The 139285-nt window shown below is 42.7% G+C and overlaps 13 protein-coding genes across 37 annotated transcripts in view; 11 read left to right on the top strand and 2 right to left on the bottom strand.

The window, feature by feature from the left end:
• The window catches only part of LOC125308611, a 4526-nt gene extending 1700 nt beyond the window's left edge, over positions 1-2826 (top strand). The window contains exons 2-11 of one of the 5 annotated variants that reach the window (XM_048265178.1): positions 290-646; positions 877-981; positions 1112-1162; positions 1325-1411; positions 1698-1811; positions 1944-1970; positions 2230-2295; positions 2396-2449; positions 2537-2599; positions 2703-2826. In XM_048265178.1, coding sequence (XP_048121135.1) covers positions 290-646; positions 877-981; positions 1112-1162; positions 1325-1411; positions 1698-1811; positions 1944-1970; positions 2230-2295; positions 2396-2449; positions 2537-2599; positions 2703-2791 — 1013 coding nt within the window. In that variant the 3' untranslated portion in view covers positions 2792-2826. Of the gene's footprint in view, positions 1-289; positions 647-876; positions 982-1111; positions 1163-1324; positions 1412-1697; positions 1971-2229; positions 2450-2536; positions 2600-2702 lie in introns of those variants that run through there. The other 4 variants (XM_048265177.1, XM_048265175.1, XM_048265174.1 and 1 more) reach the window with 4 other exon arrangements.
• Positions 2827-2996: 170 nt separating this feature from the next.
• Positions 2997-5389, top strand: LOC125308400 (zona pellucida sperm-binding protein 4-like). The gene is made up of 9 exons (XM_048264896.1): positions 2997-3354; positions 3465-3567; positions 3648-3838; positions 3921-4015; positions 4105-4238; positions 4317-4503; positions 4597-4735; positions 4926-4992; positions 5154-5389. The coding sequence occupies exons 1-9, from the start codon at positions 3268-3270 to the stop codon at positions 5246-5248; spliced, it is 1098 nt and encodes a 365-aa protein (XP_048120853.1). The 5' UTR covers positions 2997-3267; the 3' UTR covers positions 5249-5389.
• A 143-nt stretch (positions 5390-5532) lies between these two features.
• dhx40 (DEAH (Asp-Glu-Ala-His) box polypeptide 40) lies at positions 5533-10439 on the top strand. 4 transcript variants are annotated; one of them, XM_048264894.1, is made up of 17 exons: positions 5533-5947; positions 6022-6167; positions 6322-6441; positions 6806-7036; positions 7225-7291; positions 7387-7518; positions 7664-7763; positions 7876-7962; positions 8106-8288; positions 8403-8483; positions 8650-8807; positions 8918-9032; positions 9133-9244; positions 9329-9423; positions 9507-9576; positions 9653-9881; positions 10011-10439. In XM_048264894.1, exons 1-17 carry the CDS (start codon positions 5785-5787, stop codon positions 10127-10129), a joined length of 2208 nt encoding a protein of 735 aa, XP_048120851.1. In that variant the 5' UTR covers positions 5533-5784; the 3' UTR covers positions 10130-10439. The 4 variants fall into 4 exon arrangements, with proteins under 4 accessions (XP_048120851.1, XP_048120852.1, XP_048120849.1 ...); XM_048264895.1 differs by having other exon boundaries at positions 9136-9244; positions 10011-10438; XM_048264892.1 differs by having other exon boundaries at positions 10008-10438.
• Positions 10440-11183: 744 nt separating this feature from the next.
• Positions 11184-32390, top strand: cltcb (clathrin, heavy chain b (Hc)). Of its 4 annotated transcripts, XM_048264887.1 has the most exons (34): positions 11184-11697; positions 12724-12931; positions 13360-13362; positions 15972-16240; positions 16420-16581; positions 16722-16835; positions 17104-17277; positions 18527-18724; positions 18899-19099; positions 19218-19370; positions 19481-19603; positions 19877-20014; positions 20340-20504; positions 21060-21240; positions 21466-21629; positions 21768-21893; positions 22162-22304; positions 22650-22884; positions 23660-23782; positions 24028-24173; positions 24297-24480; positions 24567-24759; positions 24845-25002; positions 25100-25264; positions 25472-25579; positions 25845-26012; positions 26222-26371; positions 26548-26679; positions 26786-26896; positions 26997-27167; positions 28293-28514; positions 29120-29140; positions 31002-31077; positions 31283-32390. In XM_048264887.1, exons 1-34 carry the CDS (start codon positions 11656-11658, stop codon positions 31411-31413), a joined length of 5058 nt encoding a protein of 1685 aa, XP_048120844.1. In that variant the 5' UTR covers positions 11184-11655; the 3' UTR covers positions 31414-32390. The 4 variants fall into 4 exon arrangements, with proteins under 4 accessions (XP_048120844.1, XP_048120845.1, XP_048120847.1 ...); XM_048264888.1 differs by lacking the exon at positions 13360-13362; XM_048264890.1 differs by lacking the exon at positions 29120-29140 and having other exon boundaries at positions 11185-11697.
• Positions 32391-33689: 1299 nt separating this feature from the next.
• On the top strand, positions 33690-37779 carry tubd1 (tubulin, delta 1). Its single transcript, XM_048264886.1, has 8 exons — positions 33690-34030; positions 34138-34285; positions 34384-34600; positions 35094-35322; positions 35485-35649; positions 35768-35902; positions 36398-36581; positions 37435-37779. Exons 1-8 carry the CDS (start codon positions 33880-33882, stop codon positions 37535-37537), a joined length of 1332 nt encoding a protein of 443 aa, XP_048120843.1. The 5' UTR covers positions 33690-33879; the 3' UTR covers positions 37538-37779.
• An 841-nt stretch (positions 37780-38620) lies between these two features.
• Positions 38621-55440, bottom strand: vmp1 (vacuole membrane protein 1). The gene is made up of 12 exons (XM_048264885.1): positions 55362-55440; positions 54362-54466; positions 53940-54072; positions 53750-53840; positions 53174-53284; positions 46663-46827; positions 46324-46455; positions 44581-44661; positions 44258-44374; positions 43158-43219; positions 39940-40042; positions 38621-39540 (listed from the first exon to the last, which is right to left on the bottom strand). Exons 2-12 carry the CDS (start codon positions 54438-54440, stop codon positions 39400-39402), a joined length of 1215 nt encoding a protein of 404 aa, XP_048120842.1. The 5' UTR covers positions 54441-54466; positions 55362-55440; the 3' UTR covers positions 38621-39399.
• A 6272-nt stretch (positions 55441-61712) lies between these two features.
• On the top strand, positions 61713-71922 carry LOC125308314 (tubulin-specific chaperone cofactor E-like protein). Of its 4 annotated transcripts, none has more exons than XM_048264723.1 (9): positions 61713-61794; positions 62738-62863; positions 63450-63614; positions 64719-64858; positions 65003-65184; positions 65795-66051; positions 66907-67033; positions 68027-68143; positions 68545-71922. In XM_048264723.1, the coding sequence occupies exons 3-9, from the start codon at positions 63476-63478 to the stop codon at positions 68870-68872; spliced, it is 1290 nt and encodes a 429-aa protein (XP_048120680.1). In that variant the 5' UTR covers positions 61713-61794; positions 62738-62863; positions 63450-63475; the 3' UTR covers positions 68873-71922. The 4 variants fall into 4 exon arrangements, with proteins under 4 accessions (XP_048120680.1, XP_048120679.1, XP_048120677.1 ...); XM_048264722.1 differs by having other exon boundaries at positions 63381-63614; XM_048264720.1 differs by having other exon boundaries at positions 63312-63614.
• A 767-nt stretch (positions 71923-72689) lies between these two features.
• On the top strand, positions 72690-97117 carry usp2a (ubiquitin specific peptidase 2a). 11 transcript variants are annotated; one of them, XM_048264480.1, is made up of 14 exons: positions 72690-72879; positions 74791-74885; positions 78290-79068; positions 90447-90497; positions 90999-91122; positions 91254-91365; positions 91606-91716; positions 91981-92045; positions 92153-92256; positions 92560-92640; positions 93008-93086; positions 93316-93423; positions 93520-93640; positions 95630-97117. In XM_048264480.1, the coding sequence occupies exons 3-14, from the start codon at positions 78334-78336 to the stop codon at positions 95712-95714; spliced, it is 1776 nt and encodes a 591-aa protein (XP_048120437.1). In that variant the 5' UTR covers positions 72690-72879; positions 74791-74885; positions 78290-78333; the 3' UTR covers positions 95715-97117. The 11 variants fall into 11 exon arrangements, with proteins under 11 accessions (XP_048120437.1, XP_048120440.1, XP_048120441.1 ...); XM_048264483.1 differs by lacking the exon at positions 72690-72879 and adding an exon at positions 72890-72921; XM_048264484.1 differs by lacking the exon at positions 72690-72879 and adding an exon at positions 73149-73389.
• Positions 97118-97527: 410 nt separating this feature from the next.
• Positions 97528-102406, top strand: LOC125308187 (TLC domain-containing protein 3A-like). 2 transcript variants are annotated; one of them, XM_048264517.1, is made up of 7 exons: positions 97528-97732; positions 97916-99137; positions 99466-99549; positions 99725-99941; positions 100026-100121; positions 100295-100627; positions 102112-102406. In XM_048264517.1, the coding sequence occupies exons 2-6, from the start codon at positions 99016-99018 to the stop codon at positions 100580-100582; spliced, it is 807 nt and encodes a 268-aa protein (XP_048120474.1). In that variant the 5' UTR covers positions 97528-97732; positions 97916-99015; the 3' UTR covers positions 100583-100627; positions 102112-102406. The 2 variants fall into 2 exon arrangements, with proteins under 2 accessions (XP_048120474.1, XP_048120475.1); XM_048264518.1 differs by having other exon boundaries at positions 97529-97732; positions 97916-98133.
• Positions 102402-106076, bottom strand: gemin4 (gem (nuclear organelle) associated protein 4). Its single transcript, XM_048264514.1, has 2 exons — positions 105913-106076; positions 102402-105683 (listed from the first exon to the last, which is right to left on the bottom strand). Exons 1-2 carry the CDS (start codon positions 105920-105922, stop codon positions 102535-102537), a joined length of 3159 nt encoding a protein of 1052 aa, XP_048120471.1. The 5' UTR covers positions 105923-106076; the 3' UTR covers positions 102402-102534.
• Positions 106077-106416: 340 nt separating this feature from the next.
• dhrs13b.2 (dehydrogenase/reductase (SDR family) member 13b.2) lies at positions 106417-110612 on the top strand. The gene is made up of 8 exons (XM_048264516.1): positions 106417-106534; positions 106706-106891; positions 106974-107246; positions 107358-107687; positions 108119-108454; positions 108669-108761; positions 108888-108904; positions 109166-110612. The coding sequence occupies exons 1-8, from the start codon at positions 106495-106497 to the stop codon at positions 109178-109180; spliced, it is 1290 nt and encodes a 429-aa protein (XP_048120473.1). The 5' UTR covers positions 106417-106494; the 3' UTR covers positions 109181-110612.
• An 11800-nt stretch (positions 110613-122412) lies between these two features.
• Positions 122413-137794, top strand: smtnl (smoothelin, like). The gene is made up of 9 exons (XM_048264436.1): positions 122413-123419; positions 133770-133851; positions 133968-134231; positions 134358-134420; positions 134554-134620; positions 135045-135188; positions 135335-135458; positions 136190-136341; positions 137051-137794. Exons 1-9 carry the CDS (start codon positions 122886-122888, stop codon positions 137175-137177), a joined length of 1557 nt encoding a protein of 518 aa, XP_048120393.1. The 5' UTR covers positions 122413-122885; the 3' UTR covers positions 137178-137794.
• Positions 137795-137890: 96 nt separating this feature from the next.
• Positions 137891-139285, top strand: part of LOC125308139 (homeobox protein SEBOX-like) — a 1806-nt gene continuing 411 nt past the window's right edge. Inside the window, exons 1-3 of the mRNA XM_048264437.1 lie at positions 137891-138254; positions 138429-138625; positions 138722-139285. The exon at positions 138722-139285 is cut by the window's right edge and continues 411 nt beyond it. Coding sequence (XP_048120394.1) covers positions 138212-138254; positions 138429-138625; positions 138722-139285 — 804 coding nt within the window. The 5' untranslated portion in view covers positions 137891-138211. The remainder of the gene's footprint in view (positions 138255-138428; positions 138626-138721) is intronic.

The following is a 139285-nucleotide window of genomic DNA, read 5'->3' as shown; positions in this document are numbered from 1 at the left end:
ACACACAGTGAGGTGAAGCACACACTAATCCCGGCGCAGTGAGCTGCCTGCTACAACGGCGGCGCTCGGGGAGCAGTGAGGGGTTAGGTGCCTTGCTCAAGGGCACTTCAGCCGCAGCCCACTGGTCGGGGCTCGAACCGGCAACCCTCCGGTTACAAGTCCAGAGTGCTAACCAGTGGGCCACGGCTGCCCCAATATTACACTGTACACTTGACTCCTACTTGACTCCACTTCATCTCATGCAATATGTCCGCACATAAATTATATAACTGTTCTTTTTTGTCCCCAGAACTCAAGCTGTGCAATGGTGAATGTGGTAACATGACAGTGGTCACAGGACTCTTGGACTCCACCGTGATGCTCCCATGCAGTTTTGACAACAGCACGATAAACCCTGTGCTGTGGAGTAAAAAAGACGAGGACAGCATCATCCGCATCAGCGGCTTAAACAGAGTCGATTTCCTGAACAATAAGATGGGCAGAGTGATTGTGTTCCCAAATTTGTCGCAGAGAGGAAATTTTTCACTCCGCATTGACCGGTTCCAGGCTCCAGATGTGGGTGTGTATTGCTGTGAGCGGGGAAACCAGTGCAGGGGAGTGGAGGTCAAGCAGGGGCAGCGGAATACTGCAAAGCCCATTGAGACGGGTAACTGCATAAAGCAATGCACAACACAATGTAGGCCTTTTATACATGCTGCTGAGACAAGAATAGATAAGGTTTGGCAGATCTCAGGTTTCAAAACTTAGAAAGGTTAAAACACATCAATATGAAAAGTATACTAATGAAAGCACTTGTACCTTATTGTATTGCCATTAATCAGGGGCAAGGGGATGTTAAACTTTATGGCTAACTAAATGATTGTTTTTTTATGACAGAAAAGACAGTGAAAGATCTTCCTATTGGAATCTACATCATTATTGCAGCAACTGTTATCTTGATTGCTCTTATCCTTGCATGTGGCTACATGCTTAAAAACAAATGTGAGTTATGAGAATCTTGACTGCTATTCATCCAATCATTACCAACACAAAGATAAAGTGCATGTTTCAATGTCTCTGCTTTAAGAATATTTTGTTACATTATATTAACATAAAATACATTGCTTTTCAGGGATTTGTGTTAATAGAGTTGAATACAATATCAATCACACCGATAATAAAGGTAATTTCAATACTTTCAATAGTTTCCCCCAAATACTTACAATAGTTCCCCCAAAAACAAATCTTTGGTATGACTTATGAAACCTAAGTATCATATTTTTGATAACGTATTTTAATGTTAATGATTTTTTCAGTGATATTATGTATTTTATTTTGATTAAAGTCAACACCACAGCCAGCACCCAGCCCAGCGCCCCATCTCATCCTCATGAGCAGCAAGTCACTCCAAACAACACCCCTCAGGACAGAGGTATGGGTCTCGTGTGGAATGACTGAAGTCCCAGTGCTGAATATCAAATAACAAAGACCCTCTGTAAAACCTAACTAAAAACCTCTTAATCACATAGAAGTGAGTGATAGTAAATTGAGTTGCTTTAAGGCTAGATCAAATCAAAAGTTCTGGAAGTTATTTTATACCTGGAATATAACAGTCTAGCCCCAAGACACAAAGGTTAAAAAATATGAAACCGCATACAAAATTATAAAACCAGCATATGCTTACATGCAGCATTACCACTTTTTCTTTCTCTCTATAGGAGACTCTAATGAAAACAGTCTGCGTGAGCTCACTTGGAGTGAGCTCCCCCCTGCTAAGCAGAACAAAAACAAACCTCACCAGGTGGTTGGTGATGTCATCATTCCCCATCGAGGTTTCTCATATTTTAACAATGATATGCAGAGAGGAGGAATCATGGGTAATGGGTTGATTCTACAGCATAGACAACCAATAACCAAAATAAACTTTGAATTAATATTTTGTTATTTTCTCTTTTGTCTTGCAGTTCACAGACCAGACAGTGTTGTGTATGGTATGTTTATAGTTTCTCATTTCTTTGAATTAATATAGCACTTTAAACGTGGTTAATATTAGGCTAGTTTTAAAATGAGAATGAGAGAACAGTTGTTGCTGGTTTGTAGGAACTTCATTTTATTGTTGCATGGTCTTTTGTGATGCAAACTGCTCATCAACATCCAAAAGATTAGATCCCAGTTACAGCCTTGACACCATGGGGGCTACTGACTCTAACATGTTTACATATATAACACACATGATTCCTCAACATTCAGAAAATAATGAACATGATCCTGAACATCAGCGAGTGGAAACATCTCTTAAGACTAATTTTGAAAGAGGTATTCTGGGTCTTTCTGTTTCCATTTTAGCTATCAAAATACAAGTCTTGGGAATATTGCTCTGCAATGTAGGCCTAAAATACTTTATATTTATAAACAGATATCCGCAGTTCACCTCGGAATCGGATTTCACATGTTGCCCAACCAAACTATGGTAAGATTGAATATTTATTTAACTTACAGTTAATTTAAGTATTTCAAATGAACTGGAATAGTGATATGTTTCTATGATTTGCAACAGCAAACCAGTCAGAAATTAATAAAGCTGATAAATCAGTCAAAGAGGCTCAGAAAATAGGCAGAAGTAAGTAGGCTCCTTTACCTGTTCTGCCATAAGAAAACCATGCTATCATCAAAATAAACCATCATTTAAATTAGTCTAATCCTTATTGGTGTTTGCTTGAAAGCATTTCCCTCCCATTCTTTTTTAACAGGATCTGAGATTCGAAATCCCATCTATGGCAACAGTACTGAGTGTCTGATGCAGGATGAGTGACATCTATCTTGTTCTTTTCCCAAAATGTAACAATGTATCAATATAAGCTACAATAAATGTATTAATTAACTCCTGTGTGTAGTGTATTTGATGGACACTGAACTTTCCTATTGTCACGATTTTCCAAAGCAAGTTGAGGCGCACCAGTTGGGACAGCCAACGCTTCTCGTCATTCACCTATTTAAGCCTAATGCTTGCGTTGAGTAACACGACATAACATTTCAAGAATTCACACATAGCCTAGCCTACCTGACAGCAGTAGCGGAAGTGTTTTCTGGACACTCTAGGCTCAATCTTACTGCATTCATTTAGTTGAACTACACATCATCCACGGAACAACATTTTGCACACACAACTTGAAGTTCAAGTTGACCCCCCATCCCCCAATAGGCAATGGCCTCAGCTGGTGTGCTCGAGTTGACAAAATTGTGCAGTAGGCTAGGTGGTTCCACAGCGACATTTTAGAGGATCAAATAATGTGTGAATCACAACGAATTATACTTTTAATTTTGATCTTTAATACTCTACCTGACGAAGAACATTGTGTCACATTTTCATCAAAGGTAAGCCAACTGACAGAAGAAAAAATAGTATTTGAAGAACTGTGATATTATCACAATTAAAGAATTTCGAACGCTAGGCCTGCTACTTCCTCAACGTTAACCTTCTTCAGGATGCAAATCTATTGGTGGAACTTAATCAAAATGGAGAGGACCCAATTACAAGCAGCCTGGGCCTACTTGCACTTAGTGGAATGCAACAAGTCTTACTCAAAGGTTAATTCCAGTTTCCGGCTATCAAATACCATGCTGCTATAAAGTCTGTGGAACTCATGAATGCATTGTTTTATGTTTAGAGAAACTGTCTGGCTACTGTGACAACAGGGGATTTCACATCATCATTCAAAGTAGTGTCACAGTTCCTCCACTGGCCTTAGACTCAGTCCATATTGCCTACAACAGAAGCTCCACTTGCAAGCCGAAGTTCAAGAGCAGTCAGTGGGTGATGTTTCAGTTCCCACTGACAGACTGTGGTTCGAAGTTCAAGGTCTGATATAGCATAAGATTCTATGAGGTCTTCATTTCATTTTTGTTCAAATGTCTCCATTCAACCTGTTTTTTTGTTGAAGCTTTTTAGTGGCCACATTTCCTACTGGGTTACTATATTTGGAGGAAAAGTTTTTCATCTTAAACTTGGGTCAATCTTCCGTGATCCTCAGTTCAAGTAAGCAATCATTGTTAAGAAAATGTGTTTGTTTCTATGGTTTAAATTTCATATTGAAACATTGAATTGACTGATGTGTGTTTCCCCAGACTCACTGTGCAGTGCACTTACATGCTCCATGGTGCAATGACACTAAGAGCAGAAGTCCAGAAAGCCATATCTGCCCAATACCGATCTGTAAAAGATGAGGGGTTGCTTCGTATCAAAATGAGATTTGCTAAAGGTATAAAAGAAATGGGCCTATTAGGGATTGCGTCCACAAAAAATGAGGATGTCCGTTGATCCTTAATTTGTTTTTCAGATGCATCTTATAGCTCCTTTCACAAGGATAGTGATCCATTGAAGTATGTGTTGGGAGATCCTGTTTTTGTTGAAGTGCTCCTTCTCAAACGGGAAGATGGGGAACTCGTGCTATACTTAAGAGACTGTTGGGCAACACCATCAGAAGATCCCCGAGACATGCGTATATGGAATCTACTCATTGATGGGTACTGCTATCACCTCCCACCCCTGCAGTGTTCAGAATTGTACCGCAGATATAACGTTTCATTCTCGGTTCTTCACTTTTGTTCCCACATCAGGTGTCCCTTTCATGGAGACAGCCACCACACTGAGCTCATCAATGTGGCCCCTGGGGACGGAGTGACGTTTCCACAGCACCACAAGCGATTCATGATCCGAATGTTTTCCTTTGTGAAATCCCAGGTGTCTCAAGCCTTAGTATGTGTCTGTTCATCACATTGCCCTCAAAATGTTTCTCTCTTTTAATAGCTTGGACTAGCCTATGAATCAGTAACCCAGTGGTGATATTAAGTCTTGTATAATATAATTAGTGGTTGTTCTAAAGTTAAATTAAAGGAAATAACAGAAAGCCTTTCTCTCTGAGCTGAGGAAACTGTATTCACTGCAGGTTTATATGCACTGTAATGCTGAGGTCTGCAAAGGAGTTGAGTGCTCTGTGCCTTCTTGTAACCAGGGTATGTTAAACAAGTTCTTATTCACTGCAAAAGAAAATATTGCAAGACACTGGTGATAGAACAATAATCTTTGTAGCACCTCAGTTTAAACAGTGTAGTCCATTCATTGCCATAAGCCTACATTTTAACATTGCATAGAGTATTGTTTGTTTTTCTTCTAGAGCCGAGGCACCTAAAGCCAAACCAAGATGAAGAAAATGGAGATGAAGCTTTTCAAAATGCTATAGTTTCTGAAGGCCCCCTCTTATTGGAATGAATAGCCCAAAATACTTGAAATTGTTATATGTCTTTTCTCATTTAGTGCATATTTTGTTGGCTATGTAACTTGTAAGCATAGCAAATACATACCAGCTGTAATATCAGTTAGTCTAATCTGTGTTCTCAATAAACATGTAGGTTCAATTATTTAGGCCTACCAGTGATAGAGGTGACTTGTTTTAATGATCATTACGTAGGCTACTCCAGTCCACATGGTGGCGATAAGGAGAAATATGGCAGACTCCGTGGTAACGGATGAAGTACAGTGTGGAAGAGTCAAACAAACAAGCGACATATAGCTAAATATTTGTTTGTGTAATCATCTCTGTGTCTGTGTGTGTACGGAGTAGACATTCGAGGTTTAACTGTACAGGGTTTATAGTTGTATAATAGGCTATGATACAAGTTATGGTATTATGGAGATTTTTCATCAGTTGGTGAATTTACTTACTCCTTCGCTGAGTCAACGTCTGTAACTAGCATAGGTAGAGTAAATTACGTTCTACTCCTATGTTGTAGGTTTATGTTGTGGCCATGTCTACCCACGTGTTCTATTCTTCGGAAGCTTGTAAACTACCCATTTATCAGTTCAAGAAAGAGCTCATCCAGGCGGTGAAAGACAACACTTTTCTGGTTGTCACTGGGGAGACTGGTAGTGGAAAAACTACACAGCTGCCTCAGTACCTTTACGAAGCAGGTAACTCATTTGACTTTCTCACAGTCATATTGTCAATGTACAAATATTGAACAGGCTATTGTCTGCATCTGTAGGTCTATGTAAGGATGGTAAAATTGGCGTAACGCAGCCTCGGAGGGTGGCAGCCATCACTGTAGCCCAGAGGGTCTCCCAGGAGATGGGTATGAAACTTGGGGAAGAAGTTGGTTATCAAGTGCGCTTTGATGACTGCACATCCAAGGTAAGAGTCCTGTGGGTTGATAAGTCAAGTGCATAATTGGTTGACAGAGATGCATATATTATCTGTGCAGTATGTGTTCATGCTCAAGCTATAAGCCTTATAGCAAGGAGATGGAAGAGTATGTGCTAAATGTACTTTTATTGAATGCTCACAGAACACCATGATCAAGTACATGACCGATGGCTGCATGCTGAGGGAAATTCTCGCAGATTCAGTCCTCACTCATTACAGTGTCGTTGTTCTTGATGAGGCCCATGAACGGAGTTTGAACACGGTAGGTTGAGTTTGTTTGTTACCATTGGGTGGGTATAACATTCTTGGGAGAGGGAATAACTAGCAACTTCCATACAATCAGGATTTCCCCTCATAATGCAATGCACTAAGCACAATTCTATATTTGAGTGATATTTTGCAGTACATTGAGATTTCAGTTTATTTCTTTTTACAAAACATTTCTAGCCATAGTAGTAGATTAGAGGTACTGATATTAATTTTCCCAATTTCCCTGTAGCTTTTTTGTAGTTCTTTTCTCTCCTGTATTTGCCTCAGGCATATCATGTATGAATATCATTTAGAAACATGAGGTCATGTTTATTTATCCCATGGTCCATATTTACACATCTTACTTATATTTGCAGGACATCTTGATTGGGCTTTTGAAAAAGACTATGTCCAAAAAGACCTCACATGGCCGGACAGTGTGTCTGAAAGTGGTTGTCATGTCTGCAACATTGGAAACAGAGAAACTATCCGCTTTCTTGGGACACTGCCCAGTGTTTACCATCCCTGGTCGAACATTTCCTGTTACTGAGAAGTTCCTCAACCTGATTGGTCCAAAGGACACTGAGCGTTCAGCTTATGTTAAAGAGGTGGGCTGTAGATTTTTACAAATCAACTGACAGATTTTTCTTTTGTTTATTAATGTGAATTTAGTTATTTGTTTATTTATTCATTTGAACTTCACAGAATTGCCTGTGTACTAGAGATATAAAGCAATATTGTCAGTATAGAAATACATAATTGTGGCCAAACTTTGTATATGTTTGTCATCAACCAGGTTGTCAAGGTGGCTCTTGATGTGCACACCAATGAAAGGGCCGGGGATATACTGGTGTTTCTGACAGGTGGGGATAAACATACAAGTGTATGCTTGCTGTCTCTTTTTATATCCAAGCTAATGTTTCTTTTTTTTTTTACATTCCTGTTACAAAACAACCAGGTCAATCAGAAATCCAGAAAGCCTGTGACCTATTGTTCCAGAAGGCTGAGGTCATAGACTACCGGTACGACGTGAACGACTCATCTGTTGAGGGCCTTCTCATCCTTCCTCTGTATGGAGCCATGCCAACAGGTAAAAAACGGCAGTGTTGTTGAACAACATATATGTGAACAGCATTTATGTATATGAATCATGAAATAATTTTCTGAAAGGTGCACAGAGGACTGAACTAATGATCTCATGTTACTTTCATTGTTTGAATGCAACTGCTTTGTAGATCAGCAAAAGCAGATATTTCAGCCTCCTCCTGAAGGTATCAGGAAATGTGTGGTGGCCACCAATATAGCGGCTACATCTCTGACCATCAACGGAATAAGGTGAGTTAAAAGGTGGCTTTTTCCAACCATGCATTTTCTTTGCAACAAAAAGAAAATATGGTTCCATAATATTAAAAGAATACGAGATGTTCCACTTGTCTCTCTTTCACAGATATATTGTTGACAGTGGATTTGTGAAACAACTGAACCACAGCCCCAGGGCTGGCATGGACATACTTGAAGTTGTCCCCATATCAAAGTGAGAGTAACCTCTGGTGGTATTCTTTTTGCACTTAATTAGACTGACGGGAAAGGTTGTGTTGAAGATAAAGAAACATGCATCACCTGATCATGTAGATTTTCTTACCCTCTTTAACTTCGGCCGGTTTGGTTGTTGCACAGGAGTGAGGCCCAGCAGCGAGCAGGCAGAGCGGGGAGAACCTCTGCGGGGAAATGTTTCCGTATCTACAGCAAGGACTACTGGGAGAAGTGCATGCCAGACTACACAGTTCCGGAGATTCAGAGGACCAGTCTCACAGCAGTCATCCTCACACTCAAATGCCTGGGTGTTCATGATGTCATCAGGTACTGTGGGGTTTCTGTCTATGAACATTGGAGCCTTATTTAATCAAGATCAATATTTAGGAGCAATTGAGAGGAAAGAGTGTTTAATTCCCCTGTTCGCTTTTTTTATTCAAGGTTTCCATATTTGGATCGTCCAGAGGAGAGACTCATACTGACTGCTTTGAAGCAGCTCTATCAATATGATGCAATAGACAGGTACATGTTATTCTGTTAAATTGCTTCTGCTTGGTTCTCTGATAACTGAAGTCTACAGGAAAACAGGGATGTAATATATGTGGGATGTTCTGTTTTGTGTTTGTGCAACAGCGATGCTGTTAATATTAAATGTATGACCCAATTCTTTGTTCACTGACTGTGGTAGGAGAGGTCAGGTTACCAGCTTGGGTAAGCTGATGGTAGAGTTCCCCCTCCACCCTGGCCTGACTAGAGCCCTGCTCAAGGCTGCTGCTTTGGACTGTGAGGACATCATGCTCCCTGTGGCTGCTATGTTGTCTGTGGAGAACGTCTTCATTCGACCAGGTACAAACCAGACTTTGGAACAGCACGTTGGGTGTGCATATGTAAAGAGTGTTGTGTTTATATACTCACTGATTTGCCAGAGTGTGAAGATGCATGATGATTTTTCACAGGCCAGCCAGAGACACAGAAGGAAGCAGATCAGAAACATCGACAGATTGCATCGGAGGCTGGCAGCTTTAATGATTTTGTCATGCTCCTGAATGTGTTTGAAAAATGCAAAGCAAGGTGTGTGTGACGTTCAGTTTTTGGAGCATTACGAAGATTCTTTTCATGACTTCATTGCTTCATCTGAACACAAAAGTAATGCCTCCATCCTTTCTTGGAGCAGTGACAGTCCATCTGCCTGGTGCAGAGATCACTGGATCCATTGGAGGGCTGTGAAATCGGCATTCAGTGTGGAGTCTCAGCTCAGAGAGATCCTACACAGATTAGAGGAGGTACCTACCAGCCAGCTGGCTTCGTTTACCATAGAGAATCAATGCAGTGCTCTAGCCTTATTTATCTACTTATTTGTCTCGTAGCAGGGAGCGGTTGAGAAGGAGAAGTGGGATGGCAGTAGGAGTGAGCTCTTCAGAAGATGTCTATGCCTTGGGTACTTCACCAATGTTGCCAGGAGGTATTCATGGAAGAATCTCCTCACCTGTGAATTTCTATTTGTTTATCAGAAGAGGCCACTCATCACTTTTCTTTCTTTCCAAGGTCTATAGGGAAATCATTCTCCACAATGGATGGGCATGGATCCACTGTACACATTCATCCATCTTCAGCGGTATGTAGCACCAATGCAATTGCCCACTCGACTCGTGCCCACCTCTTCTGCTAACCTGACTCTACTCCCTCCACAGCTCTCTGGCCAGGAGTCCCAGCTGGACTGGATCATCTTCCACGATGTGCTAGCCACCTCGCGGATGTTTGTGCGGACAGTGTGCCCAATCCGCTATGAGTGGGTAAAGGACTTGCTGCCTAAGTTGCATGAGGTGGACGTGTATGAGCTGAGCAGTGTTGCACGAGAGGAAGTGACCGATGAGGAGGTTGCAAAGTGGGAATCCAAAGAAGCCTTGAAAAGACAAGCTGGTAAGCAGTTTTTCTAGAGCTTTTGTGACATGCTTCATGTGCTCCATGTATTTGTCTCGCGCTTACAATAAATTTACTTCCATTGTGATGTTGGATTGACGTGAGGTCCTGGATGTACTTTTTCAGCAGAATCATTTGAAGATGTTTCCAAAAAGCTTGAGAAGCGGAATAATGAAAATTCCATCACAGAGGCTCGTGCACGGTACATGCAACGGAAACAGGAACGTCAACAAGGGAAAAATCAATGATGAGGGATATAAGATGCTTAACAACAAGTATATTTTTCTGTTGAATTCCGAGAAGTCTTTCAAGGCATCACTGTGAAACGTACGTTCATTATTGTGCCATATTGTGTATTACCAGTAAATATATTTTTATACCTTTATTACAGTTCCAGAACACTGACAGTTTGTATAGAGTTGCAGAGACTGCACTGGACACATTTGGCCTTTGGGCTGTCTTGGTATAACCTGTATATTACTGTCTATTACTCCTCTATGACATCAGTTTTTAAGGAAAGTCATGCACAAAAAAAAATCTGTTGTCATTGTGTGGGTTATTTGACTTTTATTATTATTTATATTGCTGATGCTGAAGGCAGAACAGTACTACTATCTGTGCTGTCTCAGTGTACAGTTAGGGTCAGAGGCAGTTGGACTGCAAAAAGCAATTGTCATCCTTCATCCAAGGAAGGGAACACATCTGCAAATACTTTTTATCTGAGCTTTCCCAACATAAATGGTCTTAGAAAGTATGTGTTGTTGCTGGGAATGTTCAAAGTGTTAGCAGGAAGCATTGAGAGTAGCAGAGGTTATGCAATGTAGGTTTGCATGCAGCATTTAAAGCCACACTTTTTTCTCTACGAAGTTGGATAACACTGTTAAACTGTATGTTTTGGTTATACTATAACATCTTGGGTCACAAGGGGAAGTCGAAATGATTTCTTACAGAAACAGGCGTTTCACAGTAAGTTCATACCGTAACTGTACAGGAAAGGTTAAACTAATATCCATCGAGGCAGGTGGCCACAAACAGCCAGAACATTGATTTCCACAGCACCATGCAGGGCACTTGTTCCGGTGATACTTTGCTCTATAATCATTTGAACAGTGTTTTTTCCTCACGGTTAAGCCCTACAACCAGTTAAGGTGTGCAAAAGTGTGAAAGCTAGTGAAAACAACCCAATTCCACTGCAAATCATTTGTCCCATGACTTGCCAAGTGCCAGGTCAATGCATTACCCGGAACTGACGTACACCTACCAGACTGAATGATGTGGCAAAAAATACCGAGAAATTGCGCAGGTGTAAAATCGCACTGCATTTAGCACCTCGGCGTACAAATACCCAACAAAATAATGTAACCATTAGTGAAACTGATTGTGTTATTATTAATAATTTTAATCTAAATAATAATTGCCCAATTTACGTATTGTGTCCTTCCGCCGCAGAGGTCCCTATCTGCGGCTTCCGGATTGTATCTCTTCCTAGCTAGCTGCTTCCGCCGCCATTGCGGGTTTTCGGAGTTAGGTGCTGGGGCCACTCAATACCTTAAAGGCGGTGGAGAAAAGCACAAACATCCGGCGGGGTGATTGTCACCATACATACATTATTAGTGAAACCCCCCAGCTAACCGAGAGTTACTGCTGTCTCAATTTGTCTCCCTATTTTGACTGGCTGCGACTGACCGCGTCTGTGGAGGAGGTCGTGGCTATAACCCACTCGTAGAATATTCAGGATTCCGGCCGGGAGGATTGAAAGCAGAGAGGAACAGCCATGGCTCAAATCCTACCTATCCGCTTTCAGGAGCATTTGCAGGTTTGTTTGAAAGAACAAACTCATTTTCTGTGGCATAGTGTAGTGTTGAAAATGAAAGTCCTTTATAGTCTAGCGTGATGGCTTTAGTAAGCTAAATATCCAGCTGGTTTAGCGTTAACCGCTCCCGTCCCTGTTGACAGTGCTAACGTTACTCAGCTAACGTTAGCTAGCTAACGGAGAGAAATCAAATGAATGACCTCCCATCCTCCATCGTTTGAAATGCTAAAACAACGATATATTTTTTATTGATTTCAATAACAGTGTAATCATTGCATCTCACGTATCTCATGCTCATGTATTTCTTATATAGTCTTTGAATCTTGTTTTGTAGCGGCATCTTTTTAAAAGATTAATGTTAGCCACTGTTAGCTAATAACGCTAACATTAGTTGTAAACAGGTAGCAGCATTAATTTCATTGAATTGGGAAATTAGTCACATTGTAGCTAGTTTGGATACGCACAGCAAGATTACGCGCTCAGCTGACCTCATGTGGTCTTCAAAGAATGTTGTTACAATGTCACTTCTCCAGTGTGGGAGTTCTATTATTTATTTGCTATGAATGCATATTAGAATACAGTGCAAACCGTATCTGAGTGCCACATATTGAACCAACAGGCACTGACTGAAATTATCTCTGCTCGAAATTAATGAATTCATGCAACATTTTAGACTGATAATTTGTCAGTAACAGTCACACATCAGATAGCAATAGGAGGAACGAAATTTGAAATATTGATGTTCGTCGTTGTAGACACGAAAAGATAGAATCTATCTACCCGTTTCGTTTGGACGGATTAACCGGCAATGTACATGACTATACAGTCTGGGTTTTTTTTGCCATTTTTCACGATTACCGGTAGGACTTGACAGATTAGTAGGCTATGGTCAGTCCTGAATGCCTGTAGTCAAATATTTATTCAAGTAAATATATGTTTGGACTTGTCTCATTTCTAAATTGTGTACTTTTTGTTGTCAATATCAGCTTGCAATGACTTTCAAATGCTAATAAATATGATTTCCCACAGCTCCAGAACTTGGGGATCAACCCTGCCAACATTGGCTTCAGTACACTGACTATGGAGTCAGATAAATTCATCTGTGTTCGAGAGAAAGTTGGCGAGCAGGCACAGGTAGTGATTATCGACATGAGTGACCCAAACACTCCTATCCGCAGGCCCATTTCAGCAGACAGTGCCATCATGAACCCGGCCAGCAAAGTTATTGCACTCAAAGGTAAGCTGGCCTGCATCCCACCCTCCCAAGGGTAAACACAGAGTTAAACATACCACTCTGTATGTCCGCCTTACTCCTTACCGTGTAACAATAGCAATTTAACTGCATTAACTTGATCATATTTACATACTGAATGTTTATTCAAGGCCATCTCTTAAAGTTGTCATGACATGTTTCTGTGTGCCTACTGAATGTAATTTATGATGTGATCATGGTCCTCATGCCCTCCGTGTGTGTGTGCGTTCAAAATGATAGACATTTTGGTTTGTAATATACATTCTACTGGCCTCTTTATCTTGTTCAATTTATAGTTAAAAATGACTTGAGTAAAAGTGTCTATTTCCAATGTCTTTCTATCATAAATGCTTTGTCTGTTTTTTGCTTTTTGTTCTTTGTTTCGTTTCTTACTGCTTCTTATATGTTTGCAGACGGTGAGTTAAACTTTATATATCATGATGAGTTGTGGGACGTGTAATCCTGTGTAAATGTGAACTAAATTAGCATGTGATGAAAATGTGAGGACTTCAATACATGGCACTACCAGTTACAGTTACATCAGTTCTCCTTTTTTATTTTTAAGGATTGTTTTTAAAGTTGCCAAAAGTCAGTAAATCTACTGTCTAGTTGGCAGAATTTTTAGGCCTTCTACTCTCTGGGCAAATGTAAATAGATTATTAGATGAACAGAATATGCTCTGATATTAAGTGGTTCCATAGTACCTTCTCTAGGTTAAATTTCATGTTTGTCAATGCTGGTAGAGCAATTATTACATCCCCTTAATAATGTGTATGTTTGATAATACACTTGGGTTATTTGATTGCATTATTATATTTAAAGCATATATATATTTATAGCATAGAATCAGGTGAGATAAACTTAAAAAGGAAGTATATGTATTGTGTTTGGAGACTAGTGTTCACATTTTGTTTGATCTTCACATGAAAATTGCATTTTGTGCTACAGAATGAATTATGATGATCGTAATTTTTAACAAATTTACACACAAAGTTAAATTTAGTCTCGATGCTGGTATAGCTTTCAACAAGATAAAGATACATCCACATAATGATTTACTATGCTTTATTAGGCTTTAAATGATTTTTGAATTGCTTAACAAAACCTTTTAAAAGCCCCAAGGAAATAAATATATTTTAAACATGACCCATACTAACTTATTCATTGGGCTACTAAACATTAAACAAATAAAAGATGACCATTTGGAACTTCTGGGATACTCAGGTTGGATACGATGTATCAACAACTAAATTATAATCATCCTTCTCCCCAGTTCAGGATAAATCTATAGTTATTCTCTAGATATTATGTTTTGTGATAACATTACACAATCCAATTATACATGGACATGTTAACTTGTAGCCATAGTCTTGTACTTGTACTATCTAGTAACGTCCTAAAAATCAGTTGTTCCACAATGAAATAATTGTAGTATCGCAATGCTAAAGCCAAATACATTTTGACAGTGATTGTTTTGGGACTGGGTGTTACTCACAGTAATGAAACTACAGTAATGTAACATATTTCATTCCCATGGCAATGGTTTCTGTCTGGTATACTGTTCCTCTAATCTGCATTCAGGCTTGAGCCTGCTCTGGCACGGCATCCTGCTGTTTGACAGGCATACAAACTGGAGCTAGACAGGACGTGTTAGTGTGTTCATATGCTAGATATATGGCAACCACTAAAATTTACTGTCACCCTCCTTTACCCACTTGATTTATTATGTCTAGCAATTCAAGGTTAATGTAAGTGAGTTGCAGTAGATATTATGCTATTTCCGGAAATTAATACAAAATACAAACATATGCATATATATATTTGGTAGATTTGGTCCAGTGTTCTTGTTCTTGGCAACAGAGCTCAAGTTGGCTATGTCAATCAACAACACAAGACAGATTTTCTATAAACTAGATAAAATGGTGGACATTTCAGAGAAATGTACTCCTTATTACTACTAGAGACATTTTTGCCACTCTCTTTTTTTCTATTTCTATTTAGGGTATCACTTGTTACATAGCCTAAATTGCTGCATTCTATCCTGAAGACTTAAGTAGATTCTTAAGTAGAATTTAACTTTTCTGAGTAACTTCCCTCTAACTAGGAGGTGCAATCACAGCACTTGAATGGCATTTGTTATATATTGACCTAGGACGTGACACACACACACACACACACACACACACATATATATATATATATATATATATATATATATATATATATATATATATATATATATATATATATAAAATACATATACACATATATATGTAATAGTTATTTGTAAACTCTAGGGGGGGGGGCATAGCAATAGTCGCGAAGTGGTTTGCCTAACCTTTAAGCTATGAGTGTATGAACATAATGATAGGGTGTGTGCAAACATGGTGATTCAATTCTTGCCCGTTTGGACCCTGACTGTCTCCAATCACACTTGAAAGCATGATTTCCTGCTTGCTTGAGTTGAAAGGAGTTCAAAGTTAGAGATGAAAGTTTGTCCTGAAAGTTAGAGATGCTGACTTGACCTGTACTAATACTTGAAATTTAATGCTATGATTTAGCTCTTTCTCGCCATGAGGCATAAATGAGGGGAAACAATTAGGGATCTCAGTGATTCCTCAGATTATACACATTTGAAGTCCGCTCACAATGATCTTGATCTACAAATCATTTATTCAGCCAATATGGTGTAATTGTCACTCCTGGGTGTACTTATATGTACTTATAACATGTAGTTATAACATGTAGTCGTCCAAATGCTGGTGATTTGAATGCCTTTCCTAACATCTGACTGGATGTCTGTGAACATTTTCCATGTTTGTTTTTGATTTTTGCATTGCGCCTGCTGTGTTGTCTGAAGTCATGGTGAAATGCTACCACGGCTACCAATATTTCTCAATCAAGTGGAATTTGGTGTCTATCATCTTGTCAGATTTCTATGTTTTATGTGGCATTGCATTTGGTTCTTAATTGAGCCCATGCACAACAATTCCCTACATGATTATTATTTTTTTGTCCTTTCCAGCTGCAAAAACGCTTCAAATTTTTAACATTGAAATGAAGAGCAAAATGAAGGCCCACACCATGACTGATGATGTCACATTCTGGAAGTGGATCTCCCTCAATACTGTAGCACTTGTGACAGACAACGCTGTTTACCATTGGAGCATGGAAGGAGACTCTCAGCCAATCAAAGTGTTCGACAGACACTCCAGTTTAGCAGGCTGTCAAATCATAAACTACCGCACTGACGCCAAACAGAAATGGCTGCTTCTCATTGGGATCTCTGCGCAGGTACTTTTTGAAAGTCTGATATTTAACATCTTCAGGATAGACATGTGTGATAGAAACGTGTGTTTGTGATGCTAACTCTGATCTCTTGTACAGAAAATCATTTGTGCTGCACGTCTGCTTTGTTATCATGAATGAAAGAAAAAAACCTGATCTTAATGCCCCTGTTTTTTCTCTCAAAGCAAAACCGTGTAGTGGGTGCAATGCAGCTGTACTCTGTGGACAGAAAGGTCTCCCAGCCCATTGAGGGTCACGCAGCTGGGTTTGCTCAGTTCAAAATGGAGGGAAATGCTGAGGAATCGACCCTGTTCTGTTTTGCTGTGCGAGGACAAGCGGGGGGAAAGGTATGGCTAAGGATGGTCCAGATGGTTATCTTGCACATATAGCTCGGAGATTATATCAAGAGCCGTCATGTCTTTCGCACCAGCGGAGAGAAAGGAAGGACGCAGAGTGAGTCATTTCTGCTGTCTGTCTCCTCTTTCAGCTGCACATCATTGAAGTTGGTACTCCACCGACGGGCAACCAGCCATTTCCAAAGAAAGCTGTGGATGTGTTCTTCCCTCCAGAGGCCCAGAATGACTTCCCTGTCGCTATGCAGGTACCCCCCAGCCATTTGCTCTAAGGCCCAATTCACACCAAAGATTTGTGACGAGACAAAACCATTGCAGGAAGAGTTGCTGTGGTGTGAATTAATTGTTGCAAGTCGTTGCCAGCTGTTGCAAGCCGGCTTTAGAACGTTGCAGCTCATCTCTTCGCGAATCTTTGGTTTGAACCCCCCCCTTAAGATTCAACCATTGTGCTCAACTTGAGTTGTTAATGTTTAGGATCACTGGTTGCATATCAATTTATCTATCTTTCCCCCCTAGATAAGCTCCAAGCAGGATGTTGTCTTTCTCATCACCAAATACGGCTACATCCACCTGTATGACCTTGAGACGGGCACATGCATCTACATGAACAGGATCAGTGGAGAGACCATCTTTGTCACAGCCCCCCATGAGCCCACTTCTGGCATCATTGGAGTCAACCGCAAAGGACAGGTACTGAGCCATATTAATCCAGCGGAGTGTTATGAAAAATCAATATGCGTGTTGTGCCTTGTTAGTATCAGAGGAAAATCAAATCCATTGAAGAATAGATGGCAGGTGTTTGGGCTGTGTTTGCCTGTGTAAGTACACAGGCCACAAAGGAGGGCTGGACTCCTGTTGTTGTGTTGTAACCGTAGTCCTCTTCCTTATAAATTATTTTCTAGCTCAACCCCAAGCCCCATGAAATATTCAGAGTAGGAGTGGCTCGTCCTTCTTGTGAATGGCCTTGCCACATTCACCGTACTGTATGTATGTACGCAGACTTATGTCTCATTTGTGTCTGCATGGCACGCTGCCACTACACCCTGACTGCATTTGGACAGTCCCTGAAAATAAATCTTCATAGGGCCTTCTTCCTTCTTGGCACCAGGCGGTAAAAACAGCATGTGACACTTACTGCGAATCTCCAGGAGGCGTCCTAATCCTCTTAAGGCTCCTCTTTAGGGCTTTCCTCCCACACTTCTGTGACAAACTCTGGTGCGCTGATCAGTCCAGGCAGGGATGTTTTGGAGAGAGGTGTCACTCCTGTCCCCTAAGCCCAGCCGCTTTGTGCCATGCCAATTTTAAGTTTTCAGTTTTGTAATGGAAGAACATCTGTTGTTGGGGGTGCAGAATGTGGGAAATTGTTGGTCCCTCTATGAATAAGAAACTTTATGAAAATGTCACAGAAATTGTTAGAAACATCTAAGCTTGGAATTTTTTTCCCCCTCCCCCCATAGTTTCTGTAAGAGTACTGTGAAATGGACCAATCTGAATAAATTGTAGAAATAGTAAACATTTGGCATTTTCATTTGATGTGCTGATGTTATCACTTCAGCATTAATAGTGGGACCTGTCTATCTTCGTTAATTTTGCAAACAATTGACTGATTTAACAGATAGGATGGGATCTGTTGCACTTGTTTTTCTGACAGGGCCACATCTGATGACCTCATATCTTTAGTTATACAGGCTGCAGATTTTGTTTTTGTGGAATAACCTCCAGTGCACTAATGCTTTAATGAGGACTTGTTGAACTTAGCTGATAAGCCTTACCAGGTATTTCATGACATGCAAGCTTATTGTGGCCCATCATGTACCATTTCTAAACATAGATTAGCTTCGTTGCGCTCACCGGTTGCAACACTAATGACATTTTGGTTTTCTGTCTTGCTCTTGTGGTTTTTCACTTTCTCCTCTGACCACCTGTGTCCTGTGTTCAGGTGCTGTCTGTGTGTGTGGAAGAGGAGAACATCATCCCCTACATCACCAATGTGCTGCAGAACCCAGACCTGGCGCTGCGCATGGCCGTGCGCAACAACCTGGCCGGTGCCGAGGAGCTCTTCGCCCGCAAGTTCAACAACCTCTTTGCCAGCGGCAACTACTCGGAGGCTGCCAAAGTGGCAGCTAACGCACCCAAGGTACCTCCACCCACACCAAACTCTCTAATGAGATAGCTCTGGGGGAACTGCAGTAGGCAAAGTCTTGAGTATTGATCACCTGAGTTGCAGACCGAAGCGAAACCTTCTGATATGTCGCATTAATGCTGGTGTTGTGGAAACTCCGCCTCTGATCTGTCTGTGTCCTCCAATCAGGGAATTTTGCGGACTCCAGACACCATCCGGCGGTTCCAGAGTGTTCCGGCACAGCCGGGCCAGACCTCGCCCCTGCTCCAGTACTTCGGGATCCTGCTGGACCAGGGCCAGCTCAACAAGTTCGAGTCCCTGGAGCTGTGCAGGCCCGTGCTGCAGCAGGGACGCAAGCAGCTGCTGGAGAAATGGCTGAAGGAGGATAAGGTAGGAGGCTGGACAACCGGGCTGGACACACTGACCACTGAGTTAAGTTCATGAGGAGAGGTGGAAGTTTAACCAGTATGACTTGACAGGAGCCTTCTCTTTTGTTTTGTTTTTGTAGCTTGAATGCTCTGAAGAGCTTGGTGATCTGGTGAAGTCAGTGGATCCCACCCTGGCTCTTAGTGTCTACTTGAGAGCCAACGTCCCCAACAAAGTCATCCAGTGCTTTGCAGAGACTGGGCAATTCCAGAAGATCGTCCTCTATGCCAAAAAGGTAACTCAAGAAATCCAGCGTTAGTGTATCCACAGTGCTCTGCCCTTTTGTAATGAACAGGCCTCAGTCATGTATATTCTAATCATGTACCTTTGACTGTGTTCTTCCAGGTTGGCTACACTCCAGACTGGATCTTCCTGCTGAGGAACGTGATGCGCATCAGCCCAGAACAGGGCCTGCAGTTCTCGCAGATGCTTGTGCAGGACGAGGAGCCGCTGGCTGACATTACACAGGTTAGAGGAGTAGTAACTCCCTCTTAACCCTTAAAGGAGTACCGTCACACTGGTGTGACGGGAATGTTGAGAAATTAACGTTCTAAAGAATATCTGGGTTCATTGAATTCAACATAGAATTTTAGAACCTTCAATTGTTGCGGAACTTAGAACGTTCAAAAACCTACACCTTTAAGGGTTAACGCTGGTTCTGTCAGGGCCTCTTATCATCTCAGATGATCACTGATGGTTTGGCTAACATGCTCTCTCCCCTGACCCTCTCCACTCGCCCAGATCGTAGATGTGTTCATGGAGTACAACCTGATCCAGCAGTGCACCTCCTTCCTGTTGGACGCCCTGAAGAACAACCGGCCCACAGAGGGACCGCTGCAGACCCGCCTGCTGGAGATGAACCTGATGCACGCGCCACAGGTGTGCACCCTCACCAGCAACTTCTGCTCTTTTACCCTCTTTTTATTTGTCTTGGTCATATTCTTTACCCTTACCTCTTCTGAATTTGAATCAGAAACTGTTTTTGTTTTAAGTGCTGACACTCTAGCAGTTATTGTAGCTCATATTACAGACAATATGCAGACAGTGCACAAGCAATATACAGACTATATAGACAAATTATACAGACTATATAAGACAAATGATATACATTAAATGCAATGTGATGGTGCAAACAACAACAATGTACGGTAATCTCTTCTCTCTCTTAATGAGTTTTTAATTGCGCTGGTGTTTCTCTCCACAGGTTGCCGATGCCATCCTCGGGAACCAGATGTTCACCCATTATGACCGCGCCCACGTGGCCCAGCTGTGCGAGAAGGCAGGGCTGCTGCAGAGAGCTCTGGAGCACTACACCGACCTGTACGACATCAAGCGGGCCGTGGTGCACACTCACCTGCTCAACCCAGAGGTAAAGCCTGTCATGCTCATTTCTAATATTAAAATGACTATGGTTGACACGGTCATGGAAAACCTGGAAAAGTCCAGGCCTGGAGAAATGAAGGAATTCTGTAAATTCATTAAAAAGTTTCATTTTGTCATACCAGGGATGTAGGTAGGAAATAGCATAAATCATGTCACATAATTCAGTTGCTTCCTTCATAGCTAAAGAATGGTGGGGAAGAACACATTCATCTGATCTCGTTGTTTGAGTCAGAATTAGCCCCAACCTGTGGCGTAATTTAGCAATTTTGTACTTACAGATTGTGAGAAGTCATTCAAGGTCATTGAAAAGTAATGTAAAAGTTTTTGAAATTGTTAGTGAAATGGGTGGGAACTCCGGTAGTTTTCCAAGAGCCCTGATATTGGATCGAGGCCACCTAATTTTCTGTTCACTACGAGACCAAAAACAATTTAGAGCACTTTCGTAGCGAGTCTTAATGCACCGTCATTGAAATCCCATCAGGCACCATTAGAAACGTATCAGTGTTGAGCGTGGCAGTGAGCCGAGTACTCTTGTGTGCAGTGGCTGGTGAACTTCTTTGGCGCGCTGTCAGTGGAGGACTCTCTGGAGTGCCTGAGAGCCATGCTGTCGGCCAACATCCGCCAGAACCTGCAGATCTGCGTGCAGGTGGCCTCCAAGTACCATGAGCAGCTCTCCACCCAGACACTCATTGAGCTCTTCGAGTCCTTCAAGAGCTTCGAGGGTAACTGCTGCTTACTCTTAACCGTGTGTGTTGGGTAATAATGCCCCACAGGATTTTAACACACTTTTGCACATTATTTGTTATTTAGACACTGGCACATTTACTAATCTCCGCTCCTAAGTGAAGATCTATAACGTAAACGGTATCTTGTATGTAATAGACAGCCAATAATGTTTTTCATTAATGTCTGATTGAAAAGTTTAAAAATGATTGTCTCTGTTGCAGGTCTCTTTTATTTCCTGGGCTCTATTGTGAACTTCAGCCAGGACCCAGAGGTGCACTTCAAGTACATCCAGGCAGCATGCAAAACCGGACAGATTAAGGAAGTGGAGAGAATCTGCAGGGAGAGCAATTGCTACGACCCCGAACGTGTAAAGAACTTTCTGAAGGTATGATTTCGCCTTGGGTCTAAGTTAATGTCTAATGTACAGTAGATGTTAATGAAGATAGAATGTCTTAATTTAACTTTTAAATGTGATCGTGTGAAATTGAACACCTACATTTTCTCTTTCTGTCTCTTGGAACAGGAAGCTAAGCTGACTGATCAGCTGCCCCTGATTATTGTGTGCGATCGCTTTGACTTTGTCCATGACCTTGTGCTCTACCTGTACCGCAACAACCTGCAGAAGTACATTGAGATCTATGTTCAGAAGGTAAGCCATTCAGACTTTTAGAGATCAGTCACTTCAGAGAAGCTGTGCACTTTAATCACACAGATCAAACTATAAAGGCAACACCAGTGCAGTGTCAGTTGAACATTTGTTCTAAAATATATGGTCTATTTGACTTCAGCTACATTTTTATTGTCAGTTACCGGTATTTGTCAGCAGCACTTTGGTCAACTGCCGTTGTATGTTAAAGGGCTATGTAAATACATTGACACTAACGGATTGTGTGATTTCACTCGCTTGCTTTCTTCAGGTGAACCCCAGCCGTCTGCCTGTGGTGATTGGAGGTCTGCTGGACGTCGACTGCTCCGAGGACGTCATCAAGAACCTCATCCTGGTGGTGCGGGGCCAGTTCTCCACCGACGAGCTGGTGGCCGAGGTGGAGAAGAGGAACAGGTGCGCTGCTGAGAGACCAGCTTTAGGACCCAGCCTCCTGCAGGCAGTACAGCTACATGTAGAGAGACACAGAGGGCAAATCTGAGCTTAAGCACAACATGTCCATGATGAGAATGTGGTGTTTATTTACGAAACCAAAATAGGTACTTTTATGAATTAAGATAGCACATCACAATATGATCATGTTGGAGCAAATTTTAGAACTTTAAAAAAAACTTTGTTTCTTTTTTTAATTTTTAATTGTTTTTTTTTTATCAATATTCTTGGTTTTTCGCAATGTCTCCCGTATGTCAAAATGGCTGTGTATATGTGTGATGTTAAATATGTAATGCTGTGCTGTGACAGACTGAAGCTCCTGCTGCCTTGGCTAGAAGCCCGCATCCATGAGGGCTGCGAGGAGCCAGCTACCCATAATGCCCTGGCCAAGATCTACATCGACAGCAACAACAACCCGGAGCGCTTCCTGCGGGAGAACCCCTTCTACGACAGCCGTGTGGTGGGGAAGTACTGCGAGAAGAGGGATCCCCACCTGGCCTGTGTGGCTTACGAGCGAGGACAGTGCGACCAAGAGCTCATTAACGTACGTGCCCAGTGGGCTCCTCTCAGTCCACAGACGCAAAAGTGACCTACATACACTGACACCGTTTTAGTAGACATACACTAGTCTGGTGGCCATGATTAAAATAGATGCTGTTTTTATATATATATATATATATATATATATATATATATATATATATATATATATATATATAAAAATATATATATATATATATATATAGTAACAAACTGCACAGTTGTCTCAGAATGGTTTTTATTGGTTACGCACCTAAACACACAAACCATAATTCCGGGCCAGACCTGGCCCTTATGCTCCAGCACTAAACATCTATGTGAGGCTATATCTACAACACACACTGGTTAGACCCGGTTATGAACACTGTAATCAACTATAAACATAAACATGACAGACAGGACGTACAACATTGGTAACTTGCATGGTTAACATTAACATTCAACTTAACACATCACCTGAACAGCATCATGGGAGCACAGTCATAAGCCAGCTAGGCTCAGTTCATTACTATATATATATATATATATATATATATATATATATAGATATAGATATAGATATATATATATATATATATATATATATATATATATATATATATATATATAGATATATAGATATAGATATAGATATCACTTAAAGATGTGTATCAAAAAGAGTACATCAAAGTAACGGGTGTACTCCCTTGCCAATTACTTTGTGTGTTACCCCAGGGGTATGAGGACATTTTAAGGTTGAAAGTGTGAGTGACTGACTTGCCGATCTCTGTTCTCTTCAGGTGTGCAATGAGAACTCCCTGTTTAAGAGCCTGTCCCGGTACCTGGTGCGCCGGAAGGACCCGGAGCTGTGGGCCAGCGTGCTGCTGGAGAGTAACCCCTACAGGAGGCCCCTCATCGACCAGGTAACATTACAGCCTGCCCTCACCGCACAACTCCGAGATCAGAGCTCACATCAGGGCAGTGGGAGGAACATGAGCCTGAGGGTCCTTGTTTTTCCCTTATAGAAATGTTTAAGTTAAAATGAAATGGATAAACTACACAGATGCTGATGGATTTGCGGATGGAATGATGATGAATATGAAGAAGGATGATGTATATGTGCTCATTTTCTGTGTAAAATTAAATGTCAACTTCTGGTGCCTTGCAGGTCGTTCAGACTGCCCTCTCCGAAACCCAAGATCCTGAGGAGGTGTCCGTTACTGTCAAGGCCTTCATGACTGCTGACCTACCCAACGAACTCATTGAGCTTCTGGAGAAGATTGTTTTGGATAACTCTGTCTTCAGTGAACACAGGTATTGTAAAGTACTTGTATTTACCTTTTGAGATGTTTGTGACGGTTATATAATTAATGAAGTAAAGCATGCATGCTGGCATGCGTTCCTGGTGAAGACTGACCTCTGAGCTCTCCGCCACAGGAACCTTCAGAACCTCCTGATCCTCACGGCTATAAAGGCAGACCGCACCCGTGTGATGGAGTACATCAACCGCCTGGACAACTATGATGCCCCTGACATTGCAAACATTGCCATCAGCAACGAGCTCTTCGAGGAGGCCTTTGCCATTTTCCGGAAGTTTGACGTCAACACATCAGCTGTGCAGGTCAGTCCAGCTGCAGCTCCCTAAATCCTTCTCGCGCCAAGTCATTCAGCTGCATTCTCTGACTTTCTGACACTGCTCTATTGCAGGTGCTCATCGAGCACATTGGCAACCTGGACCGCGCCTACGAGTTTGCCGAGCGCTGCAACGAGCCGGCCGTGTGGAGCCAGCTGGCCAAGGCCCAGTTGCAGAAGGGCCTGGTGAAGGAGGCCATTGACTCCTACATCAAAGCTGATGACCCCTCCGCCTACATGGAGGTCGGACAGGCTGCAGCTCAGAGTGGTAAGGGATGGAGGTCAGCGCAGGATCTTGCAATGTCCTTCAGCCGTCTTCATCATTTATTAAAAACTTGTGTATTCTTCTGTAGGGAACTGGGAGGACCTGGTGAAGTTCTTGCAGATGGCCCGTAAGAAGGCCCGCGAGTCCTACGTGGAGACAGAGCTCATCTTCGCTCTGGCCAAGACCAACCGGCTGGCCGAGCTGGAAGAATTTATCAACGGCCCTAACAATGCACACATTCAGCAGGTACGCTGCTGACACAAAATACCTGGTCTACACACAGTACCTGATTTTAAGTTAGCAGACTGCATTGCATCTTTAATGACATTGACCGCTCATGTAGGTTGGAGACAGATGTTATGATGAGAAGATGTACGACGCCGCCAAGTTGCTGTACAACAACGTATCAAACTTTGGCCGCCTGGCCTCCACTCTGGTGCACCTGGGCGAATATCAGGCAGCTGTGGACGGTGCACGCAAGGCCAACAGCACAAGGACCTGGAAGGAGGTGAGGATAACGAGAACATGTTTCATAACTATCATTTCACCACTGTCTAACAAGAGCTTTGATTTGATGCCGGTCGATAATCTCCTCTCCTTCATACTGACAATATAAATCTCCCAAAATAGTTTTTGTTGTTGTTTGTGGACTGATGAGAAATGGGGGGGTTGTCCTTGAAGAGGTAGTGAGTATTGATCCGTTTCCCTCTGGTAGGTTTGCTTTGCCTGCGTGGATGGGAAGGAGTTCCGCCTGGCCCAGATGTGTGGGCTGCACATCGTGGTTCATGCTGATGAACTGGAGGAGCTCATCAATTACTATCAGGTACATACTTACAGTACATACAGTGAGTGTGTATGCCACTGCTACACACAGAAACACCATTTAAATAGCACTATACAAATGCACCATATAGCAGTGATAAAACGTCTTTCAGATAAATAATTATAAATTATTAATAATTTAAATAATTATAAATAACTAGTTATATTGGGGAGTAAGGGAGGCCCTGAGGCCAGAATAAACCTCTGGTCAGAAACCTAACTGTGATGCTTGTTAATGAGTGGCTGTGGTGGTGTTTCTCCCGTAGGGCCGGGGCTACTTTGAGGAGCTGATCACCATGCTGGAGGCAGCCCTGGGCCTGGAGCGCGCTCACATGGGCATGTTCACCGAGCTGGCCATCCTCTACTCCAAATTCAAGCCGCAGAAGATGAGGGAGCACCTGGAGCTCTTCTGGTCACGTGTCAACATTCCAAAGGTAAGGTGCTGTGAGCCGCCATTAAACTGGTCAATGGGGCCTGCCGTAGCTTGGCAGTTTAGGAAATAAGGGTGCCGGAACAGTATGTTTTTGAATTTGTGTGTGTGTGTCGATACTCATTTTGACAAGAATGATCTCTCTGAATGTTTGTTGATTGTCATAATAATGGGATGCAAATGAGTTGAATGAAAACTGTGTGTGTGTTCCAGGTGCTGAGAGCTGCTGAGCAGGCCCATCTCTGGGCAGAGCTGGTGTTCCTGTACGACAAGTACGAGGAGTACGACAACGCCATCATCACCATGATGAACCACCCCACAGACGCCTGGAAAGAGGGACAGTTCAAAGACATCATCACCAAGGTAACGCCCAGGCGCACTTGACCCCTCCATCAGCACCCAGCCTCAAGGCTGAGTGGATGGTTTAATGTGACTCATTATCAGCTCGGGGGTTGAACCAGGATGCAGGCAAGGACCGGAAGTTTGTCATCACTTTCTTTTCATGATTGTCCCCTTCCCTCTCTCTCTATCTCTCTTAGGTGGCTAATGTGGAGCTGTACTACAGAGCTGTCCAGTTCTATTTGGAATTCAAGCCCTTGTTACTGAATGACCTGCTCATAGTTTTATCACCAAGACTTGATCATTCTCGAGCAGTCAATTTCTTCAGCAAGGTACAATGGTCTATATTGTCTTAATACTTTATTAATGATGAAATCTGTGTTGTGCATCTTGACATTCTGGAGCAGTGGATGAATGCAATTCTTGTCTTGTTGATAGGTCAAGCAGTTGCCTTTGGTAAAACCCTACCTGAGGTCAGTACAGAGCCATAACAACAAGTCGGTTAATGAGGCACTAAATAACCTTTTCATAACTGAGGAGGATTATCAGGTATGTGAATTTTGAGCGAATGGAAACATCTAGAACATTAGCATGCATAGAAACAAGATGGACCGTCTCCTCTTGATGTCCGTCTCTTCCCTCTGCTCAGGCTCTGCGCACATCCATCGATGCCTATGACAACTTTGACAACATCACTCTGGCTCAAAGCCTTGAGAAGCACGAACTCATCGAGTTCAGGAGAATCGCGGCATACCTCTTTAAGGGCAACAACCGCTGGAAGCAGAGTGTCGAACTCTGCAAGAAGGACAAGCTCTACAAGGTTGAGTCCCTCCCATGTTGTTCTATTAGAAAAAGCATCTCTTGTTTTTTTTTGTCCTGTAACATATGAACTGGCTTGGTTTTCTCCATATAATGCTGAAATGGTATAGACCCTTTCAATTGGTTCCTGGAGGGTTTCTGTTTACACTCAAAACCAACGCAGATACTTTGAAATTAAAAATGAATCAGACTTAAGCATAATGCTTTACCAAATGTTGACTTTTATCACTTTTTGTTTGGTTCCCAAGTTGCCATTAGCTCAGTGTTGTTTTCTGTGCCACCGGGAAAAACCTTATGAACGCACATGTTTGTTTATGCTGTTGAAAGGGTCTATAGGCACTGGGAAGTAAACACAGACTTCATTCATAGCAAGGTTTAAATACCCAAGTAAAAAATGCCTGTGTCAGCAGTGTATTAACCTCAAGCTGAAGCACTGTTCCGATTAATGAATTGGTGCATTAACAATTTTGCTCTTAGCAGGAGCTGTTATGTTCAAACCAAAGACCTCAGCACTCGACTAACAGACCACATTATCAACCATGCATCCTCCTCTCTCAGACAGTCTAAGAGGGAGTCCAGTATTGCTGTCAATGTGAAATAAGCTGGCTTAAAGTGCTCTAAGCGATGCCACGCGTTTTTAGGCTAAAACATTTTATGTCACTTACTGCAAACATCACCTAACCAAATGCTAGCTGTCTGTGTCCTGAATACACTGTAAAAAAAACGGCATCTGTGTGGACAGCCCAGGCTCCAAAAACTGCAACAAAAACAACCTGGGCAAACCTAGCCCATAAAAACATAACAAACTGTTCCAGCAAATCACAGAAGAGATGCGCGTTTAGGAGAGTTTCAATTGCACAGCAGCAGCACTGGAGGGAGGGAGAGGAAGTAGCGAGCTAGCTCTCTGTTTTGTTTGAAAGTCAACAGAAGTGACGTTGCCCAGCATCGCTTAGAGCGTCTTTAAAGAGTATCAGAGTATGTATTTCTCACTGCAGCTTTGTGTTAAGCTGTTTGCAGAATTCTGTCAACCACATTGCCAGTGAAACATCTCTCTCTTCTCTGCCTGTTGCCTCTGTGTCTGCCGGCTTTGACCCCCGTGGTGTTGCTGTCTCTCTCTCTTCTGCAGGACGCCATGCAGTACGCGTCCGAGTCCAAGGACACGGAGCTGGCGGAGGAACTGCTGCAGTGGTTCCTCCTGGAGGAGAAGAGGGAGTGCTTCGCCGCCTGCCTCTTCACCTGCTACGACCTGCTGCGGCCCGACGTGGTACTGGAGACCGCCTGGAGGCACAACATCATGGACTTCTCCATGCCCTACTTCATCCAGGTCATGAGGGAGTACCTGAGCAAGGTGAGCCGCCGCCGCTGCCACAGACAGAGGTCACGAGGGGACATGTCACATTCAGTGGGAAGTTATCCAGTTGGTTTCTAGCTCATATGACATTATTATTTCTTAGCTTGCTATTTAATGTGTTTTAGGTCATGTGGTATAGGCTACTTTAGCTGAATAAGGTGCTACTGAGAGATTCATGTTCCCAAAACACAGAAGTATAGAGCTGCTAGTTTGGGGTTTTTATGGAATGGGAAGGCTCTCAGTGCCCACCCTGTTTACCCAACACCAACACAGAAATAATTTGTGCAGTTCAATCACTTGAGAAAACATTTTTAAAGTAATTCATTAATTAACACATTCATAGGAAGAAGGTATAGCCATCTTGTCATTGGCACAAATAAGTAAGCTGTATTTATTTGAGGATATAACTCTGTGTAGCAGCTGTGTAACATGGTGGTTGTGAAATGCTATCACTCTTCTGTGATTTCCCTCTGGTTTCCTTTAACGCTCTCCCAGTGATTTATTTTCTGCATTTGTTTCTTTTCTCTACCTTGCTTTTTGTCAATGCTGGAGACATAAGTTTGCTTTTTCTCCTAAGCTGCTGCTCTTGAATTCCCTTTCAGGTTGATGCAATTAAAGAAAAGGTGAAGGTCGACTCTTATTCCATTCTATTGTATTTTATCCTTGTAGTGTGGAGGACTGAATTTTCAGGAATATGCATGAGTTTTCCCCTCCCATGTCACTCTGCTGCTTCTGAACACACCTTTTGACTAGAGCCCTCGACTTCCCCCCCCTCCTCAAAGCCTCCTGTAGATGACTGACCCTCTGTTAGCCAAGCACAGCAGAAAGCTCAGATCAACCCTTTAGATACTCAAGACGCTGCTCTCTCCTCCTTCCAGCCTCCTGTGCTCAGATGACTGTGTAGAGAGAGACTTAGGAATGTTATTAGTCTTCAGTGAGTTCCTACAGCCCCTAAGGAGTCCTCAGTAAGGAATGGGGAAAGTCTTAAGTATTCTTAAATCCAAGTTAGAATTTAGAAGATTGGGTTAAAGTTATTTTCCATGTAATGGGCCACTTTAAGAGCTGTATTATGCTGTAGTTGTTCAGGGCTCAGGAGGTTGCCATCATTGTTGACTGTAGCTAACCATCTTATAGATAGTTTCAGGTATAAGTACAGTCTAGCCCTTTTTTATCCAGTGTAGGTGTGTGTGTGGTTTTGTGTGTGTGTGTGTGTGTGCGCACTGCAAGAGTGAGTAGGCCTATTGCTATGTGCAGTAGACACCGTGCAAGCATGTGTTCTTCTCTAGCTGTAGATGCACCCTCCAGTGGTTAGCAAATGTGGCTGTTGGCTGTGCCTGTCCCCTGGAAGCCGTGAATGGCCGTCCAAACCATCCTCCACCCTCTCACTCCTTCTTCCACTCTGAAACTGCCTCTCTCTGTCTCTCTTGTTCTCATGCACACTTTTAACAAAAGGAATAACACCTTGTGGCATGTTCTCTTTCTCTCCTTCTCAATGAAACTACAACTTTCAAAACAAGCCTGCTAAAATAACTACTCATTCGAACGTATTAGAGTTGACAAACCTCTGTATGTAGAGAACTGAACCCAAACACATTCATAGTAACTATTAAATGAATGGTCCAGATTAGTTGAATTGTACATATTTTTCTTTCAAAAGGTTGTCATGAAGTAAAAATTTAGACAGACTTTGGTTCACATGGTAAGTGCAAACTTTCCTTGTCATGGCTTTTTGAAAAGACTGTTCATGTTGTCCTGTCTGCCAGATGGGGAATGAATAGTGTTTTCCACAAGCTGTGACACTGCCAGTTTGCATGAACTTTTATGTGGACGTATATAGCCAATCATTTTTGTGCTGTCTACAAACCTCACACGTATCATCTTTTGTTGTAAGGCCACCAAGCACACAACTACATAACCATTTCAACATGTTTAATGTTGCTGTAGTTTTGTACTCACAGAATTAAGGACCAGACAGGGACTTTGTATTCTGTGCATTCATTTACATTAGTCACTCTTTGAAATGGGTTCGGTTTTCTACATACTCCTCAATTAATATCTAGTTTTAATACTCTTGGCTGATTGGAGGGACCATTGTCTATTTTCTGTATCTATTGGCTTTTATGTGTGATTATGTCTAAGGCTACCTCCTAAGCCTGACCTCTTGAAGGTTTATTTTTTAGTGCTAAATGTTCCGCTAAGAAATGGAAGCACATCCGTAATGAGTTTCAAACACATCCTCAGGACACACTGTTGTCATGTTAAGGGTGTTGGTTGAGGCCACAGACTGGGCTGTGTAAAAGCATTTTGCACCTTGTACACGCAGCTTGGCTTCTAGCATCTCCCATGAATGGTCCCATCTGTCAGTCATTTCTTCCGTTGACCAATGAAGACCTGACATGGTGTTGCAGCATTGTCCATTGGCGACTCCCCACTGTTCGCGACCGAGTGTCTCCGCTGACATGCCTGCCCTTGCCTCCTTTTCAGGTGGACAAGCTGGACGCCTCCGAGTCGTTACGGAAACAGGAAGAGCAAGCAACCGAGGCACAGCCCATTGTTTACGGTAAGACCCCACCTTTTGAAGTCAGCAGCCACAGCTGCATAAGATCATTCATTTATCCGATCTCTCAAAGTCCACTCCACACACAGCAGTAACATTGCCGTCTAAGAAATGGTTGGCACGGGTTTGACAGGTTGCTTTACAAGTGGTCATTTGTTTGTGTCCTCCTTAGCGCCTTTACTCACTGCCTGTGTTGTGTTTCCTCCAGGTACCCCCCAGTTGATGCTTACTGCTGGCCCCAACGTGGCCGTCCCACCCCAGCAGGCCCCCTATGGCTATGGCTACACTGCACCAGCTGGCTATGTCCAGCCTCAGCCAGGCTTTGGCTATGGCATGTAAAAGCTCCGCTGCCCACAGTCGTCCGTCTGTCTGTTCTTGCGTTCCTCACCAGCTTATTATAGTCTGTCCTCACAACAGGGGATTTTAAAGAAGCAAGTCAGAAAGTTGTGCATTTTAAATTATTCTCCTTTTTTCCTTAAACCACAATGAAGGACTTCATTTTTATTTGTTTCATTCAAGAAATGAGTCGGACCACCTTCTTTTTTGTTTTCTTTTTTTTTCACATTCCATATTTAAGCATATTCGCATTTACTAGCATTTTTGTGTTCTATTTTTTTTAAGGGGTATCAGGGGTCTTGTATGTAAGTGGACTTGTGAGAAGAGCAATTAACCTAAAGTATGTTGTTTAAGCATCAGATTTGCACTCTGTTGTGAGAGGAAACTAATGTAGAATCTCTTTAATTTTTTTTTCTTTGTTGTACTGTATGTGAAAAAGCTTACACTGTCTGTATAATGCATTTCGATATTGTATATTATGATAAATATGGCTACAAATAATATTTGAACGTAAATGCATCCATGGATACATCTAGCAACACTAAGTAATAATCGTAATATTCTACACAAACGAGTAGCTGTGTGGAATTTTAAATGCATACAGACATATAAGTAAGCAATTTTAATCCCTTCCAGCCTAAACCAGTTCTCCAGTCAACCCGTATAGAAGTTACTAGCATCTTTTCATCCACTCCATGTGTAACAGGTGACCTTTTGTTGTGCTGTATACAGTGCTCTTGTGTGAGATCATTTCCATAATGAACAATGGGGATAACAAACTTATTCTTCTGACCTGTGTATTTACTCACCGACTTATGTTGAGGTTTGTGTATGCCAGGTGTTGTGATGTTCTAGCTCTCACTATTTTGAGTGTACAGAAGAATGAATATAGAAATGGTTACATTGCTTGTCCTGTCCATTTTGTTTTTTGTGCAGTTGGCACTCGGAACATACTAAGAATAAACAGGATTGTGATCATATTTGGGTCTTTGTTGTGAACATGATTGGCTTCTAAATTCCTCATAATTACACATTATGGCTAGCCTGGTTAGCATGCAGACCTTCTCAATTATAATTTAGAGTGGGTCTGGAAAAGGTTAATTGACTTACGACTTCTAGCAAGAGTGTAACTAGCAGTGAAATTAAACTTAAATTGGTGCATTAAATTCTTACCAAATAGTTTCAAAACTGCAATATCGTGAACGGTGTAAAATGCAGTTGTTTTCTGAATTCTAAAGAAATACATGTACATGCCGGATTAGCGTTTGTATTTCCGTGCCTGTTTTTTAGGGACATTGGAAATGGGCTTCAATGGCCACTTGGCCAGACAGACCTGCAGAGCAAATCCCAAATTTGCCAAAGGTCCGTATGGCTATTCCCAGGCTACATTATGGCAGCAATAAAATCTGTTTCTTATGTGTTTCTCTTCTAGTAATATAGAAAATTTCCATAAAACCTGCCATCAAATGGTCGATGATGACCACTTGAACTCAAATGATAATCCAAAGATACAATACTGCCTTTGAACATTGCACACATATTGTTCACACAGATTTTGCTTGGAGTGGTAGACCCATCTGGCAAGCTAGTGATTTTTACTGTGTTCTGACAAACAAGAAAATCATCCCAGCAGCATTAACAATAGACATGGTCCAAAAGCGCTTTATAGAGCCCAAGCCAAGGCCTACTCATGAGGAGAGCATACACAAGGTCCTGGTTTTATCTGAATCTGCATAGAGGGTTTGCCTGCACCACACATTAGTTTGATAATATGCCAGATGGTGGATTAAACAGTTTTGGAACAAGATGGTAATAAAAAGAACAGATTCCATCTGCTTGGGGCTGCCTGGTAGAGGTATGGAAAGGAAGTCAGGGATAAAGGGGAGCATGACACGATAATCAAGTGGCATTGGCAGGCACACCATTCATACATAACAAATATGTTGATTACACTGATCAGATTTCAAAAGTCTAAATGTCTTAACAGCAACTCTGGTGTTCGAAGGTACTATGAAAGTTTAGTGCTGCAAGTGACAATATCAGTCAAGTGGTGGTGCTGTTGACCAACTTTGCTCCATTACTTTTCAATGTCTAGCTCTCAACTTTAGCGTAACATGATAAGCCAAATTCCTTACGATAGAGGTTGTCTGCTTCTATAATGGCAGCATACATTAATAATTGCTCTGTAAAATAATAATAATAATGTGCCGCTGAAATCGTTTTTCTTTTTTTACGTGACCCGGAAGGAATATTTTTTGACAACTATGTATCACGTGACTGGTAACATTTTGTTGACGGCGGGTGTTCGAATCGTTCGAATCCAGTAACATAAGGAAAGAGATAATGAGAGGAAAATATGTTTTCACACTGTTTATCTTGGAATGTTTTTAAGTCGTTAATTTCTTAAATGGCACGTTGCGTGACTGTTGTCTGTTTACTTACGTTTGACGTTGACCAACCTAAACGGCAATGTCTGTGGTGACAGTGCAGTTGGGACAGTGTGGAAATCAAGTTGGCCAGGAGTTCTTCAGTGTCCTTTGCAATGATTCCAATAACGCCAAAGATAAACTGTACAAGGATTGCGGTCATGAGCGGTTCTTTAGAGAGGGACCCTCAAAAGGTAGGCCTACCGAACTGTTAAAACTACACAAGCTCAGGGGTTCAGCTATCTATGTATGAAAATACATTATTTACATTTGACTTAACCATATTTTGTCTTACCTTTAGACCTCACAGCCCGTGCGATACTTATTGACATGGAGCCTAAAGTGATTTGTCAGACCATTGCTAAAGCAGCCAAATATGGGAAGTGGAGATATGGAGACAATGCACACTTCTGTCAGAAACAGGGCTCTGGAAACAATTGGGCAAATGGGTGAGTGGTGGTTAAGATAGAGATGAGCCCTGAACACCGATTTACAAATGTGAGTGTCAACAGTAGACCTACCTGAGACTGTAAGATTTGTCTTACAGGTTTTCTTTGCATGGGCCAAAACATAAAGAAGTTGTCCAAGATCTTGTGCGCAAAGAAGTGGAGCAGTGTGACCGCCTGTCGGGCATTCTCACCATGATGAGCTTGGCAGGAGGCACGGGGTCTGGCATGGGAACCTACATCACCCAGTGCCTACGGGACATGTACCCCCATACTTCCATTCTCAATCATGTCACTTGGCCTTATAACACTGGGGAGGTAATGTAAAACAGTCTTGTAAGATATACATTTTGTAAAGCAGTCTTGCATTAGATTGAAATAAACTAAGTACTGGTAATCTTTACACTCAAGGCTGTAGTGGAGGCTAAATGCAAGTAAATGCAGTTTATTCACCTCTGAAATTTCATAGTTTCATAGTTTATCCACCTCTTATTAGAGTTTATCCACTTCTCAAAAGAGTTTATTCACCAATTGCAACTTTTAGCATTGAAAAATAACACCGTATTAATATGTACACTCATCAACACTAGGAACCATTTAATAGCACTAGTATTGTTATAAACATTAGACAATAACCTCCACCATCATCAAACATACCCCATGGCATAGTCAACCTTACCGTGATCACAGTGTTCAGTTTACCCACCTCTTATTTTACCACTACACCCCTACTTACACTGTTTTGTGTCAGCGTAGGTTAACTAATGAAAGTAATATTTGTCTTCATCTGTTCTCTTTTCTCTTTGTTTAGGTGATAGTCCAAAATTACAACTCAGTCCTCACACTGTCTCATCTGTACCAGTTCTCTGATGCTATTCTGGTGCATGAAAATGACACAGTGCATAAAATCTGTGCTCAGCTCATGAATATCAAACACATCTCCTTCAATGACGTTAACAAAGTCATCACCCACCATCTGGGTAGTGTGCTGCAACCTGTATACACTGCCAGCTCCTCACGTTACAGTAGGAATCCCATTGGTTAGTGGCCTTGCTATATTTACAAACATTTCATCATAATATATGAATTGACCTGTGCCATATAGATAGATAGATAGATAGATACTTTATTGATCCCCATGGGGAAATTCAAGATGATCTGCAGCATGTTAACTATATACTGCTTTCTTTCTCTTGGCTTAGGTGAATTCATGAGTTCACTGGTGAATCATCCAGAATACAAATTGTTGAGCCTCCAAAACATCCCCCAAATGTCTAGTACATCTCTGGCTTACAGTGTGTTCAACTGGCCTGGCCTGCTCAAACATCTGCGCCAGATGCTTATTGCTAATGCCAGGATGGAGGAAGGTGAGAGGTCTCCTCTTTGTTTAGATCTGCGTAGCATAATTACCTTTTAATATAGCAGAACCAGGACTGCTGAATACAGCTAGAGGACAATTCATTAAACCTGGAGTTCGTCTTTCAGGTATTGACTGGACCGTGAGAGCACCATCTGTGAGCAGGTCTGACAGAGGAAGGCCCACTAGGGAGCTGGGCTTCAACAGATCTTTGGCAAACCTCCTAATATTACGAGGAAAAGATGTGGCAAGTGCTGAAATAGGTAGGTTGCAGTCAAAAATGGGCTATAGCTTCATCAGCTTTGCTTTGAGTGCATAATCTGGATAAAGTCTTGGGTGTGAATGTGTAGGTCAAAATAAAAAGGCTTTCACTGTAGCTTATAACCATACAGCAGACAACACTCGCTAGACCCAGAAGGAATATGGTCAGTCACATCCAGCCTCTATAGGGGCTGGTGTTGTGGTATCATCTTCAAAATTCAGTTTGATAGTACAAGGATGGTTAGACATATCATACCTGACCACCCAGGCAATGTACTGGGTCGTTCTGTGGTCCAGGACGGACCAACATGTTTTCACAGCACGTCATTGTCAACTGTATAACCAAGCTTTTACCAGTGTCATTGTTCGTAGTCACCTTTCATGTCTTTCTGGTAGTTAGCTCTTAGTGCTTTAATCATAAGAAAGAAATGAAAATATAATTTATAAAATGTTTCTTTCGTGTCTAACCAAACCCTTTTTGTTCTTTTTGGCACCAGGTGGTTTTAAAGATCCAGCACTTTATGTACCCTGGCTGCCAGTTGAAAGTGCCTTCAGCTCTTGGAGTTCTGCTGTTCCCTTCAATGGTTATGAGAAGTCAGCAACCCTGGTCAGCAATAGCCAGTCCTTACTGGGGCCCTTGAACAGCGTGGTGGGGAAGGCATGGAACATGTTTGCTTCCAGGTGAGGTTTCCATAGGTTTGCAGTGTACTCCAAGGCATACAAAAGGAAAATCTAACTTATTTTTTTCATTCATGCTAGCCATTTTACATGAAATTGGAATGTTTCTGCTAAATTTAACAAATGTATTTCTGTTTCTGCTAAATGGTACATTTCTGTAATGAACTCTGGTGTATTGTCTGTATTTGACATTTCACGACCACTACAGTAAGTGTTCAGTTTTGGTCTCCGGGCTCGTCCACTTTCTTGCATGTAGACATATCACCTTACACCCTCAGTAGGATTGAGTGTGTGTGTGTGTGTATGAGCGAGAAACACAATTCTCCTAATTCCCTTTGGAATCTTATTTTAGGGCCAGTGGGAGAGATTTGACCAATCATATAAAAGATTACACAACCAAGTAGGCGCTGTGTGTGAGTTGAGTGTGTTTGTCCAGGTATGCGTGGGTTGTTGGAGTAGAGCACAAGAGCAGGTTGTGCAGTGGATGAAAACCGTGGGTAGAAATTGCTGTTGTGAGATGCTCTCAACAGGCCAATGTGGCTCTCCAATTCTTATGAAATCAGCTCAGCAATTCAGTTGTTTCTGAATGATCTTTGTAAATGAAAAATGCAAAATGATTGGTTTTCTTGTGCACTGATGTATAAACATCCAGAGAAACGCTTTAACTTTTTAAAGGCACCCAGGCAACTATAGTTGGCCTTTGTAGTGATTATTGGGAGGAGATGCAAAGCAAAGTACTGTGGGAACAGTGGTGTAGCATTTGATTCTAAAACCACCACCCGCTTACAGGAGTGTCGGACTGGGATATCATGGATATCTACCAGGTATATATCCATGTGACTTTTTTGTTAAACAGAGCCTACATCCACCAGTACATGAAATTTGGTATCTCAGAGGAGGACTTCCTGGACAGTTTCACAGTTTTGGAGCAGGTCATCTCCAGTTACTCACAGCTCTGAGAAACACACTCAGCAGGTTTGGGGAAATTGGCAGTCATACTTTGTTATATGTTGTTTCCGTCTACATCACAGAAAAACTTTTAACGACTACTTTGGCTTAAGAGTATAATGAGATGTGTGTAATATTTATGTTAGATGTGCAAGCCCATGGAATGAGTTTCTTTAATGTATGATTAATTTATATATCTCAATGTAAGTTTTGCCACGTTTGTTTGTCTGAAGAAATAAAAAGCTATATTATATTTTGTCATTTAAAGACCATGCATTTTCAGGTAGGTAAAGCCTATTTAAGCCCTATACGTCAACTGAAGAAAAAAACAAAAAAGCTCATTCAAATAAGGACTGGACAAGATCCCATCGAGTTGTGCACATGTAAGGCAGATGTCAGCATCTGAAAAATCTTGTTCAGGTTTATTAAAACGACAACTCCACATTGCTATTTCAACATCTTTATTGGTAATACATGTGACAACTGCCCACTAAATCATGTGTGGTATCCAAAGATAGAGGTACTTAGTGGTATGCAAAGTAGTAATTACTGTTAAAAAGATTAATTTGAATAAGAAAATCTTGGTTAAATAGCATTAGACATGAAATAGCCATTGCTACATTTTATAATATTAATATGCCGTAAGGAATTAGATACGTTTAGGCTGATGATCAAACCCGAAACTTCAGACGGCTTACAGACCGTTGTTGACATCATAGCACAGCCAACACCAGTCTGATAAGCTATCTGACTGAATGGGATGCCAAACAAAGAACTCTGTAGAAATCCCAAACAAAGAACTTCAATATGATGTTAAACCTTGCTACCAAACTGACATTTCTATCAAAACACATACAACAGATTAGCACATTATACATTAAATTACAATACTTTGTACAAGTTCCTTTTACATACATAACCAAACGACAACCACTTGCAATACTTACCTCTCAATTCCACTATGAGCATCATGAAAAGTTCCATGGAAAACAGGGATATTGAATCTCCCCACTGACCAATTATGTCTAGGTTTTTTACACACATTTTATTTCTACTGCAAAGACTACACCTTACATGAATAGTTCCAGTTCAACTGTATTTCTACAAATAATCTTTATTAGAAACAATAATTCCAGACAGTGAAACAAGACAGATTGAGGCAGTTTTATAGAATCTGGTAACATGTTAAGTTTTAACTGTACATATTAAAATGGCCATATAAGATATTTATTAGGTATAGTCACTATGGGTACTTCTTATGCGTTAAGATTTTAATTCTGTTCACACATCAAAATGCATGTCAATTGTGTCAAAAAATGATAACTATTTACACAATGTGCAAAAATGGTAAAATACCACGTTGACCGGATTTAATATTGCTATCTTTGATGAACAATTATAAACAATGACAATAACAGAGAAAATAACCTAACAACCCATCATTCCACATTAAGTCATTCCCATACACATAGAACCAACACCTAACCCTTCACACAGTTATGCACAGAAATTAAATAAAATCAATCTAGTGATTAAGATCTGTTTTCACTTCAATAGAAGCATCATCCCCATCGTTGCATAAGGCATAAGGCAACACCTTTAGTGAACTGCTGCCTATGCTAGTCTGCAAGGTCCTGATAAGACGATAATGAGTAGAACATTTAATGTGTAAATCATACAATCACCCACTCACCTGACAGACAGCTGAAGAAACGGCTGCAGAAACTTAGGGGACCCAATGTCAGAAAAATAAGCACACATGGAGTAGGCCCTCGTTTGCCGGTTTGAGCTTCTTACAAAAACGTTTTTTTTCTTTTTTAGCATTATTTTTTTAAGCTTCCTGATGATAGCAGGACTTGTTAGTATGAGTCTTTCACTTGGTTTTCTCATCACAGGACTTCTTTTGGATACGTTTAGCATAGCTTTGTGCCATAGAGTTAATGATTGAGATGATGAAGTAGCAGACCATGATGAGGACGACTTTCTCAAACACCCAGGACAGCCAGTTCTCTCCCTGTGTAGACAAGGAAGTAGGAACAGCTCTTAGTATTCAAAAATCTCCCAAAGACTTGGCTCACAAAGAACTGCCTATAATACTGTGCTTAGAGACTAATCAGAGAATTCCCAACATAGGGCATGGTCTGACTGGAAAAAGGAAAACTAGCAAGAAAGGCAGCTCTTCAGCTTGGTTCAAGAGCTTCCCCATGCTCAGCCTTGGCCTTTTTCTATTCCTTGTTTTTGAACACTGACCGCAGGTGAAGCTGAATGAAAACTGAAACTCACCCATACTTATAACTAATATGCTAAAGCTGATAGCCTAGACAAGGGAACCTTAATAAGACAAACACAAGCTGCTGAGCTCTCTTTGTCCATGAGCGCTTCCCTGCCAGACAAAAGACAGGCCTGAACTTACCGCAGGAGTGCCCTCTCCAGCCCGATGGTGCAGCTTGAGTCTCTGGGCCTCCAGATACTCCTGGAAAGGCTTCTGAAGGGATGGACCGAACCCTGGAATAGCCCTGTGGAGAGGGGGAAAAGAATGTGAATCACCACTTACCCAAGCCGAACCCCAGGAGCAACAAAGGGTGAATAAAAGATCCAGAACATCTCTGGGAGCCAAGAGTGTCTTCTTCCCCAGGTCCCACTCCTACTGCTGTGCCGAGGCCACTGCTGACTGAGCTCTAAGAAGCCCTCACTTATAACTCAGAGGTTCCTGTGACGACTGGTTTCAGCCAATTAATGGGGAAGTGAGTCGTTCTTGTGTCATCGTTGCCTTATAGGAAGAGCCAGGCACCACCCAGATGAGGGCAGGCGTGACCCTCCAATACCAACAGAGCCCATATTAGGAACCAATTTCAAACAAAAGATAAAGATGACAATTGACACACTAGCCTCAAATTCAGACAATAACCCAAAATAAACCCAACAAGTTACCCTTTCATTTTCAAAATAAGTAATACTATCAAAATCCCTCAGAATGTGCAATGGCATCATAGCCAGTCATGTAGAAACCTATCTGTAGCCATGCTGCATTTGATGAGTATGTTCATTCATCGACATATTACATTTTAATATTGCTGCAAAATAAGGCACTTCTTGGCAACAGATGACTCAGTCAGACTCTTGTCATCATCAGAGTCAGGCCACTGACTCCGCAGCACTATCCAGAATGCTTATCGTTGCACCACTGTCATACAGATACTGTCTGAATCTCAGACCTCTACAAAGATTACATTCTTAACTCAGGGACATTTGCGCTTTTCCACACACACAAAATTTTAATCTGAAATGATCCCCCATCTTATGTAAGCAAAAATAAGAGCACCAAATAGGATAAAAATATCCAGTGAACTTTCCATTTACTGAAATTGATGGTTGGAGACACTAACAAATAGGGTACAATTTAAAGGAAAAAGCATTGAAGGTACCTATTTGACTCCAAAGACACAACATGAGTAAACATTCTCGCTTGTGTCTCAGGTTCGCATTAAATGAAAACGAGGTGGTCAATGTGGTTTCAATAGCTGTAACTCAAACGCTATCTGACTCATTTGCCTGTGTACTGTATCTGATACTATGTGTTTCCGTCATGTATATCATACTAGAACACCATCTACTCACAACCGTGATGTAACTGAGAAAAGCACATTTGAGTCTTACTCAACTCATGTGTGGGTACATGGAAGACTAAAGTGGCATATTAGGTCAGTCAAAAAGAAATCATTTCACTTCATCATAACCAGACCGTCCAATTTTATCAGAAAGTAAGTCTGACATACCACCTGAATTTGTTCCTACTCCATCCATTTCAAGTATATTCACACTTCAGTGATTATGAAAAAAACTTAAATGTAAGACATCTGTGACTCAATGCTGAGGCATCCCAAAAACATTATCAGTCAAACTGTATACCTAGTTTATTTCTATGGATTCCATGTCTCATATCTCCTACTGAAATGTCTGGAAAAATAGCCATAATTCGTAAAATATGTGTTGTTGTATTTATAATAAAAACTTGAGACTTAGGAACTTAGAAAACTTAGAAGTGACTTAGTTGAGGCAGTGACTACTATGTCCCGGGTAGTGATGCCATCCACCCCACAGGCTGTTGGTTCATCCCCGTCACCACAGTGCATGAGGTTTGAACCAACAATGTCTTAGTTAACAGCAGAAATAAGTCAACAAAATGCATCATCTTGCGTCAAACTTAGAGATTCCTGCTGTCATTTTTTACCATCATCTAACATGCTATCAGTGTGCTACAATATAATATAGCATTATATTTTGTGAAAGTACAATTGTTCAGATATTTACAGCCTTTTCACTAATTTTATATTTATATAAGCTTTGGATATCCTGAGTATGCAGCCTCTGAGCCTTCTTTTGTCCAGATAATTTAAAGGCACATTATTTTAGTAATTGTGAAACAAATACATTTTTGACTTCTAAATTGTAAAAAATGAGCAAACTGATGAAAAGAGTGAGTCATGCGGGAAAAAGCTTTGTATGTGTTGCAATGTCCTAGCATCTATGATGGATCTGTGACACACCCAGTTTTGTCACCAGAAAATCCTTCCTGTAGAGTATACAAATCTAAAATCATTATGTATTTTATTAAGGTTTTTTTTTTTATTCCCTCCTTACAAAATTCAAATAGAGGAAACCTGTAATAGGTAAACATGCATTGACAAAGGATTGCTCTATCATTTCTCTACCATTCTACCATTTACTCTGACTAAATAAATCACAAAAGCATGTGTGAACTCCACAACATTCTCCTGAAAGTAAAGTTTGAGGTATGCCAAAAGACATGCATATCAGTTCAAGACAAAACCGTGCACTTCCAGTTCAGATGAGGGAAATTAACCTGTAGTCCTATCCAGATATTTTAATACCCGATAAATACATAAATAACACATTATACATACAGGCTATGGTATGGTTTCACTACAAATGAGGTGTGATGTATTATATTATAAACATGCCTACTACTAAATTACACAAATAATCACACATTTAGATATCCTAATTTCCCACATATGGAATGACCCAGGCTTCCTCATGTATTTAATAAATGTGATTTATTTAACATTTTATTTATAGTATATATTTGAGGGTTTAAAAAATGACCATGCCAATACACAAGATTAAGATGACCAAAGCATCAATCGATACCAACGTCATTCCCACTCAAGTGGACCAACACTCGAGTGCTGAGTAACTAGTAGTCAGCTTCCAACGGATGATCTGAACCCTGATCACTGCCTCTCAGACACTTACCGGTAAGTGATTTATGTTCTCATACACTCATACACTAAATAGATTTTCTGCTTCAGAGCTTGTGTTGGCAAAGATTCATGCCAAATAATGATTATGGATGATGTCAAATTGAATGACTATTCTCACTTGATGTGGTATAATGCTATAATTTCCATCCAGGCATCCCAGAGAATGACTGATATGCATAATGAACTCCAGAGCACAAGTTTAACCATAATTACAATAAGATTACCTGGGGTAAACCCATTCTATAATTTCTGATGAATTTAGTTGATATATCTGGCTGTCATATGCAAAAACTATGAGGTTTTTACCAACAAAAATGCTCCCTTTGTGAGAACAGTGATTACTCACCCCAAAAGTGACACCATCTGCTCCACTATATGCTTGCTGAAGGTTATGATAACAAAGAGTTTCTGTGGGAGAAAAAAGACAAGATGTAGACATAGGGCCTCAGACAGTGATTCAACAGTAAGGATTATTATTCTGATAGAGGCAAACAATGTAAGCTTGAGACAAGCATGGCTGGAGGGGACAACATTCTGCACGAGACAAGCCTGCCAGCCAAAGAGAGGAAATGACAAAACAGGCCTGGGGGCGCACGCACACACACACACACACACACACACACAGGCCTCTGAGAGAGCAGCGGAAGCCTGTGAGATGGCGGCCTGGCGCAGGTCACACTGTGTGTGTCTGTGTGTGTGCGTGTGTGTGCGTGTCTGGACTGCTTTGATGGTTAGAGTTGCATTTTCACAGTCTGGAGTGTGATTAGTCAGCCACTGGTGTGGGCTCAACAAGCAAAGCAAAGATACCCCCCATCACGGGAGATCCTGGTTTGAAGTGCTCAGTCCAAATACATTCCATCTCATTTGTATGGCGAGTCTTTAAACAAAAGGGCACGGATAACCTTTAAACGCGATTTAACAATTTAAATCTGGGTTTAGTCGCTTTTTTTTTGTGGACTTATTTTAAGACAATTGTTTTCTTTTCACTCACATCCTGACATTAACAAGACCACCAGCAGGCAGACTTGCCCAAAAGATCATCAATACAAAAGATAATCTTCAACCACAGACCATTCACCATTAACCAACCACCAGCACTGTTCCTATTATAAATAATCTACAATATCTAATGGGTTTCTAAAAGTACAGTCATTTCCAGTAGTACAGTAAGGCAAAAAACAAAACCATATTAATACCATATTAACTGCCCCTGTGTATTAACCTCATAGCTGAAGAAATTTTGCTAAATCAATGTATAAACCTTGCCTAATAGTTGGGAAATTACTGTAAGCGAGGAATTCCACTCACCATTTTAGAGCATCACGAAAACACTAATACCATTTTGTAAAACGGACACCAAATCTACCACAGACAATGTACTGTAAGTCTTAAATAACTTCTATTGCATCAAGTTTTGAAAACTGAATGGGCCAGAGATACCCTTACCTGGATGTGCATCTTGATAATTGCTTTCCCTATGAGAGTTGCTCCAAAGAAGGTCCAGAAAGGTACCAGAAAATGACCACATGTGATTCCAGCAAGATCAAACAGGGGGTTGGGAATCTACCGAAAGGACAAGTGAGATGCAAGTTTATAATACACTCAAAGCCTTCAAGTAAATTTGCTTGATTCAGTATCTGAAATTTCATTTCAACAAGTATCTACAGATATATGATGATCAGAAGGATTACATTATATTCTCATGAGCCCATTATGCTAACCCAATCAATGGAATAAGCAGTCATGCTTAATAAGGAGCATGTACTTACAGATGCACAACCAAGAATTCCAAAGAAGCCCACTCTCTGGACCATGTTCTGTACAGCTAGTTTTGCTCTTGTTACAAAGTCCTAAAAAGATGATGGACAAAGCAAGGCAATTTAATTTCTAAAACATGTCTGCTGAAAGAATACAAGTAAATGTACATGGCATAGTGAACTGCTTCATGAAGGCAAGTTAAAGTATGAAAGTGGAAAAAGAAATACATAGATGCAAGATCACAACAATAAAAATCATATGTGTATCTGTAAATGTAATTATATATTTGCATTTATTTTTACATTCTTTATAAATGTGCACATGTAAATTGAAGGGGAAACGTTTTCTCAAAAAATTATGCTAAATTATGCAACATTTCTTGTAATTTAGCAGCCAAGACTAGAATGACAAGAAATGATGGTTAAAACAATTGAGTGGTTTAAGAAGCAAAGTCCTTATGCAGTCATACACCCTCGGATTTAAAACAAGAACACACACAGCTGTAAAATGCTGTATTCTATTTCTAGTTTAAACAAAAGCCTTAAAATGATGTGCAAGTTTTTAAACTGCATGCATCGGTGAAAAAAATGCTATTTCAATCAAATATGCCAAGATGACTAGGTACCACTTGCAGACTAAAAAAAGGCCTCGACCAGCATCTCTAAGTGAGATAATTTCAGTGTGGAATAGATGGCAATCCTGCAATTCAAAATGGCCTCCGCCACTTCAGTCACATGGCTCTCTCATTAAGACCATGAACTCTGGCACTACTGATCAGGACTTGCAGTATGGCTGGAATGTGTCTCAGCTTACAGCTATACATCCTGTAGTTACTGAAGTGGCTATGATCAAGACCTCTACAGGGGGGCCATGAGACATGCAGCAGGAGAGGTGGGGTCAAATCAATGGGGCTTTTGTGGAAACCAACTGACAGCACCTCAAACAAGCCTAATCTAAATCCCATGGAGAAACAAAGGGCCCCCCCACGCTGGCTAAGGGGTTGTGTGAGGGACAGACTGTCCATATGGCCTCATGTTTAGCAGCTGACAATCTGAAGCACTCACGGAGAAAGAGGAGAGCACCTCAAGGGTCCAGTCTCCGCTAACAGGCTATGATTAAAGGGAAGCTTTGCACTCTGAGTCACCATCTGTTTAAACGGGTTTACTGGAAGTCTGGGGAGGGGCCCTGTGGGGAAGTCATGTGATCAGTCTGGGCCAACCACAGCACAGAGGGGCTTCAGTAGCGGGACATGGCCGATGGGAAGGGAAGTAGCTTAGGATAGTGTATTTGATGTGTTTACTGCCTCTTGTGTCATCTTCAGGGGGATGACATCAAGTTCCCACGGCCTTGTGTCTAAAAGCTCATCTGCCTTCCACTGGGACATGTGTAGCTGCTCTTTGCAGACACCAATAAACTGTTGCCTCCATCCCACCTATTGTCTCTCTACCGTCTTTGCTCAGAGACATTCCATGACATTGAGCATTCAGCCTTTGATGTGATGCATCAGTGAGCAAAAGCCCCTGTGCTTTGTTCTCCCGACTGAAACTACTGTATCAGCCTCCCGTCTTGCAGTTGAAAAACCTCAGATGTTTCACCACTTTTTTTATTCTGCCTGGGTTCAGTCCAGAAGGCGGCAGCTCTGATTCAGCACCCGCAGCCGTAAAGAGAGAGAGAGAGAGAGAGAGAGAGAGAGAGAGAGAGGACCTGTCTGTTATGTGGGGCGTGTGAGAGCAGGGCAGTGGGAGTAAGCTCACCTGGGCTGTCTCAGCCTGCCCCAGCATCTCCTCAAATTCCTCGTAGTCTTCATCATCAGGCTCAGCTCCGGACAGCCGCGCTGCCCGGGCCATGAAGTATGGGGGGAGTTCCCCGATGGCCGTACCAGCCCCCTGAATACACACACACCAAAAAACATTGTGAATTCCTTACCGTGTGTGTTAAACTATGAGCAAAAATGTTGTGTAAAACGGCCTGAAAAGTTTGCATACATGGAGTTTCTATGTAAATGTGCTGCACATCTTTTTTTTTACTACCTAATGAGGGCCATAGTTTGGTGGTGTGTGTGTGTGGTGGAGTTCCGGCGTGCGCTGACTCACCCACATACAGGCCTCCAAGCGGACCTTGGACATAATGGTCCAGAGCGTGACGGCGCCCTGTGCTGCCTCTGATGGGCACACGATCTGATCGGGATACGGTGGCTCAGGAAAGTTGACTGAGCCACACTCATATGCAGCCAGGGTGACAGAGGCTATATGCGGACCCTGAGGACATAACAAAAGGAAACATGTTGGTTGATACACATGAATGAAAAAAAAGACTGGCAAGGGGGAATCTTTCAACACAAAATGAGTGATGACTTAAAGGATTCTATTGCTCCATCATCACAGGCTGACAAGCCCACGGAAGCCTCTGTTCAACTAGTCAACTAATGTGTCAGCAAAAAGTATGCAGGGGAGTTCAACTATGGGGAGGCACTCATCAAATGTTTGATGCCTCCACACAAGTCCTGCATGCTGTATGCCTCAGGGAAATTTTTCCAGATGATGAAATGTCTATCTGAGACATCACCATCTGGAAAAGGTTTAGCATTACCAAAGCATAAGTGTGCGAAAAATGACCCCCTCAGTGCCTGTAAGGCTTGAGAAAACTAAAATGGTCCTTACATATATATATATATATATATATATATATATATATATATATATATATATATATATATATATATACACACACACACACACATACTCTGTAAATAAGTTATAGGTTTTATAGCAGTAAAAAGCATCTCAACCCTAAAAGACATCTGATTGTGTGTTTGTGGCTCCATGACACCCATTTGCCATAATTTCCGCCCATTTTATTTTCAGATTATAATTTGCACGTAGGTATGCAGTAATCAGATGGTGTCTCTCACATTCAAATGTATCTTCAAAAGGGGACTCCTCCATTCAGTTGGTCTTCTGCAGTTAATTAAAAAAGTGTGTGTGTGTGTGTTCATCCTCTTGCACTGCTCCACATTCTGCCAGGCTGACACCATTTTGATGGTATGTGGTGGGGATTTCACGTGTGACCCTGAAGACCACTAACAGCTCAGGGCACGCAGAGTTCCTGAACCTCCTACAAAAAGCCTCCTGCAAAGGCATAACCCCACCTTTGAGGGAGGCACATTCAAAGGGTGCCTCTGTCTAGACCAGTGTTTCCCAAAGACTGGGTCGTGGGTCGCAGGAGATTTTATTTGGGTCGTCAGCACACTTTATGTTGTCTAATAGGCCTAACTTATACCATTTTGCCAGGAAAGCTATCAGTTTTCTATTAGGATATAGTTTGTTTACCACAATCACGTCCCTCTGTGCAATTTTGCATTTAGAATAGCTCTGAAACTGGGTGGCGAACGCGTCGCAGAGGGGACAGCGTGGACATTTCACTCGCAAAATGAAACCTTTCTGTGTGGCGCCTGCCATGGACCTCGCAGTTGCAAAATGCAAGGGAAATGAATCAGCCTATTTGCACGAACATTAACAGACTCCAGCTCTTCAATTTGACCGATTAAAATCTAGTCAACTAAAGCCGTATACCGGACATGGCTATTCAATTTGCGTCATAGACTGTAGATACACTATAGTTTCAATTGTAGATGCACTCTTTAAAGTTAATAGCAACCTCCTCACATTCCTTATTATTTCGGATTTAAAACGCTCAACAGTGCATTATATTAGCCTACTATTTAAATGGACATTTTAAACACTTTCCTCTCTACAATAAAGGCGCATTATCTTTTGACTATTGCAAAAGCCTCTTGTTCTTATATTCATTTCACATTTTTACAACAAAGATTGTCACAGTCTTGGTATTCGGCTTACAAACAAACGTTCTCCAGAGGAAAATGCGCATTCAACTTTCCAAATAAAGAAACCTCCACAAATAGGCTAGCAACGTAGCCTACAACATCTCTCTTTAGAAATATAGGAACAGCTTATATGCTGAAGAGTGACGACTGCGTAGCATGCAAGAATACCCCCAAGAAAAGTTTGAGAACCTGTGGCCTAAAACAATATGATTGCATGCAGGTTGCATGTTAGATTTGAAGTGAGATGGGTCACGATGGTCTGTCATTTTTAAAAAGTGGGTCCCCAGAAAAAAAGTTTGGGAAACACTGGTCTAGACCCTTTCTTTCAAATAAGAACATGTTATGTTTGCAGCTGGACTTTGCAGCCATGGATATAATTCAGTCATGATTAAGTCATTTTTTTGGAGAAAAGAAAATCTGATGCCCAATAACTAAGCTCTGTTCACTCAACAGTACACTCTTCAGTGGAACAGCCATGTTGTTATAGTATTCAAAATGTAGTTTTCTACAGTGTATTATACAATACCCACATGCACCACAAACTCCTTCAATAGCACAGAAGATTGGCCATTCACTAATTTGCTTGTATCACTAGTTGGACATGAGTGAATGATACAATGGTGGAAACCTTTTATATCAACCATATACCATTCAAAAGTTTTGGGACATTTCAAATGGCTTTTTTTCCATGAAAACATGAATCTCATCAGTTTGAATGGGAAATATTGAATAGCAAAATGAACACAACATGTAGTCATTTAAAAGGCTCGAAACAGTGACTTTTAATGAAAGTAATAATCGTACACTTCAAACTCTGCCTTCATCAAAGAATCCTCCATCCGCATCATGCAGCAAAAACAAGCCAATGTCCCTACATTTTTGAACGATGCAGTGTGTATATATATTACTTTTTATTCTACTTCCTAGGCTAGCATAACTAATGTTAATGTGAAGTGGAAGAATCAACAAAATGTGAATGAGTGATGAGATGCACATTAAACTCTTAAACATGGCCAATATCCACTGCCGCTTAGTTGAAGTATGAATTTCCATTACCATGTAAAAGTATTTTATTCTTTTTACTGAAGTTAGGCAGTTCAGCCAGGTACTCTCTAAGCTACTGACATCAGTTGGAATGTAGTGTCCAAAATCTGTTGTTAGTTTTAGCACCTGATTCATAAGTGACAAACTCAATAGATGTTTCAATATATGGCATAGTGAGTAAGTGAATAATTGGACAGCGCTTTATCTGACAAAACACTGATTTATCTGATCAAGCTGTACGCTTCCTTTTTTAATGTTACTTGGAACAGAGCTGTTAAGATATGCAACATATTCACTCCTTTCTCACAGTGAGTAACTGAGCAGTCTTAAGGACAAAGATTTTCAAAATACTTGGGAGGTACAACATACTGGAAATGCATGTTAAGACGCTGGCTCACGCCATGGTATTGGGACACAGGCTGTTTCATTGTAAAAGGTCAAAGTATAGTGCAATTTAAGAAATGGAAAAACCCAAGAGGGCTAAAAATGGCCAAGACAAAACGTTTGGCTCATACCATGAACTACTCGAAAAAGGCAATCCTTCAAAAAATCCTTGACAAAAATAAAATCAAACAGTCAAAACATTCCTCAACTCAAAAATCATCCCACAAATGGCATACAGGGTCACCCCTTAACTGTGCTGTGTGCCTGGGCAGAGCCACTGAAGGCTGAATGTCTTGGTCAGCACAGTTGGGCCTCCAGAGAAGGAAGTGTGCTTACAGTAAATGCAGTGTCACAAAAGACAAAAATATAGAGGAAAGAGCAAGTCCTTCCACATGGTGGATTTCCTAGATCACAGATAGCTGCTGGGTTAAAGGAAACTCCATCTGCTAAAAGTGAGTCACATGCCATGCATACTACATATAAGTTACCTTCAGTAAGTAACAAACTACATGTACTGAAGTGGTGGTTCAACCAATTGAGATTATGTTCTAATTTGATTTGAAATTCAACCCTCCCCCAAAGACCAACATAATTGCAGACACTATGTAGACCACATTTTTATTTCATTTAAAATGAGAATGAAATGACAGGGGGAGTCTTTGTACTCAAGTAATACTTTATAAATATGCCATGGTGACTGCAACCTGATTACAGATGTGAACCATTTCTGTGAACCAAGTCACTTAGGAAGGTCTTTGTCACATCAGGAACCCCTCTACTGGCACACTCTTCTTATGAGTAGACAAAACACCACATTATATAAATAATTCCCATCAAACAAACTAATTGTTTTTGAAGGCCAGACCACAACAAACTAGAGGAGTTTACCAGCAGCCCATCTGAAAAGGTCACTGCTGAGTCTACATACAGTATTTCCAGAGCTCAGGTTTGGAGTCGCCACGTAAAGTGCAACAGCAGGTCCCTGTGTGTGAGAGACGCTCAGTGATGGCTCAGCACTGCCTTCTGGTCAGATGTATTTCTGTCCTGCAAGACCACTGCTGTTAGCGAGGTGGGATGAGCTCATGGGGGGGTTCATCATGTGAGCAACAAAGTAAGACTCACACCCACACATCACCCCCCTCCAAAACGAGTCACATGAACAACAGAATTGATGATTCTACATGAAGTCACCAAGATGAGTCGACATGTTCCCTCACATTATGTGCAGTGAGATCAGGGGTACTAACCAACCCTCACTGACCATATCTCATTTGTGTCCATCATGAAAGGCTGTGCAACATCAGAGAGAGAATAGGCCCTACCTGTCAGACTACACAACACAACTCCTTAAAAGCACCCATCATCTCATGTGCAGACTACCACAATGCTATACCAGCCCTTCACCCAATGTGTCCGGACAAGCCTGTTTACGAGATCCAGAATGGGGAGGTTTGGACCGTTTACCTCCTCTTCTAATCAACCTTCAGGGTTCAACTCGGTGCTTGCTGACACACACTTGCATAAACACAGTGTCATCTAGACACTGAATTCAGCTCACTCTAACCTGCTAATAAACAAGGTCAAGGGGTGCCACCACTCCATCTAGAATCTGAGGAACAGTTCTCAATATAGAACTTTCCATTCTTCAAAATTAACACATACAACTAGTTCATACTGCCATCAATGTCTTGAATCTCTTCTTTTCCTTATGGGTATTTTCCTGTGAGCAACCTACTTCTATTGCTTATTGGGTTGTCCAGACTTCTCACAGCTCAAAGATTAAAAGAGTGCAGTGAAAACTAAACATAGACTTTCAGCACTTCCCATGATCAACCATTTGCTTACTCTGTACTTCATAGAGTAATCTTTCATAAAATAACCTGTCAAAATCTTATTATTAGTTAATTACTGAAGATGGCAGTTTGCCAGGCTGTGAGATGGTCACAGTAAGCAAAGATCAGGAAGATCTTGTTTAAGTGGACACTTTCGCTTCCCTGTCTGTCACATTACTGAGGACACAACCACACCGCAGGAAGGGAGGGAAACCTCTTCTCAATCACAAAAATGTGCCTTATGACTTGGCCACAAGGAAACATTTCTTTCCTGTCAAAGTTTTGTTTGCGTCAAAAGGATGTTGGTGAACAGTGTGACCAAATTCCAAAAATTACACTTGACATCACCAACCACACAAAGACAATTAAAACCATAGAAACCATTTTGTCAACTCCTAATTGTTGATCAGCAATTTTATATGGCACTGACACTGATGACACTGTATATCTTACTTTTCTCTGAAATATGTTGTCAATAACTTTATCAATTTAATGAAGACCTATGTGACCTGAGAGTTTTCTCTCTAAAATGCACCCCTTACACAGTCTATGATAAAAACAATTGAAACATGAACATCTCACCATCACTGCATAACTTTTCTTATGATAGATTAGTTGTAACATGCCTCAAGAATTAATAACCATTTTTATTTATTTTCATCACTTTTCTCAGGCAAGTACATTTGCTGTTAATCCATTTCTAGAATGTGCTTAAATTATGCATTATGCAAAGCATGTATATAATATATTCTTATGATAAATAATCTTGTAATAAATCATATTTTCAGTGTAATCTACAATCATTCTTTTTTAAATCATTACTTTTGCTTATATTCTTATTCTAATGTGTGCATTCATTTTATAGGATGCTCAGGATAAAAACTACCCTGGAAATCCAGAGTTCTCGCGAGAGCACAATGGAATTGTCTCTGCGAGACACTCTGGCAAGGAGCAATGATGCACGTTACTTTTACCCCAACATTCCAGTGAACCAGCTAAACTAATGAAGACAGCGCTGCAACGTTGGAGGACAGTACACATTGGTCGTAGTGTTATCCGATTGCGTCTAAGTCCAAAAATCATTCAGAGTAAACATGGTCTAGTGTTATCCAATTGCGTGCAGTGCATGCTTGTTTCCGCCCCTCGAGTTGGGCCATTATTACATTGTTCTTGGCCAGACCCTTAATATTTCTAGATCATCAGGGTCTGGATTTTCCAGGCTAGATAAAAACATCAGCCAAATACCCAAACTTAAAATTCAGTAATCTGGAGAAAGTTGAAATATGGGGTATAAGGAAACTACATGACAAGCTTGTGGACTGTGCATTTGGTGAAGAATTATTTTAAGAAAACGACAAAGTCTGTACACTCTTGATTAGACTGCAAAACAACTGGGAAATATCTATTCTTCAAATTATGCATTAGCTTTTTCAAACTACACTCCAAATTATACATACAGTTACACAAAAGATGCAATAATCAGGATACAGATGACCTTACCAAGTAAAGCAAGAAGGTGTGCAGCCCTGTCCCAAGGCCTACTGACGACAGGATACCCAAGCCTACCCAGTAGGCACACCACAGGAATTTCTTCTCAATATACTGTATATACTGTATAAACAAACAGGACATCACAATAAATAAACAAAGCAATACAGCCTCACGCAAGAGAAAATCATGTTAACAGTTTATTTTTCACCCCAGGTTTATATGGATGAATGTAAACATAAAGGGGCAGTTTCTCACACATGGATTGAACCTGGTCCCAGACTAAAACTTCAATGAAGATCTCCATTACAAATAAAATGTTAGTCAATGATTAGGCTTTATCCATGCCTGGGGAAACCGGGCCAAAACCTGAATTTGACGATTAATGTGCTGGTATACTGTTCAAACTTCAAATACAAGCACTGCAGATTTAATGATGTCATTTCAGACACAAACAACCTGGAAACAGCATGCCAACTGGTTGACCAGCTTTGTAAAATTTAAACAGGCATCAGAAAACTTTGTAGTTAGTCATATTACGCATTACCAGAAAGAAACTAAGAATTTGCAATAGATAACCACCCCTACCGTCTGATGTGCTCCTTCTACAGAGTAGGCCATTGGCAGAATAGATAGTAGTACCGAGAGTAAAAACACTATGCGTCTTCGATTCCATAATCTGTAGATGGGACAAGAGACAGAAGTCGGTTAATTCACAGCACTGAGGGCACAGTGCTGAAAAAGTAAATTAAAGCCTTTTCAATCGCTCACTACTCACTTCAGTGTCCACTCTTTCAAGGTGATAAGAGTTTCTAGAAATGAATACTGTAGGGTTTGGACTGGTCTCTTCCACAGGACTAACGACAGACGCTCTTCACGGTCCTGCTGCCTTCTCTCCCGAGGGGAGGAATCTGATTCAGAAAAGCAGGACACTTTGCAGATCAAGAATCATGTAAGATAAACAGACATACAGTGTAATGCTTATATTACAAATATAAGGGAATTGGGGGCTAACTGCATCTGTTCTGCAACTCAATGCCAAGAATTGCACCAACAAAATGCCTGAAATGCTGTGTTCCTACTCAGTACCTACCTACTCAGGTGAACGGATTTGAAGATTTAATAAAATATGTCATCCTCAAATGTTTAATAATTGGCCATCTACCTGGACAATTATCATTCAAAGAATATTCTGCCAACCTGTGACATTTCCATTTTGCTTGTCTCTGGTTCCAGCCCGTTGCTGTGCTCTTTCACCGTCTACTCCATTTTCAGCCATCTCATTGATTTGGTTAGGGTTCAGACCTGCAAACACGTTTTATAATAACTTCAGAGAAAGTACCTTTAACAGCAATGGACATTCCAGGGTACTAGACTCATGGTCCACAAGGTCACCTCATTTAGCCCACCGCAATGGATGGTGCTCGTCTATTAATAAGGAAGGCCTGCAGCTGTTAGTCTACCTCGGACTTTTAACCCAGATAGTTAGATTGACGGATAAGATACTCAGACTACGTTGGCAAATGTGTCAATAAAATAACAGATATACGATCCATATTGCCAAAGAACATGAGGTAGTTCAAAGAACACAGTAATAATTCCTCCTCCCATTTTACCCGTTAACGCTACCTGGCTAACTTAGAGGCAGGGTAATATATTTTCATATGGTTTACAAGGAGTAATGTAAGGACTTGTCATGTTATGTTGACCTAACGTTAGGGCCAAACAACCACATACGAGTGCAAGCAAATCCGAAGGACCCAGCTGCTGGTACCGGTTAAGTTAACGTTACCATGTTTGTCAGTGGGTAACTTAAGGTAAACGTCATGCTAAGCAATGAATTGAATTACCTGATCTGCGAGCTAGTTTTAGAAATGTTAGCGTAATATACTAATATACTACTGTTTTTATACCGGTAATTAAAATTATATGATATCCTAAATATAATGTTAACTTTAAGGTAAGAAAACCTGTCCAACAAATGTCCAATTATCTACAGACTCGATGGCTAGCTGCTAGGCTAATGTTAATGCTAAGTAGCCGGTAGATGATCAAGGCTGGTAAGGTGAACGCGTGATGGAATTTAAAGTACACATGTCGGTGTTACGAGATGTTTCCATAATATATACATATGAAAGATGACATAAACATTGCTGTCCGAAAACAACAGTTAGTATTGTGCCTGAATGCACAGTCATACCTTATTTCCTCGGCGACACCCAGTTAACTAACGCAGCTAAAACACGCTACAACACCGTATCACGTGACCGGAAACTGACCACAACTCATTCATGCAGTTCAGAACGATAGAACCTACTATATATCTATGGTTTCTGTCTGGTTCAGAAGTTCAAAGTTACCAGTTTCTATACATACTTGAAAATTAACCAAATTACCAAGCAACAAAATAAATATATAAATAAATTCATTCATGCAGTTCAGAACGATAGAACCTACTGTATATCTATGGTTTCTGTCTGGTTCAGAAGTTCAAAGTTACCAGTTTCTTCACATACTCACATAAATTCATTTCATTTTTATATGTATTATACAGGAAAGTATTAAAAGTAACAAAGTTACAATTTAAAACGGGCCTGACTCAGTACGTACACAGCACACTACCCCATCTCCCCTGTCATCCCCCCAACACACACACCAAGACCCCTGGCAGTTGGGTTAGCCCCTTGAGCCGTGGATCTGCCCAAGGTTTCTTCCTTGGTAAGGGAGTTTTTCCTTGCCCCTGTTGCTCTTGGGTGCTCCTTGTTGGTCCCTTGCCACTTAATCTACTAAACCCCTCTACTAAACCCCCCCCATTAATGCACAAATAGGCTGACACCAGACATAATTTCACTGCATCTCTTACTTCCAGTAACTATATGCATGTGACAATAAACTTCCTTGTATCATTGTATCCTTGTATCCTTGAAAAAAGCTGATTTTCAGCAGGTTCCTGTTCTGCAAGTAACAGGGACAGGGCACATCACACATCACATTTACATACAACACAAGGCAAACAGATAGACATCAGACTTAGCACAGACAGTGATATATAGAGGTCAATGTTTGCAAGAGTATTGAGGAGTAGCAGTTTATAGTTTTTTTTAATTGTGTGATGGATTGTAATTCTCTGATGTGTTGAGGAATGCCATTCCAGACTCTGGTAGCAGGACCTCTCCCCAAAGCCATTATTGTATGAGGGCACTGGGTGGAGGGCCGTGAAAACTGACTGACACGCACTTGAGGCATGTTATGTGTTGGCAAAAGAGGGATGAGTGTTCGCGAGGCGCTGTGTTGGAGTTGAAAATTCTATTCCAAGAAATACAACATTAAACAAAACAAATACAACAATACTTACTTACTGTAAGCTAAACAACATTTCATGACACATTTATTAACATATTCAGGGTAATGAAAGATAGGCCTACAGTACATTGAATGATTTATAAATTCGTAGCTTAATAATAATAATTAATAATAAGCTTTATTATTAACAATTAATAATAAGCTTTATTTGTGTAGCACCTTTCATACATAGAATGCAGCTCAAAGTGCTTTACATTTGGAACATGTAACACAATAATAGAGAAGAAAATAATAATAATAATAATAATAATAATAATAATAATAATAACTAGATGTACCGCATAGCGGTACAAAATATGACCGCCGCTCAGTCCTGTACATCCGTTCCGCGAAAATAAATCACACTTCAATTTGTCTCCATATTTTACTCCATCCCCCACTCTTGAAACTTTTGTGTATGCTTGTTTGGCATGCCTGAGTGTGTGTGTGCGGCTGCACAGAAAGTACCCTACTGGTGCTGAAAAGGTGAATAGATTGTAGAATAGCCAAAGAAGATGTAGAATTGTTATAAAACCTTTAAAATCTCTAAACAATCACAAGTAGGGCAGTTCATCACAGTTCATCCATTGCAACTGGATTGATGAAAGGTCACTTACACCTGTAGGCTACATTGTATTTGGGAAAAGCAAAAGGTATCAGCATAATGTTATTTATTTATTTATTTTTATGTATTTATAAACAAAAACATCTCTGTCAGTTCCATGCGTTTTTCAACAGCTATCAAAAACAAAGGTCATTTTTTTGGATGGATGGATTTTTGTGAATGTTTCTTCTTCTACATAAGATTTTAGTCATCTTTAGTTCATGTAATACTTTATTGTCAATGCACAAATTAAGTAACAGTAGTCTGAAACGTTATTGTTAATGCACAAATTAAGTAACAGTAGCCTAGTCTGAAACGAAATGCTGTTTTACATCTAACCAGTGGTGCAAGTAACTGACATGTCCAAATGGGCCTTGATGAAATGCGTCCGCTAGACTGTTCATACACATTTTAACGGGCCAAAGTTGAAGAGCTTTTGTCCGTTATTGTTAGTGCAAATATAGGCTGATTCATGTTCCCTTGCATTGTTTAACTGAGGTCCATGGCTAGTCTGGCTTTCATCAGACCAAGCTCAATCTTTTAAGAAATCAAAAAATAAATAGCGGGCCGATCAGGCTGGGTTCACCCAGCCTAGTCCATAGGCACCGATATTGTTTAATTTTCCGATTGAGATATACACGCTCTGGCTATTCTAAATGCAAAATGCATCAGGGAGTTATGACAAAACGGTAACTAACAAACTAGATCCTAATAGAAAGTTGTTAGCTTCCCTAAGCTACAGGTAGGATTATAAGGTAGGCCTATTGACAACATAAATTGTCAATAGGCTATGCTGGCGACACAAATAAAATCTCCTTTGGAAACCAATGGCTTACGCCTTACAGTATCAAGCGGACTTAAACTGTCATATCGTGGCGAAAAGTTGTAATAACATTCACGCAGCTCCATGAGTCAAGGAAAGCGCGAATGAAGTAGCCACTTCTAAATGGGACCCACTACACAGTAGCTTAAGGTGTTTTGCTAAAGCAGCCATAATGAAATGAAGGTGTCATTGTTTGGATACTTCACACACACGTGCTTTTTAATTTCACAGACTACAACTACCAAGCTGTAATCAAAGCACATCGATTCCCCTCTCACACCCTGCACGCACTTAAAACAAAATAAACATGCGCCTCAGTCTCAATGTGTATGGGCAAAACTGTATCAGACCGGTGTAACGTTGGTAAATCTTCCATTGCACAGAATGATTTTGTAGCACGTGCAATAAATGACAGTCGAAAGATACAAACAGTGCTGCTATACATTTGCTTGGTATAACCGCATTTATAGTTTTCTACAAATGCAATAAATCAAATGCCTCCATCACTCAACCAACGCTAACATTAACATTACCTAGGTCCTTATTGATATTACAAGATTAACGTACCTGCAGTAAAAACCAAGCATGTCCGATAAACATCCTCAGATTTATTTCGGCTTCAAGAAGAAATGGGAATTACACTTCATGTGAACATCGTCCTATCCTTATTAGATGTTCGCTGCGGTAAATTACAGTCCTTGTATGAAGTGTCCATTGTTTTTTCCAACCCACTATTAACTTCCAACAAAATTACGTCTCACTGCAACGATGCGCCATCTAGTGGACAAACGACTACTTCACGCCAATACTGAAAATGCAGCCATGATGATGATGATGAATATTTATTTTGGCTTTCTTTTAATCCTACTGATTTTCATTTTTTTTACCGGCAAAATCACAAATGAGTGATTATGAGCCAGGTTGATGTGGGCCCTTGAGACCAACATACCATAAAAGATTCACAGAGAACTGTGTCTGCCCTACCCTCCTTTCGGGGGGTCCAATTCAGCGGGGGGGCTACAGATCAAAACGAAAAACGATGGTTCCATGCTATCCATGTGGGGTTACATGTCCACCAAGTTTCGTGTACCCCGGTCTTTCAGTGTCCCGGGAATCATTGACGGAAATTTGGGCATGCGCTGCGCGGCGGTCATAATAATAGTACATTTTGAGGCTAACACAGCAAATTGTTGCGGTAGTATATATATAGGCTTAACTAACAAATACATACCCCTACAAACCGCAAGTCCTTGCTGCGGGCCCCCACAAATACCAACAATTTCCTACAACTTCTTCAGTCATTCCTTTTTGTTGCTTCGTTGCTGTGGCCATTTAAACACCATGTCCTATTCTCTACACCTGACTAACTTATGCATTTGTCATGTATACAGACCTTACTGTTCTGTATCTGACCCTAGGCAGATGGGTCAGGCCCTTGAGTCGTGGATCTGCTCGAGGTTTCTACCTATATGTATCTCCAATTCTAGGGAGTTTTTCCTCACCCCTGTTACCCATGGGCCTTCTTTTCTTTTATTTTCTCTGATTGTCTAACACTCTGCAAAGCGCCATGAGACATGTGTAATGTTTTGGCGCTCTATAAGTACAATTAAATTGAAAAAATTTCATTTATGATCCGATCAGTAACATACCAAGCAATATCAGAAATACTTCAGAAATACAGCGGTCATGTCCGTATGTTCTTATATTTGTTGTGATTAAATTAATTTATATACAGACATTTAAGGAACACAACAACCAGAAAACTGGCAGCCTTAACCCTTAACCCCTACAAGCACCTTATGGCAACAGTCGCAAGGAAAAACTCCAATATTCCTGGAAGAAACCTTGAGCAGAACCCGATTTAGGGGAGCCCATCTGCTTCTGGCTGGCTGCAGCAAAGCAGCAGTCGAATGTAGAATAATCTGAAAAAGTAATCTACAAGATAAAATGAGTTAAGTAAAAGCTCAGGTCTCAGGTAGGTCTTTTTAAAAGATATTCACTGAACTCACCTGTTTGATGTAAAGAGGCAGGGTGTTCCATAGCTTTGGTGTATTGGATAAAAGCACCTTCTCTACTTTGCTTGGTGCACTTAGGGTACAATTAAAAGATTAGCATTGGAAGATTTAAGTTTCCTTTGTGATTGATATTAAAAGCTCAGAGATATATGAAGGTGCCATTCAGAGTGTTGTAAGCAATTAACATAACCTTAAAATCAATTCTAAAGGAGACAGGGAGCCAGTGCAGTTCAGCTAACACAGGGGTGATGTGCTCTCTCGTCTTGGTCTTAGTTAAAGTCTAGCAGCATAGTTCTGAGTTCCAATTTCTTTATATGTTTTTTGGGAGACCAGTAAAAAGTGCATTGCAGTAGTCTAAGCTAGCAATAAAGGCATGGTTTTCTGCATCTTGTTGAGTTAAAAAGGGCCGCACTTAACTTTACTGATATGGGGCTTGAAGCTTAACTCTGTATCTAAGATGACACCTGGACATCTTATAGAGATATATCTCAACAGTTATATATGGATAAGTTATTGGGTAGAGAATAAGTAAGCAACAACACATATGATAACAACATAGAAATAAAAATGAAATGAAAATGAAAAATATAAACCAATTCAACCAAAACGTTGTAGTATAATTTTGCAATTTGTAATTTATTTATTTAAAACAGAGACAGCACATATTAATGAACATTAAAATGTAAATATGTAAGATTGCCATCTATAGTCCCTTGGGCAAGTTGATGGTCCCTTATAGTCTAAATAAGAAGGTGTTATTTTTCAGTTGGACAACCACATTTTTTTAAATATGGGACTTTTGAAAATGACCAACACTCCTACTTTAAATAATAATTGCTTTTGCAGAATTTTGAAATAGGACATTTTTAGTTCAGTTCAGTAGCTGGCTTTAAGGACACGCGGAGCCAGGCTAGTTTCATGGTAGGTTATGTCGCAAAATTCATGTATTTGTGCCCCCTTCTGGACTGATTAGGAGGCTACAACAGCAGGTGTGCTATGACATTAAAAGGCTAAGTTATCGCTGGCTTGTCAACATTCAGGACAGGCTCAGCGATCATCTAGAAATAGGTTAGCTTGCTGATTGACTTCAAGGGGTAGTTCAATTTGTTTGACATGCTATTTAGAGAATATAGTGGATTTTTATTCTTAAAGTGTGTGATCAGTTTTCTGTGGAATCAGACAAGTTTAAAGAGCATGTTGGCCCTAATGAGTGACCACCCCCTCTTATTTAGAGGTTCATTAGTTGTTGAAAATGCTAAAGCACAAAAACGCAGTTAGACCACAATGACTATTTAGACTAGACCCTACTGTCTATTGATTGACATCTAATCAAGTGCTTCTATAGGCTATCGTAAGGTATATGGTAAAAAAAAGTGCTCACGCAATCTTATTGCTGCAAAATTTCGAACCAGAGTGACCCTACCAGTGTATAATTACAATTTCCTCCAGCATAACTACTTGCATGTTGGCAACAATGTAAAGTTTTGAATTGTGAGATTATCTGTAGGCCTATTTGGGATTAAATTAGCCTTCTGGACTGTTATTCCTATCTAAATTGTCTCGTAGTTTAAGCCTACATAACAAACTCTGCTTAGCCTGCCTACTCTTGTAAACCATATGTCCTTATACAGGCTGTGTCTATAAAATGTACATTTTATAAAACAAAATATGATGTCTTTGATCACTGTTTGTGTCTAATAGGCCTATTTTTTAAAGGCCTTATCTCGTGAGCCCACAGACAATTTTATGGTGAATTATGCTACGTCACTTCCTACAAGAAGGCGGTCGCTTGTCTGACAGCTGAATCAACAATAACAAAAAAAACCGCACGTACAGGTTCACAGCTAAGGTGAGCACAACACATTCCACAACAATTTACCCAACAGTATAACGGTACGTCTGAAAAAAATATGTACATCAGATATGTAGCGTTAACCACAGTCCGCAATCACTGTTTGTTGGACGGCTATATAGTCTAAGCCAGAGAACATCATTCGTGCTTATTTTTGTACGATTTCTTTCCCGTCTCAATCATCATCCGTTTGTGTATCCGTAGCCTGATAACATATAGCACATCCTTTGGGTAGCACAGTATTGTAATTTCCAAAATACTCGTCCTAAGTTATCTGGACAAACGTAGCATACACTAAGTTCGAGTCCTGTCAGTAGCCTGGCTAGTTTCGCATCGTTTTTTGCTGAAACGCAATGCTTCCCATACTTTCAATCTATGTAGGCTATTTTATTTGGACATTAGCTGATTCGATGGTAGGCTTGATATAACCTTGTTGGAGTGATGTAGCCTACAGTCAGTGCATCTTTTGTCATATTTTATAGACTGCCAATCTAATCCTGTACACAACTGAATACATTACATCTAGTGTTTTCAATACTATAAAAGCCTAGTAGCCTACACAACCAGTTGTGTGTTGTCATTTGAAAATGTCAATTACGTCAACTGTTACTGTGAAAGGGAACATGCAATCAATGGACATTAATATTTTATAGAGTAGCCTACAGTAGGCTCACTTGTGCTCGAATTGCAGATTTCCACATGCAATTAAAAATCCTTATGCCAACATCTTATTATGGTCTGTGTTAGGCTACATCATGAGAAATAATTTCAGACAACATACAGGCCTACAATATCTTCTTGTGGGACACTTGGTGTGATCGGTTAACTTCTCACTTTCAGTTGCTATTGACTGTTTGACCTGACTGTCATGAAACAAAAGACTTTCATTCTGTTATGGTAACATATTAGGAGAAATTTGAACTCCCTTCTGTTTGTTCAGCGTCCGCCTGTTAGAGGTGACCTGCGTGTGCCACAGCCTCAGCTACCCTCCCAGCCCTCCACTGGAGAGACAGGCTGCTCATAGGAAACAGAGGACTCACCTCTGCAGGTGGCCAGCCAGTGGAAGGTATTCATTCAAACCTTTTATTGTAGCTGATGTCTGGTACTAAACAACACTGGGACTAGATTTCATATTAGCATCTAGTGTAGTATAGCAGTAGGCCTACCGCATTCAGGCTTGGGTCATTCTGATCTATGCGAATTTACAGCTTACTGTAAATGCACAGTATACTTTCCACATGTTCTATTAATTATTGTGTAATTACTGTTTCATAATTATGTATGATTTGCAGAACTCATCTGGATACATTTATTTACTTAGATCCTAGCTCATTTAGTGCACTTCGGAATATGGTCTGACTGTTGATGGAATTGTGAATCTAACCTTCCAACTGCACAGCACTGATAAGCTGATAAGACACCTCCCACTTGCTATCTCTTTCTTGTTAATGAACTTGCGTAGGTGTCCTCCTTGCTCTAGGTCTATTTAAACAGCAGTACTATCACTTTATTAGGCCTCTGTACTCCCTGGTGCAACAACTGCTTTTTTTGCCTGATGTGTGTGTCTGGTGGTTCTCATGCAGCTAGTGTGGTGAGTATCCAGTGTTACCTCTCCTGTATATGGCTGTTTCCCCCCCCTGTGGGACGGTCAGCTCCATAGGGCTCGTGGGACAGGACGATGGAGCAGCATGAGGAGGAGGGCCGCACCTTCATGCAGGTGATCAGTGAGAAGTACAGTCCAGAGAACTTCCCGTACCGCCGAGGACCCGGCGTGGGAGTGGTAGTACCCATTGGCCCCCAAGGATCACCCATGAAGGGTAAGGCTGAGACGGTGCAGTCATCTATAATCTGTGCTCCTTTACAAGCATGACATATTTCAATCATTACAAGATATGTGCACTAACCACTAAAGATAGTTTGCATTGAAATAAATGATCTTGCTACTGATATTTAGTGTACTAGGGAAAAGCATTTCCACGGAAGTAGACAGTAACTAAGTAAATTTACTTGATTACGGTACTTAGCAAGGTTTTTGTACTTAACTTGTACTTAACTTAACTTTTGTACTTAACTTGAGTATTAATATTTTTGAAAACGTTTGACTTTTACTCCATTACAATGAAAGACATACTGTACTTTTGACTCCACTACATTTGAAATGAACATGAAGTACTTGTTAATTTTAAGCAGTGATTCTTTAAATGCATTAATGCGACAGACCATTGAATTTACTTCTTTCAATGGCTGTGGTAATGATGGTGACAGCAGATTCTTCATCAGAACATCCTCCATGATCATGGTGAAGTTGGAATGAAATTAGACACTCACCTGACATTCACTAAATAGCTAGATCTTTCATAATTAAACAGTAAATGAATGAGTTATCCAGTTTTGTATTTGGCAGTGAAATATTTTAGATTTGTGAACAGGTTTTGATTTGCGAATCAAGATTGTGTACTAATGCATTGATTTTAACAGTTGCAAAGTCGATGTTGTATGTAAGGAAAGGAAAAATACTTGGGGTATTTTTTTAAAAGAAAGTACTTCTGTAAAAAATGTAACTTTCACTTGTATTGGAGCAATATTTGACAAGGTCTATCTATTTGATTTAAGAAAAGAATTTTGTTTTTTGTCCACCTCTGCATTTTAGTGTGGTATTAAATAATGTGAATGATTTGACAAGTAGTGGAGAATACAGAATTATTTAGTATGTTGTGTTAGTTCATCATTAAAACAGTGAAGTGTGAAATGGCTTGAACACATCTGAGGATAGATGGAGGAATACATTTGTAGTGAATGCCAATGTTCATGGTCCAGACAGCACCATATCCTAGTTGCAGAGGGTGTCTACTACAGTATATCACTGTGAAGGCCACTAAATGTTGTGAGATGTCATCATGACTGAGTTATCGTCTGCACAGACCGGCTGAACCTCCCCAGTATACTGGTGCTGAATGGCTGTGGGATAAGTCGAGCTGGAGATCAGGGGGAGATTGCTGCCTTCTGTGCCCATGTGATGGAGCTCGATCTGTCCAACAACAAGCTCCGAGACTGGCATGAGGTAAGTCAGCAGACCACAGAAGTCAGACCACAGAACGTTTTTAGGAATTGTAAGATGGGATTTTAAAAAGTCCCCTGTGGATATTTCTATGTCTTTGCTGTGCATTTTATGAGTATTTGAATTCTGCTCTCTTTCACATTTCAGATCAGTAAGATTGTGTCCAACATCCCAAATCTGGACTTTCTCAACCTTAGCTCAAACCCATTGAATGAGGCTGTGCTGGAGCCCAGCTGTGCCGAGGCCTTTTCTCGTGTCCATCGTCTTGTCCTTAACAATACTCAAGTCTCCTGGAACACAGTGCACACCATCACCCGAGAGATCCCAGAGTAAGGCATTCGGCAATCAGTGTGCTCTCACTGATTGATTTTTCCCCATCCTAACAACAACGGAATATGAAGGGAAATAATTTTGCTGGCCCACTATGTTGGTATAGCAAGAAACATGATTCCTCTCCAGACATACACTATTCTTAAACATTTGTTACAACCTGGTTTAAACCAAAGTTAAATGAAGTTACTTTATTTGTACTCAAATTCTTTCTTTGCTGCCCCTTTTCCATTTACTTCAATCCTCGTTCCATAGTACCAACTTTTATGGTATGTATAAATTCACAAAGCTTTCTGTAGCAAAGAGAGAGAGAGAGCTATGACCCCACCCAGCCCTGAACCTGGGTCTGCGGGGTATGAAACCTGCAACTTGACTGCAACGCCAAAGAGCCTGGTTTGTTGATATGGCAGTCAGTGCGCATATTCAACCGCCGAGACGGCACTCCGTTACACTTTCACCACTACTCTTTGTGCCTTTGTTTCTTTTTTTCATGGTTTTTCACTCAAATTGTGTCATGAATCACAATTCAGTGTCACTCGGTTTATCCCTTCAATAGCGTGCTCCACGTGTTTTTTGTTCTGTGTGTGTGTGTGTGTGTGTGGTGGTCAGGTTGGAGGAGCTGTTCCTGTGCCTTAATGAGTACACCACTGTGTCACCCTCCACCGTGTCCTGCACGACACTCCGCCTGCTGCACATCACCGACAACAACCTGCACGACTGGGACGAGGTGCGTAAGTTTGGGACTATTTTCCCCTCTCTGGACACTCTAGTCATGGCCAACAACAACCTCAACGCGATTCAGGATGCTGGAGACACACTGCGACGACTCTTCCCAAACTTACGCAGCATCAATCTGCACAATGCAGGTACTTTCATTGCTAATGTAAATTAATTTTGCCTCACTCATCAATGCAATCAGTGGTCATTCAAACTACTCTATTTACTTTATTAATACTGTGTATCATGGGTACTATTATTGTCATTATCAAGTTCTACATCTAATATTTCTTTTCTAGTACTGCAACGATACTCTGTGAGAACTTGTAATTTAGTTTTGAATACGTTTTCAATTTACTGTCACCTCAACTACATCTCTTTGTTAGTGTTTATATTGCCATGTATATCCTGTGGCTAAGCAGGACATCAGTTGTGTACTTACCCTAAATTGAACAACGCATCGTGCAAAACCATCAAGTGTGGACTGTAAAGGAGCATCAACATTGAAATCTACTGTATAACTACAGGAAAATATTGCAGTCATGGCCTGCCCCCTAGTGGACATAGCATTTAACCCTGCAGTAGACCTCTGAAGTTCACCTACAAAAAAGCTACCATCTTTGCCCATATATTATATCATGCGATTTTTTCTTATGGGAAAATAATGCACCTGTTAAACTCTTGCGAAATGAATTCTGAAATGCAGACGTTTTGCTCTACACTTTTGTCCTCTGCCTCCAAGTGAGTACTGTGATTTTCAGGACATTAAGATGGCAAACTTAGATTTTTGCTAGCTCAGAGCTAACTTGCAATGCAACTTGTCAGGTAGGAAGGTAGCTTCAATTAACACCCGGATCTCCTTATATGGGCAAAGATGGCCGCTTTGGGTACTTTTTGTAAGCGAACTTCAGAGGTCTATAGCCATGTGACCTCCCAGGGCCTGTTTCCCCAGTGTCAAAAGTCAAAAGCGTTATTCATAATTAATGTAAGCATTTATGTGTTAGGTCTTCAGCAATGGGAAGATATTGAGAAGCTCACCTTTTTCCCAAAACTTGAAGAAGTAAGAATTCGAGGGATACCTTTACTACAGAACTATACGAATACTGAACGCCGAAGTCTCATGATAGCACAGTAAGTATTCATTACACAAAACATATGTATCAGTGTTGAGAACATTTCATAGAAGTGGCCAAGTTCCCTAGAACATAAGTGAACAATACAACAGTTCAGTCTGAGTTAGTTGTGCATTACTGCAAATGTGATAGTGACCGCCTCTGCAAATTATTTGTTTCTGCAACACTTTCAAAATACATGAATTATGTCAAATAAACACGTCTCTCATTACATACAATCATGATGTCACAATAGTAGTGGTAACATCCTCACAGAGAAATATGCCAGAAAAAAACTCTGCTGCTGACTCTACATTGTGAAGATCCAGTGTTCCTTGCAGCAGATTATGTCAAAGTAAAGCATGAACATTACAGTCAGGAGTGAACTGTATGACTATGAGCTCAACAATGACGACTGTGTATTTAACACAGCAAAAAGAAATAGGATTTGATTGACATAAAATGACATCCCAGGAACCAGTCATTGTTTTAGCAGTTCATATCCATATGGCTAGTTTTGTCCTTTATGAAGAAGTGAGAAAGCTCAGCCCCTCATGATCCTTTGGATGTTGGGTACACTAAGCACTAAGGTGCTGCATAATTACTGCCATGTCAATTGCCGTGCAAGTACTCAGGGGCCAGTAATTACGCTCTAATGAATGTTTATGCAGGTGAATGTGTATATGTGAATGTCATTTGCAGGTGATAATGAAAGGATGCATTTGGTGCTTTGATAAGCAATTTAAAAATAGATAGCAGCACTGGGAGACACTGACATGGCCGTCTTTTCAACCTCAGAAAAACTTGTCTGCAGACATAGCGAAAACATGTCAATGTATATTTTTGCTTTGATTGCTTTAAGGGCAATCAATCAGTCTCACTACCCTCAAGTTTATTATTTCAATATAACACATTTGAGTAGAACTGACCCAAGTTAAGATATGTGGTCTCAAAGTCATCCCTTTGAGAAGGAGACACTTTTCATTCTGATGGTGTGCTTCTGCTGCTTTAGCTTACCCTCAGTAACCAACCTCAACGGAAGTGTGGTGACTGACAGTGAGCGAGAGGACGCTGAGAGGTTCTTCATCCGTTATTATCTGAACCGCCCGGCAGGGGAGCAGCCGTACAGGTACACCAGTCTCATAGACACAGCTATGGGGAAAACTAGCTGGGTCAAGTGGGTTTCCATCACAATTGGAAAGCATTGATAAAAAGAGCACAGAGCAATACATCATGACAGTAATTTATATATATTATATAATAATATTTCCTGAAATATTTCCTAAATATTTCCATATTTCCTGTTTCAATTTATGACGTGTACCTTTTTTACATTTACATGTACACCTGACTTGACATTTATAGTCAACAAGGAATTAATTTACCAGTGCTGGGCTAAAATAAAATAACTTTCAATTCTATTTAGCACATTTAAAGTGAAGCATTAGTTCTGAAAAAAAAAGGATCAAACTAGTAACCTTTGGATATTGCCTTTAAGTTAACGGTCAAAGACTCTATTTACTTCTGAAGGTACCACTGCTTGGTGACCAAGTATGGGAAGCTGGAGCCATTGGCCGAGATTGACCTGCGGCCCAAATTTCATGCCAAGGTAGAGGTTCACTGTGAGGAAAAAGTGGAGCAGGTGAGCATCCGGCTGGATCAGACGGTGGCCGAGCTGAAGAAACAGCTGAAGACAGTGGTCCGGCTCTCCACCAACAACATGCGACTCTACTACATAGACAAGGACCTGCACAGCCCCTTCGGACCAGAGGAGATGACATCATACAGCACACGTGCCCTCTACTCCTACAGCATCCGCGACGGCGATGAGATTCTGGTGGTGCCCAAGACCAAATAAGTGCTAAAGACCTGAGTAACGTTCCCAACCCCTCCACCTCCCAACACCCCCACACACCTTAATCTAGTAAGACCTCTACCCACGTTATTCCCACAAACACCATCTAAGTCACGTTTGATGTGGGCCACACTTTCAGGAAGAAAAAAAAACTGCCAACCCTTTGCTTGCTTCAGTTCTTGAATGTGCAGGCCTCTCTGTCAGCTGCTGTCAACTAGAGTCTGATAGCTGTATGTAGCCCTGCACTGAACTGCACTGACATGTGAGTGGACATCTATATTCACAACTTTCCTTTTTCTTCTTTGATCCTGTTTTTTTTATTATTATTTTTTTTATCAAAGACATGTCGTCTATGGGCTAGCCTAGAGCACATAGAGGGCATAGGGCCATCATCAAGGGCTCCCAGTGCATTTGGAAACAATCATTTAGAGCTCAAACTGTTGGCTGTTTGACAGATGGCCTGAACCATAGACTGTTGCTGTCTTTGTCATGCTGTGTTTTTTGCGGATATTTAAAAAGGATCATTTTTTTCTCTTACTGAAGAGTTTCGTAAGGATGTTTTACCCTTAGCCTACGTATTAAATTTACCACATTTGGAGAGCCTTTATTAAGAATTTATTAGAGTAACATGGCGACCATTGTGAGGCTGCAATGGTGGAAAGTGGACCTGAACTATTTAGTCTGAGTTCAGCTTATTTGAGGTGGTTCATGCAAGTGTTAATGGATATTTGTGCTTAATTCAATCTCACAGCCAAATACGATTTATGGACATTATTAAACAGAATGTCTGTCAAATATTACTAATATTTTTAGTTTTCCAAGGGTACAAATATATTGAGTGCACCATTATTGACCACATGAATTTTAAATTCAACAGACTGTAACATTCTGCTTAGAGTATAAAGTGTGCATCTTTATTGTGGCTTGTGAGTTCTGGAATCACAGCCTTGTGGAGACAGTTATGGCTTAATAACTGAATATTCTTTTTTCTGTGTGAGACAGAATTGCACTGATCTCAGCTTTTTTCCACCAAAGATTCAGTTGCTGATCCTTGGCATGGTCATGATATTAATAATGTTGTTGCTTTGTATAACAGGCGCATCGATGCTTGCTTTTGTTTATTTTCATGACACTGGTCACAGAGGTCCTGCTACTTTAGCACACTGTTTGTCATCTGTTTGTTTGTATTGCTGTTGTTTTGCATTGTTCAGGCAAAAGTGTGTATATACGATTCAGAGACTGTTTGGTTATAATTAAGACTGGAATATATATGGTCCCACATATTAAAGGATATGGGAAATACATAATCCTAGTGTTATCGCCCAGTGCAAAGACTAGAGAGGTGAAATTTGTAGGTAAATTCTCTCAGGTTTGTGTCTGAAATACACTGCACATGCCAGCACAGGAAACAGTCAATTTGAAAATAACAACATGTATAGAAGTGAATTTCAGTATTCCAAATGCTGTTCAATCACGTCAACAGTTAAAAACGTGATTAATGTTGAATTGTGTTTCAGCAGTATGGGGTTTCCTGCATGTCACATTGCATAACTGATGTAAAAAGACAAGTTGTGAAGATTTCATACATTATGTTTCATCATTTACAGGCCACTACATTTTTACATTATTAGGTTTATGATATATAACAACAAAGGTCAAGCTTTAGACACTTAATGTGTTAAGGCAATGTGTAGATAACGGAAACACTATTTCTGAAATAACCAGTGGTGTATTATTGCATTTATCCTGCAGCTATTTAATGATGAGAAGGTTAGAGGACCTAAAAGTAACAAGGAATGAATTTCTGCCACTGTTTCACAGTGTATGATGTGGTTTTGTGCTGGACCACACATTAATGGATGTGATATAAGGGACTTGTACAGAAGCATTAAAAAGCAATGTGCAGCTTTGTAATAAATGCTTGCTGAGCACTCCCTTAGATGAAGAAGTATTTGGGTACAGATGCATGGCATAGGGTAACATATTTTGCTTTTGTGTAGCAGAGAGGAACATTCTGATATACAGGGAAGACATTTACCCTTAAATGATATACTCCTTAGTAGATGTGTAGTAGGCTACTCTGTGGTCATTTGAGCCACGTGGTCTTAAATGGAAGCAGTGTTGTAGATGGCTTTGACTGGCTGTAGGTCAGGTCTGTCTGGATGCACTTATGGTAAAGAACAAAAGAATCATACAGTATTGACGACATAATATTCTTACAAACAGGAGGCATACCTAATAGTAGAGAAGACTTGTGCAATATCCTATGTTGGTTCCATAAGCCATGAAATGTGTCTGCTTTTTTCTTGATGTTGCATTATTGGTTATGGTTGAGTATCTTTTGGGACCAATTTGATGACTGCTGGCATGCTTGTTAGTGAACTTATATGTCTGGGTGGTTTTACAGTTTGCCATTTTGTGTAGTTTAATTACTTTTGACTTATGTTAAGAAAACATTAATTATATTATTGGGCATTGTCATTGGTTGTTTGTTGTCTCAGGTTTATTTATGTATTTATATTGAATTAGTAAATTATGTTTTTTTCTTTATTATTTGAATTTTCCATGTAGCCATTTTAAAACACATAGGCCTGTCTAGAACTGGAGAGACACTATCTTACACCCACCATGCCCCTGAAAAACATATCTGAATAGCTAGAAGTAAATGATGACAGCTGATTATGACTTTGGAAAACAATATGATATTTGTTTCCCATCCTCGCTGTGCATGTGGGCAGGGTGGTTGGGAGTTTCAAACAGTAAAATTGGTTAATCAAATTATGCAAACGGTCTAAAAAACCAACAGGACTCTTCAATGGAAAAGTTATCAGTGTGGATCTATACTCATTTCTGCCTTGATTAATCATGCTGTATGTAAAAGGTTTATGCTGAATATGTGTGACAAAAAATATAAGTATGTATGTAGGCTATTCTATTCATAATTCACAGAGCAGCTGACATGGCTTGAGTGTGTAGGCCTAATTTCTTCAACATTCATATCCTCTCTCACCTGTCAAGCAAAAATGTAAATAAAGAATAAGATTAAGAATGAATTTGTTGTATCTGTGTAACATACATGTTAATAATTGAACAGTTCTCACTCAGATGATTAGCCTACACAAATTAAAGTTGCAAATGGTCATGCCTGCTGGTTTCCAAATTCTAATTCATTAGGCTACAGTAGGTTACTGTGCTCAAATAAATATAGCCTATATGTATGCAGCCTATATTATGTAGCCTATATTATTTTTCATAATGTAAACACAGACAAACTTTAAAGCAAATGTAACACTCATAATAAAATGTGCAACATAATTTAGGACTGACTGGTTATTTTATGAACACCAACGTTAGCCTGGTCCATTATGTTTTGTCAAACGATGAGCTACCACTAGATGACAGAAGGACAGAAATCAGTAATTTGTAGGCGGTTGCACAGGGCGTTCTAATGGTCCAAAAATGGGCTGGAAAAGCCCATTATAATCACTTAACTGTATAGGCTACTGCAGTACACACATTGGTTGCTAGTGAAAGTGGAAAAAAAAACATATGCAGGTAGAAGCTAGACCTAGTTCAGCCATTACGACAAAAAACTGCATTATGTTAATATTAAAAACCGGTGATGGTTAGCTACAGTTTTAGTCAAAACCAAAACTACTTTATTCTTCTGGGTATATAACTAGTTTTTGACTGATGATTATACCTTTCGCTTGCCAACCAGGGTGATTGTGTGGAAGGCGGCGATGGTATTACGTCAGAAGCCAAGCGTAAACCAATCATCCCAAGGAATTGGCAAAGTTACGTCACATTTAAAGAGATCCGTCATTTAGTTACAGTGTGGAATGTAACGTTGGTTACTACAAGGACAAACACAGCAAAAAATAGTAGAATAAAGCTTCTATCAGTAAATTAAACTGTTTGCATCATAGTGAATACCCTTATTTGGTTAATCGGTTGGATTGTGACATCTCCCTGCAAGAAGAGAACAGGATGACATCTCACTGTGAAGGGTAGGTTGCTAGCCGGTTGCTAACTGAAGCTATCATAGGAAGGTAATATTACAGTGGAAATTGTGGATGAAATTTCGAAAAGTCTGAAGTTGTCGAATAGTTGGCTAAAAGAAACAAATTATTTGTGAATGAAAACAGACAGCTTTCGCTTTTGTCGTCATTGTTCTGACCTGTAGCGAGCTAGCTGGTGCTGGTTCTCACTTGCATACCACCGTTGACTGTCAGCAGTCATGAATTTCTATTAGATGGCAAGTTATCTAACTCAGCAGTACTCCCACCCTACGTTTTAGTTACCGTTTCCTAGGCGGCTAACTCCAGTAACGAACAAACGCCAGTGTTGTAAATTAATGTTAGCTAAGGTTTTAATCTAATATCCACAATATTGTGGCTGATGTGACGTTACCGCGAATTTCTACCCGTGGTCCTGAAACTAGCTAGACTACGAAATAGATAACGGGTTCTTAGCGCGTCAGCTAATGAAAAAAAGAAAACCGAGCTAGCTAACATTGGGTGAGTATAGTTAGCCAGTATAGCTAATCTGCTTTGCTACTGAAATCAGTTTTTGCTATTATGATAGAGTTAAAACATTATGTCATGTCAAATGCATGTTCATTGGGGTTTGACAAGTTAGAGTCTTGCTTCAAATCGACTATCACTGCCAACTAAGCCTTCATCCAAACTTAACTCCTAAATTAAATGTCACTGGTAATGTTAACGGTAAAATCTTACCAACTGCAGTTTCTGTATTTCCCATGTCAAAAAAAAAGTTTGGCTCATAACGTTAGTGACTAAATTAAAGTTATCTTAATAGCGTATTAGTCCATTTGAGTAGTTGTTACTATGAAGGTATGGGGAGCTAAGTATGTGTTTTAAAACAGTAAGATTACAGTTTATCCTACATTAATGCCATTGGCCGTTCAACACTGCTCCATTGAAAATTGAACATAAATGACACTGCCAGTGCTGCACATCGCTCTGCCCATAAAAAGCCTCATGCTGTCTAGTCCTTTAAGAGCGTAGGTTGGAATGCCAGTGAGTGTAGTGTTACCCACAGAGGTCATAGGCAATTGCTATATTTACCAGCCTTGTAATATGATCTTTGGTATTCTGGATGGCTGTGCGCATACAATCCCTCCCTGGTCCACTCACTCTAGGGCCACAGCCTCCATACAGCACGCTTGTCCACAGAATACAGAACACTGGTGAGCCAGTTGTACCGTTTTTACCTGCTTGTTGTTGCTCTGGCACATCCATTTGTCTGCACTGTATACCGTTTCAAAGGTACCAAGCCTTACCAAATAAGGGATTACATAGGCTATGGTATATCTGCGCTTGTGGTCAGAGCCAACTTGTAATGTTCATTAACAGTGGCATGATGGATTGTTTATCTGAGGATTTTTCCAGAATGACTGACCCATACTGTTTTGATGCCACGTGTATCCTGTTCTGAAAGTCTTACTGTGACGTGTAATTTAGGACTTTGCAGTGATTCATGATCAGTACACTGATTTGGAGGAAACACTCTTAAGGGACAGGTGGTGATGAAAATTGTAAAAGTGAAAAAATATGCCTATCCTTTCAGTTTATTCTTTTAAAAACGTTTTTAGAAGTAAGGCCTACTTTTCTTTTTTTGTTATTAAAGAGTAGCCTAAGCTACAACTTTAACTTCAAGTTTAAAGCTTTTTTGCTAATAACCTTATATTAAGAAGTGGCTGTAATAAATCAATGAAAAGGGGTATACGTGGGCTATTGACAGAAAAAGGAGGAAGAACCAAATGCTATTTATTATTATAATAACTGTCCTGCTGAACTTTGTCTCGTGTCTTGCGAAAAAGACCCCTGAATCCGACCCCTGAATCAGTGAGTCTGAATGTTGATCATCATGCTGATTTTGTGTCTTGTTCTCTGCAGGTTTGAGCTTTAGTTGAATGTAAGTGCACTACAATGAGCTGCCCTCTCTCCTCTGCTCTCTGCTGGGACTGAGAAGCTGTCTTCACTTACGGCAGGTACCTGAGCAGTCAACACAACACACTTGCTATTATGGCTGTAAATAACAATCATTTTCATTGCCAATAAATCTGTTGATTATTTTCTCGTTTAATTAATTACCGGTAGTTGATTAATCAGTAAAAATGTAAAAAAAAACATTGTGAAAAACTGTTTGTTTTCCCAAAACACAAGATTTTGTCCATAAATGCTTTGTTTTTGTCCACACACTAAATATACTTAGGTTACTGTCAAAGACGAGTAAGTAAAGCAGAAAATATTAAAGTTTAAGAAGCTGCACACAACAAAGTTTGAGGCATTTTCCTTGACAAATGACCCAAAGCGATTAACCGATTAATTGAAAATAGTACATTATTCATTTGATAGTTGATAACTTATCGATTCATTGTTGCAGGCCTACTTTCTATCTGTGTTTACATTCTGTAAGCTGCACACTTTTATCCATACTATCAGTTTTGGACTGGAAACACAGTTAGCTCAGTGCTAGCTTTGTCATACAGTACTTCTGTTAGGTGATGTCATTATGTGACGCAAGTGAAATTGCTTGTTTTGATCCTACTCATTACACATTGCTATTGGATTGGGAAAGCGGAACTTGTTTGTTGTTTTGGCATTTGCCCATACTCTGGTATAAATAATACCTCGGTTTAGAGGAAAGAAGTATAATGCTTGTGAAACATCTCTACCCTACAGTGATTTTTAATTGAATTTTCACCTCAGGAACAGTGTAACATAGATGCATAGGATTGCAGGTTCTACTCCATTTCCTGCCCTCTTTGTGATTTTTCTTGTGCTCACTGGTTGAAAAGTGCTATAAAATAAGATTTGTTATTATTATTATTATTATTATTATTATTGTTAATTCTGATGCAGCTGCGAAACTACCGTAGATACAAAATGGTTTTAAAAGTCTTGAAAATGAACCAGCATACTGCCTCGCCACCTGTGCCTGTTGCTGTGGATTAGAGCAAAATGTGCTCATGGTAACGTTATTAGATGTGGGGGCTCTATGTGGTTATTAAAGTGAGTTTTTTGAACAGGGCTACTGACAGACTGGTGAGGGTGGGAGGCCTAGGCGTCAGCCCAACCCTCACATTTCAGGGTAAATATAGCTGTGCCTTAGTCCCCCAGTGCGGAAAGCAGAAGACATATTCAGAATTGTGCCCAGTAGACAAAACTGGCAAAGTATTCTTACGCAAGTGTCGACTCTTCACATGAAACATTATTTTTGCCTATACATACAGGCTGATCATTCTTTTATCATAATGACACTTGTAGATGTCTCAAATGAAGGTGTTGGAACTGGTTGTGGCGTAGACAGGTCAAGTGCCAAAGTGCTGAAGGAGTTTATTTATGGACTCTGCAGTGATAGTCGCCACGGTATCGTGCGGAGAAGTTTTGCCACGGGGTAGCAAGAGCAGGAGCCCCATTTGTGTGTGTGTGTGTGTGCCTGTCACAGACAGCAAGCCCTCTGTCTGAGTACGCCAGATGTCTGGTGCTGGTTAGAGCGCGGCCAGAGGTGCGGCCACAACCCTGAGTCAGCCTCGGCTGACCGCACGGATGCCTCAGTCCCCCGCCGCATGGCTTCACCTCTCTCGCCGGCCTCCACGGAAACCTCATGCTGAGCAAACAGTCTTCAGGGCACTGTCACCAGTGTTATGGCGCTGCCAATGTGCAGCACCCCATCCTCACGTTGCGCCTCGTCCCAACCTCGCTTAAGTGTTTGGCAGCCACAAACAGGCCACTCAGTCTTCGACAAAGCCAAGCCAACATGCCTGTACTGACTGCTGTCTCTGTGTGTCTCTACAGCGTCTCAAATGTAAAGTACTGAGGTGGAAGAATCCCTCAGAATGTTCTGTGATCGTAGTTGGCATTAAGACATGAGATCACATTTGGCAAAACTGATGTGTCAGTTCTTTATGTGCCAAGACTAAGCCAGACTTGAGGCTATTTGATTGCTGACTGTTTCCCCCCAAAAGACACTGGATTTTTAAGAAAAATAGAACTTTGACAGATTATCCTTACTTGACCTTCTGTTTCAGTGGGCCAGCAAGCAAGCCAGTGTGTACTGCACTGCCCTGGTTCACAAGGGAAGTTTTTTTAGTCATCCTGTGACTAGTGCTCCCTACTGTTTAGTATTAAACTCCATATGAACTATGTTTTTCGTGTTATCATATGTTGAAGTGGGTGGTCTGTACTTCACTTGTAGGCTCTTCTCCAGATGTCCATGTTTGTGGTGGCTTGATCGTACTGTAGGTCTTCTAAGCATGCAGGACTCATAACAGCATAGGTATGAGTGAAAGTAGTGCTCCCTAAATACTGTGGATACGGGACGCATTGATATTGGTGCTTAAAGCTGTTGCCTCAGAATTTAGGACAGAATCCAAGATGGTGTTGTGTGTTTGTGTGTGTGTGTTTGTGTGTGTGTGTGTGTGTGTGTGTGTGTGTGTGTGTGTGTGTGAGTGTGTGTGTGTGTGAGTGTGTGAGTGTGTGAGTGTGTGCGTGCGTGCGTGTGCAAAGGCTTTGCTGTGAATGCTTAGTGGGGCTCCAGGCCTTAGACTTGCCTGCCGTTGGGCCAGAGCAGCAGCGACGCAATGGAGCCGTGTGCTTTGGACTGCCTCCAGCATGCTGCCTACTCCAGATCTATGTGTTGAATTATTGATGTCTCTGTGGTCTGAAATGAGGCACGGCAGGGAGAGAGAGTATGAGAGGGAGAGAGTATGAACGAGAGAGTATGAGAGAGAGAGAGAGAGAGAGAATAGAGTGGGAGAGGGAGAGAATGAGGGAGGGGAGGTGAGTGAGTGAATGAGAGACTGAGAGAGAGAGAGAGAGACAGAGAGAGAGAGAGATTAAAGAAATAGGAGCCTTTCAGCTGAACCTAACACGGATCAACAACACCAGATACTTTTATTTATTCAGATGCTGCACTGCCTTGTGAACAAGACCCTGTCTCTCTGCGAGAACAGGCTGTGCCACCTTAACATCCAGTTCCTCTGCGGGGACTTGCTGGCCAGATAAATAGCTGAACAAATATGCCTGTGCTACTGTTATCACAGTTGTGTTATAGCAGGCTCAATAGCAGAGTAGGGATAAAACAGTCAAACTGGACAGTTGTAGAATAAATATTGACAGATATATTGAAGATTTTAGGCATATTATTATTTTGTTTCAGAAACATGATGCTCCCTCGAGTCTAGATCAATACTACATTAGATCCCTTACTATATTGGTATAACTGTTATATTGTTATAAGAATTGCCAGGCCAGGCCTACAATTCTTTTGGTAGGTTTGGAATAATTTTGGAATGTATCCAGTTTTTAACATGTGTGAATTGGTAAAGCTGCCATCTGTTGCAAGGGCTCATCTAACAGCCTGTGTTTGTTGTTGATTTCTCTGTTGCAGTCGATGCAGTCTGCTACTGCGAGGCCAGTGGCTGAGTCCCCAGCATGTCTCGTGTGTCCTCCACGGCTAAGCGCTATGGCACCTCCTATACCAGTCACTACAGCTCATATGGCTCCTCCCTGATGCCCAGCCTGAGCTCGTACAGCGAGCGAGACAAGCTGCCCTACAAGAGCTCCTCGTCCGGCTACAGCTCGTCCAACTACCTGAGTTCCAGCCGCACGCGCAACTACAGCAGCTCGTCCGAGCCCGACAGGGGCCGGCCGATCCCGCGCACCGACCTGCTGGGGGGCCGCCGCAGCGAGAGCCTTAGCCGCACGCCCGTCAAGACCTATGGCAGCTCGGGCCTGAGCGGCGGCGCCGGTTACTCCAGCTACAGCTACTCGTCCCCCACGCAGTCCAGCTACCTCTCCACCTCGCCGCCTGTGGCCAGCGCCTCGTCCACCGCCGCCTCCTCCTCGGGCATCTCGCTCAGCCGGCGCAGGTCGGTGAGCCAGAGCGACCTGTCGCGCGACCTCTCCCTGCTGGGCCTGAGCGAGTCCTCGTCCAGCAGCAGCAGCCTCAGGCAGGCCTACCGCAGTCGGGGCAGCGAGGCGGCTGACTCCTATGGCACCAGCAGCACCAGCGCCCGCTCCAGCTACGGGCTGTCACGCAGCTCCACGCAGGACGCCATCAGTAGTAGCAGCAGCAGCAGCGGCCTTAAGAGCAGCAGTGGCCGCTTCACCTCCTCCTGGGAGAGGAGCTCCAGTGGCCGCTCCAGCTCTCCATCACGTGACTCCACGGTAAGACAAATTTGCTTAGGAACTTTGCTTTGTTTCTGCTGAGGAACGGATAGCTGCAGGTCTCTTTTATGACCTTTAGAGGGCACTATAGACCAGTGGGCACAGGTTGTGCCTCCGTAGTGTGATTTTTCCCCTCAGTGAGTGTCTTGGTATCAGCTGACCTTCTATCATAATGATAAGAGGATAGCAAATATAAATAGCAAACTGATGATTACTGACACAGCACCTGCTGTTCAAGCTTTAACACGCACATGAATGTCAACAGTAGAGGAGTGGTAGTGAGCTGTTATCAGAACTGTCCTACAGGGTGGGCTGATAAATGATTACTTCATTGATATCCCTTATCCAGCAGTCCCATAAACCATGTGGAATTGTAAAGCATAGCCTAGCCTAGTGTTCATACAAGAAAATCTGTATAAACAGTGGACATATTAGTCTGCCTTAACTGCAGCTAATTGAAGTAAGCTAATTGAGAAAGCCGAGCACAAACAACAAAATGAAGAATCAAAATGATGGCAACAACTTTGTAATAAATGAACAAAAACAGCCTTAAAATGTGAATGTGATTGAATCTTTATCAGGTGTTGTTTTTGTGTTGCTTATGTATTAAATCGTAGTATCTATCATAGTCATAGTCTGTTGTTGTAACTGGCTCATGAGATGTGTAAGATGGTCTAAGATGGTCTAAGATGGTGTCAGGTGAATATTGGCGACTTAAGTCAGTCTGTTGGTACTAATAATAGGCAAACTACGACTGGGTTGGTCGATGTTCTTTCTTGTTCACAGAGCGAATGGACTCACGGTATACAGGGTGCTACTGCTGAGTGCAGTAGTTAGTGGTAGATTGTGACATTTGCTTAATTTAATAGCTGTCTAGCCATCCACTTAAACATGTGGCTGGAAGGAACATTGATTGACAGGAAGTTTCTGTTCATCCTCCATGCTGGGCAGCATGTGAGTGGCCTGCATAGACAGCCAAGTGTGTTTCATGGTGGAGACTCTGCTATTGTGCACACGTGCACTCTGTGTGTTCTTGCTCTTGTTCTCGTTCTTCTTTCTTTCATTCTTCTTTTAGAATGCCAGGTAGGTGCACTCAGCATGACTCCATAAAATGAGGAAATCTGGTCAGACTGTCAAAAAGCTGTTGTCATTAGAGCAGAAAAGAGGTTTTGGCCTCTCACTGCCGCTAGCTCCACTATTAATTGGGCTGAGGTGACTGACGTTGAACAGAATGTAACTTGATCAAGCACCAGATTTGTGCACTGAGCTGAACGGCGAGGGGAGTAGAGCCACGGAGTGTTGTGCTGCGGAGGGTGTTGTTATTCTGGGCACGCCGGATAATTTCAACGTCATTACGAGCCACTGGTCGTCTTATTTGGGAGTTCCAAAACATTGCCACAACAGCCCAAAACAGCTCAAGTGGGTCTTTGCCCAGACTGATGATCTGTGACTGTTGGCAGTATCTCGGGCTGGGTCAGCATAACCGCATTAACACAGTTTCTCAGCCATTTTAATTCTCCCAGCCTCCATGTCTGGCTGAAACGGTGTCATTTCATTGCTTATTGAATTAGCTGGTGCTTTTCTTGTGGAGTTTTTATCTCAAGCAAAGTATTTTTGTGTGTGTGAGTGTGTGTGTTGTGTGTGCGTTCGTGTGTGTGCGTTTGCATGTTTGTGTGCGTGTGTGTGTGTGTGTGTGTTCACATGCTTTGTTCTCCTCATGTTCAGGATCATTGCCTCTCAGGATGTTTCTGTTCTCCTACGTGGTATAGTGACTCCCTATTAAACCTAATATGATACTATCACAACATTTACACACTGAATGTAATGTGAAAAATGTGTGAAAATGTAATTTGTGTGTGGAGAGAGGTGGCATTCATCTCCCCTCAGCCTGAACTGGGCCTGCGTAAAAAAGCCACCAGTACCGGGCAACCCAGCTCCCGTTGGCATGGAAACCAACACACTCTTTGATGTTGGCACTTAAATTGTAACATGATGACAGAACATTCTATCCTGCCCAGACGTTTTATGCTTTTGGCTGCAGGACACCGGCTGAATGGCAGCCCTTGTATCAGCCTCAGGAATGTCCGGTGTAGAACAGCATGTTGTGTCCTTGTATCTGCACGATTGTTTAGGTTCTTGTGGCAAACTCGGGTATTTTATCATTTAGAATCTGAAAACAATGTGTTGTGTTTTCAAACACTTTCACAGGTGTTGTAGGTGTCTGAAAATATAAATTTTTCGATTGAAATTAGAAATACTTCATGTGAATCGATTTTAAGACTACAAATATGGTAATCAATAGTTTTTTTTATAGCTGTTCTAGCACCATGCCAAAGGTTCAGGGTGAATCTGCTTCTGTCAGGGTAATGTGCAGCAGGCTTTGACCTGATGGGAAGTTAAACATTTGCCACATCAGAGGCCTTATGATCAATTGCTACAGAAAGCATCTGCTCCCTGCACCCCTCTCTGCACTCTGCGCTGTCTTCTCTTTGATTTGAGTGCATTGCTCTGTACTTTTCCACCCTCAGGCTCACCGTGTTCTTCCTTCACTCCAGCTCTTCCACATAGACTCTTCCACATAGACAGTCACTTTCTTCCTTTCACTAAAGCGTGCGCGCACACACACACACACACACACACACACACACACACACACAGACGTGTAAGCACACACACACTAACACACACACACAAACAACACCCAGATGCACATGTACTGAGTGGTGATGGAATCTGTTCCTGAGCCGTTTGTTGTGTACACAGGCCGGGGTCACAAGACTGGCTGGAACACGCTGCTCTCTCATTTACACCTCAGCGGTTCCTCTCTGTCCCACCGGCCTCGTGCACCCAACCCGGGGCGCAGTCGCCTACGCTGGAGACATGTTTTCCCAGAAGAGAAGAGGCCTCCTTATGAGGTGCCCATGAGAGAAGCCTGTTCCTCTGACTGTCTACCAGCATGAGGATCACTCATCATGGTCTGGTGACAGAGCACAGCTGACTGCTGAAGTTTATGTCACAGCATTGTGTAGTGTAATACTTTGCCGGCATGCACGGTCCGAGGGTAATATGCTGTTTGAAGGCTGGTAAACAGAAATGTCAATAGGTGGAAGGATTTCAGATATGAGTCGCTGTTTTGCATCAGCCATTTTGACCACCAAAACAGATTCTTTAGCAATCAAAGTTAGGAGCAAAAGGCAAGCAGGCTGGTAAACAAATCAACTTTTCCAATCAGGCCAACTGGGTTCTGTATTTGGGAAGCAGGCTTATGTGTACTCTCTGCAGGATGAAGCTAAAGTTAGCCTCCTTATTCTTAGCATTCTTCACAGATGGAACACAATTAGTATCACATTCAGCAGCCTTGTTTGTTGTCGTGGACATTTTCAAAATTAGAAGATGTCATTAAAGAACGCCATTAAAGACTTTTCCCATCATGGCAGTGTAGCTAAACAGATTAAAAGGAAAATTATGAGCAGAGCTGAGCTTCAACTGGTTCAAATGTAATAACCTGTCCAAACCAGTCTGAATGACAATAAGAATACTTTGTCTTTAATTTTAGTTATACACACTGGGAAGACATTAAATTCCTTGCACCATTGAATGTGGATTTCCCTTGATGGCCAGAACAATTAATTTGAAGATATTCTAGTAGTTCTTCCACTGATACAATAACTGAATAACCTGAATGAAGTGGAGACAACAATCGACGGTGTCAGACAACAATCACTTTGTGCTATATCAGTTACTTCATGATTTGACCCAGTGACCAAGATAGGTATTATTGTGGGTTACAAAACAGGTAGGCCTATAGCTGACATATTTACACACAACACTCTCAGGTGTTGAATCCTTTATCAAAGAGAAGCTGGCTGAGTGACCACCCAGCCCACTGCCTCCATGTTGAGACATATCTGACTTGGCGGTACCTGTTTCCTGAAAAGATCGTCTATATAGCTCACCTTGTGGTTATATGCGGGCGGCTGGTCCATGAATTGTGTCAGAATTGTCTGGCCAAATACAGGTGAAGTGCATTGTGTGTGTCGCGTCCCCCACCCTCTCTGGTTTATACATGTAATCACGTCTCAATCACCAAGTTACGCTGAAGGTACTTTCTAATCCTGTGCTAGTATTGTTGCCGTGAAAAGAGCTGCTTAGTATACCTGAAGGCTACAGCCACACCAGACCAGATTAGACACACTGGCCCACTTTTTATCACTCACCGTGCACAAGAGTCTTAAATGATCAAACCTCTCAGTCCAGGGCTATTTTTGTACTGTACTAGATACATGTGAAATACAATAGAATTAACAGTTCCAGAATAACTGAAAGAAATGTGTTAAGAAATGCACATTATTAGGCATTTTGTTGTGTTTATTAATTAGATTTTTTATAAGGCATCATCATCATCTAAAGCAATGGATTCCGTTGATCCATGGGATAAACCCTTTCCCGGAACAGTCGTTTGTATGTCGCTCTACATCCTCTGCATCGTGTTCGTCACAGAAAATATAAATCAAATGCCGTTTAAGTGCATTCATGCATTAAAAAGGGTAGATTCATGTAACATGTTGAGGTGGGTGACGTCGTAAAGCATGGAGGCAGCGCCTGACGTCTTTACTAAGCTGTTGTGGGCGTGAGCTAAACAGTAAAAAGACATGACCAGATTTGCGTGTTTCTGGATTTAAGGTCAGATTCGCGAATGCCTAAGAGACAATGCGCATGGCGAACTTCACGTCAAACGGGAATGTAGATATCAGTGTAACTAGTATGTTTCGGCATTAGTTTTCGCTTTTGAAATATAATTTAGAGAAAAGAAACGTGACTTGATTTACATTGGTAATATAATATTTTTGTCATGTGTAAGGTCGCCTTTTATGATTTGTCGGTTTTTAAAACGTTGCTGTTTAAAAGCAGCCATACAAGCTCGTCTGTTTATTTTGTAAAATTTTGAGACAGCCCCAGAGAATAACGGAAAGTAGTTCGTGTCATATAATACGTAAGTAACTGGGTGCGTTTATTTTTCACGTGGAGCGCACATCTCCGACATCGTTCTCAGCATGCGACAGTCATACACGGTAACCATTCCTGAGGATCCACCAGCAACCGCTTTTCCATTCCTGAAGCAAGACATGCGGCGAAAAGGCTCCTCTGTCTCCGGCTCGGTGTTAGTGTCCACTTTTGTGGGGCTTCTCATTAATCAAGCTAAGGTAAGGACTCAACATAGTCCGTGTGGGCGAATTGTTAAATGAGCAATGCATTGTAAACATAAAATATCCGCACTGGACGAAATGTGCTTTATTCTGCTCTGGAAACATTGCAACTGTGTATGGAAAAATACATGTTGAGTACCTCGATCCGCTTTTCCACTGATGGTGACACTTTCGAAAGCAGAGATCAGTACACAGTACACCCGTTAAGCCGCTGGAAAGGATCAGCTCACTGTTAGGTCACTAGCTGTTATATAACAATAAATTAATTTGAAGATATTCTAGTAGTTCTTCCACTGATACAATAACTGAATAACCTGAATGAAGTGGAGACAACAATCGGCGGTGTCAGACAACAATCACTTTGTGCTATATCAGTTACTTCATGATTTTGACCCAGTGACCAAGATAGGTATTATTGTGGGTTACAAAACAGGTAGGCCTATAGCTGACATATTTACACACAACACTCTCAGGTGTTGAATCCTTTATCAAAGAGAAGCTGGCTGAGTGACCACCCAGCCCACTGCCTCCATGTTGAGACATATCTGACTTGGCGGTACCTGTTTCCTGAAAAGATCGTCTATATAGCTCACCTTGTGGTTATATGCGGTGACTGGTCCATGAATTGTGTCAGAATTGTCTGGCCAAATGCAGGTGAAGTGCATTGTGTGTGTCGTCCCCCACCCTCTCTGGTTTATACATGTAATCACGTCTCAATCACTAAGTTACGCTGAAGGTACTTTCTAATCCTGTGCTAGTATTGTTGCCGTGAAAAAGAGCTGCTTAGTATACCTGAAGGCTACAGCCACACCAGACCAGATTAGACACACTGGCCCACTTTTTTATCACTCACCGTGCACAAGAGTCTTAAATGATCAAACCTCTCAGTCCAGGGCTATTTTTTGTACTGTACTAGATACATGTGAAATACAATAGAATTAACAGTTCCAGAATAACTGAAAGAAATGTGTTAGAAATGCACATTATTAGGCATTTTTATTGTGTTTATTAATTAGATTTTTTATAAGGCATCATCATCATCTAAAGCAATGGATTCCGTTGATCCATGGGATAAACCCTTTCCGGAACAGTCGTTTGTATGTCGCTCTACATCCTCTGCATCGTGTTCGTCACAGAAAATATAAATCAAATGCCGTTTAAGTGCATTCATGCATTAAAAGGGTAGATTCATGTAACATGTTGAGGTGGGTGACGTCGTAAAAGCATGGAGGCAGCGCCTGACGTCTTTACTAAGCTGTTGTGGGCGTGAGCTAAACAGTAAAAAAAGACATGACCAGATTTGCGTGTTTCTGGATTTAAGGTCAGATTCGCGAATGCCTAAGAGACAATGCGCATGGCGAACTTCACGTCAAACGAATGTAGATATCAGTGTAACTAGTATGTTTCGGCATTAGTTTTCGCTTTTGAAATATAATTTAGAGAAAAGAAACGTGACTTGATTTACATTGGTAATATAATATTTTTGTCATGTGTAAGGTCGCCTTTTATGATTTGTCGGTTTTTAAAACGTTGCTGTTTAAAAGCAGCCATACAAGCTCGTCTGTTTATTTTGTAAAATTTTGAGACAGCCCCAGAGAATAACGGAAAGTAGTTCGTGTCATATAATACGTAAGTAACTGGGTGCGTTTATTTTTCACGTGGAGCGCACATCTCCGACATCGTTCTCAGCATGCGACAGTCATACACGGTAACCATTCCTGAGGATCCACCAGCAACCGCTTTTCCATTCCTGAAGCAAGACATGCGGCGAAAAGGCTCCTCTGTCTCCGGCTCGGTGTTAGTGTCCACTTTTGTGGGGCTTCTCATTAATCAAGCTAAGGTAAGGACTCAACATAGTCCGTGTGGGCGAATTGTTAAATGAGCAATGCATTGTAAACATAAAATATCCGCACTGGACGAAATGTGCTTTATTCTGCTCTGGAAACATTGCAACTGTGTATGGAAAAAATACATGTTGAGTACCTCGATCCGCTTTTCCACTGATGGTGACACTCGGAAGCAGAGATCAGTACACAGTACACCCGTTAAGCCGCTGGAAAGGATCAGCTCACTGTTAGGTCACTAGCTGTTATATAACAATAAATTAATTTGACTCCCTGTAATCGCACTTGTGCCTCACACTCATGCGTTGCATTTTATATAACTATGTCAACAAACAGAATCATTCTCTAGAATATCATAAGTATCACATCACAGTGCTGTGGTTTTAATGTTTATGGCTTCTCAGGAATCGTGGTGGACAGTTTGAAAGAGTCTAAAATGGATAGGGTCATCATCAGCAGTTATGTATTAGCTAACTAGTAACACAGCCCATGTCTATTGTGAGTGTTTGAGCTCAGGTAATATAACATAGCCATGCAATTTTGTCATTAGGGAGCCATAGAGGCCTAAATGTTTTGATGTGTGTGGGTTATAATAGGCCCTCATTTAGTGCCCCAGAGCCCACTCGAGCAGCTGATGCTGGCTGTGATAATGAAGAGGGAGAGATGAAAGGCTGCGGGCATTAGCCACACGCTGTGCTAAGAGCTGCACAGCTGTCTCTCCGCGTTATATAACAAGAGCCGGCTCGCTGTGGAAATGCTGATGGAGGCTGGAGATGTGCTGCTTCCTCCAAGCATCCACACACACACACACACACACACACACACACACACACACACACACACACACACACATGCACTTGCACACCTGCTTCACCTCCTACATAGTGGATGGTTTGCATGCTGAAGGAAGAAGGTGTTCAATGACTAGGGGCCACATCACACTGCCATTTCTATTATCTACCTGTATAATTGTGAAAGGAGCACAAATCCAAATATAACTTGTAAATTATTACACCTATTGAATTATAACAGCTTATCAGGACAAACATAACATGCATGTTATTGTGTGATGTATCCTAGTGCAGTGCCCAGTGGTGATTGGTCCTTGTTTTCCGAGACTTTGTTGTCTGGTCTCTTGTTGCTCCACCTCTGCATCTGTGCCCTGCCCCAGCTGGGTGTGTTGATGGTTTGACAGCTCCCCTGCGAATGTGAGGCTGGGCGAGGCATCAGGAGCAGCGGGGGCCGCAGCCTACGCCACTGGGCTTCAAATTGTTGTTTTCGAGCTGCGAGCAGCGTGAGGAAGGTCAGAACTGAGTGTTCTTCGGCGCTCATTCAAGACCGCTGCCAGCTAATTATTATTCCGCGTTCCACGGAGCAAGGTGGAGCTGGACACCTTGCGCATCACAGCAGGCTAAGGTTAACTCTGTCCTCGCTCAGCTCCTGAGTACCTGTGCAAAGACGAGCCCCATCTCTGATGTTACCTGTATAAAAAAAAACTCCTTTTATTAATGTGATATTAAAGTCTCTCTAATCTAGCATTAGACTGAAATGAAAACTCGTCTTCATTCTTTAGTGTTAGGCTTAACTGCTCAGTCTGCTTTTTGAACACCATTCATGTGGTTTAGGCCATTCATGGTGAACTCACTGCTTGAGGATCATGAATGTGGATAGGAAGGTACTTGACGAAATGGGTCAAAGTATTTAGCCCATGCGAAGGGTCAGCAGTTGCTAAGTTGCTGCTGCACTTAATCCGGCAGCTACCTTTGATCAAGGCTGGAGTTGCGGTCCGCATCTTACTCTCGGGGAGCCCGTTATAAAAGCAGGATTAGTCCCTGCTCACCTACTCCCGCCGGGGACTTCAACACTGTGACCCACTTCCGGCGACGAGGCGAGAGAGGGAAAGAGTGAGGCAGGAGGATTACAGAGCAGTCGTGCTACTGCTCTAATTAAGTCTCAACAAAAAGCCCTGAGTATAGGCATTGTCTTTCATTATTTACACAGTCTCTACACCTCCTAAATGCAAAATAAATGTTCTCTCGGAAGTGCTTAAAAGTACTCCATAGCTTTGTATTTTCCCTCTTGGTTCTGTAGCCAGCGTGATAGTCAGCTGTGCTTTTGCTCCGAAGCCATTAAAAGATCAAATCTTATAAGCATCACTGTGAACTCATAATCATACAATTACTTATTTATCCACAAGTATTCTTCACAGACCATGCTCCTTTGAGCTTACTGTATGGAGTACTCTACTATGATTTGGTCATTTCACCCTTGCTGTTTGTTTCACAATAGAAATAGACCTTGTTATAACAGTGTGGTAAAAGAGTAGAAAAATAGATTACCATTATGTAAAACTAGGGCTTAACCATTTGGTGTGGCCTGGTGTGTTAATGCATCCCAGCTGTTTATCGGCCTAATTCATAACACAAAGACATGGGTGTAGAGCGCACAGGGGATTTTAAGAGACCGTAGTCTTGAGACATCACAAACAAGCACTGCTACCCAGCTGACATGGTGTTCTGTTGTAATTAACAGTTTGGCCCAACTCTACCCGCCCTGGAGCTTGTTGTAGCTTGTCAGTCACACACTCATTAGCAGACTCCACAAGCTGCTTGCTCATGAACTCCTGGAACAGCCTCTCCCTCACCTGCACCCCCTCTATAAACAACAACTTAGACATTACAGTCATCATCACATGATTGTATTTACTGCTTGCCATGTGTATGCGCAAGTGTGCTTTGTGTGGTGTTTCACCGTTACAATGTTCTAACCACCTTGTCTCATTTTTGGAATAAGCCTGGTGCTTCTTGTTTCGGAGTGCGAACGTGTTGATTTGGTTTGGGCTCGGGGGTTGGGGGGGGCTCACAGAAATGGAGCTGGCTGCTGGAAGCTGACAGCACTGGCTGGGTGTCTTTTCTCGTCGCTGCTGTGGCGTCTGTGACGTGCGTGAGGCCGTCATCTCAGCGGCTGGTGCCAGCGGAGGGGCTGCTATTTTGGGCGCTGATGATATTACTCAGCAGAGTGCCGCCGATTCTGACGGCCATCCTGTTTTTGAAAATCCCAGGAGACAAGCATGCCCTCCTGACAGAGGCTCTGTATGACACAGAGCCTCCTCATCACACAAAGGCATGGGCTCAGATTTACAAGGGGACTTGAGTGACAAGCACTGACCGTTCCGCACACCGCCAGCTTTCAGCCCATTTGGTTCATTTTGACCATGGAATGCAGAGAGAGACGGCTTTAGGTAATCCACAGTTAATTAAACTAGTTTCTGGTGGATAAGGACAGATGGTGGGTATTTTTTTTTTGCATAATGTAAAATACCACAGCTATTCCCAGCTTTGTTCACATAACTAGATAAGCTAAAAGGGGCCACCCATCACCTCAGCGCTCCGTTTCCCCCTGAGGACCCAGTCGTCCCTGTCCTCGTCGCTCCCGCCAGGGGTGCACGCAGCAGCCAGGTGAGGGCCGCTGCGGAGCGCCCGGGTCACCTCGTTGTCAGATTGAGTACCGGCAGAGAGCGGGATCGCCTTTCCTCTCTCCAGCACGCGGCAGCACATCACCCCAGAAAAACAACACGGTGTCAGGTGACAGGCTCGTCTGTCCGAGCGCTGTGCCATTCTCTTTGGAATCGTTTCGCAGCATTTTAAGGTTTGGAGAGCCTGGCAGCAGAATGGTCAGCTGGGTTGCCTGTAATTCTCCAGTAGTCTAAAAGTCTCGGTCTGAATTTGTGCAATTCTGAAGCAGGCTTAACTGGAGGGCCAAAATGACGTAGGCCTAATCGCAGCTTGCTTGTTTGTGTAGGTAGATTACAGTTCCTGGAGTTACACATGTTTGTAGTCATTTTGACCATGAGTTCAAGCACGGACTCAGCCTACCTACCCAGTCTCTCATGTTTGCCCAAAGAGGGGTAGTGAACCTGTTATGACCCTGTAGTGTCAATGCGGTCAACAGTGGAAAAGGGTTTGGTCTATAAAATGTTTTCTACATTTGGTACATATGTTATAAATAAATCATAGAGACATAAATGAGTTTATAAATGAGTCATACAGTAGAGACATGGCTCTGGTTGAACCTGCCGACTCATCAGACTATGATGAATATTTTAAAATGAATGACTGTATGACTGATGCTTATTATTGCATATTATTATTATCAGAAGAACACACTTCATAGAATGAATCATTTTTGTGTTTTGTGATGCAATATATTTCATATATTTAATATGTGTATATAAAAGAAATAGTTGATATTGGAGAGTTTCTAGTCATGGATAGATGCATTTTGGCTAGAACTAACTCTTATATTTTGTCTTTTTTTCCCACACCAGAACTCCAAGAGTGCCCAGGGCCTTGTAGGGCTTCGTAATCTGGGGAATACAGTAAGTAGAGACATGTATGATCTTCATTCACTACCCAGATACGGAAAAGTATGTCTTCTGTAATATCATGAGCCTTTAGTTGTAGGCTACTTGCACCTTCCTCCATACTGCATCAAGTGCACTAGCCTGCATTGAATCACACTTTCTCAGGCTGTTAGCAAAATCAGCAGCAGTGGGGTGTTGTGCTATCGCTTACACATTCCATCAGCTATTTTCATATGCAAAGATTATTTGTCATGCGATCTCCCACCCCAGGATGCGTTTAGCTGGGGATGGCTTTGCCAGGCAACAGGCTGAGGAGGATCCAAAAATAAATCATTACTCAGTTACCCAGTCAGGAGCACCCAGTTTATTTCACTCCAGACCCAAGCTCCCGTTTTTGTATTGATACAGAACTCTGTTTATTGATAAAGAGGCAGAGCCAGTAGCAGGCTGCTTAGGCCTTTAGCCACGGCCTCTGTTGGGTCACTCTCACCTCGGTCTCCCCATCTCTCTCCACAGTGCTTTATGAACTCCATCCTTCAGTGTCTTAGCAACACTCAGAACCTGCGTGACTACTGTCTGCACAACTCCCACCGCAGAGACCTCAACAACAACAACCGCACAAACACTGCTCTCATGGAGGGTGAGTCGACACACACTCGGCTCACACATCACCCTGGAAACACACACAAAAGTATTAACCTGTCCCTTTCTGTGGGGGGGGGTGTTTGCGGTCTCTGACTGTTGTCATGTCTTGTCTTCTGTCCTTCCCAGAATTTGCCAAGCTCATCCAGACTCTGTGGACGTCCTCAGGTAGCGAGGCGGTCAGCCCGTCTGAGTTTAAAACTCAGATTCAGAGATACGCGCCCCGATTTGTGGGCTATAAGTAAGTTGACTAATGCTTAATGAAGCTAGATTAGATTTTGATTTGCCGATTCAATCCCTATGCAGTATGTTAGAAGCCTTTGGCTATTGTTTGACAGTTTCATGCACCAATTACTAAGGGGTCAGGCCAATGTTCACTAGGCCAATTTAATGAGATTCACAATCCCCCTGCCCGTCAAAAAGTTAATGTTGTTTGTGAAAGATGTGCCCTGAAATGCTAATGTTGTTTGTCCGCTCTCAGTCAGCAGGATGCCCAGGAGTTCCTCCGCTTCTTGCTAGACGGGCTGCACAACGAGGTGAACAGGGTGACGGTGCGGCCGCGGGGCAGCACGGAAGACTTTGACCATTTGCCGTGAGTGTCCCTGCCCCCCACCTCCATCTCTGCTCATTAACCTATCCAGCCTTTGTCCTGAGCTCTGGCCAAGTCAATGTTTACTGTGGCCCAGGCCACAAGGCAGCCACTGAGCTTTAGGGTGGCGTGTGTGTGTGTCTGTGTGTGTGTGTGTGTGTGTGTGTGTGTGTGTGTGAGAGAGAGAGAAGAGAGAGAGAGTATGTGGCTATCCATCTAATTGTGTTTGTGAGTCCCTTGACGTTCATCTGTGCTCCTCCTTGACAGTGATGAAGAGAAAGGGAAGAAGATGTGGAGCAAGTACCTTGAGCGAGAGGACAGCAAAATCGTAGGTAAGTGGCTGTTACTTTTCCTCTCTACCCTCTGGTGTCTGCTACTGCCCTGAGGTCTGTGTTGTGGGTGTGTAATGATTCTAAGGAGGTATGCCTCTGCTTGGCAGATGTGTTTGTCGGCCAGCTAAAGAGCTCATTGACATGCACTGAGTGTGGCTACTGTTCCACGGTGTTCGACCCTTTCTGGGACCTCTCCTTACCCATCGCCAAGGTCAGTGCATCTGCTAACACACACACACACACACACACACACACACACACACACACACACACACACCACACCAAGGACTTACATGCTGCGAGTATTGTGACTTCAATATCAAAGTATTGAGAGAAAGAAAAGAAAAAACTGACTCCGATTCTCCTCTGTTGCTGTGTTTATATGTGGGCTTTATGTTTGTTCATGTGTACGTTTGCGTACTGGTATGTACGTGTATGTACGGTTGCTTGTATGTGTGGGTGTGTGTGTGTGTGTGTTTTATGTGTGTCTATATGTGCCTGTGATTCTGTCCAGAAGGGCTATGGAGAGGTGAGTCTGATGGACTGCATGAGACTCTTCACAAAAGAAGATGTGTTGGACGGAGATGAGAAGCCTGTAAGTCTGACCTATTTGCTTGTTCTGTTATAGTAACTCTACATTCTGTCACTTGTAGCTACATGTACGCTTTTAAAGTAATAATCCACAGGAGGGAATGTTGAATTTGAAGATGGTTATTTGAGATTTTGATTTTATTTGCTCTCCACCCACATCTGGGATACCAACACAAGTATTTTGTGTTGCCTAGCAACTTACTTTAGCTCTGTAAATTAAAGAGTTCCATGCAGTGCCACTGTTATCACTCATAGAGTGTATTTTGTTCCTTCAAACTACTCTACTGGAATTCAGTGTTTTGTCAATGTTCTTTTGAACTTCATTGGACCAGGCTAATTCATTTGTTTCTTCTTTTTTGTTGAATTTCTAGACCTGCTACAGGTGTAAGGCCAGAAGAAGATGTACAAAGAAGTTCACTGTACAGAAGTTTCCTAAAATATTAGTGTTACGTATCCTTTCTGCATATGAATAACTAAATGTGCTGTTTATACTTTCACAACATACGACTACATTTTTATCATTGACTACATTGTATCCTTATATCCTTGTATCCTTATCATTGACTACATTGCAAGTAGTTAAACTGATCTAATATGTGAGTAATGGAGCTTGTCTCCTGGTTTGCTCCAGGGTATTCTGTTGTAGATGCATTTGCCTTGACTGGTTTGCCTCCTCCAGATCTGAAGCGTTTTTCTGAAGCCAGGGTCAGAACCAGCAAACTATCCACATTTGTAAACTTCCCACTGAAGGACCTGGACCTTAGAGAGTTTGCCTCTGGAAGCAGTGGTGAGTTTTATCTCCAGAGAACGGACTTTAAAAATGCCTTACTTTTATTGTTATTGTTATCTTTCCTATTTCTAACCCATCTCCCTCTGTCCTCAGTTGATGCAGTCTACAACCTGTATGCAGTGTCTAATCATTCAGGCACCACCATGGGAGGCCACTACACAGCCTACTGTCGCAACCCCACGTCAGGAGAGTGGTACACATTCAACGACTCCAGGTAAGAACCTCAAACTCTGTATATCTGCCTGCATCAGGTCTCCCCTGAGAATGATTAACCAGGAATGTCCATGCTCACAAAAGGCTCACCTTTGTGTTTGGACCTAATATTGGCTTTTGATAATATATTACTTGCAGTAAATTCTACTGTACTCTATCAGTTCTATTTTACAGTAATTAAGCACACGTCCCAGGACACATGCAAACTTCTTTGAAGTGTTTCATGAAGTAGTACTTAATAATCGTTAACAGAATTTTACATGAATTCAGTCAGGCTTGAACACTGCATGCATCATGTCACGGAACTGCTCGTGTTGATGTTCATTTCGGCGGCCATTGTAACCAGTTAAAGCAGCCACATTGCCTCTGTCATATGCGTGTCTCAGGCAAGGCTTGAACGTGCTGTAACCACATCCCAGCTAAATAGACGGGGCACCTATTTTTTTCCCGCTTGACATGAGTGGTCCTATGCAGAAATACTTTGAAAAGACCATAAATACATTGAAGAGACCATTGATGGTCATAAATTGTGTTTAAAAGGGGAATGTGGAGGCTACATGTGCACTATAAAGTAGCAAAACCTGCATGTAGGTTATTACATTCTGTTGATAACAGTTAACAGATGTTAACAGAAGTTAACAGAACATTAGGTGAAGAACTGTTGTTTTTCTCTCTCTCTCTCTCTCTCTCTCTCTCTCTCTCTCTCTCTCTCTCTATGGCAACTGAAGGCAAACAAAATGATTTGTGTACCTGCTTTCTGGAAACCACTAGTCTGGTCTTCATTTCAGCCCATTAATGTTGTTCATTGTGGATTTATGACCATTATCAAAGGCAAACTTTATAGAAAGATAATAACAGTTCTGCACCTGTGCCACTTCAGGGACATTCCTAGTGTGAACACACACACAGAACTGTGCCGCAGCAGGTACGCAATGAATGCCATTCCGCAAATGTGACAGAGGCAATGTGTCCTCGCCGTCAGAATGTCCTCCTTGAGAAGATTGTTTGCAAAAATGTTTCAAATGACCTTTCACCTGCAGTCATAGCCTGTGAGGTTAAAATAGGCGCAGTATCTCTTTTAACTATTTGCAACGCCAAAAATACACTTTCTTAATTTAAGTAGGAGAGCACTCTCCGTGCCCTTTATCCACTTTGCACGTTCCTCTGTGTGTTTCCATGTAGCCACACTTAAGAGCTCCTCAGGCTTTTGCTCACTGGAACGTGTCTGCCATCTCACACACTGTTCCCATGTCACTGTGTTGTGACATCAACGAATAAGGAATAACCACAAATAAATAATTGATTCAACTGAGAATCGGATAGTGGTAACCTATGACGTTAACACGTTTTGACCTGTCGGATGAGCCAGAGAGGATTTAAACGGATTCTTAAAAGTACTCGTTTCCCAGATCCCATGGCAGCTTATGCCATGTAACCCCATGTCAGTGTTGTTCTTTAAAGTTTGTTGCCTCCCTCTCTTTCTTCTCTCTCTCTCTCTCTCTCTCTCTCTCTTCTCTCTCTTCTCTTTTTCTTGATTCTTTCTCTCTGCCACTGCTGCTGCTCTCACCTCTCTCCCACTCACCACCTCCCCAAAGCCTCCACAATTCTCTTGGCCATCTGTGCCGCCCACCGACGCTCCACAGTGCCCATTCACGTCAAGCCAATAGCGCCTCATGATGTGCTGGGTTTGCTGTGCTTCAGGGCTGCTGGTTGGATGTGCTAGGACATAGTCCAGGGAGATTTAGATTGCAGTCCAACATCCTACACATATTTCTGCTTTACTGTGATTGTCCCAGCCCATCCATTTTTCTTTTGAAACCGAGAACAGTTTTAAAGATTGGTTGTTGCTAGCATGCTTTCAGGTTTTTGTGGACATTATCTGAGATGTATTTACTTACTCTGTTCTCTGGTCTGTTTTTGTTTCCCTATCACTTTCACTCCCTCCCCTCTCTCTCTCTCTCTGGCTCTGTCTCTATTTGTTCTCTTATAGGGTAACGCCAATGTCCTCCAGCCAAGTACGCAGCAGTGATGGCTACGTGCTGTTCTACGAGCTGGCCTCGTCCTCTCGCATCTGAAGGGGCTCACGGGTGGGGCCGAGACGGCAGCAGAAACGGGAGCACAGGACCCTGGCCCCTTGGGGCACATCACACACACACACACACACAGCAGAAACAGACACGCAAGATCACGTGTAGAAGCACACACGCACACACACACGCACACACACACACACACACATGCACACACACACACAAACACACTCAAGAGGCTATTTCCACCCCCTGCAGAGAAGGCTGGAGCTCCCTCTGCTGGCTACCTTGAGGAATAAAACGAACCTGCATCTACTCCCCTCTCTCGATCTCCTGCTCTCTCTCCCAGCTTTTTGGGGAGTAGTGTAACCAGAGGAGGCTGTTGGTGGCCTGTTGAATTTGTGTATGTGTGTGTGTGTGTGTTGGAGATAGTGAGGGAGTGTGTTTGTGAATGTGTGTGTGTGTGTGTATGTGTGTGAGGGTAGCACACGGGGTAATCTTCAGGCAGTAAACCCCCTGGAGGCTCCTTCTCAGAGTCCCCCCTCTATGCACTGCAACAGAACTCTCATCCCAACTGCGCCTTCTTCTTGTTCGAGATCGCCTCAATATTAAAGACTTGTTTCACTTTTGAAGTTTTATTTTATTTTACTTTTTTTGTTTTTGGATCTTTTGTTGTTGTTGTTGATTTTTTTTTTAAGTGTTTGTACCCACCCCACCCCCCTCCCTTCCTGGAAGATGGAACTGTTACCATGCTCCTTAATGGAAGTAGGGAAAGGTTGTGCCCTCTAAGCAACAGACTTCTCTCCAGGTGTTATGAAACGACTGACAGTTTTTCTCTTGTATACACTCCTGTATTTATCCTCCTTTCCCCCTGACTACCACATCTGCTTTTCTTGTGGACACTTGTACATGTGCATGTTGTCCAGAAGACCCATCACTCCTCCCTTTTCTTTTTTTGCTCCTATTTTGCCCATCTCTCCTCCATATACTCTCTTGAGGGCAAGAGGGAACAGATCACATGGTACACCTTGTAAAGTGTTTTTTCCCCTTTCTTTATTTTTCTTCTTCTTTTCCTTGTCAGTGTGGCTGCTACTGATCTTTCTGAAATGCTGTGAATGAAAGGACAATCCATTTCCAAACAATAATAATAATATTCGTAATAATAATAGTCTTGACAGTATGGACTGGGTTGTCCTTGATTTCATGCCATTGAACAACATGGATAGAATGTTTGGAGAAAAAAAAACACTATCTGTATATTTTTATATATGATGCAATATAGAGAATGTACTATACAGTGGTGCTGAAAATGACCCCGTACTGTTTTCAGTTAATTTAAATGGTTTTAAAAAGAAAGGGTATTTATGCTTACAGCTGATAATGTGATATGTCACACTTTTTAACAGTTGCAGTCAAAAACATTAATAAAAATTATACATATAAATAAACATCTTTGTCTCCCTCATAAAACATCAGACCTGGAGCATGGGACATCTCTGACTGTGTAGCTTGGTTAGGATTATGGTTATAGTTATGATTATGGGATTTGGCAGATGCTTATCCAAATATATATATACAAAAACCATAACTTATAAGAAATGTTTAACTAAGTGCATGCTGAACAGATATGCCTTTAGACCCCTCTTGAAAGATTATAATATCAGAATTAGTTTAATAACAGAAGGTGTTTGCTATTGAAAGCTCTAGCAGAAATCAGTATTTTGAAGTTTATTGTGTAGTCCAAGGTCCCTCCCTGCCCTCAGTTTCTCAGGAATCCAGTTGATAGTTAACCCCATTCATAAAGTCTCTTGAGACAGTGATTAATCATGACATAACGAGGAGGTCTCCAAGGAACAAGTTGTTTCACCACCCTCTGTTTGGCCAGACAGATAAATAGCAATGGGGGTGACCACTTAATGGTTACACCTGTACAAAGGTGAACAGGATAATTTCATGACACATGACTTGTGTCCCATGAACTCATACTTGAAATCTAACATCAACCAAGAAAGAAAATCAAGACAGTTGGGGAAAAATGGAGTTCAGAATGACTTCTTCACTACGTAAGTATAGATCAACATCTTGTGTTGGTAGTAATCTAGTCCGTGTGTACATCTTAAATGTAAAAAAAAATATTATTGGATAAGCTGTCCCTGAGGTTGAGGGAAATCAACCCAAAATAGCTTTGAGTTTTATATTTGTGGATAAGCTATTGAACTACTACTGTGTTTTTATTTGTCCCCTAGCTGGACAGCACTCCGATTTAGTTTTGTGGATTGTGCTTTTGGGAAGAAGAAAGTCAGGAAAGAGTTCAACGGGAAACAGTATCCTTGGAAAAGAGGAATTTGCAACGGGGAAAAAAACAACCATGTCGGAAAGACACTTCGGCTCTGTAGACGGGCAGCGGGTGGGTGTTGTAGACACTCCTGGCTGGAGTCTCTTTAGTCTCGCCAACCCCGAGAAGGTGAGACGGGAGATTATGCGCATCCCAAGTCTTAGCGGCTACGGCCTGCGGGTCTACCTGTTGACAATTCCTGTGGGTTCTTTCACAGAGAAAGACAGAAAAGCAGTGGAAAAACACGTCAACCTGTTAGGTGACAGAGTGTGGTGCCATACCATTGTGCTCTTTTCGTGGGGTGATCTGCTACGGGGCAAAAGCATTGAGGAACACATCAAAGAAATAGGGGAGCCTCTACAATGGGTCCTACGCAAATGTGTCAACAGATACTGTCTCATCAGTAATACAACTGGATATGACTGTAACCAAAATGCTCATTTACTGCAGTACATTCGAACTCACATGGCATCTATTTCTCTGGACTCGCGTGTTATTCCACACAGAAATAACTTTACGGATGAAGCTCAATTTAATTGGAGAGGGCGAGTTCGCACGGATACATCATATGAAATGACGAATCCCGGACGGTGGCGAAACATGAACGTGCCAAATTTGAACCAACGATATTTATAGTTGCTTCTGCTTTGTAACATTGAGGTCATATTAGGCTACCATTTTATTTAAGAGATGTTTTATTTTCCTTTCGTTGTGGTAGACGCCCATGACCTGGTGGACCCAATCCCTATCTCAATATAAACGTGATAGTGTGATCATTTGACAAGGGGAGAGGGACTCGCTTCCTATGCGGAAATAATACTATGAGTTGGGGTCATCTAGAATAAAATTGCTACACGGTTTTAGGAGGTTACGTATATTTTTCTCTCACAAAGCTTATAAGATGTAAGCTGATGTTCTCCCGGTTTGAGAACACTTTTATAAACGACGAACCACGAATTTCGCTGAGTCGTTGTTCACAAACTGAAAGTTCAGTCCACATTTAGCCTGGAGATGCTAACAATATTTTTGTCTGGATTCGTATTTTTTCCGGGGTTTTACTTCACTTTGAAACACATCTTTAAAACTCGTTTCAAAAAGTGGAAAGACGCGGATGTGGCGTTAATCAGTGAACGGTAATGCTTACATACTGTACATGGGCTTAAGACATTGCTCTGTTGGCCAGTGTCAAGGACAAATAGATATGCTAGTGTTCATTTTATGGTGGCCTGTAACCATTGCAGTATTTTGAAGTGTTTGATAAAACTGAAGCCTAACATATAGCCTGATAGGACTAGACTTCAGGCTATAGGCTTCTCGTAACAAATTTTATTTTTCTACACTTATATACAGAATATAATGCTAAGTCTATACGAGAGTGTGTTAGAATTTGTCAATGAACCAAATATATATTGGGATACTTTATGCGTAATGTATTTTGTTCAAAACTCATTCTACCTAAAGGATGGTGTCCTCTATCCATGCAATTATGGCTTCCACATCAGGTGTCTTAATTGTGGCTTCTTGCAGTGACATCATGACTGACAGGTAAGAAAGAACAATGTATGCATCTGTTTTAAGGAAACATTCTGAAATGTAATTTAGTCTAATAGTCTAATGTTCTGTTATCTACAGTAATGCACCAACCCCACAAATCTAGTTATTGAAGTTTTGCATTTCAGAATTCTGCACTGAATATTCACCCATATTTGTCATTACACAGGCACAGGCTTGCAACTGACTTTGTGTTGTTTGGAGCACCTTATATGGCCTATGACATATATGCCATGTACCAGGTTCACTACCTGAGTGAACAGGATAAAGGGCATGAGGCATACAAAGGTCATTCACTTCACACTGTCACTAAGTTCCTCCACAAAGACTTCCTGTTGGTCCTTCATCACATTGCCCTGATCACTATCTTCATGCCTGTGACTCTGGTCAGTATTTGGGTAATGAATATTCACAGGTGTATTTCTTGTAAAAATAAAACAGCAATCCTTACATGTTTTGTTTTTGTTTAGTTCCTGCGGAGAGGCCTTGGAGACTTCTTTATTGGATGTTTCCTCACAACAGAACTCAGCACACCATTTGTGTCAATAGGAAAGGTTCTCATTCAGGTTGGAATCATTTCAGCATGATTTCTTATGTGTGGATCTTAATAGAAGTTGTCTCAAATGTCACTGTATGTCGATTTTATGTTTTCATCCCAGTGTAATTGTTGCTCTAATGTAACTTGAATGTGACTTTCCTGAATCATTGTTCTTACTCAGGATTTTCTGTTTGCTTGTAGTTGGGATTACAAGACTCCACATTGCACAAAATCAATGGTCTGATGGTTCTCCTTACATTCTTCCTGTGTAGAATATTACTCTTTCCCTTCATGTACTGGGTCTATGGTCATAACTATAATATACCTTTTCACCAAGTGGCCTTCCATCTTCCATTGCACTGCAACATTGGGAACCTCTGTATACTGGCACCACAGGTGTACTGGTTCAGCCTGCTATGCCGCAAGGCTCGTCGCCTCTACCTTCGGCAACACAAGAAAAGGAACAGTGACACTCCAAAAACAAAATGACACCTCTTGATTAGTCTCTACTTTTTTCACAAACAAGTTTCTCAGGTTTGTATTGTTTGTGCCTTGTTGAAGCAATGTGAAGCAATGTCGGTTAGCCTGACGAGCCAGACCCACATTAAAATGTAGGGTCTGGGCACTCACCGTTTGCAGTGCTCAGTCCGAGGGGCGGGATAATCGGGTGTCTTTCAAATTCCCTCTGCACGCAATAGGACAGCGCTATGAGTCCCATGCGTTTTCCCAGCGGAGCTAGTTGGCTAGTTCAAACTTTTGCCAACTTTCAGTAAAATAAAAAGCTTAACTCGTGTCACACTGTTCGCCAACAGCAACATCCAGCTTCTTTGTTTTCAAGTAGCAGGGAATTCAAGCCAAACCGTTGCAACTCTGCCATCAAACATTATGTTAAGCCCACTTAACGACTATACACGATTTGATTGGCCTGATAGAAGTTTAATTTTTCGAGCTCACAAGCCAACGGAGAGTTGCTAGACTAGCCCTGGCAGCAAATGTAATTTGTTGCCGCTAGGGTGCGTCTATATTTCTAGGCTAGTCGGTCGGTACCATCTGAGGAGAATAAGCCTCATAGTGATTTTTGGCAAGGCATTCCACCTTAGAGTTAGAAAATAAGTGATAGCATTGCATTGTAGCTTTTTGTGTGTTATCACCCTGTTTATGTCTATTATGAGGGGCTAAAAAATCTAATAATAGAGATCCTCACAAAACTTCCGTGGTTGATTATTTAATCATATTATCATAACATTGGATAAAGTCAGGTTCAAAATTCTTTTTTGTTTTTAATTTTGCTGACATTTGAGTGAAATGCTATTCCTAAAATTCCTAAGAATGTATTCATACATTTGCTGGAAAAATATATATACTATAGGTCACAAATCATATATGAACAACCTTTAGTGTTTGTAAGTACAATTGAAGTGGAGATTTCTGGTTCAGAGTCGTGAATATAGATTTTCTTTATTGGCTATTGGCAGTATTTTGATCTACTCAAAATACCCACATTCAAAACACCCACTGTAATAACATTCATATCACTCTAGTATGTCCCCAACAAAAACAAGAATTTTGAACCAGAATCTGTCCAGTGTTAAGGTTTCTGTACTTAAAATGAATGCAAATTATTGCATATTTCATTAGATAAAGACAAAAAATATTAATGTACACAATCAACTGTCGAAGTTTTGTGGGGATATCTATTAGTTAAATGTTCAGCCCATTCACCTGTAAAATATTCCTCCATAGACATACAATGGACATAAACCTGCTGATAAAACACAAAAAGCTACTCAAATGCAATATCACATATTTTTTTAATTCTAGGGTGGTATACCTTGTCAAAAACCACTAGACTTATTCCCCTTGAATGGTACCGATTAACCAAAATAAGGGGGTCTGGCTCAAGGACTAAATGCACCACTCTTTCTTTCAAGGCATTTGGAAATACATGTACTGTTTTTCTGTGTAAGTTTACTTGCTGTGAACCTAAATCATTTCGTTGTCCTTTGTCCCTTGAATAGGACACCCCCATCTACCAAGACCACTGACATTTCTCAGTATGTGTGAATAAATGTGTTCTTTCTGTTCCTTTAAAATTATTTACTTAATTTAGTTTCAAACCATTTTTGTATTGTATTCGGCAGATGTGTGCTATTCATTTTAGTCAGTCAACAAAGATTAATTCTGTTTTGTTGTATTATGCATGGATAAAAATGATGGATAGAATGTAATGTAACAGACAGAAAATGTCATTGAAGATGGTTCTATCAAGACTATTATGTAAATAAAAGTGTTGTAATAAAATCCATACTTGAATTAAACAGATATTTTATTAATAATATTTATTTCTACAAGCATCTAGTAAACAGACATGAATGGAACTGCTGTTCAAGGGAAAATAAACACTGACCCTCAAATCATAAAATAAACTTAATGTAATTACATCAAAGCTGTGTAATCTTCTGCAGGAGAATAGATTTCATGTGTTCATTATCCAAGTTGTCTGTGATGGTTTTGAGAAAGTGCCGTGTGTTATCACCTTCAAGAGAAGTGCAGCTTTTGGGGTGTGCGGCAAGGGTCGCCTCATAAAGCGTCAGAATTTCCAATGCGCACAAGAACAGTGGCTCTGATTGGCATGGCATCATCACGTGCACGTGCATCACGTGGCAGAACAGCTGGGTCAGGACAAACAGCACCTCCTGGCTGCACACCTCACCCCCAGGCTTCGGGTCACTTGAGGGTGAGCTGCTGGGTGGGAGTTTGGCCTTGAGCACGTCCAGCGTCTCTCGGATGGTGCTGGCGTACAGCCGGCCCACGTGGGCCCAGCCAGGAGGAGGGAGCCAATCAGCACAGCTGGCACCGCAGAGCAGCTGGAGCACTCGCAGCAGGAGCACCGATAGGCGCAGCTCGCAGGCGAACGCCCGCAGGTCCAGCAGGGGCAGGAACTCCGCGTACTCCAGAGAGTAAGGCACGTGGAGTCGGCCGGAGGTAAGGAGATGTTTCACTGCTCGCATGACCCTGGCCCACTCGCCCAGAGTGCACCACGGAAGGGTCTGTGAGAGAGTCAGTAGCAAGCCTTTACTAAACATGCTGACAGTGTCCGGTGAGAGCTGATCTAGGGACAGGGAGTCTAGCATGATTTTCTGAATCGCATCAGATAGAGAACAGCACTCCAGCCATGCCAACAGTCCTGTGCCCTGCCCATACTGAACCAACTTAATGCCAGACCACTCCTGTTCCGGCAAGTCGCACACTTCTAGCAGTGAACTTGGCACCTCGTTCTTAAAGTGATCTCTCCATAATGCTTTCAGATGAAAACGCACAGTCCAATCTAGTGCCTCCACTTTACTATAAAGCCAGAAGAGTGCTCGGGACCAGGTACTTGGTGCTGCAGCAACTTCCTCACCGACCACCTCACCCAGTCGGTTCAGAATGGAGGTCAGAACTTCTTTAGACTCCATGGATACATGTACAGCGTCTGAGGTCACCTCCCAACACCTGCAACTCTCGCTCAATAGCTGACACAGACAATAAAGAAGGGGAAAAGGGGAGCAGTCCATCACCCAGTGAGAGGAGCCATCCTGGGGTTCCAGAACCAGAGCAGAATGCAGCAGCTTCAAACACATCTCCAGGCTGTAGTGGTGTGACGATGGGGAGGAAAGGTAAGGAAAGATGAAGGTGTGGAATGCCTCCTGAAGTGGAACAAAACTCCTCCCAGAGTCACCAGAGGGTTCCATCAGGGCACCCAGGAACTGGAGGAAATTCTCCTGCTCCTGAGAAGAGGCCAGTTTGTCTTTTACAGTTTTCTGCAGACAGCGGCACAACAAGCTTCCACCAGTCTTCCCACTCTCCTTGTCGCTTGGCTGAGCGCCCAGTCCAGAGAGGCACTTTAGAATTTTGCTAAGATGAATGTGAGCTCCCAGGTTCACCACAGCTAGGTGGCAGCACTGATGTAAAGTGGCCTCTGGGTTTTGAAAGGCAACACGAGCAATGGCAGACACAGCCAAGTCAGAGTTACTTTGTGCTCCTCCCTGGATAATGCAGTTGAATGCTAAATTAAGCTCCTCACTAAATCCTACGGTTAGTGCCTGTGGTAGATGTCCATGCAGCCCCTTCTTAGAAAGGTTGATCATGTCAACTAGTGTGTTGTTCTTGTCTGATGTAGGGAGTTCACAGAAGAGGTCAACAACAAGATCTTTGAGTCTTCTGCAATGCTGAATGTCCTCGTCAGTTTGGCATTTGGCAATGAGAATGGAAACCAACTTCATGACAAGTTCCCTTTGTTGAAATGCAGTTTTATTTCTCTCAAGGCAGCTGATCCACTCATTTCCATTGAGAGACCAGCTCAAATCAGCAACAAATAAAGGGACAAACTGCTGATACCCCGCCAAACGATGGTCAATGATAACCATAGCAATGGAAGCCATTTCAAGAGACCTCTTTGTTGGTTCATTTTGCAGCATATTCTCTGATATTTTTTTCAAGGCATTCTTGAGTTCATTTCCACTTTCTCCTTCTTCAGTCTCCAGCCCAGAACACTGATCCAAGGACTGAAGCATTCGATGGATGCTGTTCCTCAGACCTAGTGCATTCCTGCTTTGGTCACATTTCTCTGTCACTTTCAGCAATCCTTTCTCCTCCCAAACATGTAGAAGGCAAAGAGCCGTCTGCATAGCTTTTGTAAAGGTGAGTCCAGCTGGCTTAACCTTTGAAGGAGTCTCAACAGCAGCGATGTCTTTCTGTGCTTCGCGAATTACCTTAACCAGGTCAAATCTCTCTGTTTTGTTATGATGTTTTGCGAGAGCAACCTCCACTGAAAGCCTCTCAAGTTTCTTATGAGCAGAGCGTTCCACCTGATGGCCCAACAGGTATGATGTATATATTGAGTCAAGGCAATTGGAGAGAGCAAAGCAGCATAAATCCGACGAATTGATGTCATCTTTCATTTCCCTCACAGCACTAAAGAGATGGAACATCACACCTTGGCTTGAGGTATCTGGGTCAAGCTTAGCTCTTTTGGGGGCTGGAGATGGTGCCTCTGTAAACTGGTCTGCAAAGACACCATCAAAGGTCTCTGTGCCTCCCCAGCTGCCCCTCCAAAGCCCCCTCCACACCTCCAGCAGGAGCAGGGCATCCTCAGAAGTCGTATCAGTGGTGACATACTGGACCAGATGCTCCACCTCTAGACATAAGTCAGGAGGTTGAAGACACAAAAGCAACTCCACATATATTTTGTAGAAGTCCATTGATTTCACAACCTCAAACAGCACTGTGCGGTTGATGTCAGGGAGCTGGTTAAGGATAGAAAATAGTGCATTTTCCTTCCAGCTTATCTCCACATCCTTTTCCCTCTCTTTCTCCAAAAGCTTACTCCATAAGATGCAAAGAATCTTCTTCCTCTTATTGATCTCCTCTGCATGCTCACTTTGCACTTGTCCACAGAGCAGCTCTTTTATAGAATCAATTACTGGACGGCCAACAGTGCTCCATTCTTCCTTTTTTGCAGCAGAAAGTGATCCTGCCTGACAGAGCTTATCTGCCAGTAAGAATCCACCCTGAAGCACTGCAGCCATGTCCCCCTTCAGCCAAGGTTCTGCAAGTACAAAAGCATTTCAACCGTCGTAAAATGTTAACTTTACTTTCATTTTAATTGCTATGTGACAAACGTGTAGGAGAATTTAACGACGTCCCTTATAGCCAACACATTGTTATCAGCGCATACAAAAAGTGAAACTAGTCAATCAACATCAACAAACCTGTCAAATACGCAAGTTAGTCTAGCTACACACAGCGTGGATGCACGAAGTTAAATTTCACTTTACCTTGAAACATAGCTGCGCGTGATTATGCGATCCAAATTTATCACAGCAAAATCAAAAAATAAAAGCACAATTACACTTTCGAATTACAGGATATCTAATGCTAGAAGCTACACAAAACGTGGCATGACAGCATTTATTAATTTCTCTCGCTCTTCTGGATTTGAAATTAGGAAGTGATTCTTTACCACCAACGAGTGTGAGACCACGGTGAAGAGAAGACACTACTTCGACTAAGTTGCGCTTTGAATCTACAGTGCCACGCCGTGGGAGTTTGATGTAGTACATTTCTTCTATGTTGAAACAAAGTCCTTTTATTCTCTGCAAGGAATGTTTTCGTGAAATTTGTACAAATCTGTGTTGTATTGATATTGATATGGTGTATTATGGTGTATGCTAAACTGCTAGCATACTCCTCAGGCAATATACAGTCTACTGTCTGACCCCAGTCTGACACGCAGGCGTCTAGCATTAGTGCATTTTTAGCCAGCAACTCCACTGAAATGAAAGCGAAAGTTCGTGAGCTATCTTGTGGGTCTATGGATAGGCTAACTGTGTGCAGTTCTGAAGTAACTTAAATCAAAAATGATTTTGTCTGGTCTTCTTCCCGTGCTGTTTTTCACAGGTATAACTTGTGGTTGTGTGGATTTTTATTGGTGCTAATATGCCTAACTCATGAATTAATTAATCATGAATCGTTTCCACGTATTGTAAATCGCTTTACTTACTCTAGACGCCCCAAACTCTAATTTGGTAGCTACTGTACTTGATTTGGTGCATTTATTTCCTTTTACAGCTGTTGTTAGCTCGCAGTCTGTACATGAAGTTCCTTGGCTGCCATGTGAGTTTGTAGACGAATATTTTGTGACCAACGAGGAAGGACACAAGGAAACAAAATATCACCATCGCGATGCAGGGCTGCAGTTTGGCCAGCTTGGAGACAGTCTTGTGCACTCTGACTTAATAACCTTCCTTGTCACAGGTGAGAGGATAGGCTATTTAACATACACTCCATCCTCATTTGTTACTACGGTATGGTAAGATGATCTATCTGATGTTCTCAGCATCTAAGGTGGACATGCGACGGTACGTTAAAGGCGGAGTGGACACTTTGCAGTGCGAGGTCCGCAGGCACAGCACAGAGGGGATTCAAATGCGCTGGCCTGGCCTGGGAGCGCAGGAGCATGACGTTTGGTTTACCTGCACACTGCGCCATACAGAAGGCCTTTTTGTGATTACTACTTTCCTCAGACATAGTCCCAATGTTCCCAATGATATGCAACCAGACTCAGAACAGCGGATTTCTGTTGAAGATAAAGACACTATCAGCACCACAGGTAAGCCTAAAAGTCAATACATAATGGCCTGCAGTACAATGGCACTACAATGTGCATAAGGGTGGGATAGAGGATATAACTCTCTTCGCATTTCTTTATTTCTGTGGCCAGCTGTAATGGTGGTGTTGAGCAACACCCCCTCTGTGGATGTCGGCCTGATGAAAGAGCAGACGCTGAACTGTGAGTATGCCGTAGACCACAAGTCAGCCCACCTCACTGTGGAGTGGCGACTGCAACGCAGAGGTGACCGCACCAAGCTTTTCAGCTACTCCAGCCGCACGGGCAAGAGCGAGGGCACCGGCGTTTCTGTGAAGGCCCTCAGCAGGGGCGACGCTTCTCTCAAGATCCCTCTCACAAAGCAAGCCAGTGAGGGCACCTACATCTGCTCTGTATACGTGCCTCCGCTCTACGGCAGCCATGACATCAGCCTGCAAATCATGGGTGAGACTCTAATAATAATCTAATAATTTATGTAAAGCACATTGAATGACATCTGTGTATGAAATGCGTTATATAAATAAACTTGACTTGACTAATCCGAAGGCATGACTTTAAAGTTGTAGTGAGCTATGCACAGGATCTGTAAATGGCTTTAGAGAACTACACTGTTCCATCAGCCATGACATGTTGCTTAAGGAGAATGGATTGGTGTTATTTTATTGACTGATGAGCTCAAATATCAAAAACCTTTTGTCAGGATTGAGGACAATACCTTTAATGGTCCAGTTTTGTTTTGTTTTCTTGTGGGAGTGTTTCTGAAATAGGCCGAAGCTAAAGCCATTTACCCTCAAAAAATGGCTTCAAACCCATAACCCAGACCCTGATCTTCATGTTTCTGTAGATACGCTGATCATTATGACCCTTAATTTCAGAGCCTCCCCGAGTGTCCCTCACTGTGAGCTCAGAGCTGTCTCTGGTGGCGGGTGCAGAGCAGAAGGTGCTGTGTGAGGCGACTGGCTACTACCCGCTGGACGTGCACATAGAGTGGCTTAAGGAGTCTCTGACCCCGGGGACGAGTCGCATGCCTGAGGTGCTGAAGGTCGTCATGTTCTCCAGCCATCGCCACCACATGGACGGCACCTACTCCCTCTCTGCTTTCTTCCTGCTTAAGCCTACCCTGCAGGACTCCGGCTACCGCTACACGTGTCGAGTGTCTCACGTCGCTCTGCGAGTGCCCATCAGGAAGAGCTTTACCCTCAGTGTCACAGGTAAGTCGCTCACTGTCCTGGTCTAAGAGATGAATAAAGTTGTACAACTTCATATTGCTTGTTTTTCTATGAGAAAAGCATATATTAATGAGTAAAAGATGGCTTTCCTGCTTTGTATCTGCCTCATTCTATACTGATATGCCATAAGTCTTGTCAGTAACCAGTGAGAAGAATAGAAATGTTAGTGGTGTTCATCGTTCTCTTGACTTTGCAGAGGAGAGTTCAGTTCTGTGGTACGTGTTTTCTGTTGGGTTTATTGTGGCTATGATTGGAATCCTGTGTTTGCTGCTGTCCAAACTACAAACAGGTAAATAAACAGCCACATATTTTACTTATATTTGTTCTGCAACAGATTTTAGCAAATTGTGAGTTAATTTACAAATTGCATGTTCAGCATTGTAGTAATTAAGTTATTCTTACTTTTCTTTTTCAGTAAGAGAAGCAAATAAGGTAAGACCAGTGTCCACAAAATGATGTATCTAAATGTGTGGTTTTGACTGACAAATACACTTTGACACCTGAAGTTTGACCATGGCTCAGTATAATGAGTTCTACCACCCACAGCTGCAGAGCAACAAATTTGGCAAAATCTCAACATTTCACTTGAGGCTCTGCTCTTTTGAGTAAAAGACATTTCTGTGGTCATACAACACACTTGATATACAGTCTACCTGTCCGTATATAACACCATCATTGTATGTCATTTAATAGAGGAAACCCTACTGAAGAAGAGGTTATCTTCCGCTGGCTTTAGAACTGAACCAGTGCAGATCTGGGAGAGATATGCAGCCGACCAAGTACCAGATACTGAGGTTTCCATCTAAATTCTCAGTTTTGCTGCATCTGACTTTATCATCTACATTATGCACTAATCTCAAGAGACTGGGGTGACCTGTGTGAAAAAGACTCCAGTTTCATTGAACCTCCAGGAAAAAATATGTTTTTAAATATATCTTTATTTTTTATGGTGAAATGTTTGCTTTTGTTTTATTGTGATTCCTTAATTATGAATGCACTCTGTCTTGATAAAACAAATGTGTGTGTTTGAGTCTATTTGCTATTTTAACTTGCACTTAAACGGAATAGGATGGAAGTTACTCAAACATTATTAAAGACATTCCACCAGAGGTGAGAAAGAGGAGTGGTCTATAAAATAATGTTTTGAAAATGTTTTTGCATTTTCTGATTGAAGACTTTTCTCATTTGGCAAAACTTTGTTTCGGAAACAGCATTTTTAATACCTGCTGGTTTTCAATACAGTTATGTTGCCTGCATGGATAGAGACAGTGACCATGCAAAGTTTATTGATGGTCAACAACACAATAACTACATGCATCCTTGGTCAGTATCAATCCCTATGCATAAATTATTGAAAGCAAAATGGTTAATATAAAGGGCACATTCAGCAACATTTTCTTAAAATTCTCTAATTTTCCCTCTCTAAAAACAAGTCAACTCCAGATGCATCATATAATAATCCAAATCTGTTTGTCTGGTACTAATTTGTGTTTTCATGGTTTTTATGTTTACTTGAATTGGACAATGAATTGGTGGGCCGTGATTTTTCTTGTTCTTGCTTTGGACTCTGAAATCCCAAATTTCTATAAATGGCACTGCAGAAAGTATTAATTTTCCTGTAATACTATTGTCAGTCTGTTTAAAAGTTTTTAAAGCAACACAATACAACAGTTTGTTTTAAATGAAGGTTTTGTTAGCTTGTTAGTTTTAGACCAAAACTTTGTTGTGGGGCTGTTTTTGTGCATCTGTTTCTTAAGGATTGAGATATCTTGGTGACAGTTGCTGTGATTAAGAATGTTGATGTTTACATCCACACTCCCTCCCACTCCCCTCAAAGGTATGGACAAACATGTGCAGTGTGTTGCAGTTTGTATTGTTGTTGGTACTATCCAGAACCACATGGAGGCAGTATTGTCATCAAAAATAACATCAGCCAAAAACTTAAAAAAACAGATAAAAATGTTGGTCTCTTAATTGACAGTGATCTAAATTTCAATAGTCACATGAATGCAGTAATTAATCAAGATTCTTTGAACCATCATTTTGATAATATCTTTATTTTTGTGGTGAAATGTGTTTTATTGTGATTCCTGAATTATGAATGCACTGTCTTGAAGAAATAAACATGTGTGTGAATTTATTTGCTATTTTAACCTGCATTTAAACTGAATTTAGGTTGGGAGTTACTAATTGTTAGAGAGATGCAACCACAGACGAAAAAGGGGAGCGGTCATCTGAAAGCAATAACTAAATCAGCTTTTTAACCACACCTCAAAAACATTGCCAGAATTAGTGGTCTTATGTTGAAACAAGACTTAGAAACACTGACTCCTGCATTTATCTCCAGCAGGGTTGATTACTGCAACTTTTCAAAAGAGCATCGAACAGCTTCAGATGATACAAAATGCAGCACAAACTGATCACATTACGAATGTGCATGAAATGCGCTATGTAAATAAATGTGGCCTTGAAAATAAGAATAATGAGTATTGTGTAATGAATAATGACAGAATAATAATTATTCTGTCACTGAATTATGACATGCAACATTCAAGAACACATTAATGTGCACAAGTGGGTTAGTCTAGCTATTGTTTTCACTGGATGATATAACTTCTCCTGATGTTGTTAGGAATCATAAAGGCTCTAATTCATTAAGCATGTTTATATGCAGAAGACAATGCCAGAGCAATAGCCATTTCCCCATTTTATCTGTCTGCCAGATAGTACTAGCCTATGCAAGCTGGAGTCCAAAGTAAACAAATAAATGAAATGAGAGAAATCCATTCTTAATGTGTTCCTTATGGGGAGGCCACTTCAGTGTTCTGGTTTGTTCATGATTGGTATGAAATACATGTTGTCAACAGCCAAACCAGTGCAGTCTTTTGAGTGTGTGTATGACACACATGGATGTGTCTGTCTATATGTGTCTATGTGTGTATGTGTGTGTGTCAGGAGTAGACTGGTGCTAGAGCAGAAGTGATTTGTCATGTTCTTTGTCTATAAAAACAAAGTTCCTATCATGAAACCCAAAACCGTTGGCTTATTATAGGATCTGCTGAGGTTTCAGGATATACAGTACCTGGCTAATGTGTCCTCTGTGGTGCCGTGCCTGCAAGGCGCTCTGTGCCATCTTCTATCACTCTCAGTCTCGGCATAGTTAAATACATGATAAACACTTCACTCAGGAATGACAGCTGTTCCCCACTGGCACTATATGCATTTAGCCACCTTCCTCCTTAACCCCTCACCATCACCGCCACCACCACCACATTTCTTACCCAAGCATTCTTTTACACACACACATACTTCTTTATTTGCTGGAAAATCTGTTTATATCTTTTACAACCTGATGTCCAGTTGATATGTGTTTGGCTTGACAGATCTGTCTGCAGTATAATCCTATTTCATGTGTGTGTGTGTGTGTGTGTGTGTGTGTGTGCTGTTGTTGGGGGAAAGGTCTTTTGTTTGGCCCAGTGCAGTCTCTTGTGCCCAGACCAGGGCTGTGGGGAGAAACCCAGTGGAAACTGGCATGCCGGCCGGGTCAGGGGGTGGTCAGACGTCGGTCATAGCTGTAGGAAACACAACATCTCTGGGGAGACAAGAGTAGCAGTGGGCTCAAGGCTGGCTGGGTAATATTACATAAACACAAGTTTAGATGAAGACCCTCTGCCTCCCACCTGAGAGAGTGATTTTGTTCCTACCACTTATCACTTACCAATGTTGTTAGAGCACTTTACCTTCTAAAGCACTTTGAATGAATGCTATGCAAACGTTTGGGGTTGAATGCACAAAGGACACCTGGGAGGATTTCACCTGAAGCTTAGCAGTCTTCTGTGGGCCTGCGTCAGCGCAGCATCCCCTGAGGGAGAGCGTATGTCTTTGTGATTGATCGCAGATGAGACGGTGAAAACAAACAGGCCCCTGATCCCTCTGCTGGGCTGGCCGACAGGAGCTGGTAAAGGTGGATGAAAGTGAGACTGACCAGAAGAGCTTTATCTCCAGTCCCAAACCTGGCCGTGTTCCCAGGTGCATACCTGCAAGCCTGCCGATGTGTGGGTAATTTTACCTTCTTTACATGGGGAATCAATCACACACACATGCACACACACACACACTCATGCACACTCACACACTATTTTCCATTAAATTGGAGTAAATGAAAAATAATTGTCTTTAGGCTTAGACTGTTTACTCTGCCTATGTATTTACATGTTTCCTGAATTTTTATAGGGGAAACACATAAAAATCTGTGACTCAGTATTTTCCATTCTTTTCCGCAGGCTGAGGTAGGAGAGTGGGAAGAATGGAGTTGTCTGTACCATTCATTTCTATACTCAGTGATTGCAGTCTAGATGTGTGTTCCAGGTTTGAATTCTCTTCTTTTGACAGCAGTGACTGGCCCCTTGGGTGAAGTGAATGGACCCCACCGCCCTGTGGCCTGCCTGGCCTTCTGGTAACTTAAGTAGTGTGAAAACTCTAGAGGGTCAAGAGCAGGGACTTTCCTCTTGTTCTCTCCGTATCACAAGCTGAATCACACCGCAGCTGACCAGAACACTTTTGGCCCTGATCTCTGCCGGATCAGGCTCACATCAGAGCCAGATTTGGGCCAGATCCATCTGCTGCACTATCAGCTGTCATCAGGGGATACATCTTTTTTAACGTGGGTCACGAAACCACAGTCCGCACGCTCAGCAGGCTAATGCACATTTAATCACCGTGCATTCAGCACTCACGGAAAGACTCCTTGGACTTTGCGTCTCTCGTTCTATCTGTCTGCCTACATTAATCTGTCTGCGGCTTTCTCCTTTAAATTCTACACTCGCGACACACTCTCTTTTCCTCATGGTCTCGTTTGGCTTTGCTCTCAAATGTCTTTTGCAGATCGTGGTTGCCAGTAAAACCCTGTCACAAAATGGCACTGCATCGAAGCTTAACAAAATATCCACAGCGTACTGCCGCGTCTCAGAGATACCCTGTATTACTCTGATGGAGAAACTAGGGTAAACAGACAGGGAGGCACATTCTTTTAGGTTGAAAGACATATATCCTTTTAGACGTATGATATCATGGGCTATTTGCAACAGGCTTAATTATTGTTTGGTATTTCCATATGATGTCAGGCCTGTGAATGGATTTGATCCTATGCTTAAGAAATAAAGAAAATACACACATCTCCCCTCTACACTTATGTGTCACCCTCACATAAACCTGCCATTCTATAAAAGATGGTGAAAGAAAGCTGAAAGGTGTGTCGACACAATGGCTCAGAAACCGGTGTGCCAGTTTCTGTGATTGCCCAACTCAGTGACTCGAATATCCAGAGAGATGATCTCATATTCAGCTGGGTAATTCCTCTGCCATCTTTGAGAAGAGTAGGTCGCATTTACAATGCTGTCATTTAAATTGGGCCATGCCTGTACACTGGCCTACTTGGAATCCAACATGATCTCATAGCCAAGCAATCTCTTTTTGTGATCAAGTTATGTGATATTTATGTGCCTGGGTTACTTCAGGATACCAAAATAACCGAACGAGCCACAGGAGAAGGACTCTATCAAGTGATTTAAAATGGTCAGTATTATGACCCACTATTTACAATGGGAATATTCTGGACAGTAGAGAGAGTTTTTTAGATGTTCATTATTTTATAGGCCTATTCAAGATGTTAAATAGCCTACTCATGATTGCCAATGTGTACCGTCAGTCCGTCTGGGCCTCAGAAGGATTGGGGCAGTTCCTCCGGTCAGACATTCAATAATTCAGAGGCCCTGTAAAAGAAATGCAAACTGTGAGTGAAAGGAGCTGAATGCGTTGTTTTCCCGCTTAAAGTGGAGGTAGAACAAATCGCCACATCTGTACCAAATCAGCCTCTGCTAAGAAAGCAACAAGTGAAACATGCCCCGCTACCCTCTCTCCCAGAAAATAAAGGCAGGATCAGGGGGCACAGCAGGCAAACTGCGGCTGCTCCGCTCCTCTTTCAAACCTCCATCCATCTCACCGATGATGGAGGCCCCTATTCGAGTGTATGTGTGCCCGAACACATCACGGGTGTTACTCATATTATTACAGTACACTCTTGTCATGGGGTGAATTATTGCCTGGCACACCACGCTGAGCACAGTATGATGATTGTCTGAATCATCTGCCTTGGAGACTTCACTGCCTTCCACATGCTGTCTGCATTAGCAGGGAGCCATCAGCTGAAAGCTGAGCTTCAGCCCTGCCTGACATTGGCCCTGCGAGTAATGGGGCTTCTATGGCCAGGCACTGCTCCCTGGCCCTGCACAGTCATTTAGAGTCAGGGCACGGGAGCGGACTGGATATTTAAGATGAGTCTGCTGCAGGGGAGGCCTCATCTAACTGAGATTTAAGTTACCAGATTTGAGATGATTTTCCTCTGTCTGCTATTTTTTTTTGAAGAGTAGACTGGTGGAATTGTGTTGACTTCAGGCATTTGTGAGGGATTATTTGAGGTACTTACTTACCTGCAGAGAATGAGAATGAGAGGGAATCAGAAAATGGCATGGTGTTCCTATAACACTGATCTGTACTAAAGCACATTCATCATTGGTTATAAAATCTGCTATTATGTGACAAACTGTGGCTTATTTGCAACATCCCCTGAACGTTGAGGTTTTGGACATGGACCCTGACTCATACCTCATACTCGGAACAATGCACAATGTTTTGTCATCACCACACTGCACTCTTTTATTACAGATCAGTGGTCTACACTACAGAGGTCACCATGAACATGGTTAGAAATTAACAATCAATTATCTATTTTATTAAAAGATAATATTTTGGTTTGATGATTGATGATCATGATAAACTGCACATTTCTGAATTCCAGTCAAACCCTGAAAGAAAGGAAATGAAAAGCAGTTGTGTACAAATGACTGCAATGTTTTGCTGATTCTATTGATGAGTCCATGATGACTATGAGTGGCACTGAGACATTAGCACCAATCTTATTTCCACAGAACAAGCTGAAGGGGTCAGGGGGCAAGATCAGACCCCCTCCCTTAAAGCGCTACACGGGAGAGGTCATAGGGGCAGATTCCCAGCCAGTAAAGTACTCCGTCAGGATGGAAAATGGGTCCCCTCCTCCCATTCCCTTAACCCCTCACCAGGTTACTGTCTCCTCGTCCACCCCCAGGCCCCAGCTCCAGGAAGTGAGATCATTCACACAGTGTTTTATCAGGCCAGCTAGGAGCCAGTAAATCAGGGCTGTCTCTCTCACTTTCTCTCTCTTTGTCTATCTCTGTGTCTTTTGCTATCATTCTCTGTCTCCTTCTCGTCTCTGAGATAATGGAACATGGACACAAAGTACATGATAGAAAATATGGTCCCTTTCCCTATTTTTATGCTCTCTCTCTCTCTCTCTCTCTCTCTCTCTCTGTCTTTCTCTGCTCTCTGCATTTTGCCTTTCTTTCATTTTTAATTAAAGCCTCCATAAATCAGGGTGAGTGGAGGCCACGTCATGTCAGCTGAGGCCGGTCGCCCTGATGTGTGCCAGATCAGGTCCGGGTCTCCCTTTCCCAACATCACGTTCAGCAGCGCTGGGACTGCTGCACTCAATCATTACTCCGCTGTGGCCTGAAATCTCATACCCTCATACGGGCTGCCTGCAGCCAGAACGACTGCATCTGTACAAGTCGTGCTCACCTCGGCAGAGTTACAAGCTGTGTGTCCTCCAGCGCGTCGTCTCAGTGGGGAAGCGAACAGGGTGGCCGGACTTTCTGATGAGTTAGGAATCGGTCCAGTGTCCTGTTAGCGATAAGGGGGAGAGACCTACGATGGAACTGTGCAATTAATTACTCAGTATCTGATATATGGGGATCAAGGAGAGCTTCATGGCTCCAGTGTCTCTCCTCCCTCCCCTCCACTTACACCACCTCTCCTGGGATACTCTGCCTCCGTGTTCTAGTTCACGTGTGACAGATGGCCTGAGCTCTAACCCAGACTAACCCTTCAGACTGTTGGTATTTGCTCCCTGGCTCCTCATAGACCACCTCAGAGCCAAACACTCCTTTCCTCCTCTATATACACAGCATGGCGATGTGTCCCAGTAAAACCCTCCAGCCTCCTGTGTTTATATGCAGTTCTTCCCTGTTTACCCAGTTGTGAACTGGTCCCGTGGGTATGGACACCCTCCGTGTCCGTGGCCAGCTGTGGGCCTGCCGTCCGCTAGCAGGTTTAAGGACAGAGGGCTGCATGCCGTGCCAGGAGTGGAGGTCACCGGTGTGTTACGAGCAGGTGTCGGGCTGATTTACCGCTTCTTGGCTCGGCTCCCCATAGTGCAGGTGAGCGCACGCACGTACCTCACATCACACCGTCTCGGCACTGTTATCAGCAGAACCCATCAGATACACTCTCAATCTGACCTGGCAGCAGATGTGGTCCAAAAAAAATCCCCCCTCACTCATGCAAAAGATAGACATCAGCTCAAAGGCTTGTTGCCTTATTTTGCTTATGAGGTAATGAGGAAATGTTTTTATGTCAATAGCACGTCATTCGTCACTCGCTGCACGTATGCCAGAACCAGAGCAGACTGGTCTGTTTGTGCTCTTTCTCACTCCCAGGCTGACGGTTTAATTCACCTGCTGAGGCGCAACCCCAGGGCGCTGGGCTGCAGTCACACTCCCACTGACCACCGCTAACGGCTAACACCGCACAAAGCGTTTATAACTGTGCCCTAATACCTTCTGCTCTCCGCCTGACTTATGTCTCTGTTTAGCCGTTAACTCCATTTGAGCCGAGGGTGAGGGAGAGGGCGTGAACAATTCAAAGCTGGCTGACTGTTTTGGCAATCAAGTGTGGATCACATTCATCACAGAAACGGGATTTCTTCAAAAATGTTTTGGCAGGTTTTCGCCTCAGGCCAACGCCACGCCCAATCACAAAAGCCCAAATGAAACCTTCCATTCTGCCCTCACTGTCTGTTTTAACAGTGTATCATTAAAGTTTATGAGTGCACTTCTCTGTCTTCATGTGGTTGTCTGTTGTTGTGGATGGGAAGGTCTGAGGGAACGAGAAAATGTCCTTGGGCCAAACAAGGTATCGTTCCAAGGTCTCTAAGCAATGCTTAGCTCAGCATGGTTCTTATATGTTCACAGAGAAAAACCCAACCAAAGCTTCTGCAAACCCACAGGGGGAAAAAATATATAATGTCATGACGGTCGTTTCCATCAGAGGCATCGAGGCTAATCTATTTTTCCAGGTAAGCCCCTGCCCCAGTTTCTTGACTAAATCTCCCCTCCTTCGGGGAGCTCCAGTAAACAGTGCGGGAGCGATCCGTTTCTGATTTGTGACACTAATTGCACTGATAGTTTTGACTGGGCAAGTGCCTCAGAGAGCCTCAGCGGTTAGGGGGAGAGGATGATGTCATGCTGATTCAGCCTCGGCCTGCCAGAGAGGAGAGTAAGAGAGTAAAATCCAGGGCTTGCGCTGTTTAGATTGAAAAGAGAGAGAGAGAGAGAGAGAGAGAGAGAGAGAGAGAGAGAGAGGAGGAGATTGTGGGAACAATTGATGGATATGACAGAGATGTATTTTGGCAAGGGCTGTGAGTATGACATCACCCCTGTTTCGCTTCCTTGGGAGTCTGTCAGCACCAAGGTATCAGTGGCGTCTCGGGCAGTGCACAGGCTGATAGCTTTGGACTTATGGGAAAAGGCTGTGTCCTGTACGTGTGTCTCTGTGTGTACGTGAGTGCCTCTGTGATCTTTCGGGTGCACTTAAGTAAAGCCACACCACAACTTATGCACATAAACTGTGATGTTTGCTTTTCCTGCTCAGCCGATACGAGAGATGGGCCTGTTTCTCTGAAACGCTGCCTGGACAAGATGACTCATCCCCTCTCTTCACTAATATTCTTCCACACACATGGTCACTTTTCTAATACTCACGAACCACAGCTGTGGAGCACAGGTGTACATTAATGATTCAATACATGAGACATTCAATCAATATCAATTTGATACAAATAGCAAGAACATACTGAGACATTCCTTCTTAATTCTGCCAAGCTGTTTGGAGCTTAATTCTTCCATGTGTGATGGAGGGAGAGAGTGAGAAATGAGAGAGAGAGAGAGAGAGAGAGAGAGAGAGAGAGAGAGAGAGTGAGGGACCAAGATCAATGAAAGAAAGTGGGGGTTTGTGTGAGTCGTGCAGTGTGGCTCACCCGAGCCTGGGAGCAGGGCAGCCAGGGCTGTAATTATCCGGAGCCAGTGATCTCAGGAGGTCGGCTGGGCTTCGGGGAATGTGTCCCCCTCCTTCACCCTGCCGTCACACTCAGAGAGGGTGTCCTCTGTTCCAGCTCTCTCTTGCAGACCCTCACCCACATATCTGGCATGTCAACAACTTCAAGGCACACGCTATTAGGCATCGCAATAAGCATTGCACAGCTCCTTTATTTGGACCCTGCACAATTCCCCAGTCACCCTTTCACACTATGCGAGCATTATGTGAACTGAAGTGTTTGAGGTTTATATGTGAGTGTGGTAATAGAGGGGTAAGAGAAGGCTAGCCATAGGGAAAGAGTTAGAAGCCCACAGAATAGGATAACAACACCCTCTGATCACCTTGTGGCTGATTATGTCAGAGCTGTCTGTTCAGAGACAATGCCAACATCACTAAACCAATAGTCTTAAATCAACTTTATTGTCCTCCAGTCTGTTCCTGCAGTCCCCTCTCTCTCTCTCCCTCTCTCTCTCTCTCTCTCTCCCTCCCTCTCTCTCCCTCTCCCTCTCTCTCTTGGCAGCATGTGCTGTTAATTAAATCTACTTTGAAGTGACGATGACATCATCAGCTGGTTGTTATTCTTCTGGACGTGTTTGCACTTCATAGTTCCCATGGAAACTGTGATCTCATGGCCACACAGGCTTGTTGTGCGGAACCCACACGGCCAACACACACGGTCGGAAGAAAGTGAGCTGTTGTGTTTTGAGGGATCAGCGGTTTGTCAACGGCTGTCTCCAGGATGAAAGCCAATGGGGATCCATGTCTTTCCGCACCAGGGCCAAGAGGCATACCTTCACCCGTGCCAGCGTGAGAGCGCTCCTCCATCGCGCAGATGGACGTGCCGATAAACATTTACTTCAAGGAAAGGGAGGTGAAGAGTGTAGGACTTAACTCAGCTGAGGTGCTCATTGGAGGAGGCCAGTCAGTGTGCGTATATCACAGGAAAGCGGACACTTAAGTTCCATGGCCGCCTGATAAGTGTGCGTGTCTCGGGGCGGAGTTTAAGATTGCACTGACGTAGTGTGTGCGTGTAGATGTATACAGTGTTGTGTGTGTATGAACAGTTTAATGGTTGAACTTGCCAGCCCTCATTCAACGTTTACGGCCTCCTGCAACAGGCGCATTTTAGTGATTATAAGGGAGCAGGGTGGGGAGGAAGGAAATGACTGGTGGTGGTGGTCATACAGCTGCTGAACTGGGGACGTTTTTTTAAGGAAATAAAACAATAACACTGATCACTATTAACTGTAATGAGATTACCTAAAGTATATTATATTACACCATGTGAGTGGAAATTCCCTCCCCATTTTGTCATCAGTAATGCTCACCAACAAACTGTCAACAATAATACCAGAACACTCATACTCTGTGATATTGAATCAAGATATCATCTTTTTCCGCCTTATTGTTTTACAATGGTCCCTTTGAAAATAACAGCTTAATAATTATCAACTGACTTTGGTTATGCTTACGCATGAGCCCTTCCTGGATACAAGTATGAAATTGATGGATTTCTGTGGAAAGGATTGTTCATGTATGCATGTCTGTTTGGATGTGTGTGAGTGTGAGTGCATAAAAAGGCCAGAATGTTTATGGATAGTCTGTGTAACGTCAACATTACCCCACACATGTGACACACAGACCCCCACCGTAATACCGCAAAATGGCTTGCCAGGAATTGTTGTGGGAAATGCACCATGACCACGTATGTGTCATAGACTTAGTCTCTGCTGCTTCCTGCATCGCTTAATCGCCCCTTCACCTCTAACGTCGCAACACCTGAGTGACTCAGTGCTATCAGAGATCTTGCCTGTGATCAGACAGGCCTTTCTTCTGGGATCCAGTGGGCTCAGTGCTCCTACTTAAGCCTCAGTGAAGCACAGAGCTCCCTGGGTGCGTTGGGTTACTCGCCATTCATTTCACAGGGGGGAGTTTGTCTCCCCCTCCAACTCCCCCTTAATCTCCCTTCTTTTCAATCAGATAAGGGCAAAAGCCGGCAGAAAATAGAGGTGAGTGGTCTTTGGTAAGAATAACAAACTTTGGTGGGTAAGTGCAGCACAGCGCCACACAGCACCGCAGAGCCCGGCGCAGTTCGTGAACCCCTCCTCATTTTGCCTGCTAATGCTGAGCGACGTTTACGACCTGAGTTGAACGCATGGCGGTTAGGGGGAGGGTCGGGGGTACTGACGTCACCCCAAGATGGAAATCATCATATTCGGCCGCTAAAGGGGAAAAAAAGAAAAGAGAGAGAAAAAAACACATACACTCCAGCAAAAGCTGCAGCTGTTGAGGGGCCAAAAGTGAAAGCTGCTCTCTGTCTGTCCCACAAGAGAGCTCTCCATAAACTCCTTCCGCAATACATTGTCTAATGGAAGAGCTTTGCTTACTCTTTGGGAGCTTCCAGGACCTGCTCAGAGGGCTTAGCGGGACAGTGATGGATCGATGGCGTATTTGTTTAGGGTCTCCTGGGCTGCGAGTGTTCCCCCCGCTGACTGGCGGTTAGGATGTCCGGGCGGTGCTCTTATGTAAAGCTTATGGGGCCTGAGACAGTGTCCTCCTGGCCTGACAGTCTTCTGTTATAAATCAGACTGTCCCGCTCCCCACTGTGGAGAGTGTTTACTGTAAACAGCAGGGTGGAATGTAAGGTTACTTCACTCTGTCAGCCAGCTCATTGTGCCTGCAGTGTTTGGGTGGGGCTGGGTGGGCTGTGGGACTGGGTCTTATTCCCCCAGCCAACAGGCCAACCGAATCCCCACCACCCCCACACACACCCCGCACTCTCCCCCCTTTGTACGGCCTAACAAGGAATGTTTGCCCTGCCAGAGTTTAGTTACAGCAGGGCTCCAACAGACGGGCAGACAAGCCTCTCGTCTCTATCATTAAGCTAGTGATTAACCAGCATAAAACAAGCAATGTCATGCTTGCTGCTAGCCTGATCAGATGCAGACTTTTTCACTGATGCGTGAGATTAGAGTTATCTATTAAAAAGAGAGCTACATCCTCTACAAACTTTTCATCAAGTCTCCCACATGAAAGAATCGGACTGTATTCAAATGGGATCATATGAATGAAGGTACACACACGCTCTTTGAAAGCTGCTGCTTCTTTATCTTACTCGCAGTTACACAATGGTGTCAGTCCGTGAGAATAAGGGGAAGAGATTAGAAAAAAGGGAAGGAACTGCTCTCTGACCGGTGGCTGAGATACCAAAAGAACAGCTGGCGTGATCACCCCGAGTTGGAAGCCAAGAACTCTGCGAGGAGAAACTTTTGTTATCCGCAGTGTGCATATGAATGTGTGTGAGAGAGAGAGAGAGAGAAAAAAAGACAGTGGGCAGTGGGAGTGGGAGTTTGCTAGAGATAGAGAGAGTGAAGCTGAGAGAAAGAGAGAGAGAAAGAGAGAGAGAATGTGGACCAGGAATTATGCCACCAAAGAGAGTAGGGACACAAATACACCAGGGAGAGGGGAGGCAGTGGTAGGAGGGGGGGAGGCAACACAAACAGAGAGTACTCTCTCTAACAGCCAACTGAAAGCTGAAAAAAAAATGGAACAAGCTCTCCTCCTCCTCTCTCTCTCCCTCCCTTGTTCCCCTCCCTCCCTCCCTCATTCCCTGCCTCTCTCTCTCTCTCTCTCTCTCTCTCTCCCTCCCTCCCTCTCCAGCCCTGTGCCTCCTCCCCCAGGCAGTGAGAGAAGTGGGAGATTAACCTGACGGAGGGAGTCGAGCTTTAAAACAGCGCAACGGCCAGAGCAGACACACGGAGGCTGGGAGAGTCGCAAAAGATCCTCTGAGAGAGACAGCGCTCACACACACACACACACACACACACACACACACACACACTCTCTCTCTCACTGAGCTGAGTGCCAAGGGCTCCACAGAGCTGTTTTTGCACCAGAGTTGATTTTTCATCAGGGTTTTTCAAAACTTCTGTATCTCCAGGACTGAAATCTGAAGTAGTTCTCCTGCCACGTGAAACTTTTCTCAGCATCAGCAGGACTCTTTCTGGGGGAGCAACTTTGTTTTGTTTATTGGAGTGGATTTAAGAGGTTGAAGAGTTTGGGGCCGAGAGGGAGAAGCTACTGACTGTTGGCTGTAGCATCCAGAGGCTGAGTCCCTGGGCGTAGAGGTGACCGGAACGTGGAGTGGAAGGTCAGTGAGAGTCTGGTGATGGACGCCGGTCCTTTAGCCACGGTGGGTGAGGGTGTCGGCGGCAACGGTGCAGGCGACGGGGAGACAGTGTGCGGGGCATTGGCCCGCTACGAGAGCACACTGCGTGATGCTGTGCGAGAGATCCACGTGGACGTGAGCGCCTTCAAGCTTGGCGTGGAGCGGCGTCTGGAGGAGGCACTGCATGTCAGCGGGCCCTTGGGTCGCGCTGTGGCCCAGCTCCAGCAGGAGAACCGCCAGCTACGCAGCCAACTGGAGGCCCTCACCCGGCAGGTGGAGATGCTGACGGGCAGTGCCTGTGACCGCAGCGCCCTCATGGGCTCCGGCAGCCCCCAGCTCCAGCAGACCACCAGCAACAGTGCTGGGACCGGTCAGCACCAGAGACCCAGGGTGGGCAGCGGCAGCTCCCAGAGTCCCCCGGCTCCCTCCTCCCCGTCCGTAGGGGCCATGGGCTCGGCCAGCGGCTTGGCCTCCAGCCCCACCACCGTGCGCTTCTCCAGCCGGGCCACCTTTGCAGTGTCCAGCAAGACCAACGTGAGTACCACTGAGAAACAGTGATAAGTGTCAGGAGAGAATGAGAGTTGAGTGAGAGTGGTGCAGTACTTTGTGCTCCTTCTTGGAAAAGTTGAGAATCCCCCTCAGCAAATTACAGGAGTGATTTAGTGTCTGATCACCCAATGACATCAGGCTTTTAGAGCTTGGAGAAGAAGCTGTGGAACATCATGTGCTTAAAAGTGCAGCACAAGTCCAGATTAAAAGCATACTTTGTGTCATCTTCACGTGCTGATGTTCCCAGCCAAGCTGGGCTTTCCAATTCATGATGATCTGTGGTGATATTTCACAGATGATGAAGTGGAAGCAAAATGGATTCTTGCCAATTTGTGTTTATTTTCCCTGAATTATTGCTGTCACCTGGCAGCCCTCATCCTGTAGCAGTCTCCAGCCCATATGGTTTTATTAGAGGACCACATGTGTTTGACAGCTTTAGACAAGACCGAACTGAAGGTCAGCAAAAAAAATAATGACTGTAATTCAGCTGTTTTATAAACAACCACATCCTACTACATAACAAACACCCATACAAATGTACACAAAACCATTAGAGAAAGTGACATAGAACTATCATTCCATTCATGGTATTCATCTTTGTTGTTTACCTTGCTCTAGTCCACGTAAGATTTTAGAGTACAACTACATCTAAACATCCTTAACTGGAAAACAGTTAGAAAAACATAAATCGGAATTCTTATGCTATTGACACGTGGTGCAGCTCTCTAACTCTGATGTGGATTGAGACCAGGGCAGATGGTCAGTAGGTTGGCTGTAGTGGGGCCATTTAGGGGCTGGAGACAGGGCGGGTGGCGTCTGGAGTGCCCATGAGTTTCCCAGCTGCTGTCTGTCAGCCATAGGCATGGCTGTAAAAGTGTGATTATTCAGAGCAAACAGCCGGGCTGCGTAAACACACACACACACACACACACACACACACACACACACACACATACACACACATGACTCCCTCTGACTCTGTAACACACACACACACACACACACGACTCCCTCTGCCTATGTAACTGTAACACACACACACACACACACACACACACACACACACACAAAAACACACACTTAAGCCAGGAGATTCACTTTTGCACATTAGTGTTGTAAAACAGGGGGACAGAGAGCAATTGCGTCACACACACAAATTCACTGGCTGCAGTCATTCAAATTTGTGCCCTGTCATTTGCTTTTTTCCGATGTGTAAGTTTTGCATTTTGGTCATTCATTCTCTAACTCTATAACGTCTACAAAGTCGTTGATCGAACACGTTTGCAGCGAACAAACTGCAGAGCAGTGGAAAAAGCCCCATCTATCATTCCCTAAGAGTGAGGTTTTGGCAATTCGGGCCAGCTCCTCCCGTCCTGATTAGTGAGAGTGAATGGAAACAGAGCGCTGGGCTGTTATCAAGGACAGATGGCTGCTCCTCCGCCACATCCACACCTGCCGCTGCGTCCTGACGGAGCGCTGGCGCAGCCTCGTAAAAAGCCTCCACGCCGTCACCGCAGGTTTCCCGCAGGACAGCTCCCGGCACTGGAGGCAGCGTCTGCAGCGTCTGCACAACCTCCTCCAGCTCCAGCCCTGCAGCACAACACCAAGGCACACACACACACACACACACACACACACACACACACACACACACACACACACACACACACACACACACACACACACACACACACACAGATAGAGAGAGAGAGATAGAGAAGGGGGAGCAAGGGAGAGCTTTGCCAGGTAAGGGATGTGTGCAGGCCTGCCCTGTCAGCATGCAGAGACTGATTCATTTGACTGTAGCATTGCTACACATTAAACACAGCCTCTCAACCCCCTTGAAAGGCCCTCAGCTTCTACTATCTCACCATGAGCCATCTCTCTGTCTCTTCCTCTCCTCTCTATCGGCCTCTCTGTCTCCTCCTCTCCTCTCTATCTGCCTATCTCTCCCTCTTAGTCTGACCTGCTATCAGTATTTGTTATGGCCTGTGTGATTTCTCTGAGATTCATATCTGGTTGAGGCCCTATCTCATTATCATGCTGTGGCAGGGTCTGTGGTACGTCAGGCAGACTTCTATCTCAACCCACAAACAAGCCAGATCTAACATGCGTGTATCCGTTTTCTTTTCATCTAAGAGGGGGTTATTTTGAATGTCTCCTTGTACGTGCAAATAGCTCAGATCCCTGCAACCACAGTCACAACATAGTCATGGTTTGGAGGCCTCTAATGCTTCCCCCTCCCCTGTGTGTTTGGAGGGTGATGAGGCAAGGGAGGGGGGCACCACCACAAACTCACCTCACCCTCACCTCCCTCCCCATCTCTGACAGGGTCACAGAGGAATCTCTCTCCCCCTCCTTGCCCTCTCATCTCCAGCAGTAAGCCTCTCCACAGCTCAGCCTGTTCCCAGTCTCAGTCAGGAGCCACACACGGCTCTCTTTTTTTTTTTTTTTTTGCCAATTACCACAGCGTCTCCGCGGGCTCAATGGCCCATTGTGTCGACATTCTGCCTCATTTGAAGTCCATTGACTGAAGCAGGATTAGAAGAACACCCAGGTCAGATCCCTCTCTCTCTAGGCTTTTCCACAGAAGGCTTTGGTTCCTGAAGACTGGCCCCTTCCTCTATTCCCTCACCCCCCACCCACCCACCCTAACTCTTTCTCCTTCTCTCTCCCTCTTTCCGTTTGAACAACCCCCCTTGCATATGTCCAAGGGAGTTTAATATGCACATAGAGACCACACCTGTGTGAGTGTAAGTGTGTGTGTGTGTGTGTGTGTGTGTGTGTGTGTGTGTGTGTGTGTGTGTGTGTGTGTGTGTGTGTGTGTACACATGTATGAAAGAGAGAAAAGCCTACTCCACTGCACAATGCATTCCTCCACTTCAGTGGTGGAGAGAGAGCTGCTGTTCCCCATTACTGATGAAGTGGACGGATGGTTCACAGGTCAGTGGGTTATCTTTGATTTCTCTGGAGAGCAGCACAGCCTCACAGAGTAAATCTCACACTCCCCAGTGCACACAGGGCTCAGTACGTGTGCTAGGCTGTGTGTGTGTGTGTGTGTGTGTGTGTGTGTGTGTGTGTGTGTGTGTGTGTGTGTGTGTGTGTTTGTCTGTGTGTGTGTGTGTGTGTGTCTGTCTGTGAGTGTGTTTTAGGAGAGCGATAAGTTGTGCATGACTGTTATCTGTGGAAACTCCGTCAGAACACACTCACGCTGTCACACTGAGAGAACACAGACATACAAACACTCATACACTTTCTTTTCATAGTCACACACACACATGTGCACATAAACACACGCACGCACGCACGCACACACACACACACACATGCACGCACATGCACATGCACACACACACACAAAGAGACACACACACACAAACACAAGCACACAAAGAACAGCAGGCCCTCGACTCTTAGACCCCACTCTGACCTCAACACACCCTTCAGTTGCACATTGGAGCTGAGAGCTCCTATAGACACTGGCCCTGTTTATACTTGGCTTTCAAATGTGTTTCAGTGATTGAATCACAGGCAAGTTGAGACACATCACTGTTTGCACCTGTGTCCAAGGTGAACAACCAGAGACCATTTGTGTTCAGATTGAATTACTAACTATGTCACTCCGTGAAGTGTTCCTGTTAAAGATGCAGCAGGACATGTTAGTGTTTATGCTACAAAAATATGTGGTCAATTGCTTGCAAAACCACGTCAGCAAGTGGTCTGAGTGATTACATCACAATGCATATTGGTGGTTGTTTACACTTGTATTTAGTGCTATCCGATCCTAAAGGCGTTTTAAAACCACTTGTAAACAGCCACACTCACGCACTCTCACTCACTCTCTCTCTCTCTGTCTCTAACACACACACACACATACACACACACACACACACACACACACACACACACACACACACACACACACACACACACACACACACACACACACACACTGTAGCCTATATGAAAATTTCATCATTGTGTCTAAAGTACCAGCTTGAACTTCTCAGAGGGGGAACAGGACAACGACCTGTTGCTCCACTCTCAGATAACAGACCCCCTCCTTATAAATCACCCCATGCTGGGCCCCAGTGAGTCCCTGTATTCCGGTAAGATCACCCAGGCTGTCATAACCACGTCACCCGGCCCAGCCTTATCTGGTGTCCCAGCTCAAAACATGTAATCAACACCAGATTGTGTAATTTGCTCGACATGGCTTGATCATTACTCATGGCCCATGTATAGTGTCTGATGGAGGATCTCATTTACAAGTACTTGTGTAAAAGCACCAAAATAGTTTTAATCCATGTCCAAAACAAAATGCTGGCTGTGATTACTGGCTATTAAGTGAAATACTCAAACAGACACAAAAAACACACACGTAGACACACACCCCCACACACGGAGAGAACACACACATCACGTAATGTGGTGTCAAAAGCCCTTCACAGCCTTTTAAGTTATGTTCTGAGTAGGAGACACTGGCTTCGATCTAAAACACCCCATAAGGCTTCAGAGCTATTGCCAACATTTGTCAGCACCATTCAGTGCATGTGTACAAATGGATATTGTGAGGGCCTCTGCATGTATGTATCTGTACATGAATGATAAACAAGCTTGACATACTGACACCAGACAGTCCGCTGCCTTATAACCCGAAGGCGTCTCGGTGAAAATGAAACTGATCTTTTGATCCCCTCCCTCTCGGCCTCTGGGCCTGGATCAGACTGAACAGTGCAGACTCCTGCCAGCAGCCAGAGAGCACAACACATAAAGACCTTAGCAAGGCTGTCAATACACTGGAGCACAATGGAGAGCCAGGAAGACTGTGAGAGAACGAGAGAGAGAGAAAGAGAGAGAGAGAGAGTCAACAAGGGAAGGTGAGAGTCAGACTGAAGGAGAGAGAAAGAAAGAGAGAGGGTTCGGGGGAATGAGAGCAAGAGCTGGATGAATGGTACCGCTGGGTGAGGGGTTAGAGAAAGATAGAGAGAGAGAGAGAGAGAGGGGGGAGAAAGGCATCCAGACCCCTCCCACACAGCCCCTGGCTTTCCTAATTACTTCCAGACAATGGAATGTATTTTCATCTCCGTGGTTACAGGTTAATAATTCTCTGTTTACAGGGTGACCTCACTGCCCCGTCATATCCATTGTGTTGGTCCACTAGAGTCTGAGAGCAGGGTGAGGAGGAGTAGGATGGCGTGGGGGTCTTCACACCAGCATACGCCTGACAGGACATCAGTCTGGAGCACCAGATCTATGCCAGAGTCCGCTGCTATCATAGAAATGCTTTTGAAGTTTGGCGGCATCATCTCCTAGATGTAGAGACTAGGGGTGGTGGTGGTGGTGAAGGAAAGCCTTCAACATGAGAGAGAGAGAGACACACACACACACACACATTGCCTGTTCCTCCCCCTGTGGTGCAGGGGTCTTTTGTGTCCTCCTGGACGCCTGCGTCTCGCCCCTCTCCATGTTTGTTGGTCAGGGCAGAGGGCAGAGGCTGTGTTGATATCCTCTGCAGATGGCGAGGCGAAACCTAAGAGCTGGGCCACGGCCCTTCAGATCTGCTGCGTGCCGACTGCTGTGGTCAACTGCTGCTATGCCCTCCAGCTCCAGGCCGCGCTGTCTCACCCCTGTAGCCTGCTTGTGGGACTAGTGAGGAGCGTTCGTCGCCTGAAGCCACCACCACACGCTCTCAAATTGAGTTAGAGGAGTGCTGCAGCCCGCCACTCACATGTTTGCAATCATATGAACTTTGAAGTCTTGGATGAGGATCACCTCACAGTTGAAGCATTGTTTGATCCTGTTGTGCACTTGGGATCCCACTCATGAGACGTTACAGATGACTCCAGGTGATAAAATGGGGGGAATAGCCGTTCCATTGGCTGCTGTTGTTTTGGAGTTATTTGTAGCTTATTTGAAAAGATGTAGACCCATGAGGGAAACTGCAGGTCAGAGCAATATTTTACTCTATCCTTGCTGACAGATGAGTACAAATGACCCAAACATCTTGTTTTCCCATGATCGGCGCTAAGTGTTTTTCTATTGCCTGAGGGAGAGCCGGACTCCGCTCCCCTGCCTACGCTTTCCTCTGTAAACAGCGCCCCACCCCAGACCCCCCTTGGATGGAATGAAAGCCCCACTGCGAGTGGTTTAATGGAAGTGGTAGTAAACTTTTCAAAGGGCCCCCCTTCTCTATTTCTATCTGCACACACTGCGTTGGCTTAGAGCGCCTTCCTCATGGAGAGAGGTGAGAAATTGCAGGCTCTGTAGATCTTTGAACAACAGGTGTTAGTCCTGCTTTCCTTTCCATGGCCGACTTGAGTACCGGGGAGGAAATTACAGAGCAGTGGTAGAACAGAGGCCCCCAGAAGCCTCATTCGGTGGAACATGGGGGCTCCAATCACTGTCTGGTTCCTCAGACAGATTAGAGGAAACTGAGCTGCCACGGCCTCCGCTATTCAAGAAATGGCATGCAAAACCACAGCGGGGTGAGTAGACTTATAAAAGCACTTTGGATTCCTCCCCCTGCGGTCCCTAGTAAATCCATTGTTTTACAACCGACTCTGGGGCGGATGCGGCCCTGATGTGGCATACAACCACCACATCTGGGCCAGATCAGGGCCGGACCTGCCCCAGAGTCAACTGCTGTCTGGGGAGGGTTCTGGGCTGAGCTGTCCATGGAGGTACATGGTGAAAGTGCTTTCACTGTTGATCTCATTTGATGTATGAGGGGGTAGTCACACAAAGAGACTATTTGTCTCTTTATGAGTTGTCAACATGGAATGATCTGGAACTGACAAACACAACAGAGTGCTCTCAGACTTGGATCACCATCTAATTGCCAAGAGGGACATAAGATGTTACATTCTTATGTTCCTTCACTTAGCGGATATTTGTGTGTGATTCATGGAAAATAAACCAGCCCAAGACATATCAACAGGGCATTCGATGCCAGTGTGCAGAGCCAGAGAGTGCGCTATCTGTAGCAGTATGTCCATGCCCATGGTCTGAGTGACAGATGCGGGAATAACCCACTCAGCCCCGCGGTGCGCTCTGACAGCGTGCCCCCATTGTTGTCGCGTTCCATTCCACAGCATCCCCAAGGTTCCGGGAATCTCAAATGTCAGCCAGAGCAAAATGGGCTCAAATATCCCCCTCAAAGGTCTAGATCTCCCTCTCTCTTTGCCTATTTTCTTTCTCTCTCTGACTTTCAGTCATCCTTTTGTTTTACGTTGTCCATAGCTTTATTATTCTTCTCTCCAGTGTCTATTTAGTGTTATTTACTCTTCCTCCATCTTGGCCTGTCTTCCAGCCCCCACCCCTCCCGTTTTGTTAGACGATGTTATTCCCCCGTTTTCCCTCAGTGTTGGGTTTTCTTTCATCACGGTGGCTCGAAAAGGAGGATGAGGAGGAGGAGGCTCTCTTTCCAGATCAGATAAAAAAATTCCCATGGGCTTTATTAATCAGGGCTCTATTTGGGTCTTTGTTTTCAGCATGTGCCCCTCTAAGCTCTCCATTGTGTCACTCCACGTATAACCAGCATTGTTCGAGACTCATATAGACTCTGACACTCAGATAATCCATCTCGATCCTCTTGTTTGAACAACGGTACTTTTAGGGCATCTTGCCAAGGGGGAAAATTCATGTTCTGGCCCTGAGAACTCGCATGGGATGAGGCTGACATTTAGAGTTGCATGAAAGCCTCCTTGACTAGTCTGGCAGCTCCAGCCTTGGCGCTTAAGGGCAAAGTTACGTTGAAGTGTCACAGCCTTCAAACAAAGTGTAGGGGTTGTATTATTAGGGTTTGCCCTTGGGAAGACAACTACATTTGTTTATTTTATTTCAAAACATTAGGATTCTCCCAGCCTTGACACAAAAAGGGAAGTGTTGTGGACTTTACAGCCTTATGTCTTCCTAGCTTCTTGTGTTATGTGGTGAAGACAATGATTCTGTGTTTAATTATGTAAAAACAACCCCCCATTCACCAAACACCACGCCCCAGACTGACCTCCTGAGTCTACTGCCCACCAGCCAGAGTGACTGCAAGCAATCACACAAGCTCTGAAATAACCTCACTGGTTTTCCTCATCACAGCAGGAGAACAGAGTGGAACTTAATTTTCCCCTCGTCCCATGTAGGGCAGACGAGCGGAGACCTAGGGCTTTTCCATGTCTTCTGCTCGGCTTTGCGATTTTCATCCAGATATTTTATTGTTCCCCTCTGATAATCTGATGACGCATTCCCAGGGACAGGGGGATTTGTTGTTCCTGGAAGGTGGATAGAGGGTCTTTTATGTGGGAGGTAGAGTGTGTTCGTCTGTGGGGTGTGTCTACACCCTGCCCCCCCACACACACCCCTCACACCACCAGCTTCTCTAGTTCCTCCAGAGGCCGGATAAAAAGCAGTGACATGTCCTTTCTAGGCCTCATTAATCATAATAAACAGCGAAGTGGCATTTACGTTCCTCTTACAGTGGTGCATTTCCTGCCAGTGCACTCCAACACAGACGTCAGTCAGCACCGGGTGAGAGAGAGAGAGAGAGAGAGAGAGAGAAGGGGGGGTCTTAACTGAGACCTAGAGAAAGGAGTCACCCACTCTTATCAGTGGGCTAGTGCGTGTGAGTGAGTGAGTGTGTGAGCATGCTCTAAAGACACACACGTGCCTGCTGCCCCAGCTCCAGAGGGCCACGCCACATGACTGCGTGTCCAGGCCGGGAGCGTTGCCACGGCCAACTAGGACTCCAGAGAGGAGCTGGGTGTTCAGCCAGACAGAGAGAGAGACAGAGAGAGAGGGAAAAAGAGGGAGGAGGATCGAGGTGGTGTGTGAGAGAGTATGTGCACAGTGCACGGAGCTACAGCAGTTTTACGGTCAAAAGGAGCGAAATCCGTCTTCCCCTATCTCGCTCTCCCAGCGGGGCATCCAGCTGTTAGCGGCCTGCTCGGCTCTGAAGCGCTCACTCCGCTAGCATTCCTCTCGCCTGAGCTCACCTGGCAGCGCTCGGCGGCCCCTTTACTGACTGCATCACACACTCTGGAATGTACTTTTCCTTACTCTGTGTGTCTGCGTATGATTTATGAATGTGTGTGTATGTGTGCGTTCTAGTGATTCTTTCTGTGCTACGTGTTTATGTGTTTATAGTGCATACATACTCGACAGTATATATTTACATGGGTTTATGAGTGTTACTTGCAATGTTTTTGGCAAAGTCAAACACAGACATATCCATCTGCAGACATGTATGTAGATCAGGATGGAGTAACCTCCAAACAAACGTTTTTACTTTCATTTTGCCAGCTAGGGCATATGCAAAGTATGCAAACACAAGTGCAAATTCTCAAGATATATTAGACATTATAAAAGCTATTTATGATCTGTGGTTTGGAGTACCCTTTCCTGCATGTATACCGGTACTTCATCTGTAAACAGTGGAATCATATTGCAGTGGATGCTGAATGCATTAACCAGATGGCTTTGCCTCTTCTTATGATGCCATGACCTTTTTGCTCATGGCTGACCGGATCATGATGCTCCTGTCTGTGAACCGTGGAGTGGAGACTCTCCTGCAGCTGCCGTCGCCTGCTGACCTTTAAGTGTGGCCAGTGTTGCCAGGCACTTTGGCTGGGGACTGGGGAAAGGCAGCTGGACCTCCAAACGATGTCACAACAAACACTCCATGGCAACAACAGCACCTCTGATAGCGAGTTATTTTCTCCCTGGCTGTCAGCAGCACATGGCTCTGTGTTTTGGGGCTATTTGCAGACTGCTCTTGAGGCCTTGTGCAAACATATAAATAGAACTGAAGAAGCCCCTGTGCTGCAATGAACAATGATAAGGGGATATTTGCCTAGGGCCAGTAACTGAGCGCTATCCTGGGTTTGATACAGACTGGTGGTGAGGGGCAGAGGAGTGTGTGATTGGCTGTCCTGACCTCTTTTGTTTTTGGGAATGTCTCTAAGCCGGATTTCGAGCGCCATGATTTGGAGCACAGATGCCCTTTCATCTTCTGCCACAAGTTACTGGATAATCACATTAGATCCCATGAGTCCTGTATACTCCTTTTTAGGCCATGAGTGTATTCCTCTGATTCTCGATGAGCTTTGTAAAAGAACTTGTGAATTAGCTTAAGTGATCTGCAGAAAAGGATAGCAATCATTGAATACAATAAAACATGGTACTATATACATGAATCATGAAACAGTGCACATACTTATCCTAAAATTAAATTAAACACAACTTAAAACAACACCAACAGCAAAAGCAAAAGTAAGTTGTAAAGGTGCATGATTATAAAAATGAGTGACACTGTGGTTTGTATTTTTCTCTGTGTTTCCTTAGAGCATTGAGCGAGAGGAACCCATAGAGGTAGACCCAGCCCCAGCGACTGCAGGGTTGGAAAATGGACACACACCAATGTCAGGTAACCTCACTCACGGCCAGTACCTCACTATCTCTACATTTCTCTCAGTTCTGACTTTCCTTCTGGCCATCCTGCAATATCTGATAAGTAGGTCTCTCTCCTCTCCATCCCAACAGAGACCAGTCCGGTGGCACAGAGGGAGAGTCCCCCACCTGCCCGTGAGCGCGTAGCTCCAGCAAACATGGCCATGCCTCACCTGCCCATCACAGCCACCACCAAGACCGCCGACACCTCCGGAGCCTCCGTCATGAAGAGCCCCGACTCCCCCGGCAGTCCCATGCGGACGATGCCCCCCGCCATTACAGATCTGCAGCCTCCCAGTGACCGGGCTGCCATAGACAATCAGCCACAAGGAATGATGGACTCACCAGTGCACCAAGGTCAGACCTTTTTTATCCAAACACCCCGCACATGCCTTTGTCTTTTGATCTCTTGACTCTTGATGTCACTGTCACAGTGTCACGATGACACTACAGTGTTTCTGACTGAGTGCTTACCTCTTACAGCACCCACTGTGAAGACGTGGAGTCCTAGTCCAGTTAGAACAATGGGGTCCCCTCGGTTGTCTGGTAAGAAATGTAGCCAGCAGCTAATTATGATAAATCCTTTTTAGTCTGTATTATGACATTTTATTATAATGACAAAAATACTGCATGTCACAAAATCATTCCATTCACTCAGCTGCTATATTTTGTTTTTCAGAAAGAACAGCCTCAGCACCTGCAAAGTCAGTGACATATTCAGGACTTGTCCAACACAATACAGACAGGTGAGACTGAAAAGGAATTTTGGCAATTTTTGAAAATCGGCAGTTGGTCAACCCAGACAGTTTTGTTCCATACAAATATTCCCAATGCTGCATGTTCTGAAATGGGTGATGAGACCATGATAAAATCAATTATGAATGGTTTATAAAACATCAGTAAGATTCATGAGGGCTGTCATTCTTAGTGACCAAAACAAACTTTTAATCCAAGATTTGGTCAGTTGTGAAGGCCGAGAAAAAATGTAGCTTTGTAAGCTTTGCAGCTAAACAATTTCAGCACTCTGATTCAGTGTGTTAACAGAGTTCAGAAAGCTGTGTGTAATTACTGTAACTAAAACTGATGAAAGCAAAACCTTGTGCTGAACTGCACGCTTTGCTTTTCCCATCTTAAATAATTCTCACAATGTGTGTTCCCTCTTAACCCCAGAGGTCTGGATGGAAATGGGGACAGTCCCTTTGTCCGAGGCCCTGAGCGGAGGCGCGAGCTTGTGAGGTCACAGACACTGCCACGGAACATTGGCGCCCAAGCGCGCCGCTCAATCTTCGAGCGGCTCGACTCTGAGAATAACAGGTAGGCCTACTCACATTTCCTCACCGCACTGTGTTTATTCTGTCATCACAGGGCTGATCTCAACAGTCCGTTTTCCTGTAGGTTGTCATTTCCCTCCTTTCCGTTGTCTAACTCCGGGCTGTCTTCTCCTCTCCTCTCATTACCAGCCGGCCCAAGCCTCTTGACTCGAAGCCCAAACTGAAGCGCTCTCAGAGCTTCGGCGTGTCCAGTGCCAGCAGCATCAAGCAGATTCTGTTGGAGTGGTGCCGCTCCAAAACCATCGGATACCAGGTGAGATATAGTCCAGTCTGTGCTGCTGTCACAAAGAGTGTCCATCTCAGAGAGAGAGAGATGGAAAATGGCCATTACTGGACAACTCCAGTGAACAGGGCTTCGCTGAGCTTAACGAAAACATTAAGTGCAGCGTGCAGTGTTGATGTGCTAATTGGCTGCACCTTGCCTTGCTGTCGGCTGCTATAACTCGCATGTCTGTGTAGTGCATCTAAAATAGAGCTCCATGCACTGGCTGTACTCTCTCTCTCTCTCTCTCTCTCTCTCTCTCTCTCTCACACTCTCTCTCTCTCTTCTGCAGTCTTTCCTGTAGCTCTGCCACATAACATTCCATGTGGCTTTGGTTAAGGAGAGGGCTGTCATGGTCAAGGCAAATTTAAAGTTGAGGGGGAAGGAGATGTAAACATTGGGCAGAAGAATGAGAAGTCCTCTACAAACATGACAACTCTGATTGTCTTATTGACAAGCTGAGGATTTTATTTGCCAAGTGAGAGCGAGGACAAAATCGCCATAAATTACACAGTTTGAAAAGCATGTCTGAAATCAGTTAGTCAGGGGAAGTGGTTCAGAAACATTTAAAATTCCTTGTGTATTTTTTTCCTATTAGTCAGACCATAATGCTTACTAAGGACATTCCATGATAAATAACAAATTGCTAATGCATTGTGTATTTACTATGCTTTATGGATACCCACAGTCAATCACACCTATCTCTTGCTTTTCTTCCTCAGAACATTGATATCCAAAACTTCTCATCCAGCTGGAGTGATGGCATGGCCTTCTGTGCCCTTGTGCACTCCTTCTTCCCCACTGAGTTTGACTACAATGTGCTGACACCTGCTGATCGCAAACACAACTTTGAGATGGCATTCGGCATTGCAGAGTGAGTAGATATCCATTACTGAACATTATTTAAAAAAATTGACTAACTTACTTTTCTATCTGAACTACACCAGGCAACTACACCATGCAACTTCATAGATGTGATACTACAATTCATTATGAAAAGTGTAATTGTATACATAATGTATAGTATAGGCATACATGCTCTCATTTTCATTATTATGACTGTATAGGCTACATTTAACTGCATGCAGCGCATTTATTGGCTCAGCCGTCTATGGTAAAATTCATAACTTAGTGAATAATCACCATACAAATGAAAGACATAATTCACAGAAGCCCTCCTAGCTGTAGGCACAGCAGGCCTCACAAATCACGAGCAGCAGTCATACTCATACCCCATGCCAGAGGGAAAGACAGCGGGTAGAGTTACAGACTTTCCACTGCATCTCTGTCTGGAAGATCTGTACCCCACACTTAAAGCTGGACGGCCATGCCAGTGAATATCTGTCGAGCAAGAAGTGCCCCCCACCACCACCACCGCACCGCGTCCCTCTTATCCTCTCCACAATCTTAGAATTTCACATCACCTCACTGCCATCTTATAGTTCAAATAAAGGCTCACTCTTTCCTACTGTACAAGACTGCAATGCAAGTAAATATTTCCTGAAGTTAGTGGTTCACCTTCAATTGTTTCACACGTATGGCATGGATGAACACTCACTCTCTGCTCCATTTGGCTGTTCCAGGGAGAAGGCCGGCTGTGATCGTCTCATTGAGGTGGAGGACATGATGGTGATGGGCCGCAAGCCAGACCCCATGTGCGTCTTCACATACGTCCAGTCCCTCTACAATCACTTGCGCAAGTTCGAGTGAACTCACCGACCTGTTCGTAGTCAGTCTTTCACTGGTGATTTGGACATTCAGCGGAGACCTAAAGAGCAGCATTGCCCCCTTGTGGATCATACTGTGCCTTACCACAGATTATGGACATAAAAGCAGCGGTCCTCTGCAGGTGGAAGATTTAGATATTGATGAGGTGGAGACTGTCAGAGTGCCCAGTGATGGCACGTTGTTGCAAACACACTGCCATGGAGAGCTTGTCTTGCTGCAAATTGTTTTTAACGTTGGTGCTCATAAGATTATCTTGTACAGTAGCCTAGATATGTTTCGTTTTTCTTTTAAAGCTCATAATTATCACTTTTTTATTCTTCGTTTGAATGTTTTTATTTATCTCTAGTAGGCTACTGTTTGTCATCATGTGTGGTATGGTCTCTGGCACCAGCATGTGTTCAAGTTTCAAACTAAGAATCCACAGTTGATATAAACCCCCAAGTCAACCTTCCTCCACAGTGACTTGAGGTGTGAGGAGTGAGGAGTGAACAACTGTGGAGAGGGGAGAGTAAAAAGTGATGTTTTATTCTCATTATTTTGGTGAATTTACGAATGAAATGAAAAGATTTAAATAAATTCACTAGTTTCACACCATTTAATCTATTTGGGGTGCTTGATTTCCTTTCTCTTTGGAATTGTATGTTCCACGTTATGCATAAACATGAAGACATGAATTCATCATGATAAAAAAGTACCAGTCTAAATATAGATTATTCCTCAATTGGAAATATTAAAACCCATAACAGTATGTTTCACAAGTTCCTAGTTATATGATACTGAATGACAGAAACGTGCAAATCCTAAATCTTCTCATCCAATTTTAAGTGTAATCGCACGCAAAACTACCACAACCACCTATGTCAGAGCGCACTTGTGGGGGGAGGGGATGATGATATCTATAAGAGAGCTGGTTAGCAGAGGATGACCACAAATCATTCACAATCAACTTGGTGACAAGAGTTTATCAGGAAATATCCTATACTGTTCAGGAATTACTTCAAGAGATAGATATAAATATGAACTTTAATGACCTTTTCGCAGACCGGGACATTTTCAAAGGTAGGTCTAATTCACTTTCTTCAGAATATTTTTATCAGGACATTTTTATCATTTTGATTGTCTGCTATTGAAAGTCTACGTGTAGTGCCATTAAGACTAAACAAATAATTGAAGTGACTTATAAGTGGCTCCAATCTGCAAAGACAACATAGTAAAGCTTTGATGGTCCGTCAGAGGTGAATGGAAGCGTACACTCTTCGTCCGGACTTGAGCGGAGCGTTCCGGAGGGTCACAGGAAGAGAAAGAGGACCATCTTCAGTCGCGCTCAACTTACAGAGTTGGAAAAAGCGTTCGCTATGACGCCGTATCCCGACATCACTCTGCGAGAAAGACTGGCCGCGTTGACGCGCTTACCGGAAAGCAAGATACAGGTTTGCCACCTATTTGTTTTTATTTTATTACCTATTGCTGAATTAAATGTAGCGTTGGGCTACTATCATATTCTGATCGAATGATCTCTGTCGTAGGTTTGGTTCCAAAACAGACGTGCCCGCAGCATTAAAAGTACCAAACCAACTAAGAGAGGACAAAGCAGTGGTATCTCTGTGAGTTGTACCTCAGATTCTCCTTTTCTATGCAACACCTTTAGTTCCTCAAACAATCATGATATATCTAGACCACATCAAAGTCATATTGGAGGACAGCAAAACCACACGGACTGGGTCAAACTTCACAGCACTCCCTTGGTCCAAGAGGTTTACACCAGGGCACCAAACTTTCCAGAAATGCTGGCTTGGGAGAATGACCATAACAGCATGCACCTGGAATCTTTTGGAGTTTCCGGATGCAACAGCAACCAAAGTCATTCATCCTTGATAAGTGCAAATGGATTCTCACAGCCCTGCACTATCACCCCAGGATATTGGCACCACAAGGCACACTCTGTGCCCAAGTCAAAGGTCAGATATGCTCACATTCCAGAGGACCAGACTGTTCCTCCACATCCACAGCAAGCATATTGGGATGAGAGCAAGGGACAGGGACATCTTCTTGTGGGCACCCAAACCTCCATGGGATACATCTCTGACTTG

This window comes from Alosa alosa, chromosome 15, assembly GCF_017589495.1.
Source record: "Alosa alosa isolate M-15738 ecotype Scorff River chromosome 15, AALO_Geno_1.1, whole genome shotgun sequence".
In the NCBI taxonomy this organism is placed as follows: Eukaryota; Metazoa; Chordata; class Actinopteri; order Clupeiformes; family Clupeidae; genus Alosa; species Alosa alosa.
This window is presented reverse-complemented; position numbering and strand designations above follow the sequence as displayed.

Bases quoted from the DNA above. Each gene is read 5' to 3' on its own strand.
- LOC125308400 (XM_048264896.1), top strand. From the start codon at position 3,268: ATGTGTGAATCACAACGAATTATACTTTTAATTTTGATCTTTAATACT. The intron at 4,504-4,596 runs GTACTGCTATCA...TTCCCACATCAG, and splicing joins TGGAATCTACTCATTGATGG to GTGTCCCTTTCATGGAGACA. The intron at 4,993-5,153 runs GTATGTTAAACA...TTTTTCTTCTAG, and splicing joins TGTGCCTTCTTGTAACCAGG to AGCCGAGGCACCTAAAGCCA.
- dhx40 (XM_048264892.1), top strand. From the start codon at position 5,785: ATGTCTACCCACGTGTTCTATTCTTCGGAAGCTTGTAAACTACCCATT. The intron at 7,963-8,105 runs GTGAGAGTAACC...GTTGTTGCACAG, and splicing joins GAAGTTGTCCCCATATCAAA to GAGTGAGGCCCAGCAGCGAG. The intron at 8,808-8,917 runs GTACAAACCAGA...GATTTTTCACAG, and splicing joins GAACGTCTTCATTCGACCAG to GCCAGCCAGAGACACAGAAG.
- cltcb (XM_048264887.1), top strand. From the start codon at position 11,656: ATGGCTCAAATCCTACCTATCCGCTTTCAGGAGCATTTGCAG. The intron at 19,371-19,480 runs GTAACTCAAGAA...GTGTTCTTCCAG, and splicing joins TCGTCCTCTATGCCAAAAAG to GTTGGCTACACTCCAGACTG. The intron at 26,372-26,547 runs GTAACGCCCAGG...TATCTCTCTTAG, and splicing joins TCAAAGACATCATCACCAAG to GTGGCTAATGTGGAGCTGTA.
- tubd1 (XM_048264886.1), top strand. From the start codon at position 33,880: ATGTCTGTGGTGACAGTGCAGTTGGGACAGTGTGGAAATCAAGTTGGC. The intron at 35,903-36,397 runs GTAGGTTGCAGT...TTTTGGCACCAG, and splicing joins TGTGGCAAGTGCTGAAATAG to GTGGTTTTAAAGATCCAGCA. The intron at 36,582-37,434 runs GTGAGGTTTCCA...TTTGTTAAACAG, and splicing joins TGGAACATGTTTGCTTCCAG to AGCCTACATCCACCAGTACA.
- vmp1 (XM_048264885.1), bottom strand. From the start codon at position 54,440: ATGGCTGAAAATGGAGTAGACGGTGAAAGAGCACAGCAACGGGCTGGA. The intron at 46,828-53,173 runs GTAAGGTCATCT...TTATGTCCTCAG, and splicing joins ACACCTTCTTGCTTTACTTG to GGTCCGCATATAGCCTCTGT. The intron at 43,220-44,257 runs GTAAGGGTATCT...TTTCTCCCACAG, and splicing joins TTATCAAGATGCACATCCAG to AAACTCTTTGTTATCATAAC.
- LOC125308314 (XM_048264723.1), top strand. From the start codon at position 63,476: ATGGAGCAGCATGAGGAGGAGGGCCGCACCTTCATGCAGGTGATCAGT. The intron at 63,615-64,718 runs GTAAGGCTGAGA...TCGTCTGCACAG, and splicing joins CCAAGGATCACCCATGAAGG to ACCGGCTGAACCTCCCCAGT. The intron at 67,034-68,026 runs GTAAGTATTCAT...CTGCTGCTTTAG, and splicing joins CGAAGTCTCATGATAGCACA to CTTACCCTCAGTAACCAACC.
- usp2a (XM_048264480.1), top strand. From the start codon at position 78,334: ATGTCTCGTGTGTCCTCCACGGCTAAGCGCTATGGCACCTCCTATACC. The intron at 92,257-92,559 runs GTCAGTGCATCT...GATTCTGTCCAG, and splicing joins TCTCCTTACCCATCGCCAAG to AAGGGCTATGGAGAGGTGAG. The intron at 93,641-95,629 runs GTAAGAACCTCA...GTTCTCTTATAG, and splicing joins TACACATTCAACGACTCCAG to GGTAACGCCAATGTCCTCCA.
- LOC125308187 (XM_048264517.1), top strand. From the start codon at position 99,016: ATGCTAACAATATTTTTGTCTGGATTCGTATTTTTTCCGGGGTTTTAC. The intron at 99,138-99,465 runs GTAATGCTTACA...TTCTACCTAAAG, and splicing joins GTGGCGTTAATCAGTGAACG to GATGGTGTCCTCTATCCATG. The intron at 99,942-100,025 runs GTCAGTATTTGG...GTTTTTGTTTAG, and splicing joins TCTTCATGCCTGTGACTCTG to TTCCTGCGGAGAGGCCTTGG.
- dhrs13b.2 (XM_048264516.1), top strand. From the start codon at position 106,495: ATGATTTTGTCTGGTCTTCTTCCCGTGCTGTTTTTCACAG. The intron at 106,892-106,973 runs GTGAGAGGATAG...TGATGTTCTCAG, and splicing joins AATAACCTTCCTTGTCACAG to CATCTAAGGTGGACATGCGA. The intron at 107,247-107,357 runs GTAAGCCTAAAA...TTCTGTGGCCAG, and splicing joins AGACACTATCAGCACCACAG to CTGTAATGGTGGTGTTGAGC.
- smtnl (XM_048264436.1), top strand. From the start codon at position 122,886: ATGGACGCCGGTCCTTTAGCCACGGTGGGTGAGGGTGTCGGCGGCAAC. The intron at 134,621-135,044 runs GTGAGACTGAAA...TCTTAACCCCAG, and splicing joins GTCCAACACAATACAGACAG to AGGTCTGGATGGAAATGGGG. The intron at 135,189-135,334 runs GTAGGCCTACTC...TCTCATTACCAG, and splicing joins CTCGACTCTGAGAATAACAG to CCGGCCCAAGCCTCTTGACT.